The sequence below is a fragment of the Toxorhynchites rutilus genome, chromosome 1, assembly GCF_029784135.1.
Source record: "Toxorhynchites rutilus septentrionalis strain SRP chromosome 1, ASM2978413v1, whole genome shotgun sequence".
In the NCBI taxonomy this organism is placed as follows: Eukaryota; Metazoa; Arthropoda; class Insecta; order Diptera; family Culicidae; genus Toxorhynchites; species Toxorhynchites rutilus.
The window spans coordinates 66057-207567 of record NC_073744.1 but is presented as its reverse complement, the minus strand read 5'-3'; the positions used below and the strand labels follow the sequence as shown (position 1 = coordinate 207567).

At 35.6% G+C, this 141511-nt stretch overlaps 3 protein-coding genes and 1 long non-coding RNA gene across 4 annotated transcripts; all 4 read left to right on the top strand.

Moving 5' to 3' along the window:
* Positions 1-6718: 6718 nt before the first annotated feature.
* On the top strand, positions 6719-8526 carry LOC129765998 (segmentation protein fushi tarazu). The gene is made up of 2 exons (XM_055766462.1): positions 6719-7844; positions 8031-8526. The coding sequence occupies exons 1-2, from the start codon at positions 6851-6853 to the stop codon at positions 8402-8404; spliced, it is 1368 nt and encodes a 455-aa protein (XP_055622437.1). The 5' UTR covers positions 6719-6850; the 3' UTR covers positions 8405-8526.
* A 24099-nt stretch (positions 8527-32625) lies between these two features.
* Positions 32626-115177, top strand: LOC129761167 (homeotic protein deformed-like). Its single transcript, XM_055758881.1, has 8 exons — positions 32626-33167; positions 40746-41583; positions 61134-61432; positions 93532-94030; positions 100791-100891; positions 109553-109736; positions 113832-114196; positions 114257-115177. The coding sequence occupies exons 2-8, from the start codon at positions 40776-40778 to the stop codon at positions 114524-114526; spliced, it is 2526 nt and encodes an 841-aa protein (XP_055614856.1). The 5' UTR covers positions 32626-33167; positions 40746-40775; the 3' UTR covers positions 114527-115177.
* LOC129766006 (uncharacterized) lies at positions 73039-75156 on the top strand. The gene is made up of 3 exons (XR_008741454.1): positions 73039-73101; positions 74708-74956; positions 75019-75156. It is a non-coding gene; the product is annotated as an uncharacterized LOC129766006 (long non-coding RNA).
* A 15141-nt stretch (positions 115178-130318) lies between the features above and the next one.
* Positions 130319-132181, top strand: LOC129761136 (homeobox protein Hox-A2-like). Its single transcript, XM_055758847.1, has 2 exons — positions 130319-130574; positions 131193-132181. Exons 1-2 carry the CDS (start codon positions 130319-130321, stop codon positions 132179-132181), a joined length of 1245 nt encoding a protein of 414 aa, XP_055614822.1.
* Positions 132182-141511: the final 9330 nt, after the last annotated feature.

Below are 141511 nucleotides of genomic sequence, written 5' to 3'. Positions count from 1 at the left end.
GTAAAAAATTGTTATGGAGTGCCGAAATTGATTGACGCAAAAATCTCATCAATCCATCATGAAATGACTGTGCAATAAGCGTTTGAAATTGGACAATTTTCACGATGTGCTCAATTTTCGATTTTCAATTTGTACCTCAATATGTTCCCGAAAGACGTAATCCTACGTCAAAAATCGTCAGGCAAGCAAGTCGAAACAAACGGAACTTGAGTATGGCATACATTGTATGACATATGACTCAGTACCTTGTACTAAAAATGTACAAAATACATGATGACGTCATGTCATCAGGTTTATGGAACACGCAATGGAAAACTACCGACTCAGTGTTTCCCTTGCAATGAAGTAGAGCACTCAACCGAAGCAGTCATGGCTACCATGTTAATAGAACGATGAAAATAAACCATACCTTCTATATGGATGATTTGAAACTGTTTGCTGAATCAACGGAAGCGCTGCATAGTCTTCTACAATGCGTTAGAGACTTCAGTTCCGATATGCGGATGGAATCGAGAAATGTAAATCAGTACAGCTGCACCATGGACGATTAGGGGAGACTTGATACGTTTCTCAAAAAAATCGGCAAGCACCAGGTCCATCGGCTTCTCGTCCCAGATCTTGCAAATGAGCTTCTTAAATTGGTCCATAATGCTCACTTTATGTTCGCTCTGCTTGGCCAGTATGTACGACCTTACATAAAAGCCCAGGGGATTAAGGTCCGGGGAGCTGGGAGGGCACAAAGTCTCATCGCGAAAATCAGTCAAACTCCCGCGACACCACGCCTGGACGATATTCGCCGTGTGGGCCAGTGCGCCGTCCTGTTGAGAGACGTAATTATCCTTCCCGCAGTGGTCCTGAAGTGCCGGGGACCACAACCATCTCCAGAACCTCGGTCTTAAAAAAACACTCCTAACCTGCTTGCCGCGAAAGTATCAGTATGGCTCTGTCCAGCCTCTTCTTCGTTGTAGCCTTCGATACATGTGAACCCTGCGTTTCTTGAACAGCTTGTATCCCAGGTCCTCCGTCATGATGGTGTGGGAAGTCTCGATCGACACATCCAGGCCTGCTGCGGTCTTCTGGATCGAGCGGTTCTTTTTTCGACAAACCCGCTCCCTCACAGCTTTGATAGCTGCTGGTGTCCTTGCCGAACGCGGCCGCCCGGATCTCGGATCTCGCACCGGAATATGTCGCCGGGTCGCTCTACTCTCGCAAACACCTTACTACGACGTCGTGGTACTCCTTCATCGTGCGCGATAAACATACAACAAATCGTCAACACCGTCAACACCGTGCGCGTCGGTTATCCTATATATGAGGCTAAAGCTGACACCAATATCAATACACAGAATGTACATGGTGCGCACCTACACAACGATGAAAAGTTGTATTCGAACTTATTGAACACCCTGTACATAATTTCCGTTTTATAGATAGGAAATAAGTCAAAGGCGACAGTTGTAGATCGTATATATTTCACAAAAAATATATAGCTATCTCATCACAAATTTATAATCTGGGTCATCATTTATTATAAAATTTGTTTTTAAGGCAGAAACTTTGCCAAATGAATATATCCGGCATTTGTTTAAAAATAAGAATGAGTCGGGAAAGACGGACACTAACTGAAAATTCAACTTTATATACTGGATAGGCCTTAAAAATGATCGAACAAACAGGCTTGACTAAAATCACCTAGAATGGCTTGTAATTTTTTCATGTCTAAAACAGCTTTCCGCATTCGGAAAGCTGAATTTGTCGGAATTTGTCGGAATGACAAATTCGAATTACGTTTTAAAAAGTGCTCTGCTGATTCATCCATGATATCTAGTTGCTGTTGCAAACGTAGTTAGTGGGCATCTGTTGAAAAACAAGGAAGGGATAATCAAATTGTTTTCAAAACAAAATGTATTTCTTTCCCTTCGGTGGAGTGTCCGTCATACCCGACTTGACTATTATTTTTATTCATCAGTATTTCTGGAGTAAAAAAAGAAAACTGCCCCCTCTGTTTCGAGAAACTGAAAGAAAAGTTATGGCAAAATACTCACGTAACAAAAAATACCCCAAAAATTACTTGATAACAATGAGAACCTTATTTTCTGCAGAAGAAAATTTACATCGAGCTGCTTTTTTTATTTTTATTTACAACTAGCTAACCCGGCAAACTTCGTCCCGCCCATTTACTTGATTAATTCTCGAGTAATGCAGAAATTTGTGTTTTATTTGTATGGCAGCCACCCCTAAGAGAGGGGGGAGGGGTATCTAACCACCATAGAAACATTCATTGCACCCTAAAGTTTCCATATGCCTAATTTGGTTTAATTTGCTTGATTAATTCTCGGGTAATGCAAAAATTTGTGTTTCATTTGTACGGCAGCCCCCTCTAAGAGAGAGGGAAGGAGTATCTTAACACCATAGAAACATTTATTGCATCCTAAAACCTCCACATGCCAAATTTGATTTCATTTGCTTGATTAATTCTCGAGTAATGCAGAAATTTGTGTTTCATTTGTATGGCAGCCCCCCCTTTGAGTGGGGGAAGGACTGTCTAACCATCATAGAAACAGTTATTGCACCCTAAAACTTTCACATGCCAACTTTGGTTTCATTTGATTGATTAATTTCCGAGTAATGCAAAAAATTCTGTTTCATTTGTATGGCAGCCCCCTCTAAGAGAGGGGGAAGGAGTATCTTATCACCATAGAAACATTTATTGCATCCTAAAACCTCCACATGCCAAATTTGGTTTCATTTGCTTGATTAATTCTCGAGTAATGCAGAAATTTGTGTTTCATTTGTATGGCAGCCCCCCCTTTGAGTAGGGGAAGAACTGTCTAACCATCATAGAAACATTTATTGCACCCTAAAACATTCACATGCCAACTTTGGTTTCGTTTGCTTGGTTAATTTCCGAGTAATGCAGAAATTTGTGTTTCATTTGTATGGCAGCCCCCCCTTAGAGAGGGGGGAGGGGTCTCAAAATATCACGAAAACCTTCCCCGGCCCCAAAAACCCCTACATACCAATTTTCATGTCGATCGGTTCAGTAGTTTCCGAGTCTATAAGAATCAGACAGACAGACAGACATCACTCCATTTTTATATATATAGATTTTAACAGAAGTCCAGGTAGGTGTACATAGTATGTGTCAAAGGTATAAATACACTGTATTGCAAGTATGTACATTATTAAAATTCAAAATAAAAATGTAATTTATCAATCACTAGCTGATCCGGCAAACTTCGTCCCGCCCTAAATTTGTTTTTTGTTATACCTTCAAACATTCACGTTTTCTTACTATGAGCAAGTTCATGGGTTCAATCGCAGAGCTTTTCATTGATTGATCATCTAATGAATCCCGTTGAATTTACCTTTTACTATAAAATTCCTAGTATTTCAAACAAAACTCATCATTATAATATCAGATTATTTTCAGACACAATTCACGTTCAAGATTTTTCAACTACTTGCAAAAACATGTTTCTCCGTCACATGGAATAAACGTTTTATACAGAAAATATGATAGAATAAAGACAGCCCTAAATCGGGCAATTACTTCCTTAGAGAGGGGGGATGGAGAGTCCATTCACCATAGAAACATTTATCGCATCCTAAAACCTCCATATGCCTAATTTGGTTTCATGTGCTTGATTAATTCTCGAGTAATGCTGAAATTTGTGTTTCATTTGTATGGCAGCCCCCCCTTAGAGAGAGGGGGGAGAATCTAAATTTGGTTTCTTTTCTTTTGCTTGATTAATTCTCCAGTAATGCAGAAATTTGTGTTTCATTTGTTTGCACCCCGAATACGTGTAATATGTAATGAAGCTCATCAAAGATTTAATTTGTTGTTTGAACACACGTGTATGACATTACGACAATGCATGCGTTTTGACTTGACAGTAGCAAAAGTTGGTGTTGGTGTTGGTGTTGCTCACGATAGTGTCTCGCAAATGAATGTATTCTTCCTCATGCTGCTTCTGTTGATTGTAACGTGAAAACCGCAGTCATCTTCTCTCTACCTTTGCCTATATGTCGACCATGAATTGTTGACCGCGGCGAATCATCATACAACTGATAAAAATCCATCGAGTGCACTCTATAGTTTGTCTCGTCTCCTCTAACTACATGTTCATAAATATGATTTCAAAATGAAAAATGATGTTAACAATGAATGAAGTACCTGTGGCGGGATCCTTTTGTTTCATGTTTATGCAATATCCGTGTTGTTTAGAGCAGCAGGAGGAGTTTTCTTCAAAGAAATCTCAGATCACAATTTTTCGCCTCGAATCATAATTTCTCGCGTCGCTGTGCAGTCGCCTACAATGATTCCAGCTATGTCTTCAGTTGGATCTACATACGTGCTCTTCAGCCAGTGTTTTATCAGAATTGATAATCAAAAGATTTCTAATCTGTATCAGCTGGCGATAACTAAAGTAATATTTCAGACAAGTAAAATATCGACGGGGCAAGCTTCTGATGTTTTCTTATTCCTTTCTGCCAAATTGATCGCAAATTGGCCAGATTCTGTACGGTACAGATTACAGATTTTCGTCAAAAAGTACAGATTGGTACAAATTTTTTCCGCGTGTCAAATTTCTCTCGAACATTTTATTGAATGATAGTACGCAATCTAAATTTAGAAAGACCATGTATAAGCATCATCAAACACACGAGTGATTCGAGGCTAGCAAATGTTAATGTACATTGGATTAAACACGGATTGCGTAACCTCGGTGGCTTAGGGTCGTCTCCTCGTTAGATGGTGACTTCGCCCCCCTTACATTCACCTCAGAATAAATTTCATTACAGAAAAATAAATTCATAATAAAAACTGCCGGCGGCGTTAATACGTAAGTACTAGTATTTGTAGTAAGTAAATCTAGATATAAAGTAAGCAAGTAAATATAATATTTTCTAGTAAACAAATCAGTATTTTTTTTTCATATTTCATTATTTTTCTCTACAATGGATAATTCCAATGGTACAGATTACAGATCTAAGGGGTCGACATAAACGAAAACTGCCCAGAAATCGGCCCCTATTAATAAGCACATAAGCACAAGTTCGTATCTGAAGCATTCAAGAAACTGTATGAAACTGTAGAATGAATAATACTGGAGTAGAAAGTGAATGAACAGATAATAAGTATTTTTTACGAAACTAGATTGTAGGGGTCGATGGTATCACTTTACTCTTTGTAATTTTTTTATTTTTTGTTTCACACTTTAATTTTTTCAAATACTAATGTTGTTTTCTTACAGCATCACACATATTTCCAATATTTTAAATATGAAAAAAAATTCTGATGGGTTATATTACAGAGGCAATCTAGTAGCATCAAATTTACCCACAAGAAGGATATGTCCACGTGCGTGGCATGATTAATGGTTCTTTCCGCATTCTTTTGTTTGCAACATTTGAATTGCTCTCTTTTTTGTATCTCGTAGACGGATGAAACCTCGAATGTTGACCAGGGGTGTAAGCTCACCGCTATATCAGTATAACTCCACGGTAGGACTGTAGGATACCGAGCATTGATACATCTGTCGAATTCAGCACGGGCTCGATTCGATAGTGAGGGAGCGTATTTGTGCACACAATGAATGCAATTCTCGTTTCTTCATATTCCACCCAAAATTTTGAGCGTTGAATCTATGTTTCGTGAACAACACAAATGCAGTCGAATCACAGCCGTGGCTTAATTTATGACTATTTGTTTAATTCATCTCTTTTACATTACGGGGTAAACTGAGAAATTCACCCCCGGTGTGAATTTGGCCGAAGCACGATTAGGGGGAGGGAAATCAAACTCCCAGTGCCTGTTCGATGAATTTACAGTATTCGAATATTGCTGATATTACGGTTGTCGTATTATTATTTGGTAACATACCAATTCCTATCCTGAATAAGGGTGTGAGTATGATGGTTTTAATAGATAACTCTATTAATCAGCTACAGATCTGAGAAATTTAGAAACAGTAAAAAAGTAGAAATAGTAACATATAATCTACAATGAGCAACTTGTGTATATAGTTTTTCACTTAATATTTCAATTAGTTACATGTTCTTAAAAACAGTTGGATATAACTTCTTTCAACATTACTCCCTCAGTAGGATGTAATTGAGTGTGACTTCCATACTGATGATTCAATAAAAAAATCTAACATCTTAAGAACCTTTGAAGGAATCACAGGAACTTCTATAGAATTCAGAAGCAACAATTTATCCGTCAAGGTTGTTGAGTCCATGAGTTTGAACAGCTCCCACGACCTTGACACATTATACTGCCACGCTTATCCAGAGTATCTATGTTTTCTATGTATGATCATCCATTAGTTCGCATGTTCACTCATTAACGTTTGTTTACATTCACGCTGTCGGCACGTTATTTGGGTATACTGAAAGATGTCCAAGAACTTGTTTGGTCATAAAAAATATACATAAAGTGCCACGTTCTTATTGTATGTAGTATGCACCTACAATTGCAGTTTTCTCCTCTCTCCTTTCACCGTTGCTAGCGAATTAGGGAAGTGAACGGATCTGCTATGGGAGGGGAAAATTTTGTACTTTCTCATTCTACCTACGTTTCTACTTTTCTATAACAGTGATTTACGGAAGTGCAGCCCGTCAGAGGGGGACAGAACATATTTTATTGTATTTATTTTGTGTCGGTCGTGTGCCAAAACTAAGTTGTCAAGATTTGGCGATCGATTCAGTAACAGTCATCATTCCAACTCGAGAAGCGATCGAAAGAACGTCAGCGAAACCCAAACTGTATTTATAAAGTGTGTAGTACATTTTCTTACAACTCGATTATTTTAGTGTAAAAAGTGTCAAACGTGAGCAAGGAATAATGGCTGCGGCATATTACAACGATTTCAGTTCATGCTATCACAATGGATATTACAATTACAGTCAATATACACACGATCAATATCAAAGTGGCTATCTTGAATATCCGTCAACAACTGCGCATTATGAGAATAATCAAGCATTACAGTATCATCAAGCCGAGCAACAACAGATGAAGACGCTTCAACAAGATTCAACGTCAGCGGTGCGTCCAGTGACATGTCAGGCGCCAGCTGCATCACACTCGCCAAAGAACAGTATACCAACTATAAATAGCGAAAGCAACTATCACGCTACAGCTCAGTACTCTAGTCAATACTACAACCATCAACAAATTAATGGGTATTATGATTACTATCATTACCAACGGGAATATGTACCTTATAGCAGCCAGTATTCATCGAAGATTGATCATGCTAGCATATCCTCTACTACCGGTGATACAAAATCCAGTACTTACAATCCAGTCGAGAGTACAATAGCCGAAGCCATGAAGTCTGCAGAACATAATAATTACTATTACTATAAATCTGCAACAAATTTGTCTAGTACAAATAGCTGTAATCCTACACAACCTGAGTCCAACAAGCGAAAATTAGTTACTCAATCATCACATGAAGACTCTCCTGCTCTACGAGCACTTTTGACTAACCCCGCGAAAAAATTGAGATACAATCCAGATTACAGTTCTTCAGATGTCACTAACATTATGTCACCAATGAGTGACCGAATGGAACCAGAAGTCATTTCACCATCGCCAAATAAAACCAACGATAGCATCGACAGTGTTTTGGAAGGTTGCAACAATAGGTTTGAGACCAGTATCCAAAATGGAAACGTCAATTTTTCGCTTCGTCATTATGCCAACTCAGCGACTGCATCCAACTATGATGGCGTTAGCACTCCGCCTTTATCGCCAAAGGATAGCGATATTGCCTCGTCATCGCCAAGCACAGAAGCTCCGATCACAGGGATGAATGCTGACGATACTGCTGGTTAGTTTTTATAATTTATAATTGGTTATTCAAATCGCCTTAATCGCCGTGGTTATTCGTGTTTATAAAAAATTGATATTTATATAAACATGAATATTCAAAAAATTAAAACTATCACTTTAGTTTCAGTCCCAGTAACACAATGTATTTAATATTATCATTATTCCATTTTATTATTTTTTACAGCTGTATCAAAGGAAACAACAAAACGAACACGCCAATCCTACTCACGGTATCAAACGTTAGAACTAGAAAAAGAGTTCCATTTCAACCGATATTTAACCAGACGTCGTCGTATAGATGTTGCCAACGCATTGAAGTTAAGCGAACGTCAAGTCAAAATTTGGTTCCAGAACCGTCGTATGAAGGCAAAGAAGGATCAATCCGGTTCGAGTCCCGATATTGCATTCGATGAAATCGCAAACCCCACCTATCAACATTCGAACCCAGTGGCCCATGCAGGATTTCACCAAACTGGTGCAACACATGCACACTATAGCTGCTACGATAAATCTCTATTGCAAAGCACTAATTTTCAACAATGCCCTGCAATTCTATGATACCGAGAATATTATAATACGATGAGCTGTAAGAAGGAAATGTCTCAATTCGACTCGAAGCGTAATTTCAGATCATTTCAAGACAATATTTACCAAATGTATAAAACCACGTGATGCCTTAGAAGTAGATGAAATTTGTTCCTATTTATTTTAATTTAGTTCAGATATATGTAAATGTATGTAAAATATAATAATCGTTGAAACATAAAATTGTCAAAAGTTGCTGAACCGAAAATAAATCTGTACATACGACATGGTGTTCTACTGATTACGATAATCGGTCCCACTGGTTTGACACGCCAACTACCCCTGGTGTTGTTTGGTTTTTATTTTGTCTTCATTCCAAGGACTGCTGCTGTTTCTGTTTACGTTCTTAGCACTGACACCAGATTGAAAACCTAAACGAAAAACCGAGGTAAGCAGCATGAGCAGATTGTTTCCGTAAAGCCCACGCCGGGCTTTCTCTGCATTGAAGAAGAATGGAGAATGAAAAAACACAAAAGCGAATCATTGCTATCTATGGGAGTCTTCGCTGTTCGAAGATTTCCGTATTTTCTCTTTCCAACTACTAAAGGTAGTTCTTCATTCACCTGGCTTGTTTATCAAATGATACTCTACAGAAATGTTATGATTACAGAAAATAAACCATTTTGGAATATCGTTTATGTATTATGTGTGGCCAATTGCCACCGTCTCCTTGAATGATTGACGTGTAAATGGATGAATTGCAGTTTTTCCCTTCTATGTCTATTCGAACCTATGGATTATCCGTTGGTAGGATAAGAAGGAACGTACCGATCAGGATAACCAAGCGTTGTCGTGAATACAAAATGGCAAATATCATCAATGGACAAATTGATTGAATTCGATATTTTAGTGTAGGGGCTTAGAACATATTTTTGGTTGATAATATACAAAGAATATTGCATTGCGGAAGATAATTACATTCATATATTCGTGTAAAATAATAATAACACAATATTATTTTAATTTCTTTTCTATTTTCAGACTCTCTACTCTACTATCTATTTGAAATAATATAGGTAAGAGCACAGATGTACTTCAAGCATAAAAAAGCATTCCGGTCATTAACTACACACGGTATTACAAATATTCTGAACTAATATGTTATATATGTTATATTTGAATACAATATAAATAAAAAACAAGATTGCAGGGTTTAGATTCGAATTATATAAATTTTGAACATTCATGTTTCCTCTCGAATGTTTTCCATCGTACATTTGCGATTGATAACAGATGATGCCACTAGAGCTTCAATTAGTGATTCAACTGAATTCAATACTTTTGTGCTCTCCAAGTGAAGAGGTTTAGGGAATCACATGTTAGGGCAATGCAATGATTTGATCTTCTAAGTTCTTCGTTTTATTGTCCGACGCGTAAATTAATAAAAATTAAGGCTTTCCAACACGCACACATGCCTAATTCACTAGGTTCATAACTGTAGAACTCATCCATTTTTCAAGTTTCCAGAGATTTAAGAGGAATCGGTTGAAATGATGGAACGGTGTGCAATAACTATCTTCGTTTATAAAACTTGATTTGTTACCTCCGCTTCCTCGCCCTCGAATTTACCTCTGAGTATCATAACATGAATGACATTATTCGTTATCGCTTCAAGAATAATCTTGTTGCTTTTTACACAATTTTGTGCATGAATTCCGGAACTCCGTCGGTTATTTCTTCCGAATAAGGCACATAATTAACCGATTTTGTGTTTTACAAAATAATGGACGATGTTCGGTTCTCAAACATCCGAAATGATTTCCTCTTTCGTCGTTGTGAAAATGCAGAAATCCGACAAGATCAAGATCAATCCGTTGGAATCGTCAACCGCAGCTTTTCAATCATCAATCGCGGAAAAAATGGTTCAAAAAATCCCTGCAGTTGAAACGATTTGTAACGTAACTCGTGTATGTCAACAGTAGCTTCTTTACATAACGCTTAGTAAATAAAAGTAAATAAAATAAATAAATTGAATACATTTATAACAAAATATAAGTAATTTTAATGCAGAATCAACTCTAGCAACAATATCGCAATGTGCAATAACGGAGCTAAAAGGACACCTGTTGAACTATTCAACTCCAATTGGACGGTGTTAAGTCAGAGGAAACCAAGTCGTAAAATTGAAAAAGTGAGTCATTGATTGCATTAGATTGAGCATTTCGTTAGCTACACCCCACATTTAACAGATTTGGAAAATCATGCATACAGCAAGAAAAGCTAGAAGTGGGTTATATATGCGATATAATCGCTAGGTGGACTAACGTTGGTTTAGCAATCAATAAGAAACAAGCATATATAAGCATATAACTCTTAGATATTTCATCTTTCGAATAAAATGATTATCATACCACTTCGAAAGAATTATTAGGGGAACCGCGGGTAAGACGGGCAAGTGATTGATTTGTATAGTTGCATTGTGAATCCAATGCATGAAAGAAAGTGAAGGGCAGACTATTCAACTCTTTTTGACGTGGGACTACGTCTAACCGGAATATATGGATGGTAAAATGAAAACCTAAACACAGAACATGCAGGAAAAAATGAAAGATTTCGAATGCTTATAGCTCGAACATTTCGTACTGGATAGGAGAGATGTTTGCATCACTTGATAGGGAATATTTCTACGCATCTATCGCAACTAACAAAATGTTGTTTTTCATTAGATAAACAATTGAATAACTGTAAAATATTAGGCGTTATCTAAACGCCCTAACTGCATCGTTTTGATTGGCCCGATTTACGGTTTCCCTAACACAGCCATCAAAACCAAGCAGCCTTTGGGAAATCGGCATTGCAAATACACGAAAGAGCCTAGAGGCGAGTGAACTGAAAAGTTTAAACCCTCTTAAAGCCAAAAAGAAGAAGAAGAACACACGAAAGTAGGGGGAGCTTTTGTTCCCACCGAAATGTGTTCCCTAATAGAGATTTCTAAACCAAGGTGCCTGGAGAAATCGGTATTTCAAATTCATGCAAGTCGGGGGTATTTTTGTTCCGACTGGAATGTGTTTCCCTAACACAGACTTCAAATCCATGGAGCGTGGGGAAATCGGCATTGCGAATTCATACAAATCGGGGGGTATTTTTGTTCCGATTGAAATGTGTTTCCCTAACACAGACTTCAAAACCGAGGTTTCTGGGGAAATCGGCTCTGCAAATAAATGCAAACTGCGAGTACTTTTGTCCTCGCTTGCCTTTGTGCAGAGTGGAATATGTCTGTACTAACATGATCTTCTAAACTTAGGAACCTGGGGAAATCGTGCAGACACTAGAAGCGAATGAACTTCCCAGTTTCAAGCAAATTCGAGATTCGAGAAGTATGTACACTTTTGGGATGTAAACTTCAGAGGGAAATGTAAAATAAAATAATCGTTTGATAATTTTTTTTCTCTTTATTAGAAAGATTTTCAGCCTTAGGCTGGTTCATCAAACGTTTGATAATTCTTCCGTACATATATTTTGTTCTAGTCATCATACCAAACGTAAAAGGTCCGTCATTAAATTTACTTGTAACGAAGAACAATCAATCACAATAAATGAATTGACTTTACACGGCATTTGTTCATTTTTTTCACTCACAGAGCAAATATATTGAACTCAATTGAATTTGGAAACTGTTTCATTCAATCAAGAATTTAATCAATACAAACGAATGATTGCTAAGCTAAGGTAGTTTTACGTCAACCTTGCGGTTATATCATAGGTATAACCCACTCATTTTTTTTTTATTGCTTTCTCTCTGAGAGAGAGCGAAATTATTCCTCTCGCGAGCGATAGACTTCTACGCTTCATATATATCAACCTGTCCATATAACTCCCACAACCAACAACAACAAACTGCTTTTAAGTTTTGGAAAACATGAGTTTCCAAAGATATAATTGAAGTTGTTCTTGACATGTCCGTCTTACCCCCATTTCCCCTAACACTCAAAGAAGGAATCGATTTCTTTTCGGAAATACCCAATTGGGATCATCGGCCGACAGCGGCATTCGTGAGCATTCGATAATAGAACTTCTGTATCCACCAAACAATGCGGCTCCGTTCAGTCCGACTGCAGAAAAGAAATGTAATCGTGAGAGTAGGGCATAATGCATAACGTGTGAACAACTAAATGATTTTCCGAGCTGGCGCCAGCTTATATACTGACTTGTCAAATTTGGGCATGGGTGTCGTACTGGTCGGAATTATTTTTCCTTGAAAAAGCAGTGATACATGCAAGATTATGAAAAACAAATTTTTTTTTTTGTATTTTAATGTGATGTTTTTATATAAAAAAGGATTTTGTCGCTTGAGACACTTATGCGATTATTCAAATAACATGAGACGTTTATGCACACAATAGTTCTGATACTGATTAACATTTTTTTTCCATCACACCAAAATGTTACAATGTTTAGGAAAAGCATAAACTGATACTTGGTTGAGTAAAAAAATAAGATTATCATGGTATCATGATGTGGTCGCTGGGAGCAGAGTTAATTATTGACCCGAAAACTTGATTCAATGGCTTAACTCTTTGTGGTCGTTTGTCTGCTCTCAGCTACCATACCTTTTTTACCGTTCTGGTCTCAAGCGACAAAATCTTTTTTATATGAAAACATCACATTAAAATACATTGTTAAGTTAAAACATACAAATAGTTCATAAAAAAAAATAAAAAAAAATATTTTTTCTTAATCTTGCATGTATCACTGCTTTTTCAAGGAAAAATAATTCCGACCAGTGCGACACCCATGCCCAAATTTAATACGTCCGCAAAAGGTTAATAATCATATAACTCTTGGACATTTTGTCTTTCGAATGAAATGATTATCATACCACTTCGTACAGCCGGCAAAGAGGTATTAACGATTAAAGCCTTAAGGTGGAAACAGAATACCGCGTTGTGCGTTGCTTCTCATCAGCTGTCATTGCTTGCGTTTTGTGCTAAAACATTTGCCCGACGCAGTCTGCTGATTTGTAATCACAATCTAGCGTTCGCGTCACCTCTTTTCATGTAAACAAACACAAAGTAAAATTCAATCAGTCGACTTGTCAATCAACTTGTGAATCTGTAATTTAATTTTTTAATTACGCATCAATTACCGTTTATTCACCATTACCTTAAATATAATGAATACAGCCGATGTTCAGTTCGCATCGGTTGCTTAACTTTGCATAAGTATGAATACATAATAACTTCTTTATACTTCTTTTCAATGAATTTCAGTTCATATGAAAATCTTGTTCTTGTTGTGTCCACGAATCAGTTGGATGTTTTTCAAAACAACACTTTGACATATTTGGCGCAAGCAGTTTAGAACAAATGCTAGCGTTCAGCACAACGATGCTAATGACGCAACGCATTATTGTGGGCGGCTAAATGGAAACACACATGTTTATAATGAAGTGTCAAAGCACAGTTGTCGAGACGCAACGCATAGCGCGGCATTCTGGTCCCACCTTTACTCTCCAAGCGTCACTCTTTCGTGTTCGAAACTTTGAACGTACACCCCGATACAGTTATGATTGATCAACGAAAACCCCTCATAGTATGAAGTCAGAGAGAACCATGTGCTATTAACCATGGCGATATGGCTCTATATCATGTGCAGATAGAGTGGACCAATTCAATCTTTTGTATATAGAACTAGCTGACCCGCCAAACTTCGTCTCGCCCAAAATTTATTCTACGTTATCACATCCATGTTTTCTTACTAAGTGCTGTTGATGGGTCTAATCCCAGAATTATCCATTGATTGATCTTCTAATCTACCCTTTAAAATTACCTTTTAGTATAAAATTCCTAGTACTTCTACCAAAACTAGACATTATAATATCAGATTATTTTCAGGCACAATTATCGTTCAAGATTTTTCAACCACTTGCAAATAACATGTTTCTCCGTTACGTTACATGCCAAATTTGGTTTTATTAGCTTGATTAACTCTCGAGTAGTGCAGAAATTTGAGTTTCATTTGTATGGCTGCCCCCTCTATGTCTAACCACCATAGAATCATTTACTGCACCCTTAAACCTCCATATGCCTAATTTGGTTTCATTTGCATGATTAATTCTCGAGTAATGCAGAAATATTTGCTTCATTTGTATGGCAGCCCCCCTAAGAGAGGGGGGAGGAGTATCTAACCACCATAGAAACATTTATCGTGCACCCGTGGACGAGTGATTAGCGTCTCACATTATCATGCCGGGTGTTCGGGTTCGATTCCCGTTCTGGCCGGGTGATTTTTCATCAGAAAAATTTCCTTCGACTTGAACTGTTGTCACGCGTATTCTAGAGCTTACCCCTCGGAATACATTCAAGGCGTGTTATTTGGCTTAAGAAATCTCAACTAAGTATTAATAAATGACGCTAGTTAATGCATACGTTGAGACGGCAAAAGTTCCACAGGGAACGTTAACGCCATTCAAGAAGAAGAAGAAGAAGAAGAAACATTTATTACACCCTAAGGTTTCCATATGCCTAATTTGGTTTAATTTGCTTTTTAATTCTCGAGTAATGCCAAAATTTGTGTTTCATTTGTATGGTAGGCCCCCCGTAAGAGGGGTATCTAACAACTATAGAATCATTTATTGCACCCTAAAGCCTCCACACGGCAAATTTCGTTTCATTTGCTTGATTAAATCTCGAGAAATTTAGAAATTTGTGTTTCATTTGTATGGCAGCCCCCCCTTAGAGAGGAGGGAGGGGTCTTAAACTGTCACGAAAACCTTTCCCGGCCCCAAAAACCCCTACATACAAATGTTCATGTCGATCGGTTCAGTAGTTTCCGAGTCCATAAGAATGAGACAGACAGATAGACAGAAAGACAGACAAACATCACTCCATTTATATATACAGCCATTCCATGTCAAACCGATATAGTGGTTCTCAGATTTTCGAAAACCATTAGACCCGTTTTTTTTTTATTTTTATTTTTTTTTGTTAGGGTGACCATTTCCATTTTAGGGTGGTCCGAAAAATCAAATTTCTCCACTTTTTCCAAAAAATGACTTTTTTCAAAAATTTATAACTTTTGAACTACTGAGCCGATTCAAATGATCGACATATCAAATTAAAGCCAATTAGCTGATCTTTTTTTGAAAAAATACCAGAATTGCACAAAATTTGAATTATGTTTTCGTTATTGTTGATTGTATTTGTTTTTTTTATAGTTTTCATGGTCTCGGAACCAAAGGCGCTATATTTTTTCTGGAAAGCTGAGAATTTTACACAAAGCATATCTCGAAACCAGGGAAGCGTTTTTTTTTTCGTGTTTGAATTATTATTTTTAAAAGATAACCGATGGTCCGAAAAATCATTTTTTCCCATTTTTTCCACTACAAAAAAAAACATAACTTATGATCTACTGGACCGATTCAGATGATCGACATATCAAATTCAAGCCAATAAGCTAGTTTTGTTTGAAAGAATATTACACTCCGAATAGAAATGGATTTTGTGTTCGTAATTATTGATTATATTTATTTTCTATAGCTTACATCGTTTTGGTACCAAGAGCGCCATATTTTTTTATATTTTTCTCTGGAAGCTGAGGTTTTTTTCACATAATACATCCGAATACCAGATAGGTGTTATTTTTCGTTTTTAAGTTATGATTTTTCAAAGTAAACATGTTTTCAGTTTTCGCTCAATATTTCTATGGGACTAGACTGGATGTATGTGACTATTAATCCAATTAATTGGCAAGTGTGCTAGTTCTATTGGCTAGAAAGGCTAGCTAGTAGGCTTTAATTTGATATGTCGATCATCTGAATCGGTCCAGTAGTTCAAAAGTAATAAATTTTTTTTAAAAAGTCATTTTTAGGAAAAAGGGAAAAATGATTTTTTGAACCATCGGGTGACTTTGAAAAATCATAACTCAAAAACGAAAAAAAACGCCTCCCTGGTTTCGAGATATATTATGTGAAAAATCCTCAGCTTTCCATAAAAAATATAAAAAAATATAGCGCTCTTGGTCCCGAGACCATGAATACTATAAAAAAACAAATACAATCAATAATGACAAAACCAAAACCTGAAATTTTTGCAAGCGTAGCATTTTTCCGAAAATGACTAGCTTATAAGCTTTAATTTGATATATCGACCGTCTAAATCCGTTCAGTAGTTCACAAGTTATGAATTTTTGAAAACTCTAAAATGAAAATGGGGCTAACAATAACAAAAAAAATAAAAAAATACGGGTTTAATAGTTTGCGATGAAGAACGAAACTACCACTTTTGACGAAAATCTGAGAACTTCTATATCGGTTTGACATGGAATGGCTGTATATACATAGGTTTGAACAATTTTCAAGCACCAAATTCAAACCAATAACTTTTTTCTTGAAAATATTAGATACCTTGTTGAAATGTGCCTGAAACCATTAGAGTAAAAGGTACACATTTTGATTATATTAAAAAAAAGGACTAGGTTCACTCTGACCGAACGGATCAGTAAAAATCAGTTCTTTCAGGGAGCAGTTTAGACTGAAGCGATGACAATGAATTCGAATTTGACGATTCCATTTACGAACACTGCCTAAGATGATTGAAAGTGGGAAGTATATGCTTTAACATGTAAGCCTTGCAGTCATACTCATGCCAGTAGAGGATGGCAGATATTATTATGCTGAACGCAACCAGATTTTTATGCAGTTCCAGCCTCAAGCCACTTATCGCTCTAATTTTCAGATTGGCACACTTTGGCTCATAACTGTTAATAGATTCAAACATATTTCGAAACTGTCCAGTCATAGTAAACCAAGTCTTAAAAAGTTCAGTCAGAGTGGACAATTTACGTAGAGGAAGACAAAGAACTGTCTGTTTTGGGCATGAATCTTGATGTTTTTGTGCATTTATCATACGTCACAGTACTGTCAGAAGGTAGCTAACATTTGTGGGAACAATATTGCACAAAAAAATGAAAGTTTCGAAAATTGCAGAACACTGAACTACATGTTCGCTTTTCTCGAAATCATAAAAATATCACATGGTCTAACTTAACACCGACCAATTGGACAAACGATGCGATAACTACCTCACTGCAAAGTCGTATGGAAAACAATTTTTACAATGGTTTCAATTTTCCTTCTAAATTTTTGATTTTGTTTTCTGGTGAACTAAACTTTTTAGTATCAAATCAAACGATCCGTTCTACCTGTACCTGTACCACACCACGTTATATATACAATAATACCCATCACAACGTAATTATCACATGTTTCATTATTATTAGTATAAAAAACGCGTGTACCATTGCAAATCAGAAGAAATTTCTATAACGAAAAATCTCACTGCTATATAGGAAAACAAGCTCACGACCTCCGACATCGTGTGTATGACGCTAACCACACGGCCACGGAGCCACAGCTTTAATGACATTGTTTTTATTTATTTTCTGTTAGGTACTCTGAACAACGAAAACGAAGAAAAACACATTTTTCCATTTGATCCAGTGTATGAAAGTAGTAGTTTGTTGTTGTGATGTTGTTGTTTATTTGTCGTTCTACTGATAAATTAAATAAATGCATTTCACTAGAACCGAAGAATTTTCAGTAGATTACACATACAATTCAACAATTATCAATCTGTTTGCTACCGAAGAACAGACCTCTAAACCTTGTATCTCTCTTCAGCGATTGACCATCAAAAAGCTATCCCATATCACTGAGAAAAAGCCGACTCGAGAAGAAATAATCATATTCAACACCAGTGGTTGAAAATTGAAAAATTTTAATGACCGTATACTTTAAACTAAATGTGATTGTTATCAGCTACTTTTTCATCAAAAAAGTTAAGTTCAACGTTGTTTAAATTTTCATTTTTCATCACGTCCAAAGAGCAAGACCGGCATTGCTTCTCACAAGTTGAAATATATACATTTGATACACAGAGTTGCAAAAAAGGAGTCCGCACCACTGAAATGGAATAAGCACATGAACAACTAAAACAACAGAGAAGATGAATTCTAATTAATTTTAACTGTGTCGTAAGATTTATCTCCTTCTTCGCTCTCAACAGAAGACTAAGAACAACGGGTCGGCATTTTAATCATTTTACAGATTTGAATTTTCACATTTTTTCACTGTATATCTCCCGACACTTTGCTTTTGGGGAACTTGATAGCCACGGTGGCTCAGAAGAACATTCAGATTCAGAGAGGTTCCTATGTTCCACAAGCTTCCTCAAAACACAGACTGTTGTCCAGTTACCAATTGGAACTCGATCTTTTCACCGAATTTGGATGACTACCCTTTTCCGTTGAGAGGATACGTTAAGATAGAAGCTCACATTGATCCATAAATTTAAGAGAAAAAATTAGAAGCAAACCGTCAAAGCACAGCTTAAAAAGGCATAAATTTAAACAAAGTTGAAAACAATTCCCATATAAATTAGTCCATGTTTTCAGTTTCTTCCGTTTGATTTTATACCATGTATCACACATTCATGCCACCCGTCTGTTCATACCTTCTGGTAGTTATGTGACGCTAATACAAACGCTATAAATTAAATATTAAATAATTTTTAACCTAATAAATTAAATGCCTTCTTTTCATTGCTTTTCTTGCTTTTATGTTTTGCCGAGGTCCTATGCTTCCGCCGCACTGTATCTGTATAGGGACTAGTATTGTTCTTTTCACATTCTTTATCGGTTAACGTAGTCGAGTGGAAACCACAGCACTTGTGTTCGATACACCTCAGCAGTGAAAGACCAGAAAGGAAACGTTTCATTGGGATAGAAAAATACAACAAACTTCGAGCGCCTCCAAACGATTAGATGTAGTGCTTTGGCTGTCGCTGCTCTATCATTTGCCTATAAATATCAAACATGCCCAAAACGACGTGCGCGATGAAAATGAAGAAATAAATTATAAACTTCAACAAATTATTGTAATTTATTAGCATAACTTTTGGAACCTCTTACCGGTTTCGATTTCGACCGCGACATAAATTATACACGCACTCTTAAGCGACCATATTTTGTACATGTTTACTGAAACATAACATGATTTATACCAGACGAGCAAATTTTGCTACTTGATTTGATCGTTGAACTGCGAAGTTGTTCAAGTTCAATATCAATATCCCTTGATTAACACAGTAATTGACAATTCAATTTAGAATTGAACTTATTATCGAGTCAGAACAATTGTAGGCGAAGAGTGTACCAAATGCATTTTTAAACTGTTGAGTACGATTTCGAAAAGAAACACTGACAGAATTTCCCTAAATTGAAAAAGCTAACGAACTGACAAGTTGATTAATGAATTTCCTAGTCAGCTCCGTATCGCAGCCGTAACCTTCCTCTAAAACACGTTGGGACGGAACCCGAGGAAGCCACAGAAGCGAAGCTGGCAGCACGCAAAAATATTCCAATAAAAACAATCAGTCTAAACCGAAACATGACAGCAACAACATTGGAACGGCTTGTGAATGCCTGTACATTCATATGTACGTGATATTTTCCGGAAAAATTTCCATTCACGCCTTTTTCCCCGTAGAATAATTTGGTATTTTGCAATTTCTTATTTTGAAGATTAATGATTAAACGAGGGCGAAATTCAGCTGATGCGGTGTGACATCGGAGTGGAAAATCGATAAACTCACATCAATAGTAAAGGAAAAAATTGATTCTTTACTATAGTATGTTTGCTAATGAAATCAATACTGCGTAATTCGTTGCAAGCAATCGATACGTAACAATCGTAATGCCACCTATGTATGGCTAGTATCATAGGGAAAATGTTGCAGAGGCCATTGCTACATTGATACTCATGACAGGATTATTATTTGAAAAGCTTTCTGCATATCTTGTAAGAATCGATTCATGTTAGATAAGTTGTCTGATTAGAATATGCTAATTTAAGAACGACTTCATAAACAAATATACGATAGCAGCGACATTATAAATTGATTCTCAATGTACACAAATTTTAGAATAAGTTCCATTCGTTGATCCAAAGGTGCTCTTCTTCTTCTTCTTCAATGGCACTAACGTTCCTAGAGGAACTTCGCCGTCTCAACGTAGTATTACTTGCGTCATTTTTATTAGTACTTAGTTGAGATTTCTATGCCAAATAACACGCCTTGAATGCATTCTGAGTGGCAAGCTCTAGAATACGCGTGATCACAGTGCAAGTAGAAGGAAATTTCTTTGACGAAAAATTCCCCCGACCAGAACGGGAATCGAACCCGAACACCCGGCATGTTAGTTATGACGCTAACCACTCGGCCACGGGAGCACCAAAGGTGCACATTAGTTCGAAATTTGAATGGTCATAATCGTTAGGTTTTAAGTGCACCCGTGGTCGAGTGGTTAGCGTCCCACATTATCATGCCGGGTGTTCGGGTTCGATTCCGATTTCGTCAGAGAAATTTCCTTCGACTTGCACTGTGGTAACGCGTATTCTGGAGCTTGCCCCTCGGAATACATTCAAGGCGTGTTAATTGGGTTAAGAAATCTCAACTAAGTATTAATAAATGACGCTAGTAAATACATACGTTGAGACGGCAAAAGTTCCACAGGGAACGTTAACACCATTCAAGAAGAAGAATCCTTAGGTTTTACTCAACCTCAAACGTATTTCAATTATACCAAACAATCTAAATGATTGACTTGTTATTACGTTAATAAAAGTCATAAATAGAATGTTTCCCTAGAAAATTAGTAGACAAAAGTGAAGCATCTGTTAATTAATACATAAGCAAACAAGTGTCTATAAATAGAATAAACGTTTATAAATAATTCAATAAAAACCCTGACGACATTGATGTATTTTTACAGAAAAAGATCTTAAAGCAACACCCGTGCCCAAAAATTGCCTTCAGAATTTTTAGTTAAAAAAGAACAGCATAACGCTGGATGGGTAGCACTTTGGAAAGAATATAATTAATACTTAATTTTATCATCAGATCGGTTTGAAATTTGAATCGGGGTCTATTTTCCTTGATAATTCATTTCATAGAATCTCTTGTCCAGGCACGAAGCGTTCAAAAAATCTTAGCGCTGCTGTTTTATAACTATAGAATCTTCCGACCAAACTACGAAATATTGAAATTTGTATCTTGTTTTACACAGAGAACGCTGCTATTTTATGCTCTTTGACATGCTCTTACTTCTGGTTAACTACATCAACAAGCTCGAGCATAAGCTCTGAGGTGTTTTGGAAATGTACTAGACTTGAAATTTACCCGATAATATTAGTTACTTATTTCCAAAATTACAGTACATTTTTTAAAACACTAAAAACTGTTTCAGTAGTTTTTTTCAAAATCTTTGTGGTATATTTAAATGAGTTATTTTTCTTCAAAGGAACAATTGACTCTTGTGTAGAATTTGTAGGGTGATGTTTCATTCAATCAAAGTCATCTCCATAGAAGTAGGTCTTACTGGAACGTTTTATGAAAATGAATAGTTCGGTTATTTGAATTCGTTATTGGTTATTTTGTGAAAAAATTGTCTTAGTCCACAGGTACGATTTTTTATTCTCATTATAGCAAAAATATGTTAGTAAGAGAGTAGTCCGTATGGTCTAGTGGTTAGCATGGCGCTTGCCAAGCTGGGGCTGCATTGTAAACTCTTCGGCACTTAGTCCACTCTGTCGAAAAAGATATAATAATACTCGTGTATTCGATCAATTTTCCAATTATTATGAGCTGTCTGAAGGCATATGCATTATGTTTCAATATGAGTTATTTTTCCGTGTTCATTGAAGGACAAAGGGAAGAATCTTTTGATGTGGAAAAATCCTACAATTCATCTGAATTTCCTTCCATTTTCTAATTGTCAGAAAAACGTAGTTTCTCTATATTCGCTCTAATCTTATGCACTTGGTGCACTCTGACTGCATATTATTATCAGTTTTTAACAATCAATCAAAATAAATTTATGCCATAGATCTGACTGTATGCGACGTAAATATAATCTGATGAAAGTAGAATATTGGTTAAGAAATTATTAATTGTTTGCTACTATTAACTATTTTTTCTTATTTTGTTACTTAGTCCTGTCTGACTGAATACGGACAATTTATATCCCGTGAAATTTATACACAATCAACACATTCAAACTTGTTGTTGTCAACGTAGCCCTTGTAGTCTATTACTAACTAAATTATTAAAATATAAATCATAACCTCCGGCCAGAATACAATATCTTTTTCCTTATAGCGCTTTTTTACAAAAGCAACCACATTTGGCAAACAGTTCTTCGTGTAGCTACCCCAGATTTCGGATGCTGTCCAAGCATTCGAAAGACGCGTTCTCGGAGAAAATTCGTTCCGCGACCTTCATCGTAAACAAACGATAACACACTGTTGTTGATATTTTCGATTTTTATAGTGTTGACAGACAGTAGGGTAACACGGGGTGATTTGGACCACCCCTTTATCTAAAAAAATACGGCTCAACTAGGATTTTTTAAATGTCATTTCCTTCTATTGTTGAACCGTATGTACCTAAAGTAAAAAAACTTTGGTAAAACTTCACAACTAGAGGGAAACGGTAGCATGAACTTTGGTAAAACACTTTAATCGTCAAAAAATGTGAGTTTTCCGATCGTGGTTTTAAGGTTTTTCCCGCTAATTAAACAAACTTTTCGTGTATTGTGCAGTAAAGTTCTGTTCGCCTACAGAAGAGGAACAATTCGATGTAGCTAAACTGTAAGTTTGATAACAATAAATGAAATTAAATGCATTTTAATTTTTGCATGTTGTGTGGGGTGACATGGACACCTTTCTGTGGGGTGAATTAGTCCTACAGATTTGATACTTTTCTTTGGTCTAATTGATTCTAGATGCCGCTGAATTACAAAAAGAAGATGGGCAGACAACGTTGGAAGAAGGAGGAGCTTGGAAGAGCAACTTAGGCCATCAAGAACGGATTTTCTTTGACCAACAACGAAAGTGTTTGAAAATGCTCGAACAACAGTGAATAGATTCATGCAGAATTCGAAATGGTGCCAATCCAATTTTTCTTGTCCGGAATCTGGCCAAGACACCTGGTATCGATTCCAAAACACTGTTACTGATTGTAACATTATAAATACCAAAATACTTTACATAAACATTAGTATGTTTTTTTCTATGAAACACACACTGGACCAAATCACCTCGCATCAAATTTTAATGTCCAAAAATCATCTCTTTTATTTTATGATATATTTGGTAATTTGAAGCGTGATATAATGATTAAACGTTATTGATTGAGAGAAAATAAGTGTAGCTCAGTATACAATGTGACATTTTTGATTTAGACCGTATTGGTTTGGAAATATTAGACGATTTGCTTAGGTGGTCCAAACTCCCCCCTTTTCCCCTAGTGTAAATAAATCACGCATATCGCTGATATTCGTAGAATGATCGTACCTTGGATTTGACACTTCTTATCAAATTTTGTGCAGTAGCCTCCGTGCACTTTCTTTTGGTGCTGACCAATTCTTCCTAAAATCTGACATGTTCCGAGACATTGTACTACCCTTTTTCAATATGCCCTGAAAAATTGCCCAGTAACATTCGATTGAACGCAGTTGGAGACAACTTGGTGAGTTGATGAATTTTTCGACATACATGACGTTGTTTTCCGCAATCCACTGGAGAGTAGATTCGTAGTAATGAGCTGTTGTCAAATCTAACCAGAATCTGGGAGATAGGTCATGCTTTCTATACAATCGAAGCAATCTCTTCTTCTAGTATTCGTCCAAATAAATTTGAAAATTTATTATCCCTTTTTTTAGAAATGTAGAAGATATGAGCAAATGGCTTTGCCAGACTAGTACCTTTTTTCTACCGCAACAGTTGTATCCGCATTCGGACTCTCCCCAACTGATTTGGTATAGAACTGAGGCCCCGGCAGCGTTCTGGAATCCTCTTTGACATATGTTTCGTCGTCCATCAAAATGCTCTGGTTGGGAAAATACGCTCATATAGCTTAAGAACCCTCGTTTTGGCACGACGTTACTGTTGCGGAGTTTGTTTGGATAAAGGGTGTGTCACATCAAATTGCATCACGGAAAAAACGCTGTAGAAATTTAATTTTTAGGAATTATATCTTCAGCTTTCGCTTATAATCAGATAAGAGTGTATAGATCACGTTGGCCATGCTTCACTGTCAATTTTTCGTAAATTTGGAAAAATGTCGTCGAACGAAAAAGAGCGTCGTGAATTAATCCTGTACACTCATTTCGAAAATCCGGAGTTGTCACATCGGGACATCGGTAAGATGCTGGGAATCGTCCAATCCACGGTCAGCAGAGTACTAAAACGATACTTCGAGAACCTAACCATCGACCGGAAGGTGAAGAACGGCAAAAATGGATGCTCCGTCAGCGAAAAAGATCACAAGCGTGTAGTTAAGCAGTTTTGACGTGATCCGAGAAGTTCGGTCCGGGATGTCGCCAATAAGCTGAATTTGTCAAGTTCATTCGTCCAGCGGACCAAGCAGCGGGAGGGCCTGCGTACATACAAGGTTCAGAAGGCTCCTAACCGCGACGAAAGGTAAAACATGGTGGGGAAGATGCGAGCCCGGAAGCTGTACACCGAAATGCTGACGAAGCCGCATTGCCTGGTAATGGACAAAGAAACCTATGTCAAAGCGGACTTTCGTCAGCTGACGGGCCTGTTGTTCTTCTCCGCAGAGGACAAATTCAGCGTTCCGGAGGAGATTCGCAAGCAGAAACTATCCAAATTTGCCAAAAAGTACATGGTGTGGCAAGCGATCTGCTCTTGCGGAAAGCGGAGCGCCCCCCTTCGTGATGACCGGCACGGTAAACGGGCAGGTTTACCTTAAGGAGTGCCTACAGAAGCGCTTACTACCACTATTGAAGCAGCACGAGGGCCCGACCATCTTCTGGCCGGATCTCGCTTCGTGCCACTATTCAAAGGACGTGTTGGAGTGGTATGAAGCCAACGGGGTCACCTTCGTGCCAAAGGAAATGAACCCGCCCAACGCGCCGGAGCTTCGCCCAATAGAGAAATATTGGGCGATTATGAAGCAGGCCCTCCGGAAGAACCCAAAAGTTGTCAAATCGGAGGCGGACTTCAAGAGAAAATGGATTTCTGTTCAAAAAAAAACTACAACCTGACGTTGTACAGAACTTTATGGACGGGGTAAAGAAGAAGGTGCGAGCATACGGGCTTGGGCTCGAAGTATGAATAAAAAGAAAATGCCAAAAGTTGTTTAATAGTTTTTATTTTACTGTCTAAAATTTTCAAAAGGATCGGTCTACTGGGCGAATTTCTACAGCGTTTTTTCCGTGATGCAATTTGATGTGACACACCCTTAACTTTCTGCTTCTTGTGGGTTTTAAAATCATCTCTCCTCTTCATACGCTAGATCATTCAGATGATTCTAACAAATCTCTTGACCTAGTCACAAATAGAGGCAGATCGTTACTTACGAATTATAATTCACGACTTTCTGGTCCAATCATGGATCAGCAGAACCGGGTTTACGACCACTTCTTGACAGATCCTCCAGGGAACAATCATTGCCATACTTCTCAACTATTCGTTATACACTCAATGGCAAATTTTGATACTTTTAGCGAATCGATTGTATGTTACATCCTTCTTGGAGCACCAAAAGTGCAAAATATTTTTTTCTAAATTTCAGTCGATGTAGAGAAATCGATCAAATCACTTACACCCCTTTCATTCTAAGCCCCTCAATTCAAATGTAGTTCTCATATCAAATGATAGTGGAACCAAGTGATTACTCTAAAGAAGCAATTGTGATATTATTTTTATAGTTATATCATCAGTGCATTAAGCATTTCAAGATGTTAGAACAAAGTGTCCGAAATATGATTCAGAACGGTATCTTGCAAACATAAATAAGTGACCTGCTGTTGTGTTTTTTACAAATAAACAAAACATGTGCTGTGAATACACACAATAACATATCAAATGTTAGAGATTACTCATCGATACATTCCTTATCAAATAGGTTTTCATCGTAAATTATAAGCTGAAAACATAACACATCGTAATTTCGTCCAAAATACACATAGCTACTGAAATAACATTTTTTCAGCCGAAGCATGACTCTGCAGTAGTTAATGAATTCAATCGAACAAAAAAAGTTAACATTTTAGAAGAATTAGGCAATTGATACTAATTGTTGACTGTCAGGTATTTAGCAGAAATAGTTATACACGAAACGATTGCACCGAAGCTTTGGGCATCGTAACTTCACAATTTCGGTGGTTACATCATATACACCTGGCCATTCGTTATTCTGAATAGCCTGATGAATAGACTGGTTGCAATACCCAAAAGCACACGTCTCTTCTCTATTAATTATAGGTTTGCATTGGAGATCTTCTTCTTGGTAAGGCCATCGAATCCTATTTTTGCATGAATTGAGGTCTTTTAACACAAAACTTTCTGCAACACAGGGAAACACTGATTTAAGCTGTACCAAATTTATAATAATGAAATTCGATTTCGACGGTATGTACTGAGATTGTGTACATCTGAAAATTATTTCTAGACCGTTTCTGTCTTTGGTAACTTTTCTTCAGTTTAGCGTTGTCGAAGCAATTTGGCTATGTTCCAACGCTGTTTGGTTTGCTTTTAAAAGAATATTGAAGTCAACCTCGTTCCCTTTTTTAAGCCATCAACATCGAAAATACGGCTCGTTACGTTACGGTTCGTTTCTCGATATCATAAAAATGTCACATGGTCCGGTCTTACTTAACACCGACCATTTGCTTTTTACAATTATCAAGTAATAACTCTAAAATTACGTGGGAACAACGTAATTTTAACGTTGAACGGGAAACAAAATTCGTAACGGATGATTGAAAACATCATAATATTGGTCCTTAACACATTAAGCCCACCGTCGGTCCCTAGGGGTCGACTTATTTTTTGATTCATCCCATTAAAGTCATAGCATACCTTTCTCATTTGAAAAATCCGATTTTTTTCAGGAGGTGATAGATCATATTTGATGAAAAATATTTTTACGCATATGTTCGAATTTCAACAATGGAAGAGTTATTGAACTTTTTCTCTGTTTCGGGCTCTGTTTGCCTGAAACTGGTTCTAATTAAAAAAAATGCGCTACGTAGGACAATTCTGTTGCTTCCATTTCAAAGATGAGGAAATTTTATACAGGATGCAGATGTAAAACATTCAATTAGTAGATTTAAGTAACATTTAAGTAACAGCGAACAATTTTAAAGGTAGTGATTTTTAAGGTGTTATTGTCAATTTTATTCGAAAAAAATACATAACAAACTTGAATGTTTCTATCAGCCAAGTCTCTCACTCTCTAACCGCTCTACAATTCGTTCTTTGACACCCAACTTCTATCTTTTTTAGTTTCACTGCAATATTATTTTAAACAATTCCTGGTGAATCTAAACCAGAGTCTACAAAAACTAATTACTTTTCACTTTAACGTTGAAATATTTCTTTTCACTTGAAATGAGTTATATTTGAAATATAAAAAAATGGTTGTTTTTAACTGTGTATAATCGAGTCTAAAATTTCATATGATCCAATCATATACAATCGAGTCCGACCTGTATTTTCACGCATTACAAATTTAAAAAAATATTGGGCTGTCAAAAAAGTCCTGCGGTATTTCCGCGAGGTGTCGTTGTAAGCGCGTAGTTCTAGTTGTATTCATTGTATCGAGTCATACTGTAGCTTGTTGGAAAGGTATTTAATATAGTCCTTGACAGTGTTTTGTTTGGTTAAGTCGTTCGTGAGTTATAGTGTCGCAAATATGGAGCAAAATAAAGAGAAAATTCGACATATTTTACAGTACTACTATGACAAAGGCAAAAATGAGGGGGTCTTCGTAGCCACTTGGTTACGCGTTCGCTTACCAAGCGATCGATCGTGAGTTCAAACTCAGGACCCTCAATTGACCATCTTTGTGTTGTTATAGAATAACTACGTCCACGCAACCATCATCAGCGATGGAAATCGATCCACGGTGGAACAAAGATCGATTTATCCATACAACTGCTCTGCTCTGCAAGAAACATCGGGCTGCTGTTCTATAAATAACCCAACAATGATCAATATCAACTGTCTCCGCTGTCCGGTCTGCTGAACAATGGAAGAACAGAAAGAATACCCTAACGCCTAAAAAAGGCTACTACTGTGTAATTTACCATAATGTAATGGAACAGAAAACTTAACGCCTAAATGGCTACTACTAACTACTGTGTAATTTACAATTTATAGAAACATAAACATATGTACATGTACACGATTAAACCCGGCTCTGTTACAGCTAAAATGCTATGAGCCTTATAAATAAATAAATGGGATAAAAAAAAAGGCAAAAATGCATCTCAAGCTGCCAATAAAATTTGTGCAGTTTATGGACCCGATACAGTTTCCATTTCCACCGCACAACGATGGTTTCAACGTTTTCGTTTTGGTGTAGAGGACGTCGAAGATGCGCCACGCTCCGGAAGGCCTGTCGTCGAAAATTGCGACAAAATCGCTGAATTAGCCGAGAAAGACCGGCATAGTAGCAGCCGTAGCATCGGCCAAGAGCTGGGGATAAGTCATCAAACCGTTATTAACCATTTGAAGAAGCTTGGATTCACAAAGAAGCTCGATGTATGGGTGCCACACACGTTGACGCAAAAAAACATCTTTGACCGTATCGACGCATGTGAATCGCTGCTGAATCGCAACAAAATCGACCCGTTTCTGAAGCGAATGGTGACTGGCGATGAAAAGTGGGTCACTTACGACAACGTGAAGCGCAAACGGTCGTGGTCGAAGCCCGCTGAAGCGGCTCAGACGGTGGCCAAGCCCTCATTAATGGCCAGGAAGGTTCTGCTGTGTGTTTGGTGGGATTGTCAAGGAATAATCTATTATGCGCTGCTTCCCTATGGCCAAACGCTCAATTCGGACCTGTACTGCCAACAACTGGACCGATTGAAGGTAGCACTCATGAAGAAGAGGCCTTCTTTGATAAACAGAGGCCGCATTGTCTTCCATCAGGACAACGCCAGGCCACACACTTCTTTGGTGACGCGCCAGAAGCTCCGGGAGCACGGATGGGAGGTTCTTTTGCATCCGCCGTATAGTCCGGACCTTGCACCAAGTGACTACCACCTGTTTTTGTCCATGGCGAACGAGCTAGGTAGTCAGAAGTTAGCCACAAAAAAGGCCTGTGAAAATTGGCTATCCGAGTTTTTTGCCAATAAGGAAGCGAGCTTCTATAACAGGGGTATTATGAAGTTGGCATCTCGTTGGGAACAAGTCATCGAACAAAACGGCGCATATTTGACTTAAAACAGATGATTGTAACTAATTTTATGAACTAATGAAAATTCCAAAAAAAAATACCGCAGGACTTTTTTGACAGCCTAATATATAGAAATATCGTTTCATGTAGAATTGTAAATTATAGTGATGTTATTAGTTTATTCAACGTATCTTCAACTCTATATATTGATTGCATAACCAGCTTTGCTCTTTTACAAATGTTTACCCGTCTTTCATAGCACGGCTCCTAGAATAAAATGAAACAATATGCTTCATAGACACAATGAATAGTCATTTCAGAATTAAATACATATCCGTACGCAGAACTCACATCTCGCATGATAATTTCCTTAAGCTTCATTGCAGGTGACAATGGAGAAAAAGTATAATTGTCAATGATTTGCTCAAACCTTTTCGGCAACCGTAATTAAAAACCAGCAGGAATACTTTTGCATATGCCAATTTGAAGTCGAACCAATCGATCTTCGGATATTAGTGATTTTCATGCCAAGCCTTTCGTAGCAGGTACCTCCACAGGGAAGACTATGTTCCATCACCAAGCACTGAACTACTTTTCCTAATTGATGAATGCCGAAATTGCCTACTTTTTGCAAGGTCAATTCATTGTCTTCATGTGAAACCAAGTCAGGTTGATGTTTGTGGCTGATTTCTGGAAAGGATTTCTAAAATTTTTGAGGCTAAAATATTCGAAGAAACGAGAAACATTCTCTAAACAAATATCTCCACGTGCAGAATCCTTTCAACAGTTTTGATATCAACGCCCACTTGTTATTATTGATTTTTTGCGCATGCGTTTCTATTATCGGTGTTATACATATCGCTGTAAGCGCGTGAAAGAGAAAAATATCTTCACCATCAATAAATGGGGAACACTTTTTGTTCATAATATAAAAAAAATATTTTGAATACTGTTTTGAAAATTCACACGTGAATATTTAATAGAAAAGGTTTTGCTGTTACATTGAAAGGCTATTGGGAATCTACAACAATACACGGTCACAAAATAATAATTAAAATGATAAGCTGCAAATGTTGCACCAAAACAAAATATCCGGGTATTAAGAACGAATCAAATCTAATGATTTTCGATAACTCATAAATTGTTATCAGAAGATTCCAACTCACGTATTTTTTTTTTCACAACATCTTTCCATTTATTGCATTCAATTTTACAACTTCATTAGTTTAGAGGTCAACAATCAGTTTTGATTTTTTTTTTATTTTAGAATGATAATATTTTTTCATCTTTCACAGTTTCGATGTTTTTCTAAAACGTTTGTTTCATGCTTCAAGTTCTGTGTAGTTCAATTAAATAATCTTCTATTGAATTGTCCGGGAAAGCTAATGCCGAACTTTTATTTCCGGAGGGCTGCCATGAATACTTACAGTTGCAAGCAGTACTTGTTGAAGTTTCTCCAATGGTTGCTTTGTAGAAGCTCATAATACCGAATTCCTTTCCAATCCCTCATCACAAGACATTCTTCGCTCAACATTCTTATAAATAACTTATTTTTCATCATCCATCACGATCTTCTTGAAAAACGGTGAGTTTTCGTTGCGTTCATAAAGCTCGTTTTGTGGTTGAAACTGGTGATTTCAAAAGTAAATAGATCATATAATGTCATCTACATTTGAACTGTGTGCTAATAATGAATTTTCCGTGTCCCAGCGTATTAAATGCCTCTTATTGAATCATCTCTCACGTTGAAGGTTGTATCCTACCAGAGTAAGAGTCAAGAAATAAATGTTTAATCGTGTGTTTTAAATATGATCATGAATAATAACTTTCCTTTCGAAATGTATATTACAGTACGATGCAAATTTCAAGTGAAAACCATAAATATTGTAATGATAAATATAAAATAACTTGCCATGTCAATGTCAAATCTATTGTATGTTTATATAGATAGTTCAAAACATATAAAAACATATATATTTTGGTGCTGAGGTGAATTGGCTATATCAAAATCTATTGTATCATAAGAGTTATAAAATCAACTACGATATTTATTTTTATATTTTATCTTTAACTATAGCATGTATTCCATAGAACATATACTAAGACTATGTAATTGCAGACAATCTAAATCGACAATATTTCAAAGTAGTTTTAAGAACCACAAATATCCCAACAGCATAATTCACACAAGGGTCCTTAAAACAGTTATTCACATTTAGTTTCGCCGTGCCGTAGAGTAATTCCTTGATTCTCAAGACATCATAAAGTTTTTACATCACCAATAGCCCAGAATAACACATAACTAATCATATTATGATGTAGATTACAGTCTTTCGAACAGTTTATGTCATCAATGCTATCCATACAATAATTTATGATTTGGTTACAGGTTGTAAACAAGACTCATTGGCTCACACACACCCAACCGTATTTCGGGCATCCTTTTCTCGCGTTCACAAATAAAGCATGATAGGCGTGGTTTTTTGACTCTTGCTGCCTTCTTCTAATCACGCTGTCTTTGTTGCTTTCATAAATCAGTCTCGTTTGTTTCGCTCTTGCTGGTAGATATCCTTACACAACCACAAACGGAAAGACTATGAATGAAAAACGAAAAGTGCCGACGAAATCGACGAAACAACTGTTTGGAAAAGTCTTGAAGTCCGTCGAGCGCACAAGTGTTCCATCTAAAATATTCCATCAAAGGAAAGTATACAAGTATAATACAAACTGTTTCTGTGGAATGCGAAAAAAGAGGACAGAAAACCATTGGAACCCTATCGCCTCGTGTATGCGAGGGTCCCGACACTTTTTCTCGATTTACAATAAGCGGCTGTTGATGTTTGTGGTAATTCTGAGAATCGATGATCGAGGTGGTTTGTATGTGTGCGCGGACATGTGTACAGGAACCGCATTTCGATGTGTGGTAAAATTTCTACGGCACGAAACAGCGGAAAGCATGCACGACGCGCACACAAACGACGACTTGCGGCCGTCGAGAGTAGTGATATTTTTACTCCACATGATGTTGGATGAAATAACAAATTCCATAGAGTAGTTAGTCAAACTCAAACACTGGCGCTTAAAACACGTATATTTTTTTCCGTAATTCATACGCACGGATTCAAGTGATTTCCATGCTTTCGGATGCGGTCGTTGTTTTCGTACGCATTGTGAATTGATAGTGAAATTAAACCATTCTATCACAAATGGAAGGCCACATAAGATCTGATTGTGCGATGGATACACAATCTGCAGTTAAAGTGTAAAACTTTCATACTGAAGTGTAATGCTGTGATGGAGAATAAATATCAGCCTCAAAGCAATCAAATATTTGTGTACAAAGTGAAATAATGTATCTGAGATAAAAAAAAGATGAAACATCATATGGATCAGTGAGAATAGAAGTGATATAAAACTAAGATTTTTTTTTATCTAGAAGATTCGAAATAAACAAAGTTTCGACGGGCAGACATTATTTCACACAAGCAAGCTATTGGTAAAACTGTGTTCACCGCTGTAATTGATCAAAAGTGAGTACTTTGGATTTGTAGTTAAGTACAATTAATTTGCCTTCTTTTACATTCATCGAAAAAGTAAATACTGAATAGTGTTACAAATGTCTTTAGTGAACAGGTTGCATATAATGCAAAAAAAAATCTGATGATGAAAAATAATAACAGTACACGTGGATAGTTATTAAACAGATTTCTTAATTCTGTCGTCAACTTTTATGTTGTATACAATACTTCTAAAAATTTTAATGTGAAATTAACCGGATAATATCTAAAATGCAAGTATATTGAACAGCTTGACATCTTAAGCGGATTAATGTGTGTGTAAATATATTAATACTATTTATTAATCTTAGACCTAAATGTAAAATAAAAACTAGATTACTGGAGAATATAAAGTAAAAATTAGTTACACATTTTCACCATATACTGTGTAATGTTTTACTTATACATTACAAAACTTATGGAATTGTTGAAAGGTTATCGCGAGATATAATAAGGCAATGTCCATCATATCCACAATACTAAGATAAAGATATCCTGGCTACTATTTGATGGAAAAGTTACAAAAATAAACTCAGTCATTCTGGAATACATTATATCTCTCAACTGTACCTATGTTGATATCTGTGGATATAAACGAGCCCTACCACTGGATGCTCCCTTAGCGTAAGCTTTTCGATTCAGTCATGATGTGTAATTAACATAATTTGCATAGCGTATTGGGAAAACCGAACAAAACTGAGGGCAATATGTGTGCAATATGAATATATAGTTCCATTTATAATGTACTAAATGTACATAATTGAAAAGGTTTGAACCATCTTGCAAAATTTAAATCAGTAGCGGACAATTTTTTAGAATTTTTTTTGTATGGATCTTGCAATAGGTCTTTTCGACGAAATTGTAAACCTTTCCTCGAATATTCCAGATTATATTTCGGATAACCCATTTTCCATCCATTTTCCAAGTGCTGCATCCCGAGTCATCCTGCCACAGAAAACTTTCTTGAGACCACCATCCTATATTTCTTCGTTGGACAAAATTGATGGCAATGAAGTGGGTTGAGGGCGTTCTCGATTCAATCTACAACGTTGCCACAGTTCGTAGGGATTTCTTGCATGCAAAATGCGCTTTTTCAGGTTCTCTTACTTGTACATTACGAGTATATCCCGTTTATAACAAAATCTCGGGCTTTCGTTCACAACGAAAATGAGTTTCAACTTGCTTATTATGCTGTGTTCATGCTACCGTTTCGTTCCACCTGTCGAATTTTACCAAAGTTTTTTTTACGTTAGGTACACACGGTTCAACAATAAAAGGAGATGACATTGTAAAAAATCCAAGTTGAGTCCAAGGTTGGTCCAAATCACCCCGTATGTCCAACTCACCCAGTGTTACCCTACGTGTCTTTTAGCCACTAGATTCTGCTCCACCATCCGATTTTGTTATTTGATGGCACGAAGAAAACCTTCTCGCAACGAATTGTCCGGACAGCAGTTCGGCTGGATTATATTTTTGGGCAATATCTGCGTCCAAGGGTCTCAGTTTTACCCTGAAACGCTACTGTCGATCGTTCCACTACGACGCGTACTTCGATCCATTCTAATGACAGATTTAAGATCACTAAACATTCAGGTTGACTCATATTTTACAATAAGGTGCTCTGGGGATCTTCGTTGTCTAGTTGGTTGCGTGTCCGCTACTAAGCGAACGATCATGAGCTCATAACTCAGGGCCCTCAACTGACCATCTTCTAGCTACTACGTCCACGCAACAATTATCATGTGACGGTAATCCCAGTCCCTTACCGCTCACGTTGCGGTCTGCCGTATCGGTAATTGGTATTATTAATAAAACAACAATGGAAGCATCATATCAACAGTCCCGCTGTGTATGGTCCTACTGTGAACATTCGAACAATATGAATATTCTTAGGCCGAAAAAAGGCGACGTGTGTATCGACAGGAATACTCTTACGGCTAAATGGCTACTGTGTAATAGATTAAAATGTGTATCGATAAGATAGGATTACTCTTACGCCGTAAATGGCTATTGTGTAACATACAACAAAATTATCCTGAGATAAAAATGTACACAAATAAATTCCGCTCTGTTACAGCTAAATTACTAAATAAGCCCAAGAAAATAAACAGATGGGATAAAAAACTAAGTGCTCTCGTAGCCTAGTGGTTAGCGTCACACATTATCATGCCGGGGGTTAGAGTTCGATTCTCGTTCTGGTAGGTGAATTTTGCATCAAAGAAATTTCTTCTGTTTTGCGTTTGACCTCCAGTTTCACACAGTGCTTTGTAACAAGTGTCTAAATGTAATGAGATTTAAACACATGTAGGCTTCTCTGATGACATTTACGCGCTTATGGTGAAAAAGCTAAAATATCGTGGATGTTGTCAGATTAAGTATAATTCCTTCTAATGTAAGATTTCAACTGATTATCAATCTAGAAGGCAAAGCAAAAAAGAACTCATAAGTCCTAGACCAAGATTACGCGGCTTCCTCAAAAATTCTAGCGTTCCTGTTTAATCCCTGTTCGATTTTAGTAATCGAGCATCCCTTCCATTGTGCCGTTTCCTCTTGATGTTTCTTATTCCTCACACTACTAACTGGACTTAACACTTTGGCGTCCGGCGACACCACAGTGGTTACGTACGAAAACTAGCGGCTGACTGCGACGTTTGCATTCTAATGGGGTTTTGTTCAGGTAACAATAACATACACACGGCAACAAGTTCTATGTTTTTATAAGTAGGAAATGTGGGGAGAAACGGACTTATTAAGAAGATCTTAAATTATATCGTTCGAAACTCATGTTTTTCCGACCTAAAATGTAGTTTCTTGCATTTCAATATACTGTTTTTGGAATTAATCGGCCGAATATTTTTACTAAAATTAAAACAGAACGAAAACTAGAACATTTTTTCGGTGATTACCCGTATGGACATATAGTAGGTGGAATATGGACAGGTTTGTAATATTTACATACATACGTAAATCTTCGAAATTTCATGAAAGTAGGGGAACAATGTTGAGAACTTACGAACACTAACGATGAGATTAGTAGAACTCAACAATTTATAATTTCCCGTCAAGAACGGGTGGCGACAAGCCAAGTAATCCGAATTAGCGCTGCCGGCGCCAAGCGAACATATTTTTACAAAACGTGCGGACGTCAAAGTGTTAACAAGGGGGTCTCCGTAGCCACATTGGTTGCGCGTTCGCTTAGTAAGCGATCGATCGTGAGTTCAAAACTCAGGGCCCTCATTGACCATCTTTGTGTTGTTACAGAATAGCTACGTCCACGCAACAATCATCAGCGATGGAGATCGATCCACGGTCGAAATAAGATCGATTCATCCATACAACTGCTCTGCTCTGCAAGACACATCGGGCTGCTGTTCTATAAATAACTCAACAATGATCAATCAACTGTCTCCGCTGTCCGGTGGTCCAACTGGATAATGGAAGAACAGAAAGAATACTCTTACGCCTAAATGGCTACTGTGTGAATGTACCATATGTAAATGGTATAGAAGAAATACTGGCGAATGGCAACTGTGTAATGTGCTAATTATAGATATGATAACCATGTGACATGTACACGATTAAAATTCGGCTCTGTTACAGCTAAAATGCTAATGAGCCTTAAATAAATAAATGGGATAAAAAAAAGTGTTAACACCTATCGAGGCTGATATATTTGTAAGCCACAACAAATATTGAAATCGGGTCCCCATAGGGCACTCATTTTTTTAGTGTGCTTCCGTGCCCGAGTGGTTAGAGTTCCACACTATCATGCCGGGGGTTCGGGTTCAATTCCTGTTCTAGCCGGGGAATTTTTCGTCAAAGAAAATTCTTCCGGCTTGCACGCGTGTTCTAAAGCTTGCCACTTCAGAGTGCATGCAAGGCGTGTTATTCGGCATAGAAATCTCAACCAAGTACTACTAATAAAAATGACGCAAGTAATGCTACGTTGATAAGAGTTTGTTTGATTTTTTTTAAAGGAATAACCGATGATTATTTCATATTTGATTATGCAGATCATAATATCAGAAATTGTCAGTAGTTATTGAAATAACTTTCTAGAATTATTCAAACGCACATAAAAAAAATGGAAGTGAACAGAAATACTGGAGAACCTTCACCAACACCGAAAATGTCTGAATTTGCCCTCCGGAACATGGATCATTGACCAGTGTGGTTTGTTTTGTTTTGTTCTTTTCCTTTGAATTCTCTTCGAACAGTATTGAGAAACACCGTTAAATAAATAACGTATCGGCGATTAATCAATAAAAAAAATCTCATAGAGCAATGAAATAAATGAAGAATTTGCTACACAGTATTCTTGTTGCAGACTCATCCACCTATAAGGTTTTAACTTTGACAAATTGAAACACATTGTAAACGAAACAAATTATGATTCCCGTAGCCGAATTGTTTGCGTCAGCCATATCGTAATAGAAGGGATAGTTTATTTTCTTTGAGACCGAAGAATTTGAAGAAAATTGTTTCGACTTGCGTTGGTACTCGCATTCTTGGAACTTACCACTTATAATATAACCAATACGTATTATTTGACATGGAATTCTAAATCAACAATATTTAAATAGTTATTTAAAAAAAATATTATATGAACTTTAATTTTATTTGAATGCCATGAATTCAAATGAAATTCTCATCAAATAAATCAACCAACATAGAAGTTTTCAAATATGGCAAAAATTCTGATCTTTCGTCTAATTATGAATATATTATATTATACTTTCACAAAAGCAGTTCTTCTTTAAAAACCGTAATGAAATCACTCTCTGAGTATGGTCGAGGCCGCCAGCATAAATTTTCGGTTTATTTCGATCACTGCATTTACACAAACACTTATGTCTGTATAGGGTTATTATTTTCTTGGTTCGCCTTCTCACAAATTTGCTTCCTTAAAAAAATAAAACAGATAAAACTGACCGCGTTTCCAGAAACGAAAGATAAGAGGCGTCTTCGCGTCGCTGTTTCGTTGTGCATCCCCTAAGGGTTAAATTGTTCATTGGCTCAAAATTGCAGGTTTTTTCATGTTCTTACTACTTGCATGGTAACTTCGTGAAATGATGGAAAATATTATCAGTTTTGCTCTGTTTCTTCGTTTCATTTTTATACTCGAAATTTAAAGGCGTTGTATGATATGCGAGTTGTGAGCATAATCATAAACCAAATGACCAGCTGCTGTCGTTGTACATTAGCACATATTTTATCATCCGATCGAATATATGGCACATTGGAACAAGCAACCATACCAATTATTGCTTTATTCATTGATACGTTTACTTTAAGATTATCCCAGCATATCTAGTTCAATTTTCAATAATGTAGACACTATCGTCCTTCGTGAGTCATATAGAGTCAGGGGTTTTCAAATGGTGCTCCGAGAAACACTTTGTGCTCCAGGAAAAACTTTGGCAACTGGTAAACTCACTTTGAAAAGAAAAATCTTGAAAGTGTTCATATTTCATCATAGGAATGTACCGTCACATACCGTCAAAGTTTAGTGAAATAATTATCCAGTACTACAGGTGCTCAAATATATTGGCTTTAAAAAGTGCTCCACCGGTAAAAAGGTCTGAAAAGCCTTGCACTAGGTGATAACCGAACCAGACAATTATCATTTTAGAGAGTGATAATGGAAATCGATGGAATTTTCATTTAGATCATTCTTTTCTATTATACTTATTATTATACTAATATTATATTATTTTCTAATAATATTAAATTTCAAGCGGGATGTAAATATTTTCAAAAATATAAGGGCAAGGTGAAAAACAATCAGAAGAGAGTTCTGTAGAATTCCAAACAAATGGTGGTCAAAAGGTACATGGTCCGAACTGTGCGGTGGATGCATAAAAACTTCCCAACCAAGCTACCTCAATTTTTGGCGCGTCATCAAAGATGTTTGTGGTCTCGCGTTGTCATGATGGCAGGCAACAACTTTTCTGTTAACCTATTGTGGTCGTTTTTCAATCGCCTCATCTCCCTTCCCATCTCATTATACACACAACATCGCTTTGTTTTGCGCCAATCCAGTCTTTGAAGTTGCCATCGCACATATATTTTTAATTAACATTTTGCTGAAATATTTCAAAGATTTATCAAACTTCACAAATTTTCCGCATATTACTGTTGCGCATTTGCCTTTTCAGCGAAAATATTAGAAATTAAAAAAAGCACGTTTTAGTACAAACATCTGACGAGAGCCGATGAATACATGCTTGCACTGAGGGGGGTGAAAGATTCGCAAAGTAATAGAAATCCAATCAGCAAATTTTAAAAATAGCTCTAAGCATTTTTATGTGTTGCTCGCTGTCCAGAGCGACACTGAAACACTGAAAATATTGGATATCCAAGTAGTCCAGTATCTTTTAGCAACATTACATCTCTCACGTTATCAAAATCCATTTCCCATTTTCCAATTATATTATAATGTACCTTTTACAGAACGGCGACAGAAAATCTGAACCGAATTGGTTCTCCACACTTTGCGATTGAACTGCGCTGCCAACTCGCACCAGATGTTCTTCTTCCCACTCAGATATCCACCACAAACTATCAACAATTTTGCTCCAATGTTCCTCTTGATGAGAGATCGATCCTCAGCATACTTTCTTAAAAGGTACATTGTATCTAAATAAATTTTCTCGTTTGATAACTGAAAAAAAAGATTCCTCCAAGGCAACTGAAATGCAAATGATTGAGAAAAGATCATTCAATTCTCTCACATTCAACGCCGTAATACGGACATCAATCCCATCAAAATCCCTCGCTCTCGTTTATTCACTAAGCGTCACATCACTGAATGAGCCGTTATCGGCGACACTATCAATCAGATCGCTCTAATCCAATACAGTAATCGGCATGAAAATGCTTAAAAAAAACAATGTGACACCTTCAAATCCCCATTCCGGTACACATCGACCGCAAACATCGTCCCGGCAATGATTTTGTACTTTGACCGAATTATTTTACGTTTATTTCGTTTTATGATGTTGGACTTTTTTGCTGCAGGCACCTGCTTTGTCGTTGAACAGCTACGTGATGCAACGGTATGGAAATCGACTCGGTGGTTCCACCGAACAAAATTGCACTGCTGTTTTCAATTTTTTTTCCATATCGAGGCAATAAATGTTGTCTACTCACTAGCTAGATTGCGACTGTGATTTCAAATCGCGAATGGCTTATTTATTTATTCGGTATAAAAAAGCCATTCGCGATTGAAATCGGGCAGAAACGAATACATCAGTTGCCCATTATTGACGGTACGGGTAGGTAAGCACAGAGATACACTTTGATTTTGCTTTTATAATAAGGTTGGCATACGATTCTTCCCGAAACATACAACTCAACCACAAGTTTTGAAACTGGAAACGTATTTTGTTTGATAGACTCATGCATTAGGGTCATCCTTACTGTATATGAAAAAAGAAGACGACAATCGTTGAAATACATCAAATATGATTAAATACATACGTTTTATTTGTTACTGTTACGGTTTCTTGACACATTCACAACAAATAATTGTAATTATTATATTTTCAGGTGGATGGTGTTATATATCAACGCTCAGAAATGGATGCCAACAATTTTGTGATGTCTTCCTATCAGTTTGTGAACTCACTTGCGTCATGTTACCCTAATAATTCGCAAAATCCTAACAGTGCTCAGGGAGCCAGTAGCGGAGGACAAAGTGATGGTTATTTTCCACCATCCGCATATACCCCAAATTTGTATCCTGGTACGCCTCACCAGGCTCACTATTCCAACTCACAATCATATAATCCTTTGACAGCAGGAGCTGGAAATGTGAACAGTAATAGTAGCAGCACTGGACATCAGTCAAATGAAATGGTAGATTATACACAGCTACAACCACAAAAGTTTTTGCTAAACCAGCAGCAGCAGCAACAGCAATCCGGCCTCAGTTCTCAAAGTTGTAAATATGCTAGCGACGGCGCTAGTACAGGTACAAACGTAGGTAATAATAGTAGCAATAATAATAGTACCACGAGTCCTCAAGACCTAAGTACTGCGAGTACCAATAGTGGTGGAGCAGGTAGTAGTAGCCGACCGGATATATCTCCAAAACTATCACCAAACTCTCTGGTAGAAAACGTGTCGCGATCAATGAAATCAGGCAGTGCAGCAGTATCAGTTGCTTCTAGCAACACAAATAACAACAGTACTAATATTAGCAACCGCAATCCGGTGAATCAAGTGAATTTACCCCTGGGGAGTCCAGATGGCGATGAATCGGATGCCAGTGACGATGATAGCGGCACTGAAGGAGGCAGTTCACAAGGAGGAGGCAGTGGTGGAAAGAAAGGAGGACCCCCACCTCAAATTTACCCATGGATGAAACGTGTGCATATTGGCCAAAGTAAGTAACATCTCAATTGTACAAAATCCTCCCCGGACTTATTTGCAATTAGGTTACATCAAACCAAGTTAAGAGCCGCTAAGCATCTTTTCCGGTCCTTTGTATTTGCTTGCACTGCTGGTGTTCGTTTGGTTTCACATGGTTATTATTTTTAGCAAGCACAAAAACTTTCAAAATGCCCCAAAACATTGTAAGTATTTCATACCAAATCCAAACAACCGGTTGCAGAAAGTCTGTTTAGGTGAACAGATAAACGTTCTTAATTCTTCAAACAAGATATATTTCAATCAAGCGCGTGCATAACAAACAATAAATTAATCATCTAATCACTTCACACCTACTGTCAGTAGCACATGCCTTTTCGTTTTACTCAGCTACATAGTGAAGGAATTGGTGCAAGCTGCCTCATGCTGAAAGTGATGTGAGGAAGAGGAACTACCTAACATATCGAATCGCTATGAACGATTTGAGCATTGAAGTGAAAATTGATGAAAAAACAAACAAAAATATGGAATCGGATAAACAATCGCTATCCGCAAGAGGCCTTGAAGATAACTTTTGTTCTGTAGAACCAGCGGGAATGCTTCATTTCAGTTAGGTACAGAATATTCAGTTTTCAAAACGCTACATGTTGATTTCGGTATATAGGTGATTTGAACGTTTTCCGTTTTATGTTAGAGAAAATCACTGCCCGTCAAGATTTTCCTTCCTCTGTGAATAATGTTCGGCAACAAGTGTGGAAAAAATGAACAGAAATAAAACATATGGACTGTATTCAGTAACATTCGTTGTACATTACGAATAGTTTCTGCAAATTCCGAAGGCGATTCATATTGAATAAATGTTTGAATTGTATTTTTGGGGACATCTTCTTGAATGGCGTTAACGTTCCCTGTGGAGCTTTTGCCGTCTCAACGTATGCATTAACTAGCGTCATTTATTAATACTCAGTTGAGATTCCTTAAGCCAAATAACACGCCTTGAATGTATTCCGTGGAGCAAGCTCTAGAATACGCGTGACCACAGTGCAAGTCGAAGGAAATTTCTTTGATGAAAAATCCCCCGGCATGATAGTGTGAGACGCGAACCACTCGGCCACGAGTACACTCAGAAGGGGACATACAAATTCAAAAATTCAAACGAAATTCGAAATTCAAAAATTTTCTTCTCAACTTTTGATGGCGAGAAAAAGAAATGAACTGCGTAAAATAAAAAAAAAACAATAAAAATATGCGTGAAATATTTTCAGTTAAAATATTTCAGAACATTTTATCGACATAGAAGTTATTGAAATAATAGTTGTGGTTTCCCGTTGGCGTAAAGACACGAAGGACATAGAGTCTGAAACAAACAGAAGTTTGAATCAAGTGTATTTATTCAGAAAAAAATTGCTTTGGCTTGGTATGACAATAGATTTTGTGGTTCGAACAGAGATGATTTTAGAACTTAAGAGAACAAGGATTAATTCTTTCCGAAAGGGAAATTTCTTAATTTTTCCATTCGAAAAAACAAGCAACTTTTAACCTCATCATCTGCAATTTTATCATTTTTCGTTCTCCTAATCTTTTTTTGTTTTTTTTATTCACACAATATTGATAAAAATCGACTACCTCTTTGTTTTCCTCTTACTAAATGGGCTTACGTTTCTATGGGAGTTCGGACTACTCAAAGTCGTTTTCTCTACGTATGTTAATTGTATTTCAATGCTCAAGAGTACGCGCGTGTACCCGTGTAACTCAGAAGAACTTTTCAGAAAACATCGCGATAATCGAATGGAACGGGATCGAAACTCCCATAAAATTATGTTCAACACTAATCAATTGTTGAAAGAAAAATGGCGCCACGTCCGCTGAATCGAACTTGCTTCATCGCATGTTGTTAAAGATATTGCTGGATTCATGGTAGCCAACTGCAGAGCGACGTAAGAAATTGTTATTCGAAGAAGAAACAATAAAGACCGTACTCGAATTAGCTATGTTTTTGCAAAGTTGGTTTATTCAACCTCTTCTCGTAAACTAAATGCCCGCACCTTGGACTTAACGGTACCCATCAAATCTTGTACAACACATGCGCCATCTATATTACACACTTTCATCCCCTATTTCTTCAAATCCTGGTCGTTTTTGAAGACCTTCTCTGTTTTCCTTTCATGATCGCCCATAATTTTTGTATTGGGCGAAGTTCTGGCAAGTTTGGCACACCTTCGACACAAAAACAACATCGTTGGCTTCGTACCCTTCCATCACCGGTTTCGTGTACAAACAGAGTGTCACCTTCGTGGGTCCGGAGGAAGGGCAGCAGGTATTTCTGGAGGCATTCTTCCATATATATTTGGCAGTTGATGGTACCGGTCGTTATGTACAATTTGCTTGATTTGCCGCATCCACAGATCGTCTGCCACACAAAGTACTTCTTGGCAAATTTATCGACTTTCTTCTTCCGGGACATCTTCGGATCATCCAGGCGGGACTTGCCGACGAAAAACTACAGGCCGGGATCTGATTTAATGTACGTCTCGTCGTCCATTACGATCCATTTCGACTGCACCAACCACTCGCGATACAGCTTCCTGGCGCGGAATTCGGCCACCGTATTCTGTTGATCGGCCCGCTTCGTTGTCTGCTGGACGAACCAGACGGAAGCATTGACCTTTTTGGCCACGTTCCGAATTAAATCATCTCACCTCACCTCACCTCACCTTTCTCACCTTCACGGGGTCGGTCGTCTTCGCTTTACTTCCGCTGCCAGCTTGTCGCTGGGTCGTTTGTATCTCCTTGAACGATTTACCACACTGGACAGGGTCGAATGGTCGATTCCAAACTGTCACACCACCTGTGGGATACTGGCCGTGATTTACCACAACTCCACACAATTTTTTTTTTTGTCGAAGCTTCATGCTTGGAGGCCATCTCGATAACCATTTGACAGATAGTGAAAATTTTGCACATGTAAACATTACACTCTAAACTAGTTTTACCCAATTTTTTTTTTCAAATGCAATAAAAAGTTATACACAAAAGGAAGTGTTGCATTTTTTTCGAGTACAATCTTCAATCTAGAGTGTATCTAATACACACCGTTCATACGATGATCTACATCTTCTTCTTCAATGGCACTAACGCTCCTAACGTTCGCCTTCTCAACGTAGTATTTTGCGTCATTTTTATTAGAATTTAGTTGAGATTTCTATGTCAAGCACCTCGTCTTGAATATATTTGAGTGACAAGCTCTCAAATATGAGCAATCATAGTGCAAGTCAGAAGAAAACTTTTTGAGGAAAAAAAACCCCGATCATTTTGACGGTACAAAACGGATATTGCATAAACATTAATCAACGAGATCCTGTTACAGATACTTTATTCTTTATGAACATCACTACTCATATTGAATTAATATTTATGAGCATACGGTTAGAGGGAGCCAAACAAACGAAACAGAGCGGTCGATGAATTTTTGTGTGTCGTATGAAGATTCGACGCGGTCAGAACAACGTCATTCTACGTTGTCGTAAGCTGTGAAAACAATTCATGGTCGACAAATACGCGAAGATAGAGAGCGAACGACAGCGATTCTTACGACACAATCCAATGGAAGAATACATTCACTTACTCAATGCTATCATGAGCATTACGCCGACACAGCCTTTGCTATTTCCAGTGTTACCAAAACGAAACGCAAAAACGAGTGTTACCTCATACACACGTTTTCAGTATGGTAGTTTAGTAGTCGACAAAATATGCCCTGAGGAATTCGATAGAGTAATTTGCTCGGGAATCCCAGATACGTCTACTGATCAATTAGTCACCCATATTCTGAAATCATATCGAGTCAAAATTACGCGAACGGATCCCAGTTTACATTCTGTGAACCGTCTGACTGAAATACAATCGAATTTTGCCAATGTAGCAACTTTGCCACGCAATTCGAAATAGACGACAGTGAGCTTCGTGTTCCATTTCTGTGAAGCGAAATAGATAATGTATTTTTGGGTGAATGTTTTGAAGGAAATGCAAATAAATTTCTAGAAAAATACTTGATTGAGAGTCGGGACTATGTCTTCCAAATATTCAAATAACACCGAGTAATATTTTTCATTCAAATTTTAACTAATTAAACCTGCTTTTTGGTCTGCTTATCTCATAAAGAGTAAATTACTCTACGAAAACGGATGAATTGCTTTAAAGTTTGTTTTGCGTCAAAGCAAGATTGCCACATTTGCATAGAAAGATTAAATTTAAATAGACCGGATTTTAGAATACAAAAGTCGATTTCGATCGAATCGTGATATCCGATCGATTTTCAAACGTATTGGATTCCGAAATATGGGTGACTGTTCTATATTGCTACCACAAACATGGTTCATGGCCATGGCCCAAAATGAACAAAGCGTTTTCCTTAAGTTTCACAAGCGTATCCATTATACAATATTTCAACGAAGAAATACTGATAATGGAGATCAATCATTCGCAAATATCAGCAACGCAAACATTGATATTGAAAATCGTTGGGTAGTACCATCCTCACCTCAACTGAGCAAAATATTCAATGTCCCGATTAATTTTGAGTTCTGTAGTTCGGCGAATAGCAATAAATACATTTGCAAGTCTGTGAATAGAGGAAGCAAGATGACTGTAATGAGAATATATGTGAATACCAATGTATACTCATCTATTGGATGACGACGACGAATGAATACGCTATCAAATCCTCCGATACATCTGCTCCAATGAAGTTGTCTGGCGTATCTTTGGTTTCCCAATTAATGAACGAAGCCCAACAGTTATAGATTTAGCCGTCCATCTTGAAAACAGCAAGCACCTATTCGTATCGTCATTTCCAGCAGCATCAACATCAAACACACTTCCGTTCAAATCGTTTCGTTCCTTCTATTCTAACGGTTCGATGAATTTTATAGATAGTTAAAACATTCAAACACATTTTATTATTAAATTGATTATTTTTAATTTAACAACCAACATATTCGCAAGATATATGGCAGAACAATGTTTGCCGGGTCAGCTAGTACCAGGTATATATTATGACAATTTTCTATAGGAATTGGAACTAAAATACATTTTGTTGCTGTTTTTTATTCATCTGAACAAAACATATGACCTGGGAACACTGAATAACCATCTGTTTAGTCTAAATCAACTAAACAACCGTTCATCCAACATTCTACGATCTATGAGTATTACTTCGTATCAACATTATCGTGATTATTTGGTACTGCTTCATCTATCGTGGCCCTACTTGATTTATTCACCGCACTGCTTGATTTATTTACGTATGTGTTTCTTCGAAATTTCATGAAAATAGGCGAACAGGGTTGATAACTTATAAGAACTAACGATGAGATCAGTGAAACTTAACAGTTTATAATTTCCCGATAATGGCGACAAGCCAAGTAATCCGAATTAGCGATATCGGCACCATGCAAATGAAATTTCACGAAACGTGCGGACGGCAAAGTGTTGAAATCTTTTTACCGATGAATTTGTCAATATAGTTAATAGAAAAATCTCTCAATGTCGTACATGGATATTATTCATGAGGACAGAAACGTTTTGTTTTTTGCGTTTATGTAATACACGCAATCATACTAACAGACAATAGTGCGTTTTCGTGGAATAACACAAAAGAGAAAACTCCGAAGATTAAATTAACATAACATTTTAGAGTATGCTTTCTTCCTTCCTCTCCAATGTGCATGTCAGGAGTGGATTTAAATCGCGATTGTTGTGCAAAGTAGCAGCCAAAGCCAGTGACCTAAAATTATGCATCTGTATTGAACCTGTACGGTCGTGTATTATTTGCAACAAAATCTGATATTATCATTGTTAATATTAATGATGCTACGTTATTTATGTTGTTCATAATTCTACATTGATATCAGGCGATGAATTTATGTATTACATCACGATGATGACATTCAGTTGAATCGTAAAGTATGCTAAACAGCATGTTACTATTTCACTTCAATTCTAAATTGAAAGTGTATTGTATTTATGTTCAACTAATATACAGAAAGATACAACATACAACACTTTTCAACATATATATCCTATAAATGTGCACTCACCGAGATCATCCGATATTTTAACATTTTTATATTTTCATTGTAATTGAAATTTCATACATATATATATGAATTTAAATTAACCACGTGTTCGTGTAAATCCTTTAACTTGTAGACATCAAAAAGAAAATTTTAATTATATGGTATCCAACTTTCGGTATTTTTCAAATGAAATGAACGGACTTGCATGGTAATCATCAGATAGCCTGTCATGCTACTTTTAATGATGAAGCATGCAAGGGCCATTTAACATTATTCAGCTTCTCTTCGTGACACATCCCTGATCGAAGCAACGCACAATTTTCCAAATTACCGAAAAACATTGCTGAAACGGCGGGTCCAAAATAACCGACGTAAACACACCACCATATATACAGATTCATGATAACAGATAATTGAAGAACTGAATAATTTAATCATATATGATGTCAAGTAGTGGTTCTTCGCAGCCACTGCAAGAAACAGTAAGCCCATAATTTCAGTATGTTTGCTTAGGAGCGAAAAAAAATTATCTGATACAAATGTTCAATCATGTAAATAATGTAAAAAGAAAAATCTACTCTATTAGATGTAGCTATTTTAGTTACCCAAAATGTTTACCGTTGATTCAAAGATGAATTCGTTTCGATTTTTCTCCAATATCTGTCTCACATTGCTATTCGAGTATAGGAATCGTTCAGTGAAAAGATTCCAATGGATTCTGCCTTGCTTAAAAATTAATACCATAGTAAGCACCCTTTTCACGACACATACGACCGTATGTCATAAGGGTGAACAGGGATGAAACGAACAGGTACTCTGTGCGAAGGGTAATAAATTTAATGTAAGTCCAAACACCGACTCCAGAGCGTTTATCAAACGTATTGCACAACAGTGATACCTTTAACCTAATATTTCTTTTATTTGATGCTTCTCTCGTGCATTTCTTTGCAGAAGTTCTCGAATGCCCGCTGGGCTTACTCGATCCCTCCGTCCCTTTCTTATTTCTAGCATGATTTCTAGGTTGGCCACAATTGTGGTCTTTATAAGCAATGGGGAGAAATTCACACATTAAAGGTTTAGGTAGGAAAAAACAACGATGTTACAGTGCGTAATATGGTGAAACGAAGCATTTCAAAGTCGCTGTGCGCGCAAGAAATTAGATCCAAAAATGATGAGCTGCACCTTTACACTACATGTGATGAAAAAAAAAAACATAAATCCTACGAGTATATATGTAAAAAATCATATATTTGTATTTGTTTCTATGTATGTTATGCATATCAATAACATGAGAATAGAATCGTGTGGAGCTGCATGGCATTAGAAATTGTGTTCATTTTCACGCTATATATAACCTCATGTTACGAAGTGAATCACGAAATATACATGCCATAAGTTCAAAACAGCATCCCCTTCCATTACGATGTTCGACCCAGGGCAAGTCCTTGTCGGCTTCGTATTCTGTATAGAAAAAAGCTCTGACCACTACCAAAATCAAGAAATTATCACGCAACACAAAAATCGTTGCAATCGTTTAGGCAAACGAATAGCTCGCCGGAGAAGTGCGGTGGTGATGAAAAGGGAATATTACGAAGCTAAGGAAAATGGCAAATTTAAAATTAATTTAAAATCGCACGCCATTGCCTTTGGTAGTCATTCTTTGGCTGCTATTAAACAGAACGGCATAAGTTGCTCGAAATTAAAAGCAAAATGCGAGAGAAGAAGCATTGCAAAGAAACTGGTTATGATCAAGTTTGAAGAAAAAAAAACCTGCACCTTCAGGACTTTAACGAACAGAACATTCATGTTAGTCAAACCGATTGGTTATTTTAATCTTGTAGTATGAACATTTATCCATTTGAAAATAATCAATTTTTCAGTATATGTTATTCGAACAATGTAGCTGTCTAGCTTGGTGAACTCAAAAATTATCCTCCTCCTGGCCAATCATTCAGATATTGCTTCAATATTAGGTTGGGGAAAAAGTAATCAATTATTTTTGGGTAAAATTAAAAACTTTTCTTAATATGCTTCGGATTGTCTGATTTAGGTCAAATATGCACCGTTTGTTGTGAAATTTGTTGCAATAAAGATAGCTTCATAATGCCTCTCTCATAGAAGTCTTGGTCCTTATTGGCGAAAAACCCTAGCGAATGGATTTTTTTAATCCTTTCTTGAACCCAATTGCTTATCAACCAGGAAGTTTTGCAATGCTAGAAAAAGGTGGTAATCGCTTGGTGCCCAAACAAGCTCCCGAAATTGTGTGGCCTCGCGTTGTCCTGTGATGGAACACAACACCTCTTCTGTTTGCTAATTCTGGAAGTTTCCCGCTAGGTTCAAACGGTTGAAACGGTCTATTTGTTGACAGTAGATATCTGAATTTAGTTTAAAGCACTAAAAAAAATTTAAAAAATCTAAAAATTTATAAAAATTGAAATAAAAAATTTAAATTGAATGTATTTTACTGTTACAGTTCCAGCGCCACCAAACACCATTCACAATTTCTGGCATGCATTTTCGCCTTTATAAAAGAAAAAGTATAAAATGTACCGAATTTTCTGTTTGGTGATTTCGATTTTTTTTTTTTTTTTTTTTTATCCAAAATATATATTTTTATTAAGGCTCATATGGCGTCAGCCTAACGGGGCCGGGAGTTCAATATTTCGACAATGTTTGCCTTATAACTATGTTAGTAATATGTAACCGATTACTCGCGGTTGGCTCGAGGTTAGTATTACAAGTGTTTTCGTAATTGTGATGTTGCTGTCTCCAATGCTCTGTACCTGTGCCCGACACGGGATACTTCCTTTTGGGATGCAGCTGACCATTAATCAGCAACGCCCCCTAGTCTGTACCCCATATCTAGCGTGGTGCGTCTTCTCGACTCGAGGAATCCAGGATAGGATGGTCACTAGCCGGCGCAAACATCAGCTCGTGTAGAGTTGTCATGAGCGATACAACCTTTGGCTCTTGTTGAATGATCAGTGGACTGCACAACCTTTGGCCCGTGTATCTGTAAAGAGTGTGTGTATGTATTGCCGCGACTAAGTAAAAGTTTATAGATCGGATAGGAGGGATATGAAACAGGGACACAACGAAGGAAACATCATTAAACGTTGACATCGGCGTTTCTGAGGAACAGGTATAGATGAAGCAGAAGATCAGGATCACGGCTACCTAAGATATCCCGGACGGGGATATCCGATTGTCTGCCTTTTGCTCTCAGTGCTCTAGAGAGCTGAGAGCGAGCAGCATGGAACCGGATACACGACCAGACAACATGCTCGATGTCGTGGTAGCCATCGCCACAATCACAAAGATTGTTTGCTGCGAGCCCAATGCGATAGAGATGCGCGTTTAGGTTGTAGTGATTGGACATAAGCCGAGATATCACGCGAATGAAATCACGACCTACATTCAATCCCTTAAACCAAGCTTTCGTCGAAACCTTAGGAATAATCGTGTGTAACCAGCGACCGAACTCATCTTCACTCCACATGCGCTGCCAACTAACGAGTGTGTCCTGACGAGGAATGTGAAAAAATTCATTATAGGCAATTTGCCTTTCAAAAAGTGTGCCTTCTGAAGCGCCCACCTTAGCTAGCGAGTCCGCTTTCTCATTCCCCGGAATCGAGCAATGAGAGGGAACCCATGCTAAGGTAAGAAGGTGATTTCGATTGTTAACAGTCATTGAATGGAACAAACAAAAACAGCAAAATGTTTTTTTAGTGTGAAATATCACTTTGAAAACGAGCCAAAACATAAAATTATATGGTCGATATTTCGGGAGATGAATAGCTACCGAGCTACCAGCTAGCCAGCTACCGAGAAAATAATGGATTTCTTTTACTCCAACCTAATAAGGTAATTGATTTTGGTTTGTCCAGTCGAAAATATGATCATGGTTTGTCTTGTTTGAGCACTTGTTTGAATGCTCTAACTTAGCGCACCTGTGTCAAATCAGGTCTTCGAATGCTATAAAACATATGAATAAAATTGTCTTTTTCATGATTTACAGAAGTTTATAGGGATTCACATGTTTTAAAGGATTATTAAATACACCTTCTATTGGTGCCAATGCGCCCCTCATTTGAGTTAACTTTCAATCAATCACCAGATGATTATTTGGCACGTATTCAGACCTTTTCTGGGTTATAACACTTACAAATATTGTAAACATCATGCTTGCACATCATTTGTATCAGATTTACATAGAAAAACCATGTGATAAACGCATTTCGATTACCTCAATTCTGATCATGAATTGTCCTATTAACAAATGTTGTTTTGTCCAAATGATTTCTATGGCAACCGCTTGGCACGCTGCAGTTTGTTTATGGTGTCCTTCGCGCATAGTAGAAATAAAGTTTTTCTATGTTGAGTGTGTTGAGGTGAACACTTTTAAAATGCCCAAGAAAAGGCAATATATATAATTTTTTCATTCAAAAAAGATGTTTTCTAAAACCGGACAAACCATGATCATATTTTTTTTTTGAGAAAAATCGTTAAAAAACAATTTGAATAATTTCATCGTCTTATGGTAGTATTAGCAACTAGAGACGTGGAACTTTTTAACAAACCCATACTCGTATTGGTTATATGTGATTTTCATGAAGAAAAATCGATTTGCATTTACTAGTTGCGTGAAAACACCCTAAACTGGACAAACCAAGATCATTTACCCTATATAACGGAAATTCATCATGTTCATGTTCAATTACACAATTGTATAAAATAACTACAATTTGAGTTATTTTCCAAGCGACAAATGATCAATATACTTCGAATGCAGGCAGAAATGAAAAAGTAAAGAAATAAGGATTTATACCACTAGAGTCGTTAGCACATGTTTATTACAATATTGATTTTTGGAATAATGTTATGTTCAGTGCCACAAATTATCAAAATTCATTCACGAATGAAGGAATTAGATTTTTCCCAGTATCGGATGAATTCTGGTCTGTTGAAACTCAACACCATATCTGTCATAATGAGTATAACACAAGAGTCGAGACGCATGAGCTTTGTCTGGTATATTGATCGAAAACAGCATGAACGAATTTCGAAAACCCTGCATTCAGGCACTTCCATTACTGTCAATAATTTCAGGTGATTATCACGAACGTTAAGTTGATCTTCATCGCTTGCAGTGAATTTTTATTGAAAACGTGTCACCCACTGCACATATAAATGGTGGTGTATGTCATTTCCGGGCAATCGTGAGTAGACAAATGAGACAAATGAGTAGACAAAAACGTAGCAAGAGTTATTCTATACAATCTATTGCCGAACTCGCCAAAAACAAGAATTTTGTGTGATGGATTGTCATCCTTTACCATTAATCGATTTTACTCTCAATTGGTGACATTGAATTTTATGCTTTGATTTTCACTAACACGCAATGATCTTCTTTTTCGACCTTACGAATACCATGACGAAAAGGAAGGTGCAAATGAAAAATGAACTTCATGACAAGCTGATGTTGATGTTCATTGTTGGTTGGTTCATTGACAGTATTGTTCCATATTTATCGACTCTCGCTTGAGCAGTAGGTTATCAATACAAGGAAGGCAGCAATTCGCTGAATTTGAATGTCGTGAACGTGAATATTTTCAGCACTGGTTATGTTACTTTTCAACGGATTTCATTTTATGAGAACTATCGTGGAATATCACAAAATACTTCTTGGTTAGCGAATTATTGACTCGCAGCCCAAACACAATTATTGAAGAATGATTTTCATGAACATTTATGCAAATGTATTAGTTCAGTAAGTAAAACTACTACATAAATATGTTGGCTTCGTGCAACTTGCTGGAAACAGGAATAAACAACAATCATCTCAATCTGCGAAAGCAATAAATCTTAGAGCATGAAGGAGGCTAGTCTTAAGAGATGGTGCGGGAATGGAGGTGTGTTGAAATCAGAAAGAAAACTTGAATGAAGCACGGCAAAGAGGCCTATAAAATATGTTTTGTAAACGTTTTTACACATCATAAAATGTTTTGTTAACTCTATATTCGTACCATTTAAAATCTGCACGCTATTCAGTCTCATGTTTTCCGTGCCTTTTTCGCGTTCGCCTTCGTGTGCTCACGTCGTTCAACTTACAGTTCGGGGTATCGGCAGATTGAAGAAAGAAATTGACATACATTGGAATTGGATGCATTTTTTAGCTTCAGCGCTGGCGCGTCAAAATACGAACTGAAAAACCCGTGTGGATAAGTATGGATTTCTTGGCAATGATTATAATTATTGAATTAGAAATATTTTTCTAAAGATAAACTGAGCTATTTGAAAACACTGTTTTTTTTTTAAATACAACCCGAAAATAATAATTTTGCTATTAAAATATGGAACTTAATTTCTTCCACGCGGTACACGTAAATGAACCATGCCAACTGAACAATCAATACAAGTGTATGTGATTTGACACGGTCGTGGAAGTTGATCTTACTAACCTACCTCACCGAAACCATTAATAAATAATAGATATACTGTAGGAACAAACCAACTGCTAGTTGGAAACATGAACTGGAATTGGGAAAAGCCAAAGAATAGAGAGAAAATCAATTTTACCGGCAGAAGCTCTGGCTCAAGGATATTCAATCCTTATTCCATTTGAGTGCCTTTTTCCACATATAGACACGTTACACCAGGAATTAAAGCCAATGGGGTGAAACAAAGGCACACAAAGTTATGTTTATTGCGAATATTCACGACATCAACGCGTCCGTTATATTGTTATTATTAGAAACATTCCTAATTTTACAGCAATAAAGTTGAAACCATTGTCTTGCCAGTCAAACAGCAAACCTCTCGGTTTGATGCTACGTTCCATTTCGTCGTTAAAATCAATATTCTTTCTCACACAAAACTAGAGGGTTCTTTTCAAGTCTCAGAATGATTAATGAAGTAGCCTGACTGTGTTATTGGAATTTCTTGTATCAACACTGCAAAAATTTCCATTTATTTAAAAGCAATTTGATTGCATTGAAACTAATTGAGTTTCACACCTCTTCTTGTCGCATTTCATTCACCGTAAGAGCGAATGGTGGTTTGAGGTAGAATTGTGTCACTTGCTTGATAAAAGTAGAAGTGACAACTGACATCCTACACCTTGGTATGAACCAATCCAAGTGTTATGTGGGAAGGCAAAGTGGTCATCATTGTACATTTCAGTAATCCTCCAAAAGCGATTCCTGCTTCCATAAGTCCTACTTCACGTTACTTTTTTCCTCAATGAATGAAGGTCAGCTTGGAAGATAGCATTTTCGACACCGACAGGCCTGCATTTAAGGAAGCAGACCGAAGTATACTATGCGATAAACCAGTGAACAAAACATATGAAGCGTGCACGATTCTACCCTGCCTAACATCAATAAGAGCTCGTTTGCTTGAACATGGGAAGCTGTCATAATAACCATTGTCTCAGTTGATTGATGAATGTCTGATATGCCACATTTTTATGCTACTTTATTTCATTCAGTCCTTCCTTCGTTTGTTTTGATTCCATTAACTATGCATGGGGATCACTATTCGAGTGTATCCTTACATGAATGTTACGAATGTTGAATATTTCACTGGTTTTAGCAGAATTGCACTATCAGCTCGACAAAAATGTACGTGTACTTGAGTTTAGGTGAAAATATACATGTCGATGCGCGGGTATGGGAAGTATGCAAAAATCAGAATTGGAATAAAATCTGAAACACGCTGCTGAAACGTAATGAAACTGCGACTTTTTTGAACGCATCATATATTATGATTATTACACATTCTGATTACCCATAAACTAAAAATAAACCACCTTAAAGGAACATTTATATCGTAGGCTTATTCTTTCATTGATATTGATATTTAGCTATTTTATTACTATTTTGAAGCTCGGTTCGAAACAGTAGAAACAATCTATTTTTACGTTCGTTTTTGATTGAGTCATCTCTCAATACTTGTTTTCTGATCAATCTCATTCTAAAACTTTTCAAGCATATAATTCACGCCAAGTTGAATTGCTGCTGATAGTGCCCTCGATAACCAACGCATCATTATGTGTCCCACCGCTTTATATGAACCGGCGCATTCTGTACTACAACATGCGCTTATAACACGATCTTCGCAATTTTCATTGGGCAAGAAAATTAGAATTGACAAAAACATGGGCATCACACAGCAGATTCAGTAACATGGCAGCCAAGTTCAAGATACCAGACTCATCATCAAGATCGTTTTCACTAACATTACGATGGTCACAGAAACATGTTCCCTTCCAGCACACCAGAGATTTCATCGTCACATCAGTCGAGAACCAGAAAGCTGCTACACACAACTGCACAGCTGCGAATACTAATCGTCGTTTAGATACTCTTTTCATTTGTTAACATGTCGACTGTCACCGTTTAGTCACTTGTCGTTTTCGTAGCATTTGATCGCGTAAGATCTGAAATAGCGCGCAAACATCTTTTAAATGCCGATGTCAAAACAATAACATCTTCGTGGTCTACGTGTAACCGAAGCAACAATTTTTGGCACTAGTTTCAAAGTGAGCAGCGTTCCTCTTCTACTCGGTGGACTATATTACAGAATTATTATTGAAAAGCTATCAACTAATTTCATATAATTTTATGTTATGTTCAATTGAAGATTAAACGATTTTAGAAATAAAAATTCTGTAAAGTTTCCAACTAGCAATTTCCCATCAGCGTAACGCTTTCATAATGGTTCTGTTAAGCTCCATGCCTAATAATACCTGGATTATTTGTCATCAAAACCTCTATTCAAGCCTTATTCAAGCAAATTAGGAGAAATTATTAAAACATACAATATTGTTCGTTTAATGCAGTTGAAAGTCAATAAGAAAACGTTAACCCAACTCCAACGTATGGTGTAAACGTTTAGTCGACCATATTTTGATTTGTTTAGCTCTTCTTAGACTGCGATATCAAAGAAGATGGAATTGGTTTGACTGCATTATTATTTTTTACCAAATTTCTATAAATAGAATTCGCTTCATAATATCTTGACAGACGACCATTCTACTCAAACATCACCTGACTAATTCATTACAGCTTCAATTTGGTCCAAATAAACTTTTATACAAACATCACTGTTTGTTGTCGCACACCCTACGTTGTGTTTTAGATTACAGATTTCGTTGCGTGCGTGTAGGAATGGTAGCAGTCAGGACCAGGGTTTACTGAACCATAATCGCAGCATTTGAATGCTACCACGGTATATCGGAACAAGTACACTGGATACTATTTCACAGACATAAATTCTGAACACACATTTAGATTCACAAACAACTTAAATTTATTGTACTACGTTACTACATTTATTAGTGTTCAGCACGATACTCCCAGCAAGAATGGCTAGGATATTTTATTTTACTAAGCTAAGTATTCTACTACCATACTGCAGTTCATGGTAAACTGACCGACAATTAATGAGGAATAATAAGGCATTGTCGGAGTTGTCGGATTGCTACCAACAATCTATACTTAGAACTAATACGATTAACCACTGTTAATTCCGACCAATACGACACCCTTGGCTCTGGAAATAGCCGTTTGTTGTATGAACTGAATATCCTTCAAACGGGTTGTAAGATACAATTATAACTATAACTACAAAAACATGGATAGAACTGCATATTCCCTTCCGTTACCTCGTTGATATTATCCTTGTCCATCCATGGACATTACCTGTGGTAGGTCACATATCCTATGGCCGTAGGCACTCCGTTGTAAAGTTAGCAAATGTAGCAAATGTTTTGTCAAAAAAAACTGTGCATGTCTCTGTAATATTGCTATTGTGTATCTTTAGGCGTTATTGGTATTTTTTAATGAAAAATATATAATTTAATGAAAAGACTCCAGAAAATATTTTTTCTTTAACTTCATTCATTGTTAATAGTCATTCGATTGAGCCACCTCATTGATTCTCGGTCTGTCAAATCTTATCCTCAAGTATAGGAGGGTTAAGAAGACATCTATAGGGAATATAATTATGTATACTACGATCTCATTTCGACAGTCAATTTAGTTCTTTCATTGGAAAAATGACTATATGACTTTTTTTCAAAAATTCATAACTTTTGAACTACTGAACCAATTCGGAGGATCGATATATCAAACTAAAGCTAAATGGCCAAAAGCATTTTTATGTTAGAAAAATATTAAAAAAAAAACAAGAAGTGGATCATATCTGTGATATAATCGTAAGGTAGACGTAGGACTACCGCTACCTCTGTAATCAATTGTTTGAAATTGCATCTGAATCAATTCTCAATGAATTAATGAATAATTATTTCTAATGATTGCTGAAAGTTTTCCTTGTTAGTGTGTGAGTGGATGAGTATGAGTATGAAATTGTTATTAACATGAAATTCAACTATTCCGAACTTGTTGGTGGTCCAGAAAAGAACCGTTGGGTTTGCGTGGTTTTGCAAAAACAACTGATGGAGTTTGATACATCATTCTTTTTTGTTCTGGTGAGAATAATACACGAGAGTTTTCATGACCACTCCACGCGCAAGTAGAATAGAAACTGGTGCTCTTGGATACGATTGCATCACGGGAACCGAATACACAAATCTTCCTATGCTCGAGCGCTTTTGTAAGCTTTACTCACAGCCTGCATGTATTCGCGATGACGGTTTCTCGAGGTTTCTGACCTTGCGCCCGTGTTCGGGAACACAGAAGCAATCATCATCAATGAGCTAGATTGTAATGATTTATAGAGCCTGTTTCAAAGTAATTTTTAGGCTATTAAAACGATTTTTGGGCCAATAAGTGACAATCATATAGCTCTTCGACATTTTATCTTTCGAATGAAGTGATCATTATACCACCCCATTCAGCCGGTAAAGTGGTATTAACGTTCAAAACTTTGCACTCCAGCGTCTCTTTTTTGTTTTCGAAACTTTGAACTTACCCCCGGTACCCCTACGTCAAAAATATTGCACCTACTAATCTCAAGTCATTTAAACAATAAAAAACAAACACAATAAATGATTACGAAACAAAATTTTTTTTTTGCTTTAATTTGATATATTGATTATCTGAATCGGTCCATTAGTTCAAAAGTTAGGATTTTTTGAAAAAAAAAAAGTGAAAAAAATAAAAAAAATAGGTCTAATATTTTGCACTTTTCGCGAAAATCTGAGAACCACTATATCAGTTTGGCATGGAATGACTGTATACAGAAAACTGTATATGGCAAACCGTTTATATATAAACATTTATATATAAACGGTTTGCCATATGTTCTGCTGTGAGAAGTTTGTTCAATTTGAACTCATCACTGCAATTGAAATTCGCGTTAATGGCATCGAACTACGGGATATTGTAAAGCAAAAATGATAGTGGGTTTTTAGGGGTAAAAGACACAGTTTTAAATAATAATTTTGAATGATAAATAACTTTTCCATATAGCATTTGTATTCTATGTTATAGAGTGACACATTCTCTGCAATTGGGAGAATATATTAGGGGGAATTCATGCTATAGTGTTTTAACTAGAAAATTAATAATAAAACAGTTGAATAATTTCTACTATTTAAAACTACTTTCGAGTCTGCTATACTGATAGAAAGTAAATTGCATCAAAGACACGGATATCAACACTGTGCTTTAGTCATCGGGAATTGGTGTGAAACCAATGTAATACATATCAGGATGGAGTACGTACAAACAAAAACTGGCATCATCAACAATTCCATTTAAATTAACTCTATGTGGGAAAAACAATGAAATGATAAAAATAATAACGGCCTCGCGATATTTTAGGCTAGGGATTCTCAAACTATTTTGAGCAAAAGACCCCTTCTCCAGAATCCATCGACCCCTATAGCCAAATATCTTTAAAACTTTTATGTTTATCTTATTCTTAGCAAATACTTACCAATTCAAAAACCTTACGGTTGGTTAAATGTGTAAACTTGACAACATTTTCTCATCAATAAATAAACATAAAATTCAGAAAATGTCAAGTGTAATTATTAATAATACATTAATAATTAATAGTACAAATTACAACAATAATTCATTATACCAAAATATTTGTCATTCTTATAACAAGTTGGTTCACGTAACACAACCTATACAGTATCTTGTCGACCCATGGGAAACCGATATCGACTCCAAGGGCAAATTCCAACATTAATAAACATTATTCGATTAACAATGCTTTGAAACTTCAGGTTATTGAAGAATCGTCGGTTAAAACGTTTATCCATTCTGATAATCATCTTTGTGGTCATTGGAATACCTCATTCAATGCCAACATTTCACTAAACGGTGAATTAGTGCAGAAAATTTCGGGTAGTATTTATATACACTATATTTCATAACATCAAAATCACACATTTTTTTAAGTTACAAATATGTAAGATCATAATTTCGCATGAATTACGACAAAGTAGTAACACGTAGTTTTCAACTAATTCATACAACTTATGCAGCGTGCTTTCAATCTAGCTGTGACATTTTGAAATCTATAAAACTGCTCTTTAAAACTCAACCCATATTGCTTGATCTCTGCATTTACTCATCCTACACTCATTGGTTTCTGGCCTAGTGAGCAAGCTGACCAATTCAGAATTTGAATAGCAAGATAGCAAGAGCTATCATACCATAGTCGTCGATATATTTCTGGGAACTCAGAACAAAAATTAAGCTGTTCTATAGTTATTGATCATAGTATATAATAACGATAAAATCCTTCAATTTCATCACTGTAGATCAACTACAAACAGAAATTTCTAGAACCAACGACGCAATAAACTTTCAACGACGCTGTTTGAGTTCAATACTTTATTGATTTGTCAAGCTGTATAATAAAGTACACGAATCATTCAGAAATTGGGCATTTGTAAAACACCTTCGATTCGGATTTCATAATTTCTTCAATCATGAGTATTCGAATATCAGCCGATGAATCCATCAGTCTAATTTTTCCGTAAGTATGGATTGACTGTTCGTACTATGTTATTCCAACCACTTCATGCAATTTTTTCATAATTTTTTATGTTTCAAAACTAGCGCAATCTTGGCAATTAAGAATTAATTTCTCATGTATTTCTACACGCTTTCTAATAAATATTTGGATACGTCATATATAAGGGTTCTGGATATTGTTTGAGTGACTTCAAAAGTCGAGTGGATAACGTCACGCATAATGCAATGGGAGCCTCGGAATTGATTCTCGTTCTGACCGAGGGATTTTTCTTCAAAGACGATCTTCGACCTGCATATTTCTTTCACAACTCTAAATAAAGTAACGGCTAATCGATTGGTATGAATGGCAAGAAATATTGTTTGATATGTTTGTGGTCTGAGCGACAATTCAGACAAAAAGAGTTTAGCACAGAACGTGTTAACCATTTTTTGAACAATCCATGACAACAATGAATGATAATTAATTCCAAACATTGATTTGCTCCTTTCTCAAAATTCATAAACATGATGCATTTTTTTCTTTATTTCAGGTACTGTTAATGCCAATGGAGAAACTAAGCGACAGCGAACATCTTACACGCGATATCAAACATTGGAGCTGGAAAAAGAATTTCATTTCAACCGATACCTTACACGCAGACGACGAATTGAGATAGCTCATGCCCTTTGCTTGACAGAACGACAGATAAAAATTTGGTTCCAAAACCGACGGATGAAATGGAAAAAAGAACACAAAATGGCATCAATGAACATTGTTCCATATCATATGTCACCATACGGACATCCATACCAGTTCGATATTCATCCATCACAGTTTGCACATCTCAGTGCATAGGACGCGTGGCACTTTTCGGGTACTGGTTAGAGACTCAACCAGCTCTATCAGGAACAATATCAGGGATATCAAAATAATCAGGATAGCGTTTTGTTCGGCGGAAACACAACACCATCTGATTCCAACAAATATAATCAAGAGTTTTGATTTTCCCCGGAATAGTTCGAGAATTGCAAAATTCTCGAGACTCGTATATCGAGGATAAGCAAAACCAGTTATTTGTAAAAGTATAAAAATCATATTGGTGATACCCCTGGTAGAAACTGATGTGAGCTGCTGTTGAGATATTCATCACTTGCAAAAAGATGTAACATCCTTCCTTCGATTTTATCTTAATGCTCGATTTTAAGTTATTGTATTCACAAAATGCTGTATATAGATGATAAATTCGAAGGAAGTATCGATTCAATTATCTCTAATCAGTATTCGAAAAGCAGGCTTCGCGTTACACGAGGCATCTCTATTAGTGTATAAGGCCTAAATGGTGTTACATTAACTTTTCCATAATTTTTCTTGCGCCTACACTGTATCCAGTAGCAACTTGTATGCAAGTTGGTTGCTATAAAACGAGCTAAGACTCATGCTATGAAACCTGATTATAGTTAAATTATGGAAAAGATGCTATAATAAATCGTACTTGTTTCCCAAATTAGCTTTCGTTTCCGTTGTTATTTTCAGTAGTGTAGTAATACTAATGTGTCCTTTACATTCATGAGTCATGTATGAGAGATCAGTGCTAAATATCTCGGAGAGTTCATGATTTTATATTTGAAGCTAAACACAATTATATTGGTCTGAGATATTATACATTACGATCACTGAATTATAAGTAAGAGTTCTTTACAAAATCTGTAAATATATCCTAATAGAAAACTTTAATTTATTGAAATGCTGTAGGACTATTATGAGATAATTTTAAGTAGTTAAAAATAACAACCAACAAAGATGCAATATTCAAATTCTATATCATTTACTTTCATTTGAAACAAGAACATTGTTTGTTTTTATTATTTGCGAAACAATTTTTGTTCGTTTCTATATAACTTATTGAAGTTTCATTTGAGGCATGGTATTGTTTTACCCTCATTGGCCCAGTAGTTCTTGCTAATGTGCAACAAGAACATTCTCGACAAATTCGGATTACACAGGGATTATTTAAAGCGTCGATCTCCAATGTCTCTAAAATTTCAACGAGACTGTTCTTTCAAATTTTGATCAGATCATTTCGCTCTTTATTATTTGAAAGGTCAATGTACTTTCAATTAAAGGTATAAGAAATGTATCTTAGTGTAACTAGAATTTAATAAAAACTTTTGTTTAATTTTATCACGATAAGAGCGTTAGCCAGAAAATGAAATCATGAAATTTTATGCATTCCGAGATGACACTATTTTACCATTTTAAATGATGAAAAGCAAGTTTTATAAGATTAAATCATAACAACTTTGGAAGAAATACACAAATATTTTTCTGTTAGAACGAAGTTTTTCGTAAATAAGATTACGCGTTAACGATTTCTAGCATCTGTAGAGAAATCAAGTTTAAATAAATAAAAATTGTCAAAATGTACGTTCTTGGTTATCATTATCTTCTGATAGTATGGTACACTAGAATTATTTGCGAAATGTAACAAATTAAACGATAGTGTAGAATAATTGGACAACAAACGTATATAATTTAAACTTAGTTTTTCAGAGAAAATAGATATTCCGTAAACGCGAGAAGAGAACCGATCTATTAGTTTTATTTAAACTACAGCAAACAATAAATCGAATTGTAAAACTAATTATAATGGACAATATTAACCGAAACTCCCTAATTACGAATATTATATAGCCAGCTGAACATCGCTCCTTACTTATAGGATCCACTCATTCATCCTCTGTGCAACGTTCTTTCGCTTATTTCGAATCTTCTCTAAATCATCAAAATCCAACAAAACATTCAATGATAATTGAATTAACAAATATATGATAACTCTAACTCTAACCGTGATAAGTTTGGTGTAGCTTCAGGTTCAATGTGATGAAAACAATTATCACAACAAATCACATGATTGTGTTCAGTGAAGAAAATAATCCACGTTATGTGCACCATCACACTCAGTGATACCAATAAATTCTCACTTTAATCTCGCGTTCATCTCTAAAACAGTTTTGTGATATTTTTCGTCCATATATAACTACTGTGTTTTTCTTCATAATTTTAACCCAAAAACTATTGAGTACTGTTATGTGCAGATGTAGATTTCGGCAGACGCAGAGGGATTTATTCACGACACAATTTCAATTAAAGTCACCGTGGTAAGTTGTAACGGAAGCCATAACTTTTGCTAGGAATGATGGATTGACATGATATATTTTTCCTGTAAACAGTACCTTTAAACCCACCTTATGACAGCCGTAACCAGAATAATGGTATGCCTTAACACAATCCGCGCTGACTCAATCGGTCCGAAAACACTGATTTAAAAAAAATATCTTCAAAATTTCACGTCAGATAATCAAATAGTGATAATCAAGTGTAGTGGTTTTGAAAACTAAGCTGAAAATTCTTTTTCCCGCATTGCTCTGAGCTTTTGGACTCACCCCATGTTTTTCCACCCTGGGATAAAATGAAGCAACAATGAGAATCGACTATTTGTTACACTTTGCTGCATGCGCAGGACGTTATTTACCGGTGAAATCTATATGGGTGAGTGTTTATAAATGAGAGGCTCAGATGGAAAGGGGTGTAAGTGATTTGATAAAATTTTCTTCATCAAATGTTTCTTTAGTTTATAACACAACTGTAAAAACGATAGATGAGGTTCTGACTTATCTTCCACATTGTCAAATACAATTGGGAATGTGTTTGCAGACCAGTTATGACCAGAATACGATGTAGAGAAATTAATTATGTCACTTACACCCCTTTAATTTTGAGCCCCTCAAATTTAAAAAATAAAGAACATTATCTCAAAAGATTAAAAGAAATTGAATCATCGAAACGGGCAGGTGACAGTGAGAAAATAAAAAATATATGGCTTTGTTTTCGGACGTGTTGAAAAATGTGACTACTTTCTAGGTGAATTTCTGACTGTTTTCTTGTCTATATAAATAAAAACGTAAGGCAAAATCTGTTGGTAAGCGGAAAACCCGAAGAAGGGATGGTCCGATTTTAGCCTTCTTTATTTTGTTGTATTCGTCTCTTCCCATAAATCAATATAGTGGAGAGAAAAACCGGAAAATTTTCGGAAAACTCTAAAGGAAGGTCGGAAAATTCGGAGAATTGAATTCCCACATGTTCGAAAATTACATCATAATAAGCGTTGTTAGTCCATTCGATGTTTGCGCTATCGAAATTGATCTTTGTTCGTAAGTGGAAATGGATTTTCAGGCGAAATAACGCATTTCCATATCCTATATCTATATAAATAAATATGTAAGGCAAAGCTGGTGGTAAGCGGAAAATCCGAAGAAAGATTTCGAATGCTTATAACTCGAATATTTCGTGATAGATCGCAAAGAGGTTTTCATCAATTGATAGAAAATATTTCAACACATCTATCACAATTAATAAAATGTTTTTTTATGAGATAAACAATTGAATAACTGTAAAATGACAAGCGTTATCTAAAAATCCTAACTGCCACGTTTTGATTGGCCCGATTTGCGGTTTCCTCAACACAGGCGTCAAAACCATGGAGCCTGGGGAAGTCGGCATTGCAAATACATGCAAGTAGGGGATGCTTTTGTTCCCGCCGAAATGTGTTCCCTGAGACGGCTCGCACACCGGAGCAATGAGCAACTAGCAACTGGTTTTGACTTTTCAGAGATTCATGCGGTACTGATTCAGAATCTGTTCGAATTTTTTGTTTCAGATAACCAGAACGGCTGAAATCGTGTACGACATGGCACTTTTTTTTTTGAACCCCGTTACTTCATCAGATTGTAACTATTATAATTATGATTTTTTTTTCTTATTCAATTTTTGTTTGTTTGTTTTCTAAAGAATAGATAAAGAAATGATAATATAATGGATACTAAAAATATTCTTTGTTTTAGTTTTATAATTATTTTATTATTTTGCCCGCTCCACTCCCACTCCCTGAATTCACTTGTTCGTTTTCCATTGTCTTCCCTATAAATAAGCATAACTTAACTCCCGATGAGATCAACTTACTACAGCAGCTACACGAACTTTCCAAGAGAGCAATCCATACAGCAATTCCCAATACAACATCTGGCTAAAAAGTTATTACAACCCGCTACAAACAATATTCCGGCCAACGTGGTAATGTAGGAGACGATGGTATTTTTATCCATACTACATCTCTGTAGTTATTAATTTATTAAACTTAGGTTTATATCTATGTGAATCTAATCTGTGTTCAAAAAGGCACTGATAAATGATGAATCCTTGCCCTCTTCTGCATAATTAAATAAATAGAAGAAAAGGGATATTTTATGCACATTTTTGAACATCGATATAAAAAAGTAGTGTTGAGTTCCTCGTGTCTATGGTACAATGTGGTTCCGGATTCGACCTCATCCTACCCGTTTAAAGGGTATTATTCAATATAAGAAACCCTTTTTCAGGACCTCCATTAAAAAAATACAGATTTGATTGGAATTTTTTCAATCAATCACAGTCCTACGTCAAGCTCTCGTCCGTGCCCCTAGGCCCAGACCCAGCTATTTTTTAGCTATAAAGTTTGGTGGCACTGAAAGAATAATAGTTTGCATTGTTTTATAGAAGCAGTTGTTTCCTTTATGTAGATTTAATGTAGAAATGCAACCACTACACTTCCTTCCTTCTTTGTTTTTAAGAGGCATTAAACTATGTAGTTCATTCGCCTTTCCCACTACACTGAGTATGCACCGTGTATCGAGCATTCCGAGGCGAACCGTTTAAGTACGAGCAATCCACACCAAAGCAAAGCCGAAATTGTCACAGGCGGAATTTTGAACTTTTGTTTTCTTCTTTTGGGTTATAGAGACTCTTAACTTTTAAGCTTGTTTTCCTCTAGTTTTAAAAAGGTCAAATTAAAAGAACAAAACCAACTCTCTCGTAGCCTTGAGGCTGATGTTATAAACAGCGGTTCATGAGCACCGGTTATCGTAGCGGTCTTTTACTCTTGCACAGGGCTCGGCATAGTCATAGTCAACTGAGGATAGTCAGCTGACTATCTGACGGACTTCAGTCGGAAAAATTATTATGGTACTTATTCATAAAAATAAAATCAAAATTTTGCAATCCAATTATTTCATATAGCTGCTACTTAGTAGCTATATAAAAAAAAGTTGATGGGTCTGGGTCTAGTAGCACGGACGAGATCTTGACATAGGACTGTGATTGTGTGTAGTAATTGCATTTGAATTGAGTTTTTTCATTGTTCTGTATTTGTATTTTTTTTGTATTATATTTGTATTAGTATTGTTCTGTATCTGTGTTTTTACTTTTTTGATATTTCAAATGGAAGCCCCGAAAAATATCTTCTTCTTCTTCAATGGCACTAACGTTCCTAGAGGAACTTCGTCGTCTCAACGTAGTATTACTTGCGTCATTTTTATTAGTACTTAGTTGAGATTTCTATGCCAAATAACACGCCTTGAATGCACTCTGAGTGGCAAGCTCTAGAATACGCGTGACCACAATTCCATAAATTGTTAGTAGCAAGACCTACACGATAAAACGTGAATTGAGCACAAATTAATTGGACAACAACCTGAACTTCAATCTAATAAAATCTCTATCAACGTTTAACCTCTCGTCAAATCTTTGGGTAGGATAGAGTGAAATCATCCAATATCATCTTCAAGATCATTCCTAGATAATCCCTCCATTCTGTCAACTGATAAATGCATATTATCGGCAAATCGAGAATGATTCATAATACGCATCTAATCACATTGTGAGCTAACGTCGAATTGTAGGCAAAAAGATTGCTCGTTGCGTTGTGGGGGAAAACGAGTGGCTAGTGAAATCGAAAATCATACCCATTTTAATTGTCAACTGTTCATGTCTTAAGTAAATTAATCTGAATAAATTTCCTGTCTAATGGTATATAACATAACATATGTCGCAATAACGACTCTGAGCAATATGCGTTTGAAAACTCTTAATGAATCGTTACATTTTTTGTAGAGTTATCCCCCTATATAGAAACCAAAGACATAATCCTATGTCAACATTGGATTGCTCAATTTATGACAACTATCGAAAAGCCGAAGTGCATTTGTAACATTGTATGATTTAGTATTTTATAATATTACTAACCAATTCCGTGAGAAGATAGAATTTGCACTTAATTTTCTACTTGCACAGGCAACACCGGCTGAGTGTACAGTTTTTACATTTTTATGAATAATATGAATGCCTAAAATATATATTTGAATATTGTAAGTTTGAGTTTTATTTGAATTTATTTTCAGTTCGGCGAATTTTAACGTGTAACGAAATCCCTCAAAATCCCTCATCATGCGAGAAATCTGTGCCTTCTAAATGGCAACAAGTTTGCGAACAAAACGGCGCATATTTGACTTAAATTGGATAATTTTAATAAATTTTTAAATAAAGATTGAACTTAGTTTGTACATGATCTAGCAATATATATTTTTTTTTAATTTGAAGACGAATTGACGATAAAAACACATGCAAAAGTCATATTATATGGGATTCCCAAAAACTGCTGTGCAAAGCATCTGCACTTTAAATTGATAAAAGGTATAGTATAAACATTAAACTAATATAGTTATGATTTTAATATTTTTTGTACATATCCTATATTTACACATATGTGCCTATTCCATCAAATTCCTTTGAAAAATCATATTCAATTTGAACGTTACCCACCAAAAAATTCTTCGTTTCACCTCCAGAAATTTCGCTTCTGCTTCCCGTAGCCAAGTAATTAACTTGGATTAATTTAACACAAAAGCTTCTTACTTCCGACTTTCCTTATCTTCCAAATAAATAGATTAAAAATTTCGAACTCGTTGAATTAACTAGCTAAATATTTTTATTGATGCAATCCCTCCAAAGTGAAGCACAGCGTCAAAAAGTGTCACATAGCACAACCGTTTCCTCACACTAGGATTTGGCGATCTTTAGAAAAAGATCGATCTTTACGGATCGATTTTCTAAATGGCGTAGACCCACTGATTAAATCGATACCAAAGAATCGATTTTTGAAAAATCGAATTCCTTTTTCCAATTAATTCCTTGTTCTATATAAGTGTTTTACATTACTATTCAAACATTATATGCAGTTTATTTTGATTCTCAGCATGAAGGTCCCAAAAAAATAGAGCTCACGAAAATTGTATTTTTCATGGCATTCATCTTATACCGTCATACAATCATTTAATTGAATAAATTATTTAAAAATTATTATTAGAAATTCAACAACTGATATTCATCCAGAGCTCCGCTGACAATAATCCCATAAAATCCAACCGTGCCATTAGTCTGGGATTCAGTCGGAATCTTGGTAGTAGTTCCAGTTGTAGAAAAGAATGCTTTCGAATTCTGATGTCGCCATAAATATGATCTGTGACCACTAGTTTTGTAATGACCAAAATTACAAAACTGCTTCTCCTAAATTTACGACCACTAGTTTAACAACAATAGGTTATGTTTATGAAATTTTTCAGGTGGTTTTGGTGAGATTAAAATCAATATTCACTGAAAAATAACTTTACAAAAAGTTTTCTACGATCGAAAAGATTGGAAAGGTCAGTAAGATCGGAAAGAAGAGATAGAATTTCAAGATTCGTCTGTCGAAAACTTTGACGAGTTTTTTTAATTCCATCAATCTCTTGTAATTGCGTCCAAGCAACAATCATCAGTGATGGAGATCGATTCATGGTCGGAGTCCTGGCCTCTCTTCATGCATACATGCTCTGCTTGTAACTGCTCTGCTCTACAAGAAATATCGGGCTATTTTTAACACAACAATGATGATTTCAACTGTCTCCGCAGTCCGGTCTAACTGAACGATGGAACAGAAGGAATACTCTTACGCCTTAATGGCTATTGTGTATCTACAATTCCAAGATACGATAAACATGTAACATGAACATGTTTAAATCCGGTTCTGTAACATCTAAAACGCTAATGGTTCTAAATAAACAAACCAATGAGATAAAAAATCTTTCGATGAACCGTGTGAAATGTGCAATCCGAAGCTACAAAAAGTCAAGAGTTTTTCTTCTTTATTTGGAAAGTTCAGTTGCAACTCGCATTATATGACACAAGAAAACGTTTGTTCAAATATATAATTCTCTGATTTTCAAAGTTTTTCAAGCTAGTCGGCACCCCGAATAAGTGAAACTGGTAATGATATATTTAGCTTTCTAAATACGAATAAATTGCTCAAAGTGAACATTGGTATAAGTGAGTAGTTTTCTCAAATAATCACAATCTCCAAACTAGTGAAAAAATCGGTAAAAAGTGGTAATGTTTGGGCGCCATTTTCATAGTTTACTGGGGGCGTTGTCTACCCTCACTACGCCGCTGGTTAAGATTCAAACTTGATATTTACTGAATATTTTGTCTATTAATTTTTTGAGAAAAAGATGTCAAATTTACTCACTTAACCAACCGCAATGTTTTTAGATTGCTAAGCATTTTGTATGAAAAATTTTAATGTAAATTGGCTATAGGGGCCGATGGTATCACTTCATTCTGGAAAAGGGGTTTCTTGGTCAAAATAGTTTGAGAATCCCTGTGCTAGAACAACTCTCAACCGAATCAGGTGAAACTTTCAGACAGTGTTTGTCTCACTTAAAAACAATGAATTTGAATTGATGGATATTGACCGCTTACAAATTAATGGAATATGTTAGCGCTATTTGTGATACAATACTGTTATCTACTAGCTACCATCTATATTTTAGGTCAAGGTTTCTGACGTAGGATTATATCTTTTGGGAACATATTGAAGAATTGTTTCTTCTAGATTCATGAGATTGTTGTACTAGTCTTCGATATTCCCTAACAGTTTATTATAATATAAAAAATCATAAAACTTTCAACAGTTAATATGTTGAAACAGAATCCCTGAATAACAATTGACGCTATCCCTAGAAATGCATCCTAGTTTATTTTTTCAATGTTTTTTCAAATCGAAGGACAGTTTTGATAATTTCAATAAGTTCTGTACAAGGTTAATTTATTGCTTTGACGAAAAAAAATTTTTTTTTACATCAATTAAAAAAAAGTTTAAAAACAGGTTTTTGTAGTGTTTTAAAAAATCTAGTGTAATTTTGCAAATATTGCAATAAGTACTATGTGAGCATGTAAATGTTCAACAAAATGTATCCTTAAACCCCAGTGATTCAATTCAAATTGTTTTTCCTTAAGGCAGTATTCAAGTCTAGAAATTGGAAAAAATCAATTTTTTTCCTTCATATTTCTGTGGTTTAGGCATTCGTGAATATACACTAGAATGGACTTATCGAAAATCCTATTATTTATCGAGTTAAAGCCATTTTAGTGATACGGTATCTAACCTGGTACGGCCATAACAATGAACTTCAAACGCGTTTTTCTCGAAACTAGTTTATTTCAAACTGGCGTACACGATATCTGAACCGATTGCAGGCATCTCTCTATCGCATGAACCTCTTAAAAAACGGCATTTTTAAAATTTTATTATTTTTAAAAAATCGAGAAATGTAAGAAAAAACGTTTTAAGCCGCATTTTATTTTTCAAACGGCTGCCATTCTGTCAAAAAAGATGTTTTTGACTTGTCCGAGGTTCATGCGATTGCGGCATCTTTACCGATTCAATATCTGTTCGATTTTTTGTTTCAGATAACCAGAAGGACTGGAATCGTGTACGCCATGACACAACACTTTTTTTTGAACCCTCTCACTTCATCAACTCTTCTAAATATGAATATTTTTTCTCCGTTCAGTTTTTGTTTTATTGTTAAAAGATAGATGAACAAACAATGATATAATGGATATTAAAAATATTCTTTGTTTTATTTTTACGGAGCTCGATAAAACATACGAAATTAGTGTCTCTACACTAGAATACCCCTTAAAGCAGCGAATTGACCTTATATAGAAATTTAATGGACTTTCGATTTACTTTGCGATGATTATTGTTTATTGAAGGGGTAATTTTTAATTCAAACAAAAATATCTCTGTATTGAAAAATTTAATGGAAACGTTCTAAGAAACAAATGGAGAAATTTTGGTAATGTTGATTGCATTTGCTGTTAAATTAGCTAGCTAAAAATGATGCTAAAAATGAGCTTCGAAAAAAAAGAATCGATTGTTTCATTTCTTCTCAATATGTATGTCTAGTACATCCACAAACACAAATGTGTTCGCAGGTTATTCCAAAACTTGAAAGTTGGAGCTTCACAATGGTGTATATTCCTTCTTCGTGCGTTGATTTTTCACGAAGCTATAGCATTTCAAAAATCATTGTGAAATTTCGACATTTGTTCCTCTAGACTTTTTTTCGACTAGAAATGTTTCCTACCTACGTTAATTTTGTTACCTGATGCCATATTTGCTGATACTAAACTTTGTTGTCACGATTCTATTCTCCACATTGCAAAAGTTGCGTAATTTTATTGCCCTCGAATTGGTTTTAATACATTTGTGCTATAGTGAAATGCTGACAAACAATTTAACACAGTTTCGGTTTGACACATGTTTTTTCTATTATAAGCATTACGCATGCAAGTCCTTTTGCGAGACAATAATTAACAGAAAAAATATGATTTGAATCTAGTTCTTATCGGTTAATATTTCACCCAGCACCACTTTCAACATTTAAATAGATTTAATTTATAACAAACCCCTTAAATATTCTTCTAGGTTTTACCACAGCTGTAGAACTGTAACTGCGTCTCTCTAGGGCACATCGGTGACAATTTTTCCAAACATACCTTACATTCTTAGCAATCTCAAAAAAATTTACTATCGTTGATCTCTGCAAAATACAAAAGTTATTCTAATATACCGATACTGACTATTACTTACTATCCAGCATCAAGCGATTTTTTGGCGCAAACGGTCTGCTTAGAAATAAATGAGGATTTGTTCTGATTTTACAAGGATTCAACACGTCCTTGAAATAGAATGATACTGCCGAAGGTTTCCGTTCTGTTAACGAAGAGATGTCGAGAACGTAGCTAACATGAAAAACAGATGATACGAATCAACTACTTTGAAAATGGAAAAGACTATACAGTCATTTATGGTTCGTGGATGAGAGGTCAAATGCAAGAAGAGATGTGAGAAACAAGTCGGTGAGAATCGCTGGAAACAAACATATACCAACATTGATCTGTTTGGAACACCATGTTTACTGTGTTTCCAATGTTCAGGAATACTCACACAATCAATATGACTGCTCATGCGAAAGTTTCGATGGATACTTAAGCCCAGGGGAAGAGAAAGAGAGAGAAATCAAGATATCTAGCAGGGACTGTCTCGCAACTGCTACACAAATTTAGTTGATTTCTTGACTTCTAACATTGTACACATCGCACCGAAAGTAAAGAGTTTTCTCATAGGGATGCAAATTATGTATACTTTCTTAATTGATAATTTTCTTATTTTTGAGGATAAACAGTACAGTTGATAATGAGTGTAATGTAATTTGTATAGGTTTCCACATATGGACTAAGGAAGAATAATGAAATAACATTATGTAAGTACACATACGTTATGAAAACAGTGCTTCTCTTTCCTTGCAGAGTAATAATTGATAATTAATAATATATTTTAACTATTCAATTTATAATTCCACTTGTATCGATTATGAAACTTGAAACGTTTTAAATTTTAGTTTTCTCTTCTGAATCCTGTAAATGATGAAAAGGGGGTGTTGAAGAAAGGTTCTACGCATGTGTAATGTTATTTTTTATGGTGACTATAGGGCTGAAAATATCCTAATTCTTGCTGCCTGCTGAATCCGTATCATGACAACGCAAGGCTTTTTAATATCATGCCGATATAAAATGGCGGGTGAGAAACTTTCACTTTACAGTGTCCCAGGGAAATCAATATTTTTGTAAGATTCGCAGTGGGTGAGTTTGACAGTTGAATGTGCAATTTTAGCTGTTTGAAATGTACAATGAAAATAGTACAGATTCGTATGATGTATTCGAAACAAGACGCTATACAATTCTCAATAATAGGATTGATTCATTGACGAATAAACCCTTTTCCGAAGGAGAATTATTTGATCCAGAAGCTATGCATTCTGAATACATAAAGAATCAATCTAAAGTTTCATATTTCTTCTTTGATTTTAAAAATACTATATATTTTATTCAATCGTTCAGGTTCTCTCAAAATAACGTGAATTATTCATTTGAAACACTGAAATGCGATAGAAACAATTTAATTTTTCTCATTGTTCATATTTTTTACATTATACTTTTTCATATTACGTATATTTGATCTCAGTTTGTCGAATCAAAACATTACATATGATCATGTCATTCCTTCATCATATTGATTTTCACAATTATCCGCCACTGTCTATCTAAAGTGGGATAAGAAACACAACAAGCGTACTCTGACTTGACTTATTCACACCTTTTCCCTTGGTTCTTCGTCGAGTGTTTAGAAAGATTATCAGTTTGTCTTCTGTTCAAAATAAACTAAGCGCTTCATATCTTTCATCTCAGGTAGTGGCATTTGTTTCAAAAAGGAAGGCGTCGCTTATCCCTCATTATCCTAGGAGCATTATAGGATATTACCTATTATTTTCTATATAGGATTAAAACAAATAAACTCTGCCAAATTCGGGAATGTGAATGGGAAAGTGCAAATATGGGATAAGTATGTTTGGTCAAACCTATAAAAGCATCTTGTATCCGCAATTATTAATTATTATTTCCGGTAAGTTCAGTTCAGTTCAGTTCTTTGTTTTTAAGAGGCTTCATACATTTCAGATCATTACACTCTACCGATAAGTTAATCCAACAATGCTATTAGTTTTCAAACATTCTTTCCATGCCAAATGTTTTCGTAGTTAAAATTGTTTGGAATATCGGTTAGAAGTACGATTCATCATCAATGAAATCAAATGAACATTTTAAATGTGAACATGTAATGAGATAATTCTGAAATCTATTGTGCAGCAGAATATTCATAAAACGTAAATGAAATGCTGCTTTATACGTTATTTTTCAACTGAAAATCTGTGAATCACAGAATTCCGAGGTTTTGATTACCATTCACATTATCACTTATTTGCATAGATACGCTAATCATCATCGCAACAGTTTGTCTTTTCTATTTTCAAGGCTCCTTCAGCCATTTTTATATTCGCGCTTCAATATCAAATCAACGTCAACCTTGTCATCATCACGAAGCTTTGAAATGAAGGGTGATTTCCAGCCGTCAACAGGAGGAGCAACACTAACACAACTATATGGAAGGTAAAAATCACCCTCATATTGCCTATATACATCGTATATTTCGACACAGTTTGGCATCATAAAAAGCGGTCGCTTCAAAACTTTCCCTGTTTCGCGCACATTACGTATACAACCGTAAGTATTAGTATTTGTATCATCGTTACATAAAACTCAAAGGATATGCTCTCCCTTTTCAGGATGAAAATTATGGCTGTACAAAAGTACGAAACGTTCGCTACACGTGAAAAATTTTAAGAAGCTGCTGGTTACATGAATATGATGCTGAAGACAGCGTTAGGCGCCAAGCGCATATGTGATTTCAAATAGAGTGCAACTAATTGTGCGGTTGAAGTAATTTGATTTTAAATAATTTGTGATATTTTGATTAAAAAGATTACTTTACGTGGTTCCATTTCAGATTTCGGTAACAAGCTCTTTCAATAGTTCCATTCTGATTTCGTCGATTTATGCTCTACATCTACCCTGTAGATCCGAATTTGTTTGAATATAAACAAGCGACAAATTCGGTTCTAGAGAGGTTTGTGTGGGGCATTTGAATACGTCATGTAAATGAAATCAATCGACGAAATCTCCAATACTGTATGTGAACATTTATAGGCAACACATTTGGTACAGAACCATATACTGTTTGAAATTGGAGAATATATCAATAAATATCGAAAATCATTCTGCCTACGAAAAGTGTAAGTTATGAAGCTTAAAAATTATCAATAGACGTTTCTTTAAAATTTTGAAGATGACTACAATGCGGAGAGAAAGTATAGAACAATGATCGTCGTTTTATGAGCCTGATGCTGTGTTTTCACCTTTCACTTTGGTTGTTTTACAAAGGCTAACCTGATAAGAAAATCGTAAGATTGGCGATTATAAGACATTGAAACAATAATAATATATACTTTAAATAGCAATGTTTATGAATTAAAAGAAAGAACTACCTTTCCAATTGATTATTTATATGTTTCATACGTTGCTCATTGTTTGGTATAATATACAGTAGAACCCCGATTATCCACGGAATAGTCGGACTACGTCTTCGCGTATAACGCAATAAAGAACTTAAAACGGGGTGCAAACACGAAAAAAATAATATTTCAACATGAAGAATATGCTTTATCAACACAGAAATTTTTAAACTATCCATCTGTAAGTTCATGTACACCAGTGGCCAGATAATTTGAAAGCCATGACCAAAATAAAAGAGCATGAGCCTATCACTCACTGACAAATTATTGAAACCCTTTAGATTTGGAACTCGCCCTCGCGGATAATCCGCACCGCGAATAATCGGGGTTCTACTGTATATACATTTTCTCAATGACATTAACGTTTCTAGAAGAACTTCACCATATCAACGTAGTATTTGCATCATTTTTGTTAGTATCAAGTTAAGATGTAAATACTCAATAGATTTAAGAATTTAGTGTGACCATCAACATTGTTACTATCTCCTTATACCCCCTCTTTTCGAGAGGAAAATATACTAACCTATTAAAATATGAAAAAATGTCGCCCTATTGAACTCGAGTCGACCGCGAGTTATTCCATAGTTATCAACCATAGCATCAAGGAAAATGTTTATATATGGTAATGGAAATATAGTTAACAGTTTGGCTTCCTAAAACTTATGTAACTGAGCCCTTAAAGATACATGAATTATAAAAAAAAGATTAGATTCCTAAGAGAAACCATGAATGACATGACATACAATAAATGACAGTAAAATACGCGCGACTACAGTTAAAGTCGGATGAATTTTTTTTGACGAAAACTCTTAATTTATTTTTTATTAAATTAATTCAAAGACCCTTCAAATCCATTTTATCTTCAGAAAGTTCCATACGATATTCTCTGCTTGGTATGACATATATTTATATATAGGTGGAATTGAAATTGAGTAGTGGTGTAAAATTCAGTTTTGTATATATATGTAATTTACAGAATAGTATGCTTCTTTTAAGTAACGACATTATGTTGCCAATTTAGAAACTGGGTTCACTGCTCATAGTAGATTTTCGCATATGTTTAGATATACACTTAGTGCCTGTAACTACATGGCTTGTTATTTCGAAACCATTTGAAGATTGTGGTTGAAAAAATGTACATTGTACATAGTTTATAAAGTTTCATAAATTAAAAACTAAATAGAGAGGAACGACATGAAGATCTGGGAAATACTAAAAAAATTATGTGAAAATTGAGGAAACCTCCTATGCATAATGAAGAGTGAACACTGATTTTTTGCTCCATAAATGGACCTAGACCAGCATTGCCCATGTTTGCATAGGAGACGTAATCACCAACACCATTAGTGTTGAGAAAACGCAATTTTGTTGTTTTTTTTGCTTACAAGCATAACCATGCAAATTTCCAATGAAATAATCTGTCCAGTTGAAGGATCTTATCGGTAAAAAGAGGGCCTAGGAGATTTCGCGGATTAAAATATATTTTTTTCATTTGAAAAACGCTTCGGTCTATTTATGCGGATCAATCGTTTCAATGAACATTTGTTTGCATAGCTAGACGTAATCACCAGGTTGCTCTGTCTGTAGCTTAGTATTTACATTTCCGATAATAGTCAAAACGTCTCCGTCGATAGTTTCTGTTGTTATCGGATGAAATCAAAAAGGTTTGGAAGGAATTTAGTGAAATGTCTGGGAAAGGTGCTCTGGATTTGTTGCGAGTCTATGATGGTACTTTTTTCCTGAATACTCTGGGATATGATAAGAACAGCAGGTTCGTGTGATTAATTGAATCTGCAAAGGTAATCTGCAATGTTGGTAAATTTAGCAACATGGTTTACCGATATCACGATCAATCGAATAAAGATAGTGGAGTGACTTACACCAACGGTATGAGTAAATGCTGAGTATGTGTAATAATTCGATGTCGAATCCGAGGAGTTATAATGCTAAGAACCAATATTATTTTAACTTTACTATTGTAAAGCTATTTTTCTATTAATGTTTGACATTCATACATTAATGAAAAAATTGTTTTCTTGAGATTCGATTATGTATAGGATTTGAAAATAATTGTTGAAAAAAAATGATCGACTATATATAATCGAATCCGCCCTGTAATAAGACACTATCGTGACAGGCATGTTTGGATTCTACAAAGAATGTGATTCAAATGTAGATTTAGTTTATAGCATATAATACTTACAATTGTTAATTTTCGAACGATGTATGAAAGCTGTATGGAACTACGTCTGTGTCCGCGGATTTTAGAAAAATGGAAATTCCGCCGTCGCCACGGCCAAATTGGTCGAATTGCACTACGAACTGCTGCCCCATCCACCGTATTCTCCAAATTTGGCCCCGCGCGACTTTTTTTTTGTTTCCAAACTTGAAAAAGTCACCTGCCGGGCAGAAATTTGAGTCAAATGAGGAGGTCATCGCCGCCACGGCGGCCTACTTTGCAGACCTCGAGAAAACATATTTTTCAGATGGATTCAAGAAACATCGCTGGGTCAAGTGTATCGAGCTAAAAGGAGACTATGTTGAGAAATAAATCGCCACTTTTCCAAAATTTCTGTTTTTTTTTGTAGGCTAAGTACTTATCGGACTGCCCTCGTAATTCATGTACAATAAAAACTATGAAAACTATCGGGTTGTTGAGATAGTTCGTCTAAAATATGAAATTTTTGAATGCATTGAAAAATCCGTATTGAAAATTTTATATGTTCAAGATTTATAAACAGGTCCACAGAGATTACACATTTATAATTTTTTTCTTAGTTTAAGATTACCTTGACGAATGCCATATATGGACTTGGATATGTTTTTGAATAACAAGTTTTAAGACATATGTATACCACTACGAATCGAAATAATTTTATAATAGATATTTCGTTAAAATGTGGATAGAACTCCAAACTGAACAATAATAAACATAATATAAAACACAGCTGGTAACAAATTCCGCCGACCAATTCATGAAATACATTAGCGAAAAATATACTTTTTTGATGTGGTATTACGTCTTTTGGGAACATATTTGAGGTGCAAATTGGAAAACTGAGACACGACCACGTCACGAATAATTATACATTTTTTAAATAATTTTATGAAGTATGTTTACAGCCGGTAGCTCTTCTCTAAAAAACTTCAATTCTTAATGCTTTTCATAAAAATTTGATAGTTCACTCGATTTCACTTTATTGAAGTGTATTTTTCATAAGACATAAAACATTGCATGCGATTGCTGCAGTTGCGTGCGATATTTGGTTCGAATAATTTTTATACGCTAGTCATTCATAGAGGCGCTCTTGTATAAGTGTTTTATATAATCTCTGAGGCACATTTAGCAGATACTAGAAAATTTTGGAAGTCGTGGAAAAAAAGAGTTATCAAGTTCAAAACAAAGATATATTAAAATTCTGAATCACCATACTATATTAACACTTTAATGAAATTGATACTCATACATTTTTCCAATCAGATAAGTAAGACTACGTTTGACAGGGTGTAAAATTAAAACTGAAAATGTGACGAAAATATTACAGATTTTTAAGTCGGCTTTTTCGTGATCGAACGCAAAAATTCTTGCATTAATCTATTGAAAGCATTTCTACGTAATAACGCATCAACAAGAAAATTATATTTTTCTAAATAGTTTGTATGAAATAAGTAAAAAAATGTATAGCGTTATAAAAATGAAAATCGAACGAACAATTTATCAAAAAAGCACGTGAGTATGCTAGAGTATAAAACATGTCATTTGCGATTCCAATAATTCCATACAGAGAGCAGTCTGTATATTTTAAGCAGAAATTAAAAAAAAATTATTATGAATAAAAATATTATTTTTTCTCTAAAAATGGAGCGGGATGATGGTCCTCTTAGAAAAAAAGCTTGATGTGTTAGGTGTAAAGTTGTTAAAATAAGCCATCGTTTACTTGTGGATTTATTTCCCGAATGCGCTCCATCCCATACGAACTTTAACATGTTAGACTCCTCACTTTTATTTTATTTTATTCAATATTATTCATGCTACCGAGGTTATGTTCTGTATTAGGTAGTGTACAGAGGTTGTTATTCAACATGAGCTGGGGAGTTCTAAAAACAAATACTGATTAGTTTAAGTCCATCATTTATGGGAAAGAAGTATGCTACGAGATACGAGGCACTGAAGATCATTGTGACTACGCACGCATTGTGTATCGCGTCAGTGTAGCGTTGTCAGTTATTTTTTTAATGTGTTTTTGTATCCACGCGTCATTTGCGTCGTTGTATTAGAGGCTGGAATGAATTCTAAAAGGTAAAATAATTAAAGATAGATTGAAAATGCGATGGGCAATACTTTGAATGACATGTTCTTCCAAACTTTATCTATGAAGAATATATTCACTGAAAAGCATGTAAATTTTCCAATATGGTCTGCTTATTTCAATAAAATAAAATACTACCCAAAAACAGAAAGCTGTCATCAATCGATAGAATTGTGAGAAAGATGAAATCCTTACTATTTTTTTTTCAAAATTTGAATGAACATTAATTATTTAGATATGATTAAATCCTTAACAATACCTTGTCAGTACTTGGGGTCTGTGCATACCTCTAAAGATTGACACTGGGCCTGATCGCGAACGTCACTTCACGGTGAAAACGAAATGATTTGAATGCAAGGTTATATACACTTCATATCGTTTACAACGTGAAGTGACGTTCGTGATCAGGCCCATTTTGAAAAGTTTGATAATGCTTGAAAATTTACGCATACAAGACAGCTTTCAAGCGATAGAAAAAGATTGTTTTTATGCTTGGCTTCAAACCAAAACATTATTATCGAGGGCTATCATGAAAATAACTCGTATGATGAAAAACAAACTAAGCGAGTTCTAGTAATAAACGATAAACATATTAAAAAAATATATAAAATGGTAACTTTCGACTACTAACTATGCTGAGTAACTTATAATGAGTCCGACTGCATAGTTACGATTAACTCTGTTCACACAAATTCAATTACTGATTTTAAGTGAAAAGATTCGATGATTTACATCACTTATGAATATCAACTGTACTTTTTTAATCTTTAAAAACCATGTTATTATAATATAGCTTTACAAGTTTACAAAACATAAATCAATATACAAACGTTTTACGCGTTCTAATTATATGAATGATTAGTACCAGAAATGAACGTAGATACACATAAATTACAATCTTCAATGTTTAATAAAAATCATCTCAAAATCAGTTACAGTACACAACAACAGTTTTTACATCCCGGATAGATTCTTCGCCACTTAAGCATAATTAATCGATTTTCAATTGTCTCACTCCAATTCAAACAAGCTACGCGTTGAAAATTACTCTTGTACAAAGTAAAAGAGATATAGCTCAAATACTGAAGACGCCTCATTTAGACAACTCATGTTGTTGGAGAATAGTTGGTTACGTTCCCATTTTAAAGAGGGAAGAAATTTACACAATTCATCTTGTTATTTGAGCAGTAATTGCTTAGAATATGCAATAATAGCCTGAGTTTAAGTGACACTTTTAATTCCAAATATTTCTTACTTGGAGACCTATCTACAACTACATAAAAATTCTTAGTTGTTTCACAGATTTATTTTGTTGCTGAGTTTCAGTTACGGGTTTTAAATAGTATAATTTCGAAGAGTATCACTGAATATGGATATATTGGAAGCTTGAAAAGTTTCGCTTCAAAGACATGCATTCATGCTGAGTGAGGTGGCTAATTTGGAATGACTTGGCAAAAAACGATCACTACAAGGCAAACGTTGAGGAAACCAGTATCGTATTTTATGTTGAAACGGCAGCGGCAGCAGTTCAAGCAGCGGGAGCCTACAGCATGGTTATACGCATCGTCATTCTGCGATCAGTCCTCGATACATTTCTGTCCGAAGGCCGGCCATTCTTGGAACAACTGATTGAAATGTGATTTAACACATACCGCTTCGTGCAGTTCTCGTTTGTAGAAATATGCATATAGTATAATTAAACATTTTAAAGAAATATCCCCATGAATCAAATGCAATGTATCGAAGTTTCAACGACAAGATGGCGTTCAACAAAGTTTGCGCCCAACAAAGGAAGCGCTATGATAAAAATCAACCAACAAAATTTCAGCATGATGAGGGTTCAGACAAAAGCCATCGCTCATAGAAGTAAAGAAAAATGTAGGAGAAAAATATTCTTCATCATTTCTCATGCTTTCATCTGCCGTCATGTTATGCACGCTCGTACACCCTATATTTATCCCTTCATAGATTCCACTCAAACATTCTGTAGCACAGGCTTTGCTTGAGAGAACCTTCTTAATTCGAAATCACATACATGAGGGAGGGGTCATGCCGGTTTCTAACATAATATATTCGGAAATATTATTTGGAATCTTCGAAATTAGCTGAGAAATTCACCCTCACTACATCTAAAGTGCACAGTGTGTTATAATTGTAATCTTTTTTCATAGACGAAAAAGTATATGTCGAAACAATATCAAATATCATTCAACCGCTAGTACACTTCAAATGTACATGTAAAATAAAGATTTCTAAACGGAATAGACGGCCATGGCATGAACAAAACGAAAAAATATATAACCATATTGAAAATAATATAATCGACTAGGTATTTAGAAAATTATCAAACAGTTTTCACATATTGTGTGCCGTTAATTTTTACACCGAGCTAATGTAAAATTTCGTTCTCCGTTAGAGTACCGACGGATTTCTCATGAGAGTACTTGTCGCCTCACATCGATCAATCAACAAACTGGCTCAACAAAATAGTCTTGATGTACTAAATCAACTGGAAAATTGGGATGCTCTTATGCTATACAACAAATATTTTGACATTAAAGTTCCTGAAACCGAAAGTCTCAGGAGAGCGATTTGCATTATGTTTAAAAATGCATTTAAAGTGAGGTTCTGTTGTCGACTGTAAGAACGGAATGATGGATTGGATTAATGTATAGCTACAAGATATACCAAAAACACCCACGCTACACAACAGTAGCTCAACTCGTATTTACGAATGATTATCATCAGTGGAATTAATACCACAAAGCAACTGAATGAAACACTTCTGCGTTACATGGGCAATTCATTCAGTGCTTCATCGCCAGACTGGATTATCTTGGTGTCATTGCCTCACGTTTTCTGGAACAGGTTTGATTGTAGGTGACATAACTTTTCAATAAAGTTGAAATTCGGGTAGCAGTAGGAATTTTAAACTGTGTTATTTTAATTCAGATACTGATATTTAACACTGTCTTACATCTTATCGCCGAAGAGAAAAATATAAAATTAATAATACCCAGTCAGAGGACGCGTAGTATGGTCGAGAATGAGTGATGATGTGACAACAATTTTTAACGTTTTATATTTATTAGGTGGTCTGTACACTCAACTGTCGCTATGTTATCTGACAGTTTCAGAGGGAGTACAAAACGAGTTTTGATGACAGCAAGTTCAGCATTTATAAGAGAATTTAACAGCCGTCTGCTGGGCAGACGGGTGACTGAAAACATAAATAGTCATATTGTCATGACTTTCATCGAAGGCGTGATGATCAATCTCTTACAGTATATTGGCACAATTTATTATAGAATAGTATCATACTATAAATATTCCATGAATTGAAAAAAAAATCTCCGTATGCAGTTCTACATAACATACTGTTTAGCTTTTTTTTTTTTACAACTTTAAACAAGCGGAGCATGGCAGTAGCTATTCAAAAAAAAAAATATAATTACATAATAACTGGCCTGGCACCACCTGAAAATGTAATTTCCTGTTGTCTTTCTTTTCGCATATTTATCCCTTGGCTACAAGAAGTGTTAACATATATGAGACTTTAATGATGTTGTAGAAGGAGATCACATTTATCTTATCCCATTCACGCATCTCATCGTTCATTCCGTACTGATACTCAAAGTGGAGGTGAGCGTTTATATACTGAGCATAAATGCATTTGAAATCCATTGTTTATTTTCTTATGAAAATTAAAATGTACTAAAATTGTCGTTTATATATTTTTTTGTTTTGAACAATTCATAAAAATGCATGCTCATAAAATAATTATGAATTATGAATATCTTCTTCTTAAATCCCTTATCAGCCTAATATTATTTGCATCATATTTATTAAAACATAGTTGAGAATGCTATGCCAAATTACACGCCTTGGATGTATTCCGATTGGCAAGCTTGAGAATACGCATGTAGCAGCGCAAATCGGAAGAAATCTCTTTCATGAAAAATTCATCGGTGAACCCCGGCACTTGGCATGAAAGGTGTGACACCACTGTGCCAGGGAAGCCACGAATTATGGATATATCATGTAACCAGGTGTGCAAGTTGAAACTGTCCGGTTTTTTCGATGAAGTAAGCACATTATTTTCAGGAGGAGCTCAAAATATTTTAAATCGGAGTAATCTTCGCTTGATTCCACACATTTTGTCCGTCTCTTAGGAAAATTTTGAATTTCATTCAATGAAACGTTTTGACGTGGGACATCGTCTAACCGGAATATATGAGGGGTACATGAACATGTAGGAAAAAATTAAAGATTTCGAATTCTTATAACTCGAACATTTCTTAACAGATCGGCGGCGGCGGAGGCATCGAAACAAATTTTCTCCTTTAGTTTTCTGCCGAAGAACACAACTCTCAACGCTGAAACATACCTAACGCCACTTTTAACCCGAGAATAATAATTGAAATCACGAAAATTTAATGATCGATTGGAAAAAAATTACAAATTAGTCATTCAGGATTTATCAGTCATCCAGCTAGCAACCGAACGGCAGCAAGGCTTTTTCAATTATATTTCTCAAGGCCGAGTTGTTTATTTTCTCTTAAATTGGTAATTTTCCAAGCTAGAGGCCAATAAGCTGCGAAAATTTAGAGCCTCTATAATTCATAACAACATCATTACACCAATAAATTCAAATACAATATGAAATTCACAAAAGCTCCTCAGGCAAAAAAGAAAAGAAAATAGATTTTTAGAATGCATCGGAATTTCTAAAATAACTTTTCTATGTTTTAGTGGCCCTGAAAAGGACCGATGGGTTTGCATTGTTTTGTAGACGCAGCTGAATATGGTTGATTCATAATTCATTCGTTATCTCGCGAGAACAATACACGCACTCAGAAAAATATACGTAACACACTCGGTATGCACCGCGACATTTTTCTCGTACCACATACAGTGCGACTCCAGGTAATTATATATTTGTCCTCCACTATCGATATCTAATAGATAACACACAACAATTCGTGCAATCTCCACAGTATCCGACCGACGACGTACGTCGTGAGGTGGTCCAGATATTGTGCTCATATTTAGAGAATTTTCACTGACAACCAACAACATCGACAACTTTTGACTAAAATAGACTTTTAAGCAGACGAAAACCATTCAAAGATGCATTTTTCGACACCTTCATATTTAACAAGTGCTGCTCTGCAAGTGCATGTCCCATTGAAGCAAAAATGTGATAATCTTACCAGGCCAGGTCAGGGGAATACAGCGTATGCAATAACGTATCTCAGTGAAATTTTTTTTGCATTCTTCACGTCCGTTAACGTACGTTGTCATGCTGTAATATCACTTTGCCGTGTCTTCGGGCCTTGTCGATAGCGATCTGTATTCAGCGTTTTAGCCGGCTTGAGGAGCCTTGAACACCCAACATTCCTGGTCCCACAACACACAGAGCATTTTCTTTTTGCCGGAACTATTTGCCTTTGTAATGGACGGGTTGTTTTCACCAACTGAAAGCCATGATTTTAGCGTTAAGGTTCTCGAAATATTGTTATAACAATTTAACGATGTGTTTCCGCACCGCACTTTTCTTCAAATTGAAAAACTTAAGTACCGGAAATGCTCATTATTCGAGACGAAACTTGATATTTTTAATACACTAACATATTTTTGAAGTTAAATGTCAAATGAAAATTATATACACACATACACACATTATGTCAAATATATACCGGGAATTTATGTTTTCAAAGAAAATGCTTTATTTATCATCTAAATTTATATTAACTCCTTCAAAATAGGCTCCTTCTGAAGCAATAGACTTTTCCAATGAACAATCCAGTCAGATTTCTCTGCTTTACTCAGAATACGAAATATTGTTCTTTTGTATTCTGTGTCTCAACAAAGGAGATCCTGTGATCGAATAGACATCCCGTGAAACAAATATCTGGATTCAATTCCCGTTAAAAAGATGCAACTTTTTTTTTGCTCGGCGATTTTTAATGACGTTGTCCATTCGGAATTCTTCCCGGAGGAACCAAACGGTTAATAAAGAGTATCATCTTGGTGCTATGAGGCGTTTGAGAGAGAAAATTCGTCGCAAACGGCCAAACTTGGGGAAGGATATCACTTGGATTTTACACCAGAATAATGTACTAGCTCATCGATCGTTCACTGTGAACGAATTGTTGACCAAAAATGGCGAATGTGATTGAACAAGCACCTTCTCACCAGATATGGCCCAGGTTGACTTATTCATATTTCCTGAGACCATGAAAACTATGAAAAACAAATACAATTAATAATTATGAAAACAAAATCCAATTTTTTGCAAGTGTAATATTAAAAAAAAAATATTTTTTAATTATAATAAATTATTGCTTTTAATTTGATATAGCGATCATCGAAATCATCGAAACTCATTTTTTGAGAAAATAGGGTAAAGTTGATTTTTTGAACCGCCCTAAAATAGAAATGTCTACAGGTCTATTGTTTTTGCCAAAAAGAACAAAATTACCAGCTTTCACGAAAATCTGAGAACCACTATATCGGTTTGCCATGGAATAACTGTATAAGGATGGGAAGAAATAAATCCATTATTTTGTATAGCATCTATCAAACAATTTCAAATTGTGCTCGTCGTAAAGGTCACAGTTCACACTAAAAAAAATTGCTGTTTCTCGTTTATTCCATTCCATTGTGAGTTACAGAGTGTTGACAATGGAAGTCAACAAAGAAAAAAACCGGCATATTTTACAGTTTTTCTGTGGACTGGACCGTTTGAAGCTAGCGATTAACCAAAAACGGCCGGAATTGGTCAACAAAAGAGGTGTTGTGTTCCATCATGACAACGCATGGCCACACATGTCTGTAATGACTCGCCAGAAACTCCGAGAGCATGGTTGAGAAGTCATCCACCATATAGTCCGGATCTGGCACTAAATGATTACCTCCTTTATATAGTATTGCAAAATTTCCGGGTCTCGAAACCCCTCTTTTTCCTCTTTCGATCTCAGGAAAGGCGCTCACTTTCGAATTTTCAGTAGTGTCACATGGAAGGTGCCATAACGCGGACAACTTGATTGTATGGTGATCTTTTTCCTGCTCCCTTCATTCTAGCGTTTTAGTACTTCTTTAAGTTTTCGGTTGAAAAGGAAAAAAATGATTTTGACTTGTATGGAAATTCAGTTGAATGTTCATTTAGCTCGCAAACGATACCGAAACTAGGCAATTTTGATTGCTCACCAAAACAAGCTATATAAATTGAATCCACAATCCACATCCTTTAGTACACGGAATACTTTTATTAGAAAAAAAAATCGAGTTGATCCTGATCCGACCTCCAAAAGTTGGCCATTCTCTTCCGTTGCATACCATCGATAGCTCGCACAAAATTGTTCCATGAGGCGGCGCGTACTACCTGCAGAACGCATTTGATTGTACTGTTAGATGCTTCTTATTAACTTATTATTATTATTATTTATTATGTCCGCTACCGGTGGCGTCATTGTGTTGAAGCATGCATTTGAAGGTGACCGTGCGCCTTTGTTTTCTTTATGTTGGCGTTTACGTTGACGTCGACCTATGCATAGTTTGCACGTTTTTTGCCTGAAAATTCCCGATCGTATTATGTGATTTCATGCCATTTCCGGTTTTTGGGGCCGTTTTCCATGAACTGGAAAACGCCATCTTCAGTCCCAATTTGGCATCGGAATACGATATTCGATTTCTGTCAGTACTCATATCGTGGGTATTTAATTGTCATTTTTGGTCATTTAGAGCCATTATCAGTCAACCGGAAGTCAAAACAAGATTTTATTCGACTTCCGCTTGTCAGTTACTAGGAGTGTGAGTTGAATTTTCAAATCTAGACAAATGGATGTGCACAGAGTCCAGTCTGTCAAAATGTGCACCGAGAATATTATTTACTCTGAAGTTGTTAAAGGCCTTAGCGTCTTAATGGACAGTAGCCAAAACTGGATAGCTTCGACTACTTTTTTTTTCTCTTTTATAGTGACTTTCAACACATTTCGGCTGGTTCGTCACTTTTTACTTCCATTTTTGAAAGAATGTCGGGAGTGAGAATTGAACTCGTGATCTCTGCGTGAGAGGTATGGATGTTACCACTACGCCAGATCGCCTCCACTAGCTTCGACTAATGTAGACTAATGTAGTCAAAAAGTGTACTATTCGATGCAGACCTTGGTGGCACTAAAATTTTTCACCTCAACATATCTCATTGAAACTTGTTCGATCTCTGATTATTCTGCTATTGAGTATAGAGATATGTTTTACGCCAAAACAATGAACGAATATTTTCGAAAATTGCAATTGGCTTTCAATCCTGTTACTAAGTTTGTCTATGGACTTCATCGATTTGACCATATCCATAATTTCCTAGATTAATATTCAACAGCAGCTACAGCGAATATTTAGATCTTTGAACTTGCTTAATGATCTATAAAATTCTAATAAATGCTACAAAATACTTGGAGAACTTTTTGGTTGTGGCATCACGGTTGGTTGTGGTACGAATATTTTCGAAAATTGCAATTGGCTTTCAATCCTGTTACTAAGTTTGTCTATGGACTTCATCGATTTGACCATATCCATAATTTCCTAGATTAATATTCAACAGCAGCTACAGCGAATATTTAGATCTTTGAACTTGCTTAATGATCTATAAAATTCTAATAAATGCTACAAAATACTTGGAGAACTTTTTGGTTGTGGCATCACTTCCACGAAATCATAACCCATTACTTCCAAGATGCGAAACAAACATTTTAAGTGTTTCCTTCGAATTGAGAAAAAAAAATTATCAACAATTAACTCAACAACTTCGTTTTCTAGATTCAAAAGAGGGTGTCCAGTGCAATTTTATAATTAACTTTACTAAAAAGAATAGTAGTAATACATACTTTGAGAACCATTAGCAGGTTACTTATATTATGATTGGTACATGAATAGATAAAAATACTTTTGCGGCATTCGCTACTTTTTTTTCATTTGAAGAAAAAAGCGGTCGAAGCACATCGTTAGTTTGTTACAACATTATTTCGAGAACCCTAAGCGCAAAAAATCATGATTTTCATCTGGTGCCACTGCAAATCGAGATCTATCCAGCCGAAAAACGAAGTTTTTGTGTGTGGAGGATCCAGAAAAACTAAAACTGGGAGAAACGGTGAATACAGATCTCTGTCGACAAGAAATTATAAATTCAAACTTTACATTGACGAAAAAACGGAATATACCCGGAGAAACGGTGAAATGATATTACAGTATGACAACGCACCGCGCACGCCGCTCAAGCCGTGATTCATGACCATGGGGGATCGGTTTAGGACCACCATTCTTAACGTGTCTAAAAAGGACTTCAAATGCCGCCTCTTTTTCCGTTCTTTACACTCATAAACCACACCGACCAGTAGAAAACACAGTTAAGGATTTACTATACATTTCAATGCCGAAACCCAGAAATTTCTTTAGATTAAATGGCCGTTGTAATTTAGGGGATCTAGAGCCACCTTTTTTTTCATATCCTTCGTGTTGACAGATACAATATTCAGTTAACTGTACATTCACATATACTGAAGATTCGAGTACTATAGTTTTGTATGCTTAACCACATTATCCGGTTTTGGATCCCCGTAATCGAATAATCATCTAGAACAATATGAAATACTACTAGTGCAACGATTCACCGTTCTATTTGATATATTATATTTGCACCTATTCAGTAGTGTACTGTATTTGTAGTTACTGATACAGTAAACTTATTTTGTCTTAGATCTGAACAACATTTAAATCACAGGGATACCGAACACCGTTTGAGTTCACAATATGCATCTTGGTATAGTCAAACACCGATTGGGGAGTGGCCTTTTAAGTACAATTTGTTGACGAAGATTCGCAATACTATTCACATCAACATGCGTCCAATCAATACATACACGGTTGTGTGGAGGAACTCATTCACCTAAAAGTGTGGTTCATTATGCTCAAGTGTAATATAATGCAAAATATTCTTGGTCCTCTAAAAATAGACAATAAGTCAGAAAAATAGTCAAATTATAGAATTTCAAATTATTTTACTCCACCAGTATAATTTTCCAGGGCACCACTGACCCGCTCAGCTTCATACCGAGGCTAGATAACGTGCTCTCAATCACTCAATCACAATGCACTAACAGATAAAAAATCATTTGTCTGAAATATTTTCCATTCATCGATCGGTTTTTTAACAAGACCCCTTAGCCATGCTCCTGTCCATATAAGGTACACCGGTGCTAGTTGAAACGATTTTTATGAAGTTCAACTAAAAGTTATCTTAAAAAATCACTAAATCACTAAACTAAAAACTGTTTGCAGCATACACAAAATAATGAGAGCTTACTTTCGATAAAAAATAAAGTTCCCACTGAGTGTTCCGAAAAATATAAATTTAGAAAAAAATAGTTTTCATATGCATTGTTTCAATTTGTCTCGTAGAGCGGAGTAAGTTGAAACGCGGAACTATCATGAATTTAATGTGCGGTTTCGCTTCTCGAATTATCTACAACTGGTTTATAAATTGAAGGAATTACATATAAACATTTGGAAAAAGAGTTTTGGTACAAGTGGGATTGGGAGGAGTAGTCTGATACACGAATTGATATGCGAAACAATAACATCAAGATTACTATTTTAGACGCTTATATGACAAAGTAGAGCCACTCAAAACGATCAGGTTTATGGGATCATTGAAATATTACGTAACGCACTCATAAAGAGAGGAGGGGATGCCTTGTGGAAACATGTTTAGAAATAAATCAAAATAAGTTTAAACATTTTTATGCAAACCATTTGATGCAATTTATGTTGCGTAATATTTAAACGTCCCGTAGTTGCAAAATTAACAAATTTGACTTGTCTCAAGTCTGTGTATTTATGAATTGATGAACATACTGAGGAACGAAACATTAATGATTTTTTGTATTTTGAATTTATAATCATTAATTCATACAACAATCACCGACAAATAACATTCGGCTCCTGCAGAAAAGTGTAAAAAAAGTCGATTCTCACAGCCCGAGAGTTGAAACAAACATAGGGTGAATTCAATTGCTCAGAGCTATACGGAAAAAGATTTTTCAGTTTAGTTATCAATAATATTTTTGGAAAAAAACAGTGTTTTCGGATCGATTGAGTCAGTGCCCAAAAATGGTTGTTTTGATTTCACGACCGAGGAAAAGTAAACAAAGGCGTTTGAAATTAATTAAGGTATTCTTATATTCTGGTGGGTTGAAAATTAATTTTTACTGAAAAAATATATCACGTCAATCCATCACTCCTAGTAAAAGTTATGGCTTCCGTTTTAACTTACCCCGTGTTTCAACTTCCCCCGGTGTTCCTTACATCCTTTAGTAGAATAATCAAAATGTTTGAGCGAGAAAAATCTCATTGTCGCTTAACATTAGTAAGGAAAATTGAACAAGTTAAAGAACCGCTCGTGCATTATGACCAGGTTTTTCCCGAAGACTGATTTTGTAGAAAAACAAAAGCCGTTGATATTGGTGACACGACACAAAATGCAATGCACATCTGGTGCAAACTGTGAACACTTTGAAGATATTAGGTGTCATTTATGCAAATTGTATTCGTTAAATGATAACAATTTAGTTTAATGCTTCAGCGTAGCTACATCCAAGGATGCAAAATTTCGAAAGAACATGCTGAAATCGAAAAGCAAAAATTATGGAACAATACGGTTGTATTAATAAATTTTAACACAACGCGTAAAGTTATTCAACAATGCACAAAGACTTTGAACACATGCGTAACTTATTATGAAAATTCAAAATTCAAATAACATCCACACCTCTCACGCTAAAGATCACGAGTTCGATTCTCACTCCCAACATTCTACCAAAATTGGAAGTAAAAGTGATGAACCAGCCACAAGAGTTGAAAGACACTATAATATAGAAAAAAAAATCAAAGCAAATTTTTAGAGCTCAAGGAGTATCAGAAAAAAGGCCCCGTTGCACCGAAAAAACTGGCCTGCTCACTTATGTTAATTTACTGAATTGCGTTTGTATCAAAAAACACTTGGTTGAGATAGGTACACGCGAAAATCTTAAAATGTGTCTTTTGCGCGAAAGCGTTAAAATGTGTCTTTTGACACATTTGGTAGGAACAGTGTTACATAATGAAATATGAAAAAATGAATGCATGTTAATGTTTATAATAATAGGAAAAAGTGTAGAAGAATATCCGGTAGACTATCTGCAGCGTTAATCGTCATTCATCGTCATCAACTCGAGCTGAAGTTCATTGTTATCAATGATGATACAAAAATACAGTATTATACATCATATTTATACTTTTCTGTAGATAATAATTAGCAATCGAATTCATATCTAGGGAACGAATGTACGCGAAAAGTGAATTATCATTTTTCTTTATTGAGCGCTTCCACCCTGTTGAGATTATAAGTCATGTCTCCGCATTGCTGATAGGTTTTCCAAATGTTTGAACAGCAAGAAAGCTCACTCTAACTTTTTTCCAGATATTCATGGTCGTGACCCTATTCTGTCTTTCATTGATTTTGCCGAATGGCTACTAGTTATAAAAAATTAAAAGCAAAAAAAGAACTGATATCACATTTAAAAAATCGTATCCCAAACACTATTATTTGTATGTAGAAATCACAAAAAGACGACACGACACGATTATGTTTTAATTATTGATAACAATATTTCATACATTTATTAGAGCTACATTACAATAAGTATGCCGTTATTGGAGCATTACTTTGCCGATTAATCGGGTGTTGTTGGTGCAATACTTTTCCATCAAATCCAAAAGAAAGATCTCCATTGTATCTGGCATCACTGATTCGCCTCTGCCTCGAATTCAGTATTTCCTCATGATGTGTATGTGTGTTGAATACAACATGGATCTCTTTTCATTCGGTGCACGTAAATCAGGAGGAAACAGAATAACAACATTGAGAGGCGGAGTCAAGTTTTTACTGGAAATTGTTCCATTTGGAGTTCACGTTCGCTGTTCTACACGGAGGAAAGAGATAAATACATATAATTCTCTCCTTCCCTTTCTACGGAACAACAAATCAACATCGTTCTTGTTTACTACAATTCGTCAACTGCATAACAAAAGAGTTTGTCGATCGATGCGGACGTTCGTATGAGAGTAATGACGGAATATAGATTTTCATTTAGCGAAATTTAGATACCAACGGCAATCAATTAAAACTGGATATTAACGGAGTGCTTCGACGTAGTGTTTTATCGCGAAATTATTTGCCCCATAATTCTATTCAAATATAGAAAGCAGAGTTAAGTGCCATTCGACGTATGTAGTGGTTCAAAAAGTGTTGTTGGGACCTTAAATCCCTAGTGAGTGCATTTCAAAAATCGTGCTGAGTCTTAATCGGTGAAAATAAAAAATGAGTTCTTTTCTGATGGGATATCCACATCATCTTCAATCAATGGGTATCAATATAGAACCAAAATTTCCATCAAGTGATGATTACAGTTTCCATAATGGATATAACAATGTTAATGGTATTACACAGAACGGAAATGAGTACTTACAGCATGCACAAAGTGAAATACTGCATCATAATAATAGTGCTAGTAATGGGAATAACTACAATAGTTATGCTCATGGTATGGGTGGACATTATTATCACCACCATCATCACCATCATCATAATGGATACGCTTCCCCGGTTCAAATGCATCCATCAGCTCCAATTTCGGCGCCTGTTCAATCATCAACGCCAACAAACAATTCAACCACCAATCAAAATAATGGATACGTGTCAAATTCTACGTATTATTCCGGATTCTATAGTACCAACGGACATCAACCTCTAATGGATGTTCCATTGCAATGTACGGGAGATGAAATCAGCAACACCGTTATAGGGTTACAAGAATTAGGTAATGTTGCCAAACTAAATTTAATTTAATAGTGTTATGCTCTAAGACCTAAGGCAGTGGGTTTCAAATGGTGCTCCGCGAAGCATTCAAGTGCCCCGCGTACTTGATGAAATCATGGACCCACTTTGAAAAAATTACTGACTTTTTTTTCTTTTAGTGTTCATTTTTCCACATTCTGAAGATTCTTTGATAAAAATAACACGGAGCAACATTTTGTTTTCATTAAATTGAAAAAGTACTCCGCTGAAAAAAATTTCTGAAAACCCCTGTTTTAAGATACTTCTGCAATATAATGCGAGACGCGGATAGAAATCATATACCGAAAATGAACAAAATCATTAAATTTGTACTCGATATTTATAAATTCACGAAGCTGGTGAACGAATAGGAACAATCTCCTTGTTCATAAATGTGATATACACAAAAGTGAATTCGGCCAATTGCCAATTACTTTGTCTCAACTTGCAATGCGTTGGTGTATTAAAATGATATTCTCCTTCATTTATGAATTGATTATTAATAATATTTGTAGTTCTCAAATGTACTATTGTGCATGAATGAACGCAATATTCATGAAAAAGCATACCTAATCTATACAAATATGAAAATGTGGATAAAATATAATAAACATGGGTTTCAATTTTTTTGTAACATTGTAACGAAAAAAATCTATCTGAATTTGATAATTCAAAGCAGTTAAAAACTATTAGAAACCAAATGTGAAAAGTTTACTTGTATTTTTATATTAACCGGTGTTCAACTAGTTGCGAGTAGTTCTTTGTCAGAATATATGGACTAAACGTAGTAATGAAAAATGAATAATCGAATTGTATTCCGTTACAAGTTAGTTTAGGTAAATAAAATAGATCCGAAAAATGAAACTACTTCAATGAGTTACCATCGGTAAAGGGAAATAATAAGCATTTAATGGAAAGAACATTGCCGCCATTCGAGTTAGTTAGTCGAAACAGAATATGTTCGATCCAGTCAACACAGCTGCTATTTCACTCCAATCAGATCGGTCTGTGCAAAAAGAGCTGCGACGAATATGATATGAAAAATACGTACATACAACGGGGAAATGAAGGTCTATTTATTAGATAAAATTATGATTTGTCTTCGGATGATGGTGTGGCACATTCGGACATCGTTCACGGGGCACATTCGGACACTGTTTAATACCCCATAAAATTTGTGTCTGATTGTTGTTTACTAACAAACATCAATTTAGTCTGATTCTCAGACCTTATGATGGTTCGAAACTACAAAAAGAATCGATAGAACCAGCATCAACAAAGATGAGATGGAAAGAGCTACCGAACTAATTTCGAAAAGAAAGTTTTCATAATTCTAGCTCACATGTGGTCCAACTGGGTCCATTGTCTTTGCTGATTTACCAACTAACGGTTGCATAACGGGAAAACTGTTTCTCAATGTTCTGGAACATTTGTAAAAGGTAGCAAAAAGCAACGTAAACGAATCAATTTCAAAAAATCAATCAAAAAGTCATTGCACTTTGGAAACAATTAAATATTGCCGAGAAAATTGCACAATTCATTCTCAAGAATTTGAATGCTCAAATGATTTCACCTACTGAAGCGGAGGTAGCAACTGATTCATGGGGTAATATAACAATGCTGCAAAACATTGCGTCTACAGCACAGATAGATTTTACTTTAGCAACTTTGTCCCCGGAAAATGTTGAACCTTTTCCAAAAACTTCACCGCGGAAAACCATCACTCGAAAACGGAAGAAAGCAAAATCACGATTTTTTTTACTGACTCTCTAAGCAAGCAGTTACCTTTCAGACAAATACTGATAAACAGAAAAATGCAGAATATGCTGGAAATAAGAGGAAATGGAATTTTTTTTAGCTGTCCGAAAGTGCCTCAGGACTGTCCGAAACTACCCCACACATGGGGCACATTCGGACAAAAAGCCAAATTTCAAAAATTCAAATAAACCATTCGAGATCGCATCAACACACACCTCTAACATGCTCATATAATACATTGATGTACAAATGACAACCAGGATGAATTCAGATTTTTTTTTTAAGTTTACAAAAAATATTAAAATCAAGAAAAAAAAGTGTCCAAATGTGCCCCCTCCCCCTTACATCTTCCCGAAATTATTGTGTGTTATTTTCCTTTTTAACAATATCACATTTGGGAAACTCTTTATGAACAGTGCTTCCCAATAGAGATGATAAAATTTTGATTATTTGTATTTATATGAATACTACCATTGATTGTTGTCTATAATTTGAAACCGGGTGTTTCATATAGAATCGCTGTAAACTTATAATTGGCAACTCTTTTTGATATATGCGCATGATAGTCATCGCTTAGTTTGTGTTTAATTAGATTTACCATTTCATCATGAATAGACTGATACCTGAACGAATACTACAAATTGTGTAGATTTTTTTACGAAAAATATGGTTCAATTCGAGAAACGAACCGTTTCAATAAGTAAACAAATAGGTCAAGAAACATGACGCAGGTTGCGAATAGTTCTTTTTTATAGTATATGGACTAAACAGCATTACTCCGAAATGGAAAAAACCCGAATCCATAAGTTCACTAAGCAGTGCGGATAGAACAAATTGCATTCCGTTTAGAATTAGGCGATCTTGAATCGATAGTTAGAAGATCGATCTTTTCCTATCCGATTTACGATTTTTCGGGTCGATTCTTTCTACTTTAAAAAAAAAACGCGAGAATCGGTCTTTTCTTTTCTATCTTCCCGAACTTTTTGATCGTAGAAAAAAAATGTAAATTTGTTTTTAGTGAACATTAATCTCACCAAAAAACACTTGACAAATTTCATAAACATTGGATCCCTTTCAAGGATATCAAATTAGTGGTTGTAGACTTAGGAGAAGCAGTTTTGTAAGTTTGGTCATCACAAAGTGATCACAAGTTATTTTTACACCATAACATTCACTAGACTTACTGTGAGAATTGTGACGAGATCGGATGGTGACAACATTCTTTTCTATAAATAGGACTACCACCAAGATTTCGGAAAAATATTTTTTCTGGGCTGTCAAGTCTTTGTTGGCCTTTATTCTGAAAATCATAATGATATGCCTTTAATGTTTAAATAGAAATGTGAAATGTTTGTACCATGTAAGAAAAGACAAGACTTATATAGAATAAGTAAATAAATTGGAAGAAAGGCATTCGATTTTTCAAAGATCTATTCAGCAAAGATGAATTTTTCGGTACTGATGTAATTGCCGCCATTCGAGTCAGTTTTGTCAGTTCTGAAACATTGGAGTGAAGAAAATCCGTTCCATCCTAAAAAGTTACTGTTTTGTGCGCCTTGCCAATTGATTGATTAGAAAAGGCCAATTCATTATCATCACAAAGTGATCACAAGTTATTTTTACACCATAACATTCACTAGACTTACTGTGAGAATTGTGACGAGATCGGATGGTGACAACATTCTTTTCTATAAATAGGACTACCACCAAGATTTCGGAAAAATATTTTTTCTGGGCTGTCAAGTCTTTGTTGGCCTTTATTCTGAAAATCATAATGATATGCCTTTAATGTTTAAATAGAAATGTGAAATGTTTGTACCATGTAAGAAAAGACAAGACTTATATAGAATAAGTAAATAAATTGGAAGAAAGGCATTCGATTTTTCAAAGATCTATTCAGCAAAGATGAATTTTTCGGTACTGATGTAATTGCCGCCATTCGAGTCAGTTTTGTCAGTTCTGAAACATTGGAGTGAAGAAAATCCGTTCCATCCTAAAAAGTTACTGTTTTGTGCGCCTTGCCAATTGATTGATTAGAAAAGGCCAATTCATTATCATCACAAAGTGATCACAAGTTATTTTTACACCATAACATTCACTAGACTTACTGTGAGAATTGTGACGAGATCGGATGGTGACAACATTCTTTTCTATAAATAGGACTACCACCAAGATTTCGGAAAAATATTTTTTCTGGGCTGTCAAGTCTTTGTTGGCCTTTATTCTGAAAATCATAATGATATGCCTTTAATGTTTAAATAGAAATGTGAAATGTTTGTACCATGTAAGAAAAGACAAGACTTATATAGAATAAGTAAATAAATTGGAAGAAAGGCATTCGATTTTTCAAAGATCTATTCAGCAAAGATGAATTTTTCGGTACTGATGTAATTGCCGCCATTCGAGTCAGTTTTGTCAGTTCTGAAACATTGGAGTGAAGAAAATCCGTTCCATCCTAAAAAGTTACTGTTTTGTGCGCCTTGCCAATTGATTGATTAGAAAAGGCCAATTCATGCGGTTGAACGTCGTTGGGCATACCCCTTCTGAAGTCTGTTGTGTATACCGATAAGTCACAGACGTTTGACGCCACAGAGATTGACACCTTGAAAGATAATTTTCGCCATGTTATCGCTGATATACGACAAAAAACGAACAAAAATCGGACTTCCTGATTCAACTTCCTTCGAGCCAGTCGAGATATCTTCGGCCAGCTCGTACGTTTATCATACCGAGGTATCCCCGAGCTATTTCCTCTGCAATTGCGGAGCCCTACCAAGACGCAAACTTCAACACCTTGATTAGGTTATTCTGGAGCCCAAGGAAGTTTGGTTTGTATCGCCGATCAGGATTATAAATTTCATCAAACAGATTATTCCTGATTGGTACCTATCTCGCTATAGCTTTCAGTCTATTTCTTCATCAACAAGCAGTAGATAAACTTGAACCGTAGTAGAAAAAATGGGGCATACCACAATAGTTCAAAATAATGTACGCAGTAGTTCACATCCATCAGGGGGATTCTCTATTTGTGCTCTTGATAATACAACAACGGAAGAGTCGTATCAAGTAATTCTCTTAGGCAGAAAGCCGATAGTGAACAGTTTACAAAAAAAGTTTTTTGAATATAAAATTAAGTTTTTCATAAAATTTATGAACGATGTATTGTAAATATTGTTTTCCATGAATAATTTATTTCCCAGTATCTTTTAGGTACACCATATTTCACCAAACAACTGAGTTTCAAATTATGATTCTGGATAAGTACCTACTGACCTTCTAGATAATCACCAGATGATAAAGGTTCTGGAATATAAAGTGCGCATATTTCTAAAATTCTTTGTCTCTGTATTCTTGGTAAACTAAGAATTGATACCTTTTTATAGATAGGGCATAAAAAGATGATATAAAATTTCTAGGAACTTCCTTTTCTTTCTCTTGTTTATTTGGTGATATTTTTCATTATAAAAAATATCCCCGAAACTGTAACTTATAGTTTACTGTTTACAATTCTTCCACAAGTGAAATTCTTTCAAAAGTCTGTATATTTAGCGAATAACTATACGAAAGTCAAACATTTATATTTTGCTTATGAGCGTATGAATCTAACGACGAATATATCGACGAATAGTGCATATATGGATCCGTTCAATGCAGTTACAAAAATGGACTGAAATCAAATAAGAACAGTCCGGTAATGATCTTCTGCATTATATTCAATAAATATCCCACGCCACTAACATTAATTTATACATTTCATTCAACAATATTCTAGAATATGAGAAAAGGCACTTGTCCAAAAAAGTTACTCCTATACTCGCGACGGTGTGTCAGACCGAAAGTGTTAAAAAAGTGGCACACGTCCCATTTGTACCAACACATGCGATACGCTAAACGATGACGAACGACGAACAACGAAGCTAGAGAGAATCGCAAAGTCGTAGTGTTGATATTTTCTGAGAAATGAACGAATTATTGATTTCTCAGTCTGACAGACCAATGCGCGAGTATAGGAGTGTTAATGACACTTTGTCCTTTTATGGTAAGAATTTAAACATTTCTCGTCGTCGATTTCTTCCTCTGGGGGTACGTGAAGGACCACTGCTATGTTAATAAGCCACGAAATTTGGAGGAACTTAAAGAAGAAATAACTCGGATTTTCAACAGCATCGAAGTCGTAATGTTAGAGTTGTGCATGAATAATTTTGTTCACCGTTTAAAACGCGTCATCGAGAAAAGGGGTGATCACATCGAAAATGTCCTAAAATAAGCTTTATTTTGTTTTTTTTTTAATCAGTTCACCTTTGTGTTAAATGTTTCCAATGAGGGAGTCCTAAAAACGCTCCTATTTTATTTATGAGTAGGTACACTATACGTTGTAGTCATTCAGATCGAGGAAACTTATGTACACTAAGAACCTATACAGCATGAAACTAGATATAACAGTTCGGCTGAAAAGTTTATAAGGTTGACGTTTAGATGGCACCTCTTGCAAAAATCTACTTGACTATCACAAAGCACCATCTTTCAATGGATACGTGTCAAAATTTGACAGCAATCGGTCGATTGGTTCGTGAGCGACAGCATTGAGAGTGAAGCAACTGTTGTTATTGTGAAAAAAGGAAAAATCAGAATCTCGTGTATTGATAAAGCTTTGAACTGGGCTTCGAATTGCTTCGGTATCCACCGTATTCTCCTGAGCCTGAAGAAAATGCTCGCTGCCAAGAAATTTAAGACCGATAATGAAGTGATTACCGAAACTGAGGCCTATTTTGAGGAAAAACCGAAAGAATACTATAAAAATGGTATCCAAAAGTTGCAAGATCTCTATAATCGCTGTATCGCCCTCGAACGCAATTATGTTGAATAATAAAATTGAATTTAAAAAAAAAACAGGTTTTACCGTGTTACTTTATAAAATTTTCAGCCGAACTGTTAATATGAATGAACATATGATATATAATAACGAATTATATTTCTTCTGATAGGAATGAAATTAGACAGACGAATAGAAGAGGCAGTACCTGCAGGACAACAACTCCAGGAACTTGGTATGAGACTGAGATGCGAGGATATTGGATCTGATCAGGTACATACCGTTTCAATGATATTTTAGCAACCAAAAAATTAACTGATTTCTAGCTCACAAAAAAATTGAATCATAGTTACATAGAACTCATAACGTTATTGAAGCTTCATAATTTTTTTTTCGTAGATTCAAAGATTTGGAGTTGAATTCGAGCCTTTTTTCTTATACAAAAACAGTAAAAGAACGTTGAACCAATTTTTGTGATCAGAAATCATGAGCGATTGTTATATTTTCTTGCATTCAAAGATAAAGTTGTATTGCAAGAACATACCGTAGTGGTAATAGCTCCAAACAACGGTATGTTTCCATTGCAAAGGACTTTAAAAAAATGAAAAGATGCTTTTCTATTTTTATTGCAATGATGAATTGAACATTACACCACAAAACATTTCGTTTTCTTCTACTTTCTTTTCATTATAATTAGAAAAAAGCTTCTCAGAAAAAAGTTGTTTATTCTGAAATAACATGGATGCTGTCCAAGAAACGAACGCATCGTTGACATAGGACTACAAAATTACTTCATTTAATTGGTTTGCTCATCACATTGGATATTGTTCTAGAATGAATCGAAATTTGAACATTAACTTTTTAGTAGAAATTTTTAGTGGCCCTGAAAAGATGACGATGATTTGCGAGGTTTGAAACAGCAGCTAAAAAATGGTTGGTTCAATCGTTTTGCCCTACGAAAATAATACACAAACTTATTATCTGTCGCATAACTCTCTTGAAACTTCAATCATAACCTGTAAAATCAATACCTAAACTCATCACATGCTGAACGAACAATTGATTTTTCAGTTGTTGAAATTAGAAGAGAAAGATTTGCGTTTTGTTGATTGAATTTTTTTCTATTATAAAGGCATTAAATTATTCATTCACCATCAAATATGTTGGTTGTTGATTTTCAATAAATTTAATACATTCACCCGAATGCCATTGACCCGAATTAGCACCCAGCATTATTCCACATTCCGTAACCATTTCACTATATTATGGCAACCCATAACAACAACAAAAATGGCAATATTTTCAAGTATCAAGCATCGTGCTCCATGTTGTTTAGTGTTGCCACAGTGGTATCGCACCTATAACGATCTTCCGTGCATCGTCATTCAACTAAGTTAACAAAGCTAGGAGATTGTTGCATCGGTACGAGGCCGATGCGCATGAGAGCAAATACAAATGACAACTAAAAGTAGCGAAGGTGCGCTATTCATACGTACAGGATATGAACGAATTAAAAGTTTCGCGCGTGAGGTGCAGTTGCAGTTGTATTGCAATTTTCCGACTGGAACGCGAAACTAAATTACATATAGCATTCCAGCAGAAGAATACTTTTCTTTGTGAGCTGGCGATGATGGCCCAGCTATATATTTTCCTACATAATGTGACGAAAAACATAATTACGCCTACTTTGCCATGGTTCGGCTCGATGTGTTGATTGCAATGCCAGATCCACAGCGAGTGGAATATTCACTCGCGCCCAAAGCTCGAGGAAAAATTAAGATGATACAAGATGAGAAAGACAATTCATTTTCATTCTACGCTCGCCGGCAACGATGTTACTTCGATGACCGCCAAACGGGAAGTGAAAATTTTCCTTCTTCTTCTTCTTCTTCTTCTTTGTCTTCTTTTCTTCTTCTTGAATTAAAGAGACTTTAAACTCTTTCAGTTCATTCGTCTTCAGCCTTGAAAAGGGCCCCTGTGAAGGATAGAAAACTCGAACTCAAACTTCTTCCTGGCCTGCCTTAAGAAAGACACTTTATTTTCGTTCGACGCTCGTCAGCAAATCGGGTCTGCTTTCGAGAATTTCCTTAGAGGTGTGCAGTATGTATACCCTAATAACAGCGTACTTTCTGTGCAAGGGTGGAGTTTACGTCGCAAGAATTCAAGAATCGATTGGTGTGCAAATCGTCAAAATCAGTTCGCAGCAAAAACAGTTTTTAACGTTAACTTTAGTCATAAAAACGTGACCTGTTTTCTGATTCGGGAACCTTAATGAAAGACGTAGTCCTACGTCAGAAGTACTCGAATACAACATTTGTTAACTGATTGAAACATTCACTCGAATGAATTGTTTACACGAATGGAGAAGAAAAAAAATCGAAAAATTGGTTTATGTTTTTGTTAAACCTCCTGATAAGAAATATAATCTATTCAATACAACATGAGAGCGCAGCAAACATACGAATTTAAATGGAAAACTGCTAAAACAAAATTAAGAAATGATGCACCATTTCATTTGTAGAAAAAACTGTATGCACAATTAATATGCCCCTTTTCTATTAAAAATTGAGAGGTCGTTTACTCATTAACACAAGTTTTGGAACACTTTGTCGATATTGCGGCAGGTAATTTTAACATAAGAAATCAGAAGCATAAAAATCTTGAACATGTGAAGAGAATTAGCTATAAAATAGAACCTAATATTTCATAGCTCTGCCATTCCATGCCAAACCGATAAAGTGGTTCTCAGTTTTTCGTGAACATGGTAGTTTTGCTCCTTATCGCAAAATATTAGACCCGTTTTTTTCGTTAGTGTGCCCATCTCCATTTTAGGGTGGTCCGTCAATTTTTCTCCTTTTTTCCAAAGATGACTTTTTTCAAAAAATCATAACTTTTGAACTACTGGATCGATTTAGATGATCGACATGCCAAGTTAAACATTTTGAAAAAAATAGCATAAAAAATGTATTTTTTATTGGTTGATTGTATTCATTTGTGCAAACCATTAAGAACAGTCAGTCAGTCAGATAAGAACCATTAGATTGTCTTGTCAAAATATTCGATCTAATCAAAATGGATATCGATATGGTGGTCCTTATAGTCCGGGAAAGATGTATTACCTAAATTAGCAAACCATTAAGAACAGTCAGTCAGTCAGTTAAGAACCATTAGATTGTCTTGTCAAAATATTCGATCTAATCAGAATGGATATCGATATGGTGGTCCTTATAGTCCGGGAAAGATGTATTACCTAAATTCAATCTATTTGATTTATGAGATACAAATGCAATAATCGAAATTGATTTAAGTCTGGTATAATGGATAGTCGAAGATTTAAAAAATATAATGAATATTATTAATGTAACCATGTTACAGTCGCAGTCGCGAAGCTTGGAAAATCATAACAAAAAAACGCCCTCTCTGATTTTGTTATATGTTATGTAAAAAAAGCCTCAGCTTTCAACAAAAAAATATAAAAATATGTAGCGTCCTCTATACTTAACCAAGCGAATTACAAAAAACATATAAATCAATAATTTCGAAAAAAAATCCTAATTTTTTTATTTGCAAGCAGACTAACCAATTGGCTTTAATTTGGTATATCGATAATCTGAATCGATCTGGTAGTTCACATGTTATGAATTTGTGAACAAAGTAATTTTTGGAAAAAAGGAAAAAAGTTGAGTTTTCGGACCATCGGTCCATCACTTTGAAAAATCATTATCCAAAAACGAAAAAAACGCCTCTCTGATTTTTGAATATGTTATGTAAAAAACCTCAGCTGTCAAGAAAAAATATTAAAAAATATAGCGACCACTATGCGCCCTAATGAAAGAATAAAAAATGCGGGTCTAATATTTTGAACAACAAAACTACCAATTTTAACAGAATCTGAGATCCACTTTATCGGTTTGGCTTTGAATGGCTAAGCTATTGCATTTTTACTCGTTCTTCGTTTTTGTTTGTTTCATTCTGGATATTTAAGTTAAGTTACTAAATGTGAATATCCAAAATGAATAATTTCAGAAAATTATTGTTTGTTCATCATTCATTTTTTCACGAATAAGCTGTTCTTTCAGGTTAATCTGTTGTTATTTATTTTCGGGAAAATTATCTTCGTTAATTAATCTTTTTTCAATATTAAATTCTTACATTCTACCTTTCTCATTATGAAATGATCAGGTGAATGTACTATTCAGATAAATAGTATTACTGTACTGTACTTTTCAATATTTCAAATAAATAGTAGTCGAACTGTTGAAATTGTTGAAAAACAGTTTACTCTATTTGTATTTATGTATTTCAACAGACAAAACCAGTTTCCAGGTCATTATATTGCGTTTATTGTCTTATTGGTTGGATATTGAAGTACAATAATTTACTGCAGGAAAAAAAGTCCTAGTTGTGGGTCTTGCCGATTACCATGAACATTCGCTATTGTGTATAATACAACATTCAGATAAAAATATAAATATTTAGTGGAAGTTTTCAATTAAATGATTCTTCTGATTTATTACCTGTGCTTCACGATGTATGTTTAACACTAAACCTATCAACATTTCATGTATATCTATTTCTACCAACGGTGGTCAAATAACCACTTTTCAAAAAACGTTCTTTTTTCAAGTTGAACATAAGTAATACAGAAATTACTACACAAAATAATGATCAGGTAATAATTACGAAAACTTGACTTTTTCGGGCGTGATGTTATTTGAATGCATAAACACGTAATACTGAACCTTAGTCAAACATTTTCATATAAAATTACTGATATTTCTACTAAAACATATCATTGTAATATAAAATCATTATCAGACAAAATTTTCGTTCAATATTTTTACACCACTTGCAAAGAAACGTGTTACTGTATTACATAGAGTGCACATTTGATAGGAAAAAGTTAATGTTCATTCATAATTTCTATATTAAAAGTGTGTTTATTCCACTTGCAAATCCATTATCATTGTCGTTCCACAAGTCGAACATACGAAGCTTAATGCCATCAAGGCGATCCGCTGATATTCATTCCGCTAGAATGAAATTCAATTTTGGCGTCTTCAATAATCAAGATGAATATGACACTGGGTGAAAAAATGAACTTCAAAACATTTTGGAGGATAAAGAATCATCTGTTCATATTCCCTGATTATCTAGGTCTGTCAGACTGATTTTCGTTTGTAATATATAGATTTCCAATACAATGTAGTATGAAAATCTAGGAATTTGAGCTTAGCGACAATCATTTTTCTCAACACTGGCTGCAATATATTGAGTCAGCATGAATAAGCTATAGCTTGAAACGCAGTAGATTCTGAGTAATTGAGTACTTCCTCTAGGAATGTTAGTGCCATTTAAGAAAAAGAAAAAAGAAAGAAAAACGAAAATTTGTCAATACCTTTCGTGCTGCATTGTTGTTGAAAACGTTTCAGAAAATAATCCATCAAAACCATGTCAACCTTCAATGATTGCGCAATGTACTTTCAAGACCTTTGACGATATTGTGATTTCCAGCCTTAAGCGGCCCATAGACGTTCAATTTTATTGATCAATAATATTGAATATTTTATATAAGATACACCGGGGCAAGTTGAAACGATTTTTTCGAAGTTCAACTTGAAAGTTATCTTAAAAAATCACAAAATCACTAAATTGAATTCTGTTTGTATCGAGTCATACTATAGCTTGTTGGAAAGATATTTTTACGCGCTATAATATAGTCATTGACAGTGTTTTGTTTGGTTAAGTCGTTCGTGAGTTATAGTGTCGCAAATATGGAGCAAAATAAAGAGAAAATCCGACATATTTTACAGTACTACTATGACAAAGGCAAAAATGCATCTCAAGCTGCCAATAAAATTTGTGCAGTTTATGGACCTGATACAGTTTCCATTTCCACCGCACAACGATGGTTTCAACGTTTTCGTTCTGGTGTAGAGGTCGTCGTAGATGCGCCACGCTCCGGAAGGCCTGTCGTCGAAAATTGCGATAAAATCGCTGAATTAGCCGAGAAAGACCGGCATAGTAGCAGCCGTAGCATCGGCCAAGAGCTGGGGATAAGTCATCAAACCGTTATTAACCATTTGAAGAAGCTTGGATTCACAAAGAAGCTCGATGTATGGGTGCCCCACACGTTGACGCAAAAAAACATCTTTGACCGTATCGACGCATGTGAATCGCTGCTGAATCGCAACAAAATCGACCCGTTTCTGAAGCGAATGGTGACTGGCGATGAAAAGTGGGTCACTTACGACAACGTGAAGCGCAAACGGTCGTGGTCGAAGCCCGCTGAAGCGGCTCAGACGGAGGCCAAGCCCTCATTAACGGCCAGGAAGGTTCTGCTGTGTGTTTGGTGGGATTGTGAAGGAATAATCTATTATGAGCTGCTTCCCTATGGCCAAACGCTCAATTCGGACCTGTACTGCCAACAACTGGACCGCTTCAAGGTAGCACTCATGAAGAAGAGGCCATCTTTGATAAACAGAGGCCGCATTGTCTCCCATCAGGACAACGCCAGGTCACACACTTCTTTGGTGACGCGCCAGAAGCTCCGGGAGCTCGGATGGGAAGTTCTTTTGCATCCGCCGTATAGTCCGGACCTTGCACCAAGTGACTACCACCTGTTTTTGTCCATGGCGAACGAGCTAGGTAGTCAGAAGTTAGCCACAAAAGAGGCCTGTGAATATTGGCTATCCGAGTTTTTTGCTAATAAGGAAGCGAGCTTCTATAACAGGGGTATTATGAAGTTGGCATCTCGTTGGGAACAAGTCATCGAACAAAACGGCGCATATTTGACTTAAAACAGATGATTTTAACTAATTTTATGAACATATGAAAATTCAAAAAAAATACCGTAGGACTTTTTTGACAGCCTAATATTATATAGTCGTATATGTATTTGTGTTCCTAAAGAAAATGCTTTATTTATCATCTAAATTCAGATTATCACCTTCAAAATAGGCCCCTTCTGGAGCTATACACTTTTTCGAACAATCCAGTCAACGAAACACTTTGTATATCCGTATTCAGGAATTGCATTTCAGTTCACGCAACGAATTCGTTTTTACATCTTCAATACTGGCAAAAGGGGAGTCCCACGAATTGGTAATTTTAGTTTCGGAAATAGGAAAAACTCGAACCCATGTTTTGTCACCAGAATGAACGTGAAATCAGAATTTGAGTGTTCAAGCATGTTTTCAGCCATTTGATTGCGATGAAATTATTGAAGAAAATTGAGCCCTTTTGGCACTAGTCGTGCTGAGACTTTTCTCATGCCCAAAAGATCAACCAAAATATGAGGAACGGTCTCTTGAGAGATATTTAATTCACGGACTAGCTCTCTCAATCTTAAATGACGATTTCCGAGCACCATTTCAATTGCAGGCAAACCTTTTTTTGTGCGGTAGATAGGGACCGCATAAAAAAAAGTTTCTCCCAAGAAAATAACTCAAATCCACGCCATTCACCATTCAATTTCCTTTTGTTTCTCTGCTTTGCGATGGGATTGTATTTTGTAACCTAAAAAAATGAAACAAATAATATTTTGACGATCCATTATATTTGTTTATCTATCTTTTAACAATTTGAACGGAAAAAAATCATAATTAGAATAGTTACAAGCTGATGAAGTGAGGTGGTTCAAAAAAACCACCATGGCGTACAGGATTCCAGCCCTTTTGGATATCTGAAGCAAAAAAATATCGAACAGATTCTAAATCAGAAAAGGAACCGCTATCGCACAAACCTCGGATGTCAACAACATGTGTTTTGACAAAATGACGGCCGTTTGGAGAAAAAAGATGTTCACAACTTTTTTTACGTTTCACGATTTTTTAAAAATAGTAAAATTTGAAAACTTTTATGTTTTATTAGTTCATGCGATAGAGATATGTATACAAATTGTATTCATAGGAATTCGACATCGGTCCATCGGTACAGTAGAACTTAAGATATCGTGTACGCCAGTTTGAAAAACTCGTTTGAAGTTAATTGTTATTGCCGTACTAGATAAGCCACCTCATAACTAAAATGGCTATAACTCGGTAAATAATGGAATTTTTCGAAAAGCCCTTCCTAGGGTATATTCTTGAATGTCTGAGCTTCAGAAATATGAAGATTTTTTTTTCAAATTTCTAGACTCTTCACTCTCGTATAGCATGAGTTGACGCACCTACTGCAAATAGCGAACGATTCACTCTATGGCATTCGTTGACTACCACAAAGACTAACACTAAGCAATTCCAATTAGGAGCATTTTAAAATTTATATTTTGTTTCAATTCATTTGACAAGGGTTACTCCAATGATTACTGCCTAGTTCCACTTCATTTTCATACACCCAAGCAGTTTTCTTGTTAAATGACATTTACGTTCCCAGAGAAAACTTTCCTCCTTTGATATTAATACTAATTTGAGATTTCGCCGAATAGTTCCCAATAACAAGATTATATGCGTTCACCAATGTAAGTCGGAGAATTTTTATTAGACAAAAAATCCCTGATCGTGAGGCAATCTTCTCTTGAGCCAAACCGAATAAATAAAGAAATAACGAGATATACATTTAAATTTATTATATCAATAACAACCGCGAAAAAGTGACCTTCAAATTTATAATCACTTGAGAACAAGGAATTTTCTTTGTAACGAAAAATGTTACAAAAATCAAACAATATTCAACCACCCAATATTTTCACCTATCATCAATAAACAATGCGATAGAGAGTCTTCGAAATTTAGCATTGTGTAATATTCCACAAATACTAACAAATTACCTGAAATGAAATAAAAATTCAATATCGATTGAATTTAAGAATTCAACAGACAACAGTTCTCAAAAGTTATTTGAAAAAAAAATTATATTATAACAAAGTTTTGTGATGATCAATTTTACATAATTTTCGGTCTAACTTTTTGAAATATAATTTTTTCTATATAGGATGAATATCTTGATGAGGAACAAATGATGCTCGATAGATCTCCGGGAGAAACGGAATCTAATGATGGCGAACTGGACGAACTGGATTCCGATAATGATCTCGGCGATGATATGATAAATACAACTAGCGACGGAGAGAGAATTATTTATCCATGGATGAAAAAAATTCATGTTGCCGGTGTCGGTGAGTAATACATACTTAAACCTTGAAAAATCATTCAGTAGTCTACCAACGAGCTATGTTGACTGCTACAAAACCGCTTATCATGGTTTCGGATCAATAAACCAGTGTCTAAATGTGACATCAATTGCCTCACCGTAAAGTAACAAATGATCAACCCCCAAGAAGTTTTAAAAGGAAACCTGTCGCTGAAGAGGGAAGCGTAAATAAAACATAAAATAAATTACCTCTAATTTATCACTCTCAACCAACAACTGCTTTGAGTTTCGCGCTTCATGGTTAAATAAAAGGAGAGGCGATGATGTGCTTTTGATGTTTGTAGTTCATGAAAACATGGAAAATGAATGCGATGCATTATGAATGCTCTTTGTCACCGTCTTCAGTCACACTGTACTTGACCTTCAAAAAGTAAGAAAACGGATTCTAATAATCACCATTGACCCAATGAAGTAGTAGAACAATGTAGCTGATTCCGTGAGCTCTTTTAGGGATTATGCTCATTTTTCATTACAGATGCGTAGTGGTTTTTAAATTTCTTTCAAGTGGTACAACAAAGAGCAAAAATATTCCTTCGATTGAGGTATTTGAACATGATTCCAGACCTATTAGAAACAAATATGATGCAGGTTGCTTGCTGTTTGAGTAACCAGAGAAAATAATCAATTATATACAGAAACTGTTTTTGTACTTTTAATGTTCAGAAATCTTTATTTACGATCATTCGACGGGATTATAAACTTTCGTGCCGCAATCAAATTGGTTCACCGGAATGATAATGTAACTCTCATTCGTTACATGGCATGATAATTGGATCGAATACCTGTTGATTCAATTCTGTTCTCAGACGTGGGGAGCACGGAATGGCAAAATGAAGAACAACAATTAATTTGTGTCTTGTTTGCTTATGTCCTCCAGCGCAGAAAACGTTATTCCTCTCTGTTCATGATTTATAAATGTTAAATAGTTGGGAGTATTTATCCTGAATATAGTCAACCCATAAATTTAGCACAAAACATGTTGAATGTAGAAATAGTCCTTTTTCGTAAATTGAAATAGTTAAACGCATAGTGATATTAAGAACAACTACACTTTCTACTGCTACTGCTTTAATACATAAACTAGTTAATTCAATTCAATTCAGTTCAAGGATAGTCATACTGATTTAATTTAGACAAAACACTCATTTCTGAGCGCGTTCCAGTTCATTTCTCTGAAGAATCAATCCTTGTCTTTATTTTCAATCTACCCCACACTCTTAAGACATTATCATAAGGTCCATCTTCGAAAGAAAAGAGCTGTCAAAAGTTTGCTGCAGTAGACTGTATTGGAAGAATATAAATGGATATATTTATGATGCTTTGCTGCTGCTGTTCATCAGATCTGGAAGTTTGCTGCTTTTTTGTGATCACAGCTGTTGGAAATAACGAAAATTTAGGGTGAGTTCTCATCAAAGTTTGACCGATGTTATAATAGGGTGGAGAAATTTAATAAAACTTTCAACTACAACTCGGTTGGTATATACAACATTTTTATTTCGTATTTCAAAAACGCCTTCCAAAATTCAAAGCACAAGGAAATAACATAATTTTAACAACCAACTCATTCAAACGTCTTGTCATCACTGAACACCCTCGGAAAAAAATTCCACTCCGACACACACCAGTTTGTTAGTTTTTACTGAGTCATTGTCGGTAATAACAGGAAAAATACAAAACATGGCAGCCTATAAATGAAGGTGCTGCTTATATACAAACAGCCACATCGCAGGATATGTTGAGTGAAGCGATGATTCTGTGATGATTTCGTTTGACAAGCTGCTGATACGGATCAAAATGAGAAGAAGGTATCTTCCTGGTTGCTACCGACTAATGGTATAAAAACAAACCATTTATTTTAAAATGTGCTGTGGTATCAAAAATACATAGAATACGCAACGTACATAACGTACATTTTTATTAGAGCTTGCCTCTCGGAAAACATTCAAGGCGCGCTATTTTCCATAAGAAATCTCAACTAAGTTATACTAATCAATACTACGTTGAGAAGGCGAAAGTTCCAGTAGGAACGTTAGTGCCATTCAAGACAAGACCAGTGATTTTACATTTTATGTTGGATGTATTCCACGCCTTATCAAAAAATTATTTATACAGAAATATAAGAAAAAACTTTTTTCTTCAACGGGACCGGGTATGTTACAACGACTTCGTTGAATTTATGTTGATAGATATTCTTATAGATAATCAGAACTTCAAATTTGCAACATTTATTGACGGCGTTCACTTGTTCTGGTTTAATTTGAATTGCTATTCCGTCACAAATAGACTGACACCTGAACAACGTCTGCAAATCGTTTTGATTTTTTACGAAAACCATGATTTAGTTCTATGGTGCTCCTCGCACATTCTATGGTCGACATGATTGTACATCTATGGATCGTTTGCGCACCACTTTTACTCTAAAAGAAACAAATAATTTCGCTTAGCCCATGATCTGATCTGGAAGACAACATTCGCCACTGATACCCACTGAGGCCGTATATCCTACATTACCACAAAAAGTGATCAAAAATTTGACATCCCGATTGAACTTCCTTCCTCCTTCTTTCCTGGTAACAATATCATGCTCAAATAAAAATGACAAAAAATATTTTTAGAATAAAGCCACATTCATGAAATTCACACCTGTTGTATGTCTAATTTCTAAACAATCCTAAACAATCGAATTATTTGAAGTACAGCAATAGCAGAACGAATATTAACCGTACTTAACCGTTAAAGTGTATGAACTTGAACTTGAACATGAATATATTAATTACTGGAAATATGTTCCTCACATTAGAACATCATACATCTTCGGCATTAAGTATTGCGAATATCATACATCAATCGCCCATACATCCATTAAAATAGTTCATGACCTTTCCGTCTTGCAGATGCATATTTGCTTATGCAGCAATAACACAGTGCTAAGGGTAAAAAACTGTCTAATCATCGCATATGCATTAGAAAATCGTACGAAACAGCAAGTCATTCTAGCTGTATCGATCCGCAAGTAACTTTACAGACAGGGGAATGAGAAAATCGCAAAATGCAAGGCTTTGAAACTAGATAAGTATGCCAAGGAGACCGGTTTGTCTCCAATCCACATTACATTCACCGGACAGATAACTGCTGTGTATCGAGTTTAAACTATATGTACAGGTGAATAGTTAGGATATATTCGTCATCATTCATAATGATAACTAGAGATCCAAAGTTGCATTTCTTCCGCCAACATAAAATATCCAATAGTGTGGTTTACTCCAATTATGGGAACAAATGAATGTGTGTGTTCATGGAGATAAATCCGGGAAAGTTCAAAAGTATATTCTAGATGTGTTTATCAAAAATATCACAGTCTATTGATTGACTTCTGAAGCTCTTTACATAAGAAAGAAATCACACAACTTTACAATTGATTTACACGCGTTTTCATTGCAGTTGAATATTATTCCACTTTTGGGAGTAAATCACAAACAATGAGGAAGAGCGAATAAGACGAAAGAACCCCACATTCATTACTTGGGGCACCTTGTATTTTCGTTATTTATTCCGAATAGCAACGCACCCTAATAATTAGAACAATATGAAATATTACAATTGAATCTTATTTAAATACAGTCCAGATGAATCATTCTAAATACGCCATATCGTATAGGACAAATAAATTAAAAAGTGAATTGTTTTCGCCAACCAGATATTAATACAAATTTCGCCAGGTTTAGGCTCATATCATGACGAGTCTTGAGGAGCACGAGTCAAAGCAAGTGACGTGCAACCATAAGCTCCTCGTAGAAAATAAGACACCCGTCAGATGCTTTTCGTGTCAATCAAGCAGAGCTTTGTGTGTCATTCGAAAGAAGCGGAATCAGACATTCGGGAATATATCTCTCGATTATTCATTCCAACTTGTTTGAGTTATATGAAGATGCGGCATTCGTTTATCACAGTTGATACCATGTCAAGCAGTTCTTATAAAAAGTGCTAATATCAATTTCTTGGAGCTTGCAATCAGACAGCCACGCCATTTATATTCATTTTTTCTTCCTTTTTCTTTCAGCAAACGGCTCATTTCAGCCAGGAATGGAACCGAAACGCCAACGCACCGCCTACACTAGGCATCAAATTCTAGAACTGGAAAAGGAGTTTCATTACAATCGTTATCTGACACGACGACGACGGATAGAAATAGCCCACACACTGGTTCTGTCAGAGCGTCAGATTAAAATATGGTTTCAAAATCGGCGGATGAAATGGAAAAAAGATAACAAACTGCCGAATACGAAAAACGTACGAAAGAAAAACGGAGATCAAGGTAAAAACAACACCACATCTAACTCAACGGGCGGCCAAGGGAAAAAAGGTCGTAAGGCGAACACGTCAAGTTTATCAAACGCGAAGAAGCAAATGAGTCTTCCAAGCGAAGTAAGTATTTGTGCATATGGAAGAAAATAAAATGTCTTATAACAATTTCCGATCAAACAGTGCCATCGCACCGAGAGCCTTGAAAGCATGACGGACATCCATAATTCATTGAATGGAAGTAATCTTACCTCAGTTCCGTATATTTCTTCATCGGACGTCACAGGAGTGCTCCCTCCTAATAACACTAACAATAATATAAGCCAAGATTCGACGTCTCACGGCCAACAGCAGCCGTCACTTTTAAAGAACACGTCGGCTACGGGCAACGTAAATACTACAGTCGCACATTCCATTAGTATTAAAAATGACTATGATCTAACAGCTCTTTAGAAAATCCATTCGCGATGGTAAATAAACAGGCGTGAATTGCTCACTTTTATTAAGTTGAAAAATCCACCGATTTTAGTCTCATTTCCATAAGCAGATGAACAATATGGTTTTGTATTTATTTTTTTCTGAAACAATCTAGGAAAATTGTTTTTCCAACATCGAGCAACATGCTCGGTGAATTTATACTCTGGCTTGTTTACTTGATCTATGGAACGATTGATGCGAATGATGAATGAAGTATTGCGGGATATTTTTTTATTCACCTAGGGATTTTTACCATTGATATTAAACAATAAATAAGTATCGTCGTAGATTAGGAAATACTGAATAATAATTTAGTTCAAGATAGATGTAATTATAAAGTAAATTGGCTCCTGAATGAGGGAGCTAATTTTCATGTATTTATCAGAAAAATTCGGACGAAACAGTGATGTAGGTTTAAGAATCAAAGACAAATTATGTAAATAACTGTACAAAAACCGTTTGATAAGTGTACAATTGCAAGAGTAGTATAGCCATTATTGGCTTGGTGCCATTGGTTTTAAATTAGTTTTTATACCACATTACAATTAAGACATTATTTGCCATAGTATACTTCGAATGAAACTATGTTTGTGTGTAGAAAACCCTACAACTACTTGATGAGCTAATGAACCAAAATATATGAATTTTGCACGCATACATCGTTTTAAGAACATAAATGCTTAAATATCACAGACCATTCATTTTTTTCCGACTTTGGAACAACAAAGAGAGAGGGTACATCGGCACAGTAGTCATTTCCCGGAATGATCTTGACTTCTGAATCCTTTAAACTCATAAATAAATAAAGGATAATTCACAATTGGGAATAGCTCGGTAGGTATACAAAATTAGTTCCGGCAGCTCCATAAAAGGATTAACTGGATTATCATACTTCTAATGTTACTTCGAGACTCCCTTGGGGACGTCCAATGAAAAAGGTTGTTGAAATATCAGGTAAACAATGCAAACGCAAACTCAAAGAGGTAATCTTGTTGAAGAAGCCGCATGCAATCACTACCGAATTCCTTGCAGTAGTAGAAGTACAGATACATGCATAGTGTGTGATAGGAACCAACTTTTTGAAGATAAAAATATTCTCGCTGATATTTTATATTGCATTATATATAGTATGTTTTTGTAACGGATAGTCTTAGCTCTGTCGAAGCTATCCGTTCAGTGAGGCCGGAAAAGCACTCGCCGTACTTCCTTGAGAGAATACGAGAAATTTTGAGTGCTTTATCCAGACGCTGTTATGTCATTACCTTTGTCTGGGTCCCTTCACATTGCTCCATTTCGGGTAATGAGAGGGCTGACTCATTAGCAAAGGTAGGTGCAATTGAAGGCGATATTTATCAGCGTCAAATCGCCTTCAATGAATTTTATTCTTTAGTTCGTAAAAATACCATCGCTAACTGGCAACGCAAGTGGAACGAAGATGAATTGGGCCGGTGGTTCCACTCGGTTAGCCTCAAACCATGGTTCAAAAGTCTGGACTTGAGTCGGGACTTTATTCGGACCTTCTCCCGACTCATGTCCAATCACTGTTCTTTAGATGCGCTGCTTTTTCGTTTCAAGCTTGCCGACAGCAATCTCTGCGTTTGTGGCCATGGTTACCACGACATCGAACACGTTGTTTGGTCGTGCAAGCTATATCTTGTCGCCAGATCGAATTTAGAAAACTCCCTTCGGGCTCGAGGAAGGCAGCCCAATGTGCCGGTGAGAGATGTGTTGGCTCGGTTAGACCTTGATTACATGTCCCAAATATATGTTTTCCTTAAAGATATCGATCTTCGAGTGTGATTGTTCTTACATCCTTTCCCCCCCATTTTCTCCTCCTTTTCGTCCTTCACGAGCTATCGGTTCCCTAACATTAGAATAAGTTAAATTGTTAATACATATTAGATGTGAGGATAGTTTAAGAATTCAGTGTGATGTGTGAGTATGAATGTGAAAGTGAGTGTGAGTGTGAGTGTGAACATGGTTACAATCTCCTTACATCCCATCCTTTTCCTAAAGAAAATGTGTCACCCTTCTAAACTCGAGTCGACCGCGAGTAATCGGTTTCCTATTCCATTAACCGTAGAATTAAGAAAACATGTTAATAGTAAAAGTATAGTTGAGAGTTTGGCTTCTTTAAACCTATGTAACTGAGCCTGTACAAATAAACGAATTATTAAAAAAATATATATATAGTATGTTCATAACTTTTAAAGGCATTATAATCTTAATCTGAATATATGAACATAATCAAATACTACCAATAAAAACTGTGGTCCAAGAAGTGCAATAAATTCGGAGGGAAATGTCAACAACATTGGTCGTTTGACAATTCGTCCGCGCACATACCTCGGAGGAATGATGTATATTATTAACACTTTCGTCGCCCAGAGCGAATCGGTCGAGTTTCTTGCGGGCCCAAATTCAATTCTCGGTGCGCTAGAGAAATAAGCAGCGATAATAGAGAATACGGGTTCGATTCAGGACTACTTTTCTGTTGAATCCGAATGAAATCAACTGACTGCTGATTAGAAAACTTATAAAAATAAATTTTCAGCCAATTGTACAGTGTTGTCAATGATCATAAAAAATGAAATTCAACCGAGCGTACTTGCTCTATATACTATATTCGATGACGATGAATAACTGCAATTTTATTGGAGAATATGCAATATTCTGTTCAGTCGATTGCGAAGATTCTGTTTCGAGTATTATCTCATCGAGTTCCGGATGTTCGGATATTCAGGAACTATACGCAAGTGAAGACCTCGACGATATGTTAGAAGAACTTACTATAGACGACATAAAGATATAAAAGTTTTTAATATTATTTTTGGGAATGATTTTTTAACAGTACATTAGAAATGTGATTTTTCTTAAACAGTTTATTGATTTTCCAATAACTTTGTGTAATCAGACATCTGGTTTTTGAGTTACAATTTATTGAAAGAAAGATGAATCATTTTAATTACGCCCTTTAAAAAATCAGTTGTAATTTAAATTGGTCATATATAGTATATACAATTAAAAATCGGAAGAAAACGTGCATGTTCGAAATTATTTATTTAAATTTAAAAAAATATTTTGTGTAGGACGAAGGTCGCCGGGTGCTAGTCCCACAGAAACCTAAATAATACGACCTTGAACGTGTGGTGGTAGAAGCAAGTCTGCTGGTTTGGATCGATCTTAGCCTTACGAAAATTTAAGAATTTAAAGTAGTATAAAAAAATGCACATAAACTTTTGCAGTACACATATAATTTATTTTATTTTATTTTATTTTAATTTTTTCTTGTTCAGCTATTACTATAGATTTATTGCCTTTATATCGTGGAATCAGTTCTGATAATACTTCTCCCTGGAGCCTAACTAATATAAGCTGATCAATATAATGTTTATGATTTTTATTCGATCGTCCATACTTATTATTTGAATTTATTTGATTCGTCTTTTTTCGCCAATAAATTTAAATAATATCCCACTTACCAACAATTCACATACACCGACGTTTAGCTCGATCTTCGTATCACTTATAAAACGTATTTTTTCCGAAATGGCATCCCGTTTCTTCAACTGCTTATATACGTGTTCATTTACAATATCATACATCTGGTAGATGTTGGGAATCGATAACAGGCGATCGATGCATCATCACAATGCAGTACATTAACAACAAACTTGTCTAAATTCATAGTTACTACAAGTGGATTGGTTCATGAAATTCTCCCAAAAATCTCAAATAATAATAAAAAAATCATCAGTGAGTGTGTTATTTTATAAAGCAATGCCACTCACAGCTGGCCGCTGAGAGATCCTCCCCGGTTTTTTTAAAACTTTGTACTCATGGTGGCGGCAACTCAAACATGAACATTTTACTTTTTTTTTAAGTTGGTACTACTGCCAGTGGTCTTAATACCAATTTTGAGCGCGATCTGTCGTTCAGTTTGTACACAGCGTCATCAAGAACAAGTGAGCTTTATTTGCTAGGAGATTTTTGATATGGATAATTCTATTGATCAAAGATATTATGTAAAAATTTTTATTGGAAACAGAATTTCTTGTGCCGAAACATTGAATATGTTGCAGAATACATTTGCTGACTCAACCATGTTGAAAACAGGGGTATATGAATGGTATGAGGCATTCAAAGACAGCCGAGAAAGGATGAACGATTTGCCATGTCAAGGCCCTCAACTGATGAAGTTTGAGAAAGCTAGCCCGTGAATTAAATATCTCTCACGAGACCGTTCGTCATATTTTGGTTGATGTGAAAGCGGAAGGCATGATGAGAAAAGTCACTGCACGTCGAGTGTGTTTGTGTTCAATTTTCTTCAAAAAATTCTTCGCAGTCGAGTGGCTGAAGGTATGCTTGAACGGTTAAATTCTGATCCTACGTTCATTCAACGCATAATTACTGGCGACGAGACATGGGTGTACGAGTGTGTATGCAAACGAGTCAACAATCACCAGCATGGACCAATGCAAACGAAATATTTATACCGGGAATTTATGTTTCTAAAAAAAGGGATTTATCTAAATTTATATTATATCTATCAAAATATGTCCCTTCTGAAGACATGTACTTTTTCAAACACATTTGAAATCATTTTTTATAAGGCCAAGTTCACAGGATTTGTTGGAAGTTCAACTTGAATTTTATCTTGAAAAATCACTAAACTTAAATCTCTTTGCAACATATACATGGTATTAAAGATGACTTTCGCTATTTCATTGAATGTTCCGAAAAATATCATTTAAAAAAAAACACACAAACAAATAACACTATACAAATATTTTGCTGTTTTTTGTTTGCTTCATTCTGTTGTGAGTTACATGGTGTTAACAATGCAAAGTCAACAGAGAGATTCATTCTACACATTTTATAGTTTTTCTTTGATAACGGCGAAGATGGTGGATGGTGACTGGGGATGGGAAATAGGTTATATTCGGCAATATTGTGCGAAAACGATCGTTGTCGATCGGTGTTGAAGCAGCGCGAACGGTGGCCAAACTATCGGCCAGGAAGGTTCCACTGTGTGTTTAGTGAGACTTGAAATAAATCATTCATTATGAGTTGTTTCCGCATGGCTAAACGCTAAATTTAGATCTCTACTGTTAACAATTGGACCGTTTGAAGCTAGCGGTTGTCCAGAAACGGCCACCATTGTCAACAGAAGAGGTGTTGTGTTCCATCAGGACAACACAAGGCCACACGTCTGTAGTGACTCGCTAGAAACACCGGAAGCTTGGTTGGGAAGTACCTTCACCATATGTCGATTACCACCTGTTTCTCACATTGCAAAACTTCCTGAGTGATAAAGAATTGGGATTAAGGGAACAAACAACGGTAACAAAACGGTGTATATGTGATCCAAATCGGATAATCCGAAACATCTTAAGAAGAGATCCCGGTCTGAAAGGTCGAAGAAATCGATTTTTTTTGTTTTGCTTTTTGGGAAGCTTATGCCCTCGGAAATGTTATCCTAAAAAAATTTTTCGATATTTGATTTCGTTGGAAAATTCCAGCCAAAATTAAGCGATCACCTCAAGGGATATAGTATTGCTGTACGAATTTTAAAACGAAACCATGTTTTTTCAGCTGATGGTATCGATATCTCAAGAACTATTGGGCCGATTTGGCTGAAATGTTTTTATCAGTATGTAAAATGATTTAATTAAAGCGTTACATAGCCGTTTTTATATATATCTCGTTTTTTCGATTTTCTATTAGCCTCTAAACAGTAATATTCCATGAAAAATAACTATTTTTTAACAAAAATGGTCGCATTTTTGGCAATATTTCGAATTTTCAAAAACCCCTATGTAACGCTTTAGGTATTGTCCTAACGTTTCAAAATATTCATTGGGATTTGTTCTGCGACAACCCGTCGCCTCAGAACCGATACCACAAGCAAGGTTCCGATTTTCAAACAGCATCTACTGTCAACAGCTTTATAATCATTATTCGTGCACTCAAAAAATGAAAAATGCATCTTCAAATATACCTTAAACAATAACCAAAATACCCGAATATTTCTACTTTATTCCTAACATTCGAAAAAAAATCACGAAGATTAATTATTTTTCGTCCTTCCAGACAGGGGACCCCCTTAAATAAAGTTTTGAGTTTCGCGCAAAAATAACGGATCTCTTTTTCCCCAACCTAATGTTACCAATTGGAAAAAAGGGTTTTGATGCACGTGAGAAGTGGGAGAGGAATCTGGTATACGCAAAATGTAAACTACATACTAGAGATTAAAATCCGAAACAATAGAATCAACATCACTATTTTAGACGCTTTCATGTCAGAGTAAAGCCATTTGTAATGGCTACTAATGAGCTTTATGAGATCATTCGGATATTAAATATTCGTAGCGCACTCAGGAAGGGAAGATGGAATGCCTTATCGAAGCTGGTTTAAAAATAAATCCAAAAAAGACCGTTTTTTATGCGTTACGTGGAAAAGAGAAAGTTGAAAATAGTATAAAATATGCGTTATGTGAACCCTAGTTGAAAATTTATCAAATTTGACTTGTCTGACATACTGAGGAACGAAATGAAAATGTGTCTATTTTTTCTAATTTGTCATAATCCATTCGTACAGAAATCATAGACAAATAACATCCGTCACGAGTTCATACATTAAAACCAGCAGCAAAATGTAAAAAATAGTCGATTCTCACTGCTTTTTAATTTACCCCAGGGTTGAAAGAACATAGGGTAAGTTTAAATGTAATGTAAATGTAAGTTTTATACGGAAAAAAAAAATTTGGTTTAGTTTTCAAAATCAGTACACTAAATTATCACTATTTGAGTACCGGATGTGCAATTCTGAAAATATGTTCAAGAAAAATCAGGGTTTTCGGATCGATCAAGTCAGTGCGCAAAAATATTCGTTTTGATTTCACGAACGACGTAAAGTAAAATAATGGCTTTCGTTTCAACTTACTCCATGTTTCAGCTTGCCCCGGTGTACCTTAACTGTATTCATTAATTGTCTTTAGTTCCCGCGGCGATTTTGTTTTTATGTATTCAATGCTGTCAAAACGGGTCCCACGAAGCCGAAATTTGAGTTTCGGAAATAGTAAAAGGTATTTTTCGCCATATTCTGAGAGTACGGTGCTTGCTCAATCACATTCGTGCCAGTTTTGGTCAAAAATTCGTTCAGAATGATCGATCGATGCGCTGGTGTATTATCGTAGTGCAAAATCAAAGGCGATTATGTAGAAAAATAGAAAATAAAACGTAGATTACGAAAATCATCTTGTTTTTTGTCCTACCTTTATTTTTCCGTGAGTTCTGGGGCACTGAAACTTATTTTTTGAACGACTCTCGTATATGACTATAAGATATACTATATTTTTCCATTTCTTCTCCCAAATGTTGCCATTTTCATTAGTAGGTACTTAGTTGAGATCAAAGATACGCATCAACGATCACAATTGCATGGTTTTGTTAAAATGTATATATACCTTATTTATTGATTAAAGTTTTGAATTTAAAAACACCAAAATATTGCTAGTTAAGCTAGTCAGTCTTTAAGAGCCAAAGGCTCATAGACAAGTATTGTTGAATAAATAAATATACCAGTGAGAGTACGAGAGAATTTCATTGATGAGAAATTCGCCGACAGTGAACGGAAATCGAACCAGAAGCTCTAAGCACGTTATGTATGACATTACCAATTCAGCCATAGAAGCCCCTAAGACTATTCGTAATAGAAAAATTCATATATTTCGTTATGTTTGCCACAGAAAAGTTCTATGTAAACTAATAGGTGCGTCACTAACACAGTACACAGAAAACAGAAAAGTTCACATTAAAATATAGAAAATTATATGAAACGGTTTTATTCCTTCTATACGGACGCCCCAACGAATATCTATTTGTGTTTACTTGCTTTCTTGCAATTTGATTAATGATTATTCACGTCATTCAACCGCTCTCTGCAAGAATTCAAAACATAGAGCGCAAAGAAAAAGGCAACTGCTGGCATAAAATACAGAAGAAAAATCAAGGGGCACATATCACTGACAGCACATGTCCCGTCCCAAACGTTGGATATTATGGAATTCTATAAAAGAGCCGGATTACTTTTGATAGACTTGTATGCCTGAACAATCCAACTTTTGACAGTCGGCATAAAAAATGAAACATAGAAAATTAGCTACGCTCAAACTAACTCTAGTGAAATTTGAAATCCATTTTATGACTTATGTTTCTGATTGCATACCAAAAATAAAGAAACTTCCGCTGTGTAAATTTTTACAAAATTCAGAATACGGCAATGGCAAATCTAAATGGCATCGGACGCTTTGTATGAAATACTTTTATCAACAATGAAAGTAGCCGAATGAAGTGTGGGAGAAAAGTTTGCAAAGCATCATTAATCATTTTTGCAACCCTTTATCCTGCTTCGCTCAGTACTGTTGATACCATGCTGACAGAAGTTTCGAACAACCACTGCTCTAAATCTAATTTTTGGGTTCTCGCTAGTCCAGAAGAAACCCCCACTGTTTTTCTTTGATGTTTTTTTTCTTCTCAGATCGTACGATGGGTCAGTCATTTTTTTCAAATTCAATACAAATGCGCACCCTAGTGGTGGATAGATGAACTAATTTAGGTACTATTTCGAACCAAACTCATATGTTGAACACAATTTATCTGTATTGTATACAACTATTCATTCGTTGAACAAATTTCTAAGATCAGAACATCAGCACTTCCTTAGGATTGGTATCGAGCCTAGTTTAATTACTAGAGACGAATGAACTCTCAGAGTTTAAAGGCTCTATAATTCAATATCAACCAGTAAGTCTAATTAATGAAGATTCACAGAGGTATAAAATCCATGGTCATTTCTCTCCTTGTAACGGAAGTAAGGTTGCACGGTCGAGGTTGTTGACCAAAGAGTCAACAATTGGCAATTCAAGGAAATGATAGAAAGAAATAACAAGTAGAACTAATAATATGGGTTGTCCGGGAAGTTTGTGTTAGAAATCTCAGTACATTACATAGCAGATTCGCCACAATTATCTAAAACCACCGGTTACGATAAGCTGGTGAAGCTTCATTACATAAATCGCACCGATGTATGGTTCCCAGAAAATTTGAACGAAAAACATCTCCAACTTCGACATGCTTCATAAACGCAACTAAAACGCACAGTTTCCAGTTATATGTGAAAGCTTGTTGATATAATAATATAAAAAATATTATAAATATGTTGGTTTATAAGAATAAATTTATAACCTTTATTGTTTTGATCAGGCGCAGAACATTAAAAAACAAAGTTCACAACAAGAAGGGAATTTATTACATCATTACCAAATTACTATCAACTTCTCATGAATTACATCAATTTTGAAATGCATAGGTACTTTTTGAATTTAACCAAACGACGTATTTGACGTGCTCTCAACCAAGTTGTGACATGTTGAAAGATATGTCTCATTCTAAACAGATAAAATAACTCACTTGAGTTCTTCTCATCTTCAAAAGGGCTTGTTGTATTCATATACTTTTCGTATATCATCACAGATTCTCGATTCAATTGTAATTTGTTGAACATGTTGGCCAGTCCAGAATCCGAACCACCTGTTCAATGAACCATGCCATCGTCGACCGGCTTTCATCAACTGATGTGTTATTTTTGTATGATTAGATGAGGATTCTGGGTGTGGAAACTGTTGCAAATAGTTTTGAAGCATTCAATATACTCGAGATGATTGAAAACCAATCTGGATACTCTAAAATGTGACTCTACAGTAATTAAATACAGCGTATCAGGCTGGAACGAAAAAATCATTACTTCAACGTAAACTTCCAGACTACAAGTTCATTCACCGTTAGTCTTGAAAAAATGCCATTTAGAAGATGGATGGAATGGAACTCACGATCGTTCTTCCAGAACTACTGACGAGTTGCTATCGGTGAAATCTAACGTTGTCCTGATAGAACACTATTTCTTTTCTATCGCTAACGGAATTAACGAAACCAAAATTTTTGATCGGTAGTTTCAGTATCATCTACAAATTTACAGTCACCTAACTTTCATTTTCGGCTTCATATAAGTGAAACTGTAAAATATAGTGAATAGTATTCTACTTGCTGATGTCAATCGTTGACGCTCACTCAAACAAAACTGAGTCAAGCAATCATTTAACTGTCTGAATCATTTTTCTACCACCACGCGATCCCTTATACAACGTAAGATATCAATTATAGTCATATACCGAAAAACAATGGATTTCTTTTTCCTCAACCTAACATATATTGAATAACTCATTACAATACGCATTTATTTATTTGTTTCAATACAATAGCTTCTATAATAAAACTCACTCTTCTCTACTTCCGTATCCGTTGGTTCTACAAATTGTATCATCATTATCATCGAAAACAACAGCGTCATGAGTTGTTGTATCCATTCGATTTGCTTCTGAAATGTTATGATAGATCGTGCAAGTTAATTTCGTCATCGAAAGTATATTATCGCTATCAGTTATCGAAAGTTTGATTTTTTCTACCATATATTTATTACGATCGTCGCGGCTGTAGCATGATAAAGTCGATGCAAAAGTTATTTTTAAATAATGATAGTATATTTTGGTCCTGTTTGGATTCATTACATGGTGCTTTTTTCTATGATAAGCTTCAGCTTTTTCAACACTATCTTGATGTCTGAGTCGAACAACGTACTGTCTACGTTAGAAAACTCAGTATATGCTTCACTCAATAAAAAAAAAATCATTATAATGAATGAGTGATTTCATAAATTCAATGGACTACGAATTTATATAATCATTAATCTGTACAATAATACACTCAACATTAAATTTTGAAGATCATAATGATAACAGCTTGTAGATATTTGAAAAATAGTTCCTATAATGATAACATATTTTCACTTAATCACTTATTCCTACAAGCAATAAATTCTCTAAAACAAAATTATTTATCAATTAATTAAATTATTGAGGATTAATTAATTCTGATATTTTTTTTTTAATTTAAACTTAACGTAAATTAGATCTAACAACACTTTTTTGTATGATTTTTTTTTATAAAAATAGAAACGATATTCGCTATTTTTCCTTAAGTATATTCTTTTCGCCGACATGGTCTTTGTCACTAGTTTGGGTACATAACTGATGCTGTATTAATATATTCTATTCTATTTTTATTCCGATGCAGCATTGAGTTGAGTGAATGAAAATTAGTGCAAAATTATGTGAAAAACATTGATTGATGATTTCCATTAAAAAAAAAATCTGTTTCCATGAACAGCATATTTATATTTATATTTTTTCTTATATAGGCACTGTACCTCATAGAATGATGCCATAACATTTTCATTAACGAATATTTGAATTCAGGTGCAAGTAATATGATTACTGTATGTCTACATGAATGAAGATTGTTCACCCTGTGAGATACCTCTATAGAAACGAGCTTCTGATAATTAAAAAACTATGATGAACCACAAAAGCCCGGAACTACAGGGTAGGTCACGGAGGAGCGCTATTGTAGTTCAATTAAAGGGAATTCCCTTTTCGTAAATAATTTTGCACAGGAAACAACGTCGTTTTGTATAACAATCGATCATATTTATTCGGGTGCTTCAGTAATAGCTCTGATTTCACTTTTTTTGCTGCAAACTTGTTAAAATTGACATACTGTTAAAAGTGTTTATTCACTTAGAAACTGTTGTAATTCGAATTCTGCTCGAATATGTTTCACGAAGGGAAATAAAAATTGCACTACCACTTCCTTCGCCGCCATGATGATGCTTCATCAGAAACGCTCGATTTCCACTTTGCGTCCTGCTACCAACACGCTATTTCGCATTTATTTGGGGTGCGGTTCATCTCACCATCGCAGCATCTCCTCGTAGTTAGATTTCACCTCTATTGTAAGGTATACACTAATACTAAATAATTTTCGTGAAAGATATCCCTTCGCACAAACACAACTGGAATGTTTCTATATTGTACACCCTTTCGTTATAAAACTAAATAATGTTTTAAGCTAATTTCTTATACTGCTGTTCCATAACAGTCCTACTCAATAATAATACTTGATTAGTGATACAAGTATTCGAACAAAACAATTGTTGTCGAATAGATATTTATTATTTTTAAAATATCAATAAAAATTATTCTCAGCTTGGAGTGCCAGATAAAAAAGACGAAGTAAAAGGCGGCGTCTGCGCGGATCTACGATGTACCTTTTGTACAGAGAACGCCATAGTTCAATGTTTCCTTTGTCTGATTTGTATATACTGGTACGAACACAACATTTTATAGCTTTGAAATTATATCAATTGATTTTCTTTAATATTAGTTTAGACGAAATATTGATGATAAAAATAAATAATTATAAAATTATAACGTCCAGTTTTTGCGGTTGCTGTCATTACATTATCCCTCAAAATCAAGTTGCATTTCTTTGGAACCCGATCAATATATTAAATTCACAACAAATTCTAGATACAAAAAAAATCGTTACCAGTCAAACGTTCAAACTATATCTATGTGTTTTGAGCAATATTGTATCTTAGCGCTCATGATTTTTCATTCAAAATAATTCCATTATTGAAAAGGGTGATTGCTACAAAAATGCAGCATTAAAAGTGCTATTATGAAATAACAGATTTCGAAATACAATATAAAAAAACATCAATATAGAAATGGTTTTATATTCATGTTGAATTTAATGATTAGATTTCTCTAACGGTTGAGTTGAAATAAATTCAATGTCCTAAGAAAAGGATTAATATTTCTGGAAATTGTTTGATTATTATTGTTACTATAAGAACTACTAATTATTATTTATGAAAACGAAATGATGAGCTGTTTCATTTAAATACCATCACGTTCCACTTGCTACATGTTGTCACTTTTCACTTTTCCCGCCAGCAAGGACGTTTCTGTCTGCGATATTTTTCAAACACTCCGAGAGAAATCTGATGAAGCACAAAGGGGGAAGAATGATTGATGATCTTTTCTACCGAGGTTGTGTGAAAGTTCGTTTCTTTCCGACAATAGTACGAAATTCACATTTTATGTCAGTGAACATTCAAACATCTGCTTCAATAGTTAGTACCGGCATGAAATCATTCATATTCTTTCCCATACTTTTCGAAGCTATCTGTCTAGATGCTGATGCACATATAAATAAATGAGTATTATTCCGAAGTTTTAAAGTAATAGTAATTTCGATCTATAAAAAATATATTTTGAGTTCGAAATACCTTACAATATAAACGTAACTTTCCTGTAAAAAGAAACATGCAAACTGTAACTATATCCATGATATGTCGTAGTTGTGCGTTGAAAAATAATTACAAATGATGTATATGTATCACCTCCACTATTGTCCCTTCTTTGTTCAGACTTCTCTCACAAGTATGTTGAAAATCCTTAACGCTGATCGTCTGATAACATATTTTGTTTATATGAGCGTGAACTAATTTACACAACACACGAACCTATGCTTACTTCATGCTGATACAACAGTCCAACGCAGAATGAGTCTTGTTTATCTTTTTACAGATCGACCAGGCTAGGATGTGGCAAAAAAAAACTTGTGTAAGCTTTTTTCATTAGTTTCAGTATTGTACGATAGAGAGCGGTAGAATACAAAAGCTAGGCTTCTTGGAATATGAAAGCTTTCATAGTATTGTATTTATCTTCTGTCTTACTCGCTCTTATAATGAGACAATAAACATTTTCGATTATGGTATCGATCATAAAAGTGAATCTTGAACTGATAAAAAATTAAATATCGTCGCATAACCACAACGTGACATTAAAATTCAATTTCTTATAAATAAAAAGTTTTGCATAGTAAAAAAAATAATGATAAGTTTTAAAATATTGCAGTTTCGTACGTGATTTTTGAATTACTAACTTTATTCACTATCTCTATTGAGTATGAGGAAAAAAGTTTATGCTTTTCTTATAGAATTTCTTTTCAGTTGTATACATGCCGACAAATTTCTGATTACAAGGGAAATATAAATGTTTAAATGCCGCCGGCAAAGTTGTATAAATTTTGATAGGAAAGCTTTCCCTAAACTAAAGTTTGAAGTTTATTGGAAAATAATGAATTTTAATCTGAAACTTTTTTCTTGACTTTATATAATTGAAAATGATCAAATTTATAACAGAATAAAACTGATCATCGTATAAATTGGTCTTCAAATAATAATCGATACGCAGTCTTTCACATACGTTATTCATATTGCATAAACTGCTATTCTGTTATATGTTATTCGTTGTAAAAAAGTAATGTCAGACCATTACTTTTACATCATGATTAGTCGGAGGACTGTTTTGCTATCATCTTCATAATATCAATACAAACCGAAATGCGTACATGTGGTCTTCACTCACATATATATTCAACGGGTTGCGTGTATATAAAAATTAATAACTACTGCAAATAATCATTCAACAGTTTGTTCCATTTATTTAACTCTACTGGTACGTTTGCCTGATTTTTTTGCAGTAATTCAATTTCTATCTCGTAGAGGTATACTTCAACAACATAGACGCAAAAAAATTATTATGACAAATGTAATAATATTATAAATACTATTTAATATTCATAACTAAATTATATATTGTAGCGGCTTTATATACATATTCTCAGTGCCGAATATGACCAACAGCGACCACAGAGTAAAGGCAATATTTTTTCCCTCCAAGATAGTATTTAGCATTTAGAAGTAGGATTTATTAACGAAGAACTATATTACATATCCATTTTTCCTAAATTTCTTGACTGAACATGGCATTGCTTTATAAAATGTTTATTTTTCCCTGCCAGATCTTTATGCCCTAGTGCAATAGAAACTATAATTTCATTCATTCGATACTCGAAGCCGCCGGTATTATTTTTTCTAGCACAACGAATTTAATTATTGTTTAATATAAGAAATGTAAACACGGAAGTGCCGACGCACATCGGTAAAGGTAAACAGGTAAACACAGTCTCGAGAATAATATTTGAATATTCAGACTATTACCTGCGGTTTCCTGCGATTCAAATTCTCAGTATAGTTGGATTAGTTGCAAAGAGTAAAATTAAAATACAACAAAGACCATCATATCGGAACAGAAAATTGTTTCAAAGTTTGACGACTAATTTACATCAAAATCCAAATCCACTTAAAGTGACTGGCTCGCAAATTGTCGCAAAACTTTTATTGCTTCTCGTTGACCGCCTCGGCCGCGGGTAGTCAGTGTGGTTTCTCGGTCGCCAGTCTTACTGTGGTCAGCCTATCATTCAAGCACGTGCAAGACAAATTCTTGTCCCTGCAGTTCCTCGTCGGAAATATGTCCTCTGACAGGCCAAACTTGACTTGATTAAATCCAAATAATTTTTTGACGCCTGGCACTTAGACTAGACATATGATTCCACTCCTTTCTTTTGCAAACCTCCTCCTTTTGTTTACTGTTTGCTTTCCCTAGGTCTTTGTTCGCACCAGACGGATAGGGAAGCAGACACCTTACCGACAGAGTCATGCTATTGTCGCTTGACTTGTAACGTACACCTAGGCTACCTCACTTATCTTCTTTATTTTATAGCCCAAGTTTGTTTTGCTTTTAAAAAGGATCAAGACAGAATAATAGGCGAAACTTCCATCCCCTCCAGTTGAAATCGGTATTTAAATGAGTGACCTAGATTATTTGAAGTCATTTCATTGAATGTGGATGTGCAGCTCACTGTATAATATCAAAGTTGAATACTTAAAATCAACGTAATGTTTTCTGGTGATAGCGAAATTTTGAATATAAGTGAAAATATGTGTGTCGAAGATTTTTCTTTTCTTCCGATTATGGAACTAACAAAACTTGGTGATACCAAGAATTGGCAAATGGATATACCAAAGAGTGTTGAAACTATTTTTTTCGATCATAAGAACGATGAAGTGAGCTCCAACAGATTCAACGATTCACAAATCAGTACATCCCTTCCCGGCGAATCAGGAATCGCTTCAAACAACGCCGAGCTGGAAGGTAAGGTCAATCATTAAAATAATTGAAATAAATATCCTTCACAAAACCACAACGCCTGTTGAAGGTTGCACCTCGTGATTGAGACGAACTTGCTTTTGTTCGTGAAGGGTCGAGGGTTTTGATGGCAATATTTATCATCGTCATTTCTCATCACCTCTCTCCCATCATCACAGAGCAGAAGTAATTTGTCTATTTTCTTCCCTCTATTCATATGCTCTAAAAGAGGAAAAAGGTTACTCTTGATCTTTAGTAGATAATAAAATCCGAAATAACAAGAGCAGATTACATTATCTCTCGTGGTTTTATTATTACAATTCATCAAATTTTCAAATATTTTTTCATTGTATCTTCCATTCATGTTTTCAGTAGAAGATACAGAATTTGACAGTACAAATGTGACAATTTTGCAAATTAAAGTGTTTTATAATACGACACATTTTTCGGAACGGCGGATAAATCAAGAACAAAGTTACTGGAAATATAGAAAATTTTATTCATGCTACGGTCACTTGCAGACATAGATTATAAAGTATTTTCAAGGTTTTCCTCCGACCCTCCACATTCTTGTATACTGTAAACACATGTTCTTAATTTTTATCCCATAATTCTTACTTTCAGAATCCCAAACACCCTTTGTTACTGCCACCCCAAAGTCATATGTCGCAGCAAAACGCTCACGTACCGCCTACACGAGCATACAGCTGGTAGAGTTGGAGAAAGAATTTCGCCACAACCGATACCTTTGTCGCCCCAGGAGGATTGAAATAGCCACGAAACTCGCTTTAACAGAAAGACAAATTAAAATTTGGTTTCAGAATCGTCGAATGAAGCATAAAAAGGAAATGTCTGGAGTAAGAGAAACTAGTAAGCAAAAGGAAACATATGCGGTTAAAAATCAGCGAAAGAACATGAGAGTATTTCATATCGCTGAGCACCACAACTCTGTTGCACAAAACAATAATAATGGGCATCAACATATTGTGAACAGGCTTATGTCGCACTCAACTTATGCTCCCAATGTTTCTACAAGGGTATGTGAGAATCAACCTAAGATGGATTTATACCACGAAAAGAATACCTCTTCCTTTCATCATTTTTCCTCATCTTTATCGAAAAGTAATGAGTCATTGTCGGAAATAGAAGCTCACCTCAATCGTAATGATTTGTATCCCAGTAGAATAGATTCCAAATCTCAAGACAATCCTACAGCTACTGAAGAATCTCACCTTCCGACACAGATCAATGCGCCATACGCAGCCTCGTCGGACACGTCAGCATCGATTGATGAATCGATCCAAGGGTGCTCACATCTAACACCTATTTCTCATCACTTGTTTCCCCAACCGATGTTAGATAATTATAACCCTTTCGATAGTGAGAAATCTATGAATAGCGGAAATACAACGCCATCCGCATTAAATGTAAACAATACTAGCTGCTCTGAAATATTACCATCTGTCACAATTCAATGGGGAAATTACAATAACTATTGTGATCTTGATGCAACTGATAATCTAGAGGAACTAGATAGTTCTTCAATTGAAAATATATTTTTGTTCGATCCCACACAGCTGCTGAATGTTCCGATAATTGATAATTTTGTATGAAATCGACTTTGAAATATACTAAATCTTTTGAACATAATTAAAACTAAAGAGTAACTTTTATACTATAACAAACTAGGTATGACTAGATCATAGATGTACAAAGCAGGCATATTTATTTTTATTTTAAGTATTCAATGTTATCAAAGTAATGAGATTCATAATTTTATTTGAAAAGGGTATATACATCGTATTATAAAACAATACACATATACAGCATGGCAAGGTTTAAGACATTTGTTGAGAAACCAAAATTGCTCGGTAGCATGGAACATATCGTGCAGTTGATTATAGGCCAGTTATAAATAAACTTGCGAGTTGTGGAGAATTCTTAGTTGTTTGCCTAACGAAAAAAGAAAAAGCAAAAAGCGAAAAGGCTTCGACGCCATAATGGAATTAAAACTTCCCGTCTGTAGGAAACTGGACAGCGAATGACGGTAAATAATAATTCAATGGCAATGTGGAAAGAGGACGCATAGAAAGCGGGACTTAACATAAAGGTACGAAATGAAAATTATACATATTTTCCCACATGTAGCTCGCTTATATTCTCGTGCAGCAACATGAAACGATGACGACTACACTGAAAATTATACAAAATGAGCGCTGTTGCTTCGTGGCGACGTGGAATCATAAAAACACAAGCAAAACGTGGAATTGCATGAGCCCTGTCATTAGACATCATTACAGCTTATAACCTATAATTGGTGTAGTATTCATGGTTTGTATATGCCGGATCCTCCATCAATATGCCATGTTAATACAGCCGTACTGTTACCCCATACATATTACCACTTGGTACTTTGAGTTATATTTTCAATCAAATTATATAACGAATACTATAACAACAGAAAAATAATCCAATGCAATATGAGCTGCAGAGTTTGAAAACTATCTAAATCTCAATTAATGATTCTGAATTTGTGTTATCTGTTATACATACACGTTATTATGATCAGGTGCTATAGTTTAATGTTTTCAAATGATTTCAATAAAGAGTTACTCCACACCAAAATAGACAGAAAACAGCCGATGTTGGCTCGACTACCTCCGATGTTTTGAACTTTGCGTAGATGGTAAGATGGTAGCTCTCCAAACGTATCTTCATTTTGGTTAGCCCGACACGGCAACACTATGTTTTAGTCTTTCTTAAATGAAGACATTATTCTATTAAAAATATAGGAAACTACATTGAAGTATAATAATTTCAAATAAAAAAATGTTGTTTTAATCAGACAGCAGGGTTTTGAGTAACATTTTTTTTTTTAAATAATCAATGATTTCGGATACGATTTTATGAAAATACATTTGCAATTGAAATTGACTAGTTAATAGTGTAAGTTGTAATTTCAAGTAGCTGTTATTTAATGGATAAAGTTTTAAAACTACCAGTTAATTTGGCGTGGAACTGGTCTATACACTATCAATCTTGAACTAGGGAAGACTGTACACTTCGTAGTTGCTCTCCGTGATTGACCTGAACTAGCGAAATTGCACAAAAAACACACTGAATGGCGTTGGGAGTAACAAACCGTTCTCATTGTGCAAGTTTCGGTGATTCGAGCTTCAAATAGCCAATGACGACACCGGCCACGTCCTTATAATAAACCAGGAGAAGGAAAGGAATGATAGTAAGATATTCGCAGCCAGAAGGGTCGCCTCTAACGTGGTTCCCTTGCCATTATCATTGGAGAAGTGAATGTTAGTGCGAATAGGTAAGAAGAATCAGGATTCACTGTGGATAAATTTTTTATTAAAATATATTAGCTTATTGGAAGATGTTTAATTTACTTATGACTTAAATTTAAAAAAAACTAGTGGTGGGTTATATCTGTGATATAACCGCAATGTTAACGTATGATCAATTGGCTTTGAAGTGGAATCAAAATCAATTCTGGATAAATTGATGATTTGTTCGGTTTCATCAGGTTGCTTCGATACGTAGTCTGTATAAGGGGGGAACCCGATCGAAAAAAAAACATTTTTCTGCATTTTTGGGAAGCTTATGCCCTCAGAAATGTTTTCATAAAAGAATTTTTCGATGTTTGATTTCGTTGGCAGTCAAAAGTATGAGGTCACCTCAAGGGATATAGTATTGCTGTACGAATCTTAACCATTCTCGAAACCATGTTTTTCCAGCTGGTGGTATCGATTTCTCAGGATCTACTCGACCGATTTGGCTTAATTTTTTTTATCGGCATTTAAAGATGAAGTATCTGAAGCGTTAAGTAGTCGTTTTTATATCAATTTTTTTCGATTTTGTATGAGCAACGATTTTTCAAGAAAAACTACTCATTTTAACAAAACTGACCGCCATTTTTGCAAACATTCGAGTTTTTAAAAACCCCTTTAAAACGCTTTAGGTATCGCCCTAAAGTTTCGAAATATTCATTGCAATTCGTTTTGCGACAGCCCGTTACTTCAGAACCGATACCACCAGCAAGGTACCAATTTTCAGACAGCATCTACGTATACATCTGTTAACAGCGTGATAATCATTATTCGTGCACTCAAAAAATGGAAAATACTACTTCAAATATACCTTAAGCAATTACAAATAAACCCGAGCAGCAGCGTAGTGTGCGAGCGGCAAACCCGGCATTTGCCGAGGGCGCTGGCTCTCTGGGGCGCCAAAATCGAAGAATTTTCAATTGCGGATGTTAGGAATAAAGTGAAATATTCGGATATTTTGGTTATTGTTTAATGTACGGATACTGATCATTACGCTGTTCACAGCTGAATGCGTAGATGCTGTCTGAAAATCGGTACCTTGGTATCGGTTCTGAAGAAACGGGGTGTCGCAGAGCGGATTCCAATAAATATTTTGAAACTTTAGGACAATATCTAAAGTATCACATAGGGGTTTTTCAAAATCCGAAAAAACGCCAAAAAGGTGGCCATTTTTGTAAAAAATGAGTTATTTTTCATCAAAAATCGGTGTTTGAAAGCTCATAAACAACTATAAAAAATTAAATATCAGATATCAGTATTATTTACGAATACGCCGAAATTTCATAAACGACTCTTTAGTAAAAAGTTCCGGGGACTCTGAAATGGTTTAATGGCTTGCGTGGTTTTGTAGAATCATTTCGAGAAGCAACGATTCTTTCTTGCCTTTGCGAGAACAATACATTAATTGGTAATATATCGCAATTTGTTTGTTTATATCAATGCACGCATTACACTGAGCATTTAACGAGAGACATGTTCCGTGCATCGCCATTCTACAAGCATCGAACACGTGTCTAACAGATGCACACAGTTGCAGCGATAAAAACGAAACATCGCGAGAATGACCGTTTATGAAAAATCGTTTCTCGACTCTCGGTCAAAACCGTCGACAAAACTAGGAGCTTATTGCATATTTTTTTCGCCTGCTTTGCCATGGCTCGGGATGGTTGTGTTAATTGCAATGCTACATGCACTTCAAGTGAAATATTCGCTAGCGTTCACAACTCGAGGGGAAACATAAAAGACAAAACGAGCAGAATAAACGACCTTTGTTGTTTCGGGACAGAAAGATTCAGAGAATTTTCCTCAGAGAAGATGCAATACTTATACGCTAGCAACAGCCTACTTACCATGTGAGGGTGAAGTTTACTTCGCAAATATTCTCTCTTAGCTATCCCCCTTCGTTGTTTCTATTCTAGCGGCTGTATAAGTTGCCCGTTATTGACAGCTCTGTTCGGGAAAGCACACAAATGGACAGAACAAATGTATGGGGAAATGTGAATGCTTCCAATTTTCATCAATTTAAGCCATGTACAGACTATGGGATTGTAATGTATTGCATATCAAACCAATCTTTGAAAATTTCCGATTCGATTGGTATGAAAATCGTTGAAATCCGTTCGCAACAAAAATAGTTATTAACGTTCACTTTATTTCATAGAAACGTGACCTGTTTTCTGATTTGGCACCGTAGACGTAGTCCTACGTCAATAAAAGAGCCTATTTTATTTTAACTAGCTAGATTTTGAGAAGAAATCATTATTCTCGCTACATAAAACAACATTTCAAATCAAACTACTACTTATTAACGATGACCTAAAACCATATTGTATTGGTAGGAAGGGTGGTGAGACGTTTGGCCACCCCTGCTATAGCGGATGAAGCATCGATTTTTCATTTATAACGAGAAACTAACTAACATCTATGAGCATGGATCAATTGGATCAGGGCCATGGATCAGATGTTGATACAGAGAGCTTGTATCAGATGTGGAAGTGTTTAGGACGCAGATGAAGGACCAACTCCCTGACCTGAACTCTTCGATGCCTTCAGGCATCTTGAATATTATCAGATATTCTCTCGATGAGTTTTATCCTAACATCGAGACGGCGCTACGAATTCCACTGACGCTTCCAGTTACAGTGGCATCGTGCAAACGCAGTTTCAGCAAGCTTAAATTGATTGAAAATTATCTGCGTTCTAAAATAAACCAAGGCTGACTCAATGGCCTGGCAATTCATTCGAACGAGAAAGAATCGCTTAGACTTTGATTTTGATGCAATGTTGGACCATTTTGCTTCAGCTAAGGCACGCAAGGCAAAGATTTGCCTAGAAAATAAGCGAAGCTGGTAATGACATTTCTAGCATTCTAAATACGAATAAACCACTCAAAGTGAAAATTGGTATAAGTGAGTAGTTTTCTTCATATTTATACAAAATATCACAATCTCAAAACTAGTGAAACAATCCAAAAAAGTGGTACTTTTTGGGGCGCCATTATTATCGTTTGCCGGGGGCGCGTCTACCCTCATATAAACCGATTACTCGCGGTGGACTCGAGTTTAGAAGGGTGACATATTTTTTCAGGAAAAGGATGGGATGTAAGGAAATTATTACAATGTTGATAATCACACACACTCAATTCTTAAATCTATTGGTATATCTATTGTGAATTTACATTTCAACTTATTCTCCTGTTCATAGCAAGGGGACCAATTGCACGCAAAGGAAGAAAAGGAGGATATAAGGATATAAGGATAATCACACACGAACATCGATAGCATTGAGGAAAACATATATTTGGGACATGTAATCAAGGTCTAACCGACCCAACATATCTCTCAACGGCACATTGGGCTGCCTTCCTCTAGCCCGAAGGGAGTTTTCTAAATTCAATCTGGCGACAAGACACATCTCACACGACCAAACAACGTGTTCGATGTCGTGGTAACCTCGGCCACAAACGCAGAGATTGCTGCCGCCTAGATTGAAACGAAAGAGTAGCGCTTATATCGAACAGTTATTGGACATGAGTCGGGAGAAGATGCGAATAAAGTAGCGACTCAAGTCCAGACTTTTGAACCATGGTTAACCTTAGGGATAATCGAGTGAAGCCACCAGCCCAATTCATCTTCGTTCCACTTACGTTGCCAGTTAGCGATGGTATTTTTACGGACTAAAGAATAAAATTCATTGAAGCCGATTTGACGCTGATAAATGTCGCCTTCATTTGCACCTACCTTGGCTAATGAGTCAGCCCTCTCATTACCCGGAATGGAGCAATGTCAAAGGTAGACAAAGAGGACCCCTCAGTAGAGTACATACTATCACAATTAATATCCCCATACCTTGCGTCGAAGATCGTTGGAACGATCCTAGTTTGAAAATAATTTGATATTCCATGAATATCATGCTTCATGGACAGATTAGAAGAATTTATGTAATCAGGAAAAACACAAACACGGTTGAGAATATACGAAGAAGGATCAACCTGCATAGAGATAAATTCATGTAATGAACTCATGAATCCAGAGTGAAAATTTAACTCGATCAGTTGCTCAAAACTTCCGATCACCAATGCGTTCATAACCTTACACCGGATGAGGAACCGAAGAGATAATAAATTGAAGCGATCTTTTAGCGGGAGGATGTTCTAATGTATGCGAAAAAATATTTTTTCGCTTGGTTATGATTTTTTCATGTGGCGATGTGTGTAGTGGACTGCACTAATGTGTGCGAAATCTAATTTGTTTTGCTCGGGTGCACTCGCAAGACAACGATTTTGCGTATCGGTTCAACACGGTAACAAAATAGAGACTGATGCACTACTTCGGTTTCGTCTGGTTGCTTCGAATTGTAGTGGCGACATTTTGCCAACGTTTTAGGCAACGTTGACGATACTTTTTGGTCTTGATGGAATTGCGGCCTTGCGGCCTGTTCAGAAGTGTGCGAAAACATATTCTTCGTTTGATTACGATTTAACCACGGGTCGATGCATTCAGTAGACTTCACAAACTTATGCAAAATAATATTCTATCGCTCGGTCACATTCGTAAGCAAACGATGTTGCTATTCCTCTCAGCACGATAGCAAAAGAGAAAATGACAGATAGATTATAGATTATCATATCATACGTAGTAACACTCAGAACCATGTACATCAAACGTGAGCCTCAAGAAAACGGGTAAAAATTAAATTTTATTCGAAACATTACAACATTACTTATTAAAAATGTGCTATACGGATTAATCTGGATCAATAAAATAAATCTGTGCTTATATACTCCAACTACTTTTTTTCATTACATCAACTGTGATTCCAATTTGTTCCACAAGAAACTTTAGTTTATTCGAGCTCACAGTACAGCAGCATCTGAATACTGCGTTGCAGAAGCACATGATGATTGAGCCGATAGATATCGATTTCGTCAAGAATGTGCGGCGAAGTGTGAGGTGAGCTGTGGCATAATTGGAATATTTGCAAGGTAATGGTCTATCTGTGAACAGTGATGGCATTTTCACTGAAATGACACATCCGCGAGTTTCATGCCTAAACTGAGGATAAAGCCATCACTCACCAAAGAGAAACCATGCGCTTTTCCCTTTCACCGGCGAAAATATAGAGAGCCAGTGTGCGCTAGTTGGGAGAGATCTTGGTGCGAGTGAGTCCCACTTTCTTACACTCTCTTTACTCTTGGGAGTTCGAGTGTGCGGAAACCTGTGTCCTACACAGAAGCGCGCTGGTCCCCACTCTGTCACACTTAGTAGTACACCGAAGAGTACACTGAAGAGTACACTGGAGAGGGCAATCTCATTCTTCACATAATCCACACGCATGTTTCACCTCGGTTCACTTTTCAGTGAACCACAGCGCTGTGCGCATCCGCCAGAGCTCACCAGAGTGTAGTCTCTAGTGAATTTATTCGCTGTACTGTAGGAAGTTTATGCGCTCTCTTTCCACACTCCAGCGCGACTTTCCTTCATCTTGCGCTCGCACATATTTAGAACGCTTTCGTTGAGGATGATAGAGTAGGTGGATGAATTTAGGTTTCTATTCGCTACACATATATTGAAATAATTTTAATAATGGTCGAATAAGATCAAAAACAACGAATCAATCAATTATTTTCATTCAAGATTGAAACTGTCCCCAGGGATGATAATCTAATAGATGAAACACACATACACACACGAGTTTGACGGCACAACAGTGATGCTTTATGGAGCAGTACATTAGAATTATATAAGCATTTGAAGAAATAAGGAAAAAAACAAGTTCTAGCCTCTCCTGTATACCCGAAGTAATTTTGCATGTTGCTGCATAAAAAAGTATTCTGAAAAGGATGAGACTGCACATAAAACACCGAACTTACCTCGCATAAGAGCATCTTCAAACGCTGGATAGGGAAACCATTTAAACTACCGTCGATGGGGGTGAGAATGGTTCAAAAAAAGGAAGTTTTCGTACATTTTGTTGAATAACTATCGTAAATTAGAGTAAAACGCAATTCTGATTACGTAGATATGTTCTCTAATGAGGAACTTGCGAGTGTTCAGGAAATTGTTGAATAATATTAATTTTTAGCTGAACTGCGATTAAATGAAAATTGACTCAATCTCACCCCTTAGAGGGAGTGACAATGGGTCAAAGTAGTGAATATTACTTTTTCGACAAAGACAATAGACAATAGAATTCTATCGACAAAGGTCGTTTTTCTGACTGGCACTCCGTTCAGGAGAACACTGTCTAGGGTGTGGTGGGTTGAATGTCGTTTTATCAGTTCTCCTGGAATAGTGAAACCCATGGGATTAGCTTCCACATTAGTTTTTGGACCCGCAGCTTTGGAGATGGGATTTTTATGGTTTGGGGAGAACTTTCTCAAAAAGGTCTGGTTTGGATAGTTTACCATCAACATGAATGAACAGTCAGAATTGCAACGAAGTTCTTCGGAATCACTTACTGCTGTTTTTGCATAATAAACAATGTGTTAACTGGGTAATTTGGCATCAATTCATAAAATCCGGAAGGTCATGGCATGCTTTAATGAACAGGGGCTTCAGATTCTGGACTAGTAAGGTTGTTAACCAGATCAAAAACCTATCGAGAACTTATGAGGAGTGATCGTACAGTAGATACAGCTTACAAGCAATATGAGTGATTTGAAGAGCTTAAACAAGCAGTATCCTCTGCGTAGAACGAGATACACATTACAACATGGCGCAGCTTGGTCGAAACCACACCGAATGGATTATTTGAACTGATTAAGACCTAAAGATGACCTACGAATTAGAAACTTATTGTAATTCATGTAAAATTGACGTTAATTTTCTAAAGGAGTGAGAGTTTTTCCGTCTGGTTCAATAATTATGAAACACTAGAATTTGAACACACATTTATGAAACACTAGAATTTAAAAAAAATATGAAACACTAGAATTGAACACAATAATAAAATTTAAATGGCCAGTCTTATAAACGAAGATAGTTATTATTTCCTACAATATATTCTTCAATTCAACTGACCTCTTACATATCTCTGGAAACTCAGGAAAATGGAGTGGTTCTATAGTTATGAAACGCAGTGTAGAATAGTTAACATATTGTTGCATTTCATTAGGTTTTGATATTGATATACCTTCCGCACATATTTGCTGTAAACCGAATTTACTGTCGAATAAATTTTGAAATTTTACTTCAAATGTGTTGCTTAATTGTGGTGATTAGATGATTTTAGGATGTTTTTAGCGGTAAATTTTATCAGCGTTCTAAATCAATTTTGATAATAGCGTGTGACGTACCTCACATATATATTCTATGATTATATAACCATTACTATATAACACATTTGTATTAAAGGGTGTGTCACTTCAAATTGCATCACGGAAAAAACGCTGTAGAAATTCGCCCAGTAGACCGATCCTTTTGAAAATTTTAGACAGTAAAATAAAAACTATTTAACAACTTTTGGCATTTTCTTTTTATTCATACTTCGAGCCCAAGCCCGTATGCTCGCACCTACCTCTTTACCCCGTCCATAAGGTTCTGTACAACGTCAGGTTGTAGTTTTTTTTTTGAACAGAAATCCATTTTCTCTTGAAGTCCG

Bases quoted from the DNA above. Each gene is read 5' to 3' on its own strand.
- LOC129761167 (XM_055758881.1), top strand. From the start codon at position 40,776: ATGGATGCCAACAATTTTGTGATGTCTTCCTATCAGTTTGTGAACTCA. The intron at 41,584-61,133 runs GTAAGTAACATC...TCTTTATTTCAG, and splicing joins ACGTGTGCATATTGGCCAAA to GTACTGTTAATGCCAATGGA. The intron at 61,433-93,531 runs GCATAGGACGCG...TGAAAATAAAAA, and splicing joins CACAGTTTGCACATCTCAGT to ATGAGTTCTTTTCTGATGGG.
- LOC129761136 (XM_055758847.1), top strand. From the start codon at position 130,319: ATGTTTTCTGGTGATAGCGAAATTTTGAATATAAGTGAAAATATGTGT. The intron at 130,575-131,192 runs GTAAGGTCAATC...TCTTACTTTCAG, and splicing joins AAACAACGCCGAGCTGGAAG to AATCCCAAACACCCTTTGTT.
- LOC129765998 (XM_055766462.1), top strand. From the start codon at position 6,851: ATGGCTGCGGCATATTACAACGATTTCAGTTCATGCTATCACAATGGA. The intron at 7,845-8,030 runs GTTAGTTTTTAT...TATTTTTTACAG, and splicing joins GAATGCTGACGATACTGCTG to CTGTATCAAAGGAAACAACA.